The 144,179-nt window shown below is 44.8% G+C and overlaps 1 protein-coding gene across 7 annotated transcripts; it reads left to right on the forward strand.

The window, feature by feature from the left end:
• Positions 1-4,656: 4,656 nt before the first annotated feature.
• med23 (mediator complex subunit 23) lies at positions 4,657-120,972 on the forward strand. 7 transcript variants are annotated; one of them, XM_072499154.1, is made up of 29 exons: positions 4,666-4,761; positions 4,876-5,000; positions 7,724-7,835; positions 10,862-10,960; positions 11,417-11,518; positions 13,577-13,646; positions 19,522-19,634; positions 33,823-33,918; positions 34,408-34,425; positions 35,151-35,351; positions 37,790-37,933; positions 38,032-38,177; positions 38,669-38,914; positions 39,521-39,663; positions 49,840-50,014; positions 55,753-55,916; positions 57,169-57,293; positions 68,174-68,379; positions 69,736-69,916; positions 71,956-72,126; positions 72,523-72,600; positions 88,200-88,416; positions 89,181-89,417; positions 90,039-90,204; positions 92,282-92,354; positions 98,394-98,608; positions 103,517-103,637; positions 109,443-109,574; positions 119,406-120,972. In XM_072499154.1, exons 1-29 carry the CDS (start codon positions 4,675-4,677, stop codon positions 119,574-119,576), a joined length of 4,134 nt encoding a protein of 1,377 aa, XP_072355255.1. In that variant the 5' UTR covers positions 4,666-4,674; the 3' UTR covers positions 119,577-120,972. The 7 variants fall into 7 exon arrangements, with proteins under 7 accessions (XP_072355261.1, XP_072355255.1, XP_072355256.1 ...); XM_072499155.1 differs by having other exon boundaries at positions 57,181-57,293; XM_072499160.1 differs by lacking the exon at positions 72,523-72,600 and having other exon boundaries at positions 4,657-4,761.
• Positions 120,973-144,179: the final 23,207 nt, after the last annotated feature.

Here is a 144,179-nt window from a genome sequence, read left to right on the forward strand (position 1 = left end):
TTCACAACGTGACTCCTTACAATTCCAGGGTGCACTCTAGCTGTATCGATAATGTATCAATACATGCCTGTGTCTGATAATAAGTGGAAACAGGTGGATATAGATAAGGAAGTGACACAGTACACAGAAAAGGGAATCCCCCCCAACCTATTCTTGCCCTCTCAGCAGTATTTTCAGTACACCACAATTTTGTCCAAGTATCCCATCATGCCTTGGTTATAGCCAGAAATCTAAATTTCTACAGGTTCCGGACCCTTTTCAGAGAAAAAAAATTCTCCTCATCTCTGTCTCAAATGAGCAGCCCCTTATTTTTAAATAGTGACCCTAGTTCTAGACTCCCAAAAGCGGAAGCGTCCTTTCCACATCCACCTTGCAAGACCCCCCCAGAGTCTTAAAGGTTTTAATAAGTTGCCTCTTACTATTCTGAACTCCAGACAATACAGGGCTGGGCTGTCCTGTCTCATAGGACAACCCGGCCATTCCAATTATCAGTCTGATAAACCTTCTATGAACTGCTAATGCATTTACATCTTTCGTGAAGTAAGGAGAGCAATACTGCGTACAATACTCCAGATGTGGCCTCACCAGTTCCCTATACATCTGAAGCACAACCTGTCAATTTTTGTAATCAGCTTCCCTCCCAATCAGCGGCAACATTATATTAGCTTTCCTAATTACTTGCTGTACTAACCTAAGAACATAGGAAGAGGCATATAAAGTTGGGAAACAAAAGTAGTAAGCCTGAGGATTGGGAGCATTTTAAAATTCAGCAAAGCAGAACCAAGAAATTGGTAGAGAAAATAGAGTGTGAAATTAACCGAGTGAGGAACGTTAAAAGTGGATTGCATAAGCTTCTATGGTAGGTAAAAAGGACAAGATTAGTAAAGACAAATGTGGGCCCTTTACAGGCAAATAATGGAGAATTTATGATGGGTAATAAAGAGAAATGGCAAAGAAATTAAACAAATACAAAAGATACAGAAAATCCTTCCTGAAATATTGCGCAGCCGACTAGTGAGATTGGCGATCTGAAAGAAATTCGAATTGATAAAGTGCTGCTGGAAAAATGAATTGGGCTGAATGTTCATAAATCCCCTGATGACCTGTATCCTAGAATGTTGAAAGTGGTAGTTGTCGTGATAGTGGATGTGTTAGCGAACACTTTTCAAAATTCTAAGATTATGGAACAGTGCCACTCTTCATTCTGACTTGGGAATATATTTATTTTCCTTCACTGGGTCAAAATCCTGAAATTTCTTCCCTAACAGCGCCGTGTGTGTACCTACACCACATGGATTACAATGTTCAAGAAGGAGGCTTACCATTACCTTCTCAAGGTCAATTTGGGCAATAAATGCTGGCCTCACCAGCATTCCTTGACTGAAAAAAAAAGATTGGAAGGTAGCAAAGGCAGGCCCATTTGTTTTTTAAGCAAGGTGGGTGGGAGAAACAGGAACAACAGACCTCTTAGCCTGACATCAGTAGTAAAGAAAATGTTGGGATCTATTCTGAAGAATGTGATCACTGGGCATTTAGAAAATAATAGTGGGATTGGGCAGAGTCAGCGTGAATTTACAAAAAGGAAATCATGTTTGACAAGAAGTTTTTTGGGCATGTTACCAGCAGCTTAGATGAGGAAGAATCCGTGAATGTACTGTATTTGGATTTCAGAAGGCCTTTGATATGGCCCCACATAAGAGGTTAATAAGCAAAATTGGAATTGAGATTGGGGAAAATATACTGGCATGGATTGAGGATTGGTTAAGGAATGAAAAACAGAGTAGGGATAACGGATCATTCTCGGGTTTGCAGGCTGTGACTAGTGGGGTACCACAATAATTGGTGCTTGGAGCCCAATTATTTGCATTCTGTAATGATTTGGACGTGGAGACTAAATGTAATATTTCCAAGTTTACTGATGACACAAATCTTGGTGTGATTGTGAGAAGGATGCAAAGTGGTTTCGAGTATATTTAGACAGAATAAGTGAGTGGGCAGGAGCATGGCAGATTAAATATAATGTGGGAAAATGTGAAGTTATCCCCTTTGGTATGAAAAACAAAAATGTGAGTATTTCTTAAATGGGGAGAGGTTGGAACATGTTGATGTCCAAAGGGTAGTCTTATGTCTTGTTCATAAGTCGCTGAAAGTTAACCTGCCGGTACAACAAGCAATTATGGACTCAATGTTAGCTTTATTGCGAGGAGACTTGAGTACAGGAATAAGGAAGACTTACTACAATTATATAGAGTCTTGGTGATACCACACCTGGAGTTTTGTGTGCTGTTTTGGTCTCCACCTAAGGAATAATATGCTGTCCATTGAGCGAATCCAATGAAGATTCACCAGTCTAGTGGGATTGTTCTGTGACGAAAGATTGAGAAAACTGGGCCTGTAATCCCTAGCGTTTAGAAGAATGAGAGGTGATCTCATTGAAGTGTGCTTAAAGACTCAACAGGGTAGATGCAGAAGGATGTTCCTCCTGGTTGGGGATTCGAGAACGAGGGGACACAATCTCAGACTAAGAGTTAGGTCATTTAAGTCCAAGCTGAGGAGAACTGTCTTCAGTTAAAGGTTTTCTACCCTAATATGCAGACCTCTTCATTCACCTTCACCTGAGGAAGGAGCAGCGCTCCGAAAGCTAGTGACATCGAAACAAACCTGTTGGACTTTAACCTGGTGTTGTAAGACTTCGTACTGTGTTCTACCCTAATAGGTTTTGGAAGCTCAGCCAGTTGGTTCAAATAGCGATTGATCGATTTTAAGATACCAATGACATCAAGGGATATGGGGAGAGTGCAGGAAGATGACGTTAAAGTAGAAGATCCACTGTGACCTAGTTAAATGGCCGAGCAGGTTTGAGGGGCTAAATGACAACTTCCTGTTTCTATGTTCCACCACTGTCCCATTGGTGGATCAGTAGTCATAATTTCCTCCACGTTTCCCTCTAGGAGGTCCGATCAGTTGTGAACAATGCACTTGTCATTCACAATTGTATTGTGTGATGAATGTAGGGACTTCAGATGTATAGTATTATATTGTATTTGGTGCAATAAGGGTTCAAAACCTTGGTTAGAGTGTGTGACTGCTGCAGTCATGTTTTAAAAATCCTGGTTTGAAAGACAGCTTGGCTTTTTGAAGCCAGAGGTCAAATTAAAACAAAACCTTAGGCTAATGGACTTTTATTTATATCAAGAAGGTTTCCTGCAGAGTAGCTAATTAGAGACATTATGTTCAGTTTAGTGAGATGATGTAGTTAATGGGAGGAGCCACGGGTTGAACCAGTCAGATGTTGAGGCTTCCAGTATTAGTTTTTGGCTGGACGGTGAGCTAAGAAGGTTTCTGAAGAAATACAACTAGAGATTCTGCATTACTCTGACAGGGTGTCAGGTCTCTTTCTTTCAAGCAGTCTCAAAAAGATAGCAGTTAAGGATTATTGTATCACTGTTGATTAGCATTGTTTTTTAAATAAATTAGGAGTACCCAATTCTTTTTTTTTTTCAATTAAGGGACAATTTAGCGTGGCCAATCCACCTACCCTTCACATCTTTGGATTGTGGGGGTGAGACCGGGAGAATGTGCAAACTCCACACAGACAGTGAACCGGGTTCGAACCCGGGTCCTCAGGGCTGTGAGGCAGTAGTGCTAACCGTGCCGCCCTCGATTAGCATTGCCTAAGGGGTAATTGTAAGCTATTTTCTTGTGTGATGTTAAAGATACTTCGTATTTTGTGTGAAATCACTCCTGGCATGAAGTATCCTTTCCTCACAGTCTTATCAAATTTTAATAAAATATTGGGGTTTCTGTCCAGTATCCTAGCCACTGTTGGGGTCTGGTCCGGGATCGTAATAATTGTTCATAAATGTATTGATATCCTGACGTGGAGTGAAACTTTGCTCTCATCCCGTTGCATCCATTACCAATATTGTGCACAGATATAGAGTCAACTTTCAGATCTACCTCATCACTTCTCTGAACTGCTCAATAAAATGTCAGATTTTTCTTGTGACCATTTAATTTTCAGTGTGTAGTTAGTCTTGCAATTGAGTTCCATACTTGGGTCCACTGACTAGAGGTTTTCAATATTAATCTACTCAGTATTATTTGTGTTCAAACATCCAGTAAAGCAGCTTAAATGCAGTCTCCCAACAGTGTAATCCCAATGTTTGAAGAATGGGTAACTATCAAATCTAGGACACCTACTATACCTCATTGGAAGTGAAGTGCTTTGAGACACCTGGTGATCATGAAAAATGTTGCATAATGGAAAGTCATTCTTCATGTCAAATGCTGCCTAAATTTTGTATTTTTCCTGATTTTTCTTTTATTAAGGGTCAATTTAGAGTGGCAATCCACCTACCCTGCACATCTTTGGCTTGTGGGACTGAGACCCATGGAGATGCCGGGAGAATGTGCAAACTCCACACGGACAGTGACCTGGGGCTGGGATCAAACCCGGGTCCTTGGTGTGGTGCGGCAGCAGTGCTAGCCACTGTGCTGCCCCCCCCCCCCCCCACTCCGACTTATGCTCCTGTATTTTCTTATTGGCATAGATTTTTGGACGTCAGCATTTGTGTGTACTTTTATTTATACTTTCTTGAAGCTTTATACTTGAATGTACTTTAAGAGCATTTGAAGCCAACTACTGTTTTATTTAAACAAATCTTTCACAGTATGTTTATGGACACAGCTGAGGATGAGAAAACCAAGCTGATTAGCTGCCTTGGAGCTTTTAGACAACTCTGGACAAACCTTCCTCAGGTTAGAATCCATTTATCAGTGATTGCCTGAAGTATTTTCCAGTTGCAGATCATGTTTTTTTAAACTTCAGAAGTTTTTGCAAATACTATATTGCTATATGTTTTTGAACATTAGGAATCCCATGAACAGTGTGTGCAGTGGATTGTTCGTTTCATCCATGGGCAGCACAACCCCAAGAGGATTTCCTTTTTGTATGACTGCTTGGCTATGGCAGTTGAAAGTGGGTTGCTGCCTCCCAGGTATAACTGAAAGAAGAAAACAAGCTTTTTAAATGATTTGTAACCTGACTGATTTCAATGTAGGAAAAAGCTAAATATGTAATGTTACAGGAAATTATATAAATCCATTGCTGTGTTGCACAATGTGAATATATTACATGCTGCCCTCTCCTCAATCTCCAGTTTCATTTTCTTCACTCCTTTCAAATCCAACACAAGTCACTGGCTATGGTTTTTTCCTGTGTTTTATCTGACAATCGACTTCTATGTACCAGGTGTTCTTTTCGTTCCATATATCATCTTAAAATAAATAATCCAGATTAAAGTCCTCTAATAGCATTTTCCTTGAGTATTTGACAAAAATCCTCAGACTGTTCTTTTCTGTAATACTGTTGTCAACCTTTGACATTACTGATTGGTTTATGCTGTTAGGTGGTATGCCAACACTTTGAACAGTGCAACAACTCTTCCCAGTTTCCAACATGCCAGTTAGCTTGCAGTTTGACTTCTGGTACACAGTCTAAGAATGCATTCTCATGAAAATGCCAAATATCACTTAAGAAATGGTGAATTAGTTACGAAGGAAGAATGCCAATGAGGTAAATTCAAATGTAATGGGAATGTCTCAACACTGCATCCTCTATACCTGAGCTGAGCAAACATGCAGAGCAGGTAATTGCGTTGCCTTTAAAATTATATTTTAGGCATTCTTTCTAATTTCCCCCTTAACGATTTCTTGCTTCCCAGTTCTACAGGGGTGGGGTGAGGTGAGGGGGGATAGAACATGTTATATTGTTAGATGGCAGGGTTTGATCCATTTGTTTGACAACCATTAATACATGATCCTTAAAAGTAAATTTCACTGCTTATCAGAGGTCAGGTTTCTTGAAAATTATTGCTTTGTTTTTGAGTAACATTTAACTATTGTCCTCAGCCAGAAGTCCTCAAATGGCCTGGGAAGGGTCTCCAGGGGTTCCCCAAAGCTGGCAGGTGCTATGTAACCGGTAAATTCCACTTCGAACATGCAAAATTTAAAAAGAATTGGAGAAATCAAGTTGACCAATTAGAGCAATGCCTCTCGGACACTGGTTGTTAATAGGCTGACTAGCCAATCAGAATCCAGTGCTCCAGGAAGTCTTGTTCTGATTAGCCCATTTGATGAATTCCATTTCGCTGTTGCTGGGCAGAATAGCTCGCGGCCAACACCAAGACCAAGGTGAGGCAGGAACCAGCCAGAGATTAATTGGTTAGAAGATGGGCGGCAGTGAGGCGAGGCTGCAGATGACCTGCGGGTGGCGGGGCCTCAGCAAAGAAGCTGTTGGGTCGGGCCTCGATAAGGAGCTGTTGAGGTTTGGGCCTCTGAAAGGAGCTGTTGGGGTACGGGCTTCTGGAAAGGAGATGTTGAGGTACGGACCTCTGGAAAGGGGCTGTTGGGGTACGGGCCTCTGAAAGGAGCTGTTGGGGTACGCACCTCTGAAAGGAGCTGTTGGGGTACGGGCCTCTGAAAGGAGCTGTTGGGGTACGGGCCTCTGAAAGGAGCTGTTGGGGTACGCACCTCTGAAAGGAGCTGTTGGGGTACGGGCTTCTGGAAAGGAGATGTTGAGGTACGGACCTCTGGAAAGGGGCTGTTGGGGTACGGGCCTCTGAAAGGAGCTGTTGGGGTACGGGCCTCTGAAAGGAGCTGTTGGGGTACGGGCCTCTGAAAGGAGCTGCTGCGGTACGCACCTCTGGAAAGGAGCTGTTGGGGTACGGGCTTCTGGAAAGGAGCTGTTGGGTCGGGCCTCGATAAAGATCCAGTGGGATTAGCTCCTGGAAAAGAGTGGATGGGGTTTAGGTCTATGGCAAGGAGATGCAGTGGGGCATGGGCCTCGGGAAAGGGGCTATGGTGGACATCGGGCGTCTGGGAAATAAATTGTGGGGGGATTAGAGCCTCGAGGAAAGGAGGCGGTGGGGCCCGGGCCTCTGGAAAGGAGCTGCTGTGGGGTTCGGGCCTCGGGAAATGAGCCTTGGGGAAGGAGGTGGTTGAGTGTGAGTTGGCGTGCAAGGTTGGGTGCGTGTGTATTGGTGTGTGAGGGGTTGAGTGTGTGAGGGGTTGAGCGTGTGCGTGTGATTACTTGGGGGAGACGCACGGGTGTGTGTATTTGTGGGGGCTTGATTGTGTGGATTGGGGGGGGGTGGCCTGTGTGTACTGGGGCGGGGGGGGGGGGAGAGGAATGCAGGCGCGTGTGTATTTGGGGGTAGGGCGCACGCTTTTGCGTGCGTGTTTGTGTGTGTGTGTGTGGATATGTAGTGGAGGGCGCATGTGCAGGAGAGGGCGCAGGCAGGTGCGGTTGTGCGCATACCTGTGCCCTAGAGAGGTGTGTGGGTGAGAGTTCCATGTGTCCGTATTTGGAATCAGCTTTCCTGCATCATTCCTCCCATTGAAATGACAAAGGTTAAGACGTCAATATTTTAAATCGAGATCTTTCTAATTATTGCCAGATTTATTAGTTATAGTTTATATTTGATTTCTGCATTTGCACCTATTTTGTGGCCAAAAAGGGCATCAACGTTATGCAAATGCTCGGGCTCCCTGATGCTCTTGAGAGATCGCAAGCTCAAAATGGAAAACCCTGTCCTCACCAAAATCTGCAAATCTTGTAACCAGTGTATTAGTTAAAATTTGTGAAAGAACAATGTGCAAGTTATATTAGTGGAAGTTTGAATATAAAATTCGAAAATACTTTTCTGTATATGTTTACCAGACTGGTCTGCGAGATTTTAATTAACTCTGACAATCTGGAATGGGAGAGAATGCAGCTTTGGGCTCTCACGTTTAAACTCATTCGAAAAATGATAGGTGGTGTTGACTACAAGGTAATGTACACAGAATTGATTAACCTGTTTTGGTGTTCTACAGGAAAGTTTCTAAATGTCATAGAATCACAGAATTTACAGCGCAGAAGGAGGCCATTTGTCACATCGAGTCTGCGCCAGAGCTTGGAAGGAGCACCCTCCACCCTATCCCAATAATCCCACTTAACCTTTGGACACTAAGGGGCAATTTAGCATGGCCAATCCACCTAACCTGCACATCTTTGGACTCTGGGCGAAAACCGGAGCACCCAGAGGAAAACCATGCAGAAAGTGCAAACTCCACGCAGTCACCCGCTGCCGGAATTGAACCTGGGACCCTGGATCTGTGAGGCAGCAGTGCTAACCACTGTGCCACCGGTAAAGATGAATAGTAAAAGTGGAAGTTCTTCGTAAGCTTTCCTCCATTGAGTTTGAGCCTTTCTGCCGATGGGTACTCTCACTTTATGTTACAAAAACACAATGCCGAGGTGGTGTTGGTGAGATTCTCGCTGGCCGTGCCTGAGTTCAATGTCCATCTTTTGCAGGTTAGCTCTCCCCGTTCCACAGGATTTTTCTCTCCTGGGCTCCAGTTAAGAACTTGCCGTCTGTCATAAATAACTCGGCACTCCTGACCTGTCAACCCTCTTGATCCATTTACCAGCATTGCAATTGGGTGAATATGGAGGGGGGTTCTCACCCGTACAGATTCCAAACCGTCCAACAGTCATCCAATAGAGTCCCCTACTTTGCATGAACCTTGAGGAGCACCAGAAGCAGATTTGGTAAATTTGGATTAGATGTGTAATAGTAGCCTTGATTTTATGGTGATAATGATGACAAAACTGACAGTATTCAGCATGATTACACCACTTACTGCACTAAGACATGCGTGGAATAACGAGGAAATCCAAAGGTTGCTGTCAATGTTTCTACATGAGCCCCAAGACACACATCTAGTGGAAATCTATGGTTTTACAACCATTTCAATTCTTATTCTGTTAATCTTGCTGTAAAACTTTTTAAAAACAGTTGTGTTATGGGCTAGGATTTAGAGAACCCCAAATTGTATCATGGCGTTCACCTGACCCACAACTTATAATAGATTGTGGCTATGGGGAGCACACGGGCCTACTTTACAGGTGTAGTTAAAGTACTTTTAAATTAGAGAGCAACAGAGAGTTAAAGTACTTTTAAATTAAAACAATGTTTAGTTATGAAACCAGTTAACACTTTATAAACCCACAGTAAACATCTTAACAACTATCAACACCAATCATCCCCACGGATACAATATTCTATAAGTAACCGTTAATCTTTCCTTGCAACATCCATAAGCAAAAGACCCTTTTTAACAGAGATCAGGTTTAAATTCTCTACTGAGAGCAGTTATCTCTTTGAAATCACCCAAATGATCTGGAGACAGTCTTTAGATTGCAGAGAGAACCTTATACAGCTGCTTGCTTTTCCTGCAGCTATCCAGCTCTCAAAACAAAACTAAAAACACTCTGTAGCTGCCTGCTCAAAGCGAGAAGTGAAAGACAGCCTAGCTCCACCCACACTCTGACATCACTGCAGCTATTCGATAAACATCCATTTCTTAAAGGTACATCCACTACAGCTATTTAATAAACACCCAGTTCTTAAAGGTTCTCTCACATGACAGTTGCATGAAGTGAACTGAATTTGAGTGTACTTACTTCATTTTGCTGTTTCACTGCACCTGTAAAACTCATTTTGTTTTTGTGGAAAGTCTAGTTTCTCCATAATAAAATTGCAGATAATTGTTTTTCAGCCTTTCTTTATTTAGGTGCGATCTTAATCCTATCGTAATCACTTACTTTACTATCTGAAATTTAATTCAAAAGTGGAGGATTCTAAGTGCTTTTAACTTCCTGGTTTGCTGTTTGTAAATATTTCAATGTGATTGGCTGCTTACCTGCTTGCTGACATCACAGCTGCTGATGATAATCGCTTATTGTCACAAGTAGGCTTCAATGAAGTTACTGTGAAAAGCCCCTAGTCGCCACATTCCGGCGCCTGTTTGGGGAGGCCGATACATAGAATATACAGTGCAGAAGGAGGCCATTCGGCCCATCAAGTCTGCACAGACCCACTTAAGCCCTCACTTCCACCCTATCCCCGTAACCCAATAACCCCTCCTAACCTTTTTTTTTTTTGACACTTAAGGGCAATTTATCATGGCCAATCCACCTAACCTGCATGTCTTTGAACTGTGGGAGGAAACCGGAGCACCCGGAGGAAACCCACGCAGACACACGGAGAACATGCAGACTCTGCACAGACAGTGACCCAGCGGGTAATCGAACCTGGGACCCTGGCGCTGTGAAGCCACAGTGCTATCCACTTGTGCTACCGTGCTGCCCCTCTACGTGAATTGAACCCGTGCTGCTGGTATTGTTCTGCATTGCAAGCCAGCTATTTAGCCCACTGTGCTAAACCAGCCTCTGATTCCCTTGACCTGGCACTAGATGCAAGTTATTATCGAGAAAGGGGAAAGACACACTTGGAGAGGTACTTCGATCTCTGTGGGCAGCTTTCTTTGAGGTCCATGACGAATGCTGTTACTTCGCTGCTGTCAGAAAAATACATTACAACATTTAAAAAAAATAAATTTAGTGTACCCAATTCTTTTTTTGTTCCAATTATGGGGCAATTTAGCTTGGCCAATTCACCTACACTGCACAACCTTTTTGGTTGTGGGGGTGAGATCCATGCCAGCATGGGGAGAATGTGCAAACTCCACACGGACAGTGACCTGGGGCCAGGATCAAACCCGGGTCCTTGGCGCCATGAGGCAGTAGAGCTAACCACTGTGCCACCATGCTGCCCAATTCCATCGGAATATATCTTGACTAAAAGTATTTTCTTGAATAGGTTTCTTGGACAACAATACAAATTACAATTGTTTTAAAGCTGTTGTATTAGAATTTTAAACCACGTCATTGTGGAAGAGCTTGAAGGAACAATGAGTTTGTGCACTCTAAGGAATATTTGATTAATCTGTCAAGTATAAATTAATCTTCTAGGGTGTAAGAGACCTGTTGAAAGCAATTCTGGAGAAGATTCAAAGTATTCCTAACACAGTCAGTTCTGCTGTTGTACAGCAATTGCAAACAGCCAAAGATGTAAGTTTCTGGTAAAGTGTTTCCAGTCTTTGAAGTAAATATTAAAAATTACTTGAGTCCGCGCAAGTACTTATTTCCTTTTACGAATGAAAATTGTGTCTTCGATGTTTTACATAGTAACTATTAATTTAATGGACAAAATGATATTCGCTTTTAAAAATCTGGAAAGCAAATTTAAGACCTAAATTAATCAGCGCTGCACTGTTCGTTGGGAGCTGAGCTTAAAGAAAGCATGGGTCTGAAATAGGGCTATAATGCTGTAGCACCAATTCTCCAATCCATACTCTCTTTGAACTGAGTTTCTTGCTTGGAGTGCAAGACCAACTAATTTTCCAATGTGTAGAATTAGGAATGCATTTCTTTCAAGCAGTAATTTGTCTGTTATGCTGACAAAAGATTCTGTTTGCTCAAACTTGTTTTAATCTAAATAAATGTTTCTTACTTTGCTTTTTCCAGGTTGTGGCATATATCTTGGACAGGAATGCCTGTCTGTTGCCAGCATATTTTGCAGTCACAGAGATTCGAAAACTTTATCCTGAAGGGAAATTATCTCACTGGGTAAGAGACTTATTGTTCTTCTGAAAAGAAAAGAAAAACTTGAGAATAACTCTTTTATGTTCTACACTCATGAACCTTGTCAACAAGAAATATAGATGTTACAACACAGAAGCAAGTCTTTCTGTGTGACTAGTCCATGCACCCATTTATGCCACACGACCATCTTCCATCTTTCCTCATTAAAATATATAATTGTAGCATCTATTAAATTCTCCCTTGTCTAGCTTCACCTTCAATGCATCTGTGCAATTTTCATCAACCACTCCGTGATCGTGCGTTCCACTATCTTATTAATTGACACTAGTTATGCTTTTCCCCACAAGGGGAAATATTCTCTCTCTCTATCCATTCTCTCAAAACATTTCATAACTTTACTTCACCCTTCAACATGGTAGCACAGTGGTTAGTACTGTTGCTTCACAGCGTCAGGGTCCCAGGTTCGATTCCCGGCTTGGGTCACTGTTTGTGCGGAGTCTGTACGTTCTCCCTGTGTCTGCGTGGGTTTCCACCGGATGCTCCTGTTTCCTCCCACAAGTTCCAAAAGACGTGCTGTTAGGTAATTTGGACGTTCTGAATTCTTTCTCTGTGCACCCGAACAGGCGTCGGAGTATGGCAACTAGGGGATTTTCACAGTAACTTCATTGCAGTGTTAATGAAAGCCTACTTGTGACAATAATAAAGATCATTATTATGATTATTGGATTATTAACCTTTTTCAAGGGAGAGAGACCCAGTATATTACCCTTTTCCTGATATGTATACCCTTGCATATCTGACATCATCCTTTGAATCTTTTCTGCACCCTCTATATATCCTTGTTAGAATATGGTAACCAGAATTGCATGCATCTAGTCTGGTATAACCAAGGTCCAATACAAGTTTACATAACTTCCCTACTTTTCCGTTCTGTTCCTCGGGAGATGAGGCTACTTTTATCCCTCTAGAAATGAAACCAAGTCCTTTGTTTGCTTTTTTTATGACCTTTTTTATGGCCTTGGTAACCTGTGGCTCAACTTTAATGATCGGTATATTTGTGATGCAAGACCCCTTTGTACCTTTATCCCACCAAGACTTGAATTTTCCAAGTAACAATTGACCTCCCTATTCTTCTACCAAAAATGTGCGACCTCGCATTTATTTCTGTAGAAAATGTCCTTTTAAATGCCAACCTTGTATATGAATTCCCGATTTCTGCAATCATTTTTTAAAAAAAATTTAGAGTACCCAATTCATTTTTTCCAATTAAGGGGCAATTTAGTGTGGCCAATCCACCTAACTTGCACATCTTTGGGTTGTGGAGGTGAAACCCACGCAAACAAGGGGAGAATGTGCAAACTCCACATGGACAGTGACACAGAGCCGGGATCGAACCTGGGACCTCGGCGCCATGAGGCAGCAATGCTAACCACTGCGCCACCGTGCTGCCCTGATTTCTGCAATCATAAGGTTCCTTATCTCTTCCACTGCTATCTGCTCCTCATTTATGCTTTGCATGTGTGTCCTAGTGAACTGTCCTTAAACTGGCTATCTAGATCACTGAGGTGGGATATACCTCCAGTGGTACTTGCTAAGCGAGGAGTGAATGATGCAAGGTTCCATGAAAAGCTGACAATGAAATACTGGAAGCTTTTTAATTTAATGTGTAATTAAATAACCTGAATTGGTACACTGCATTTCAGGTGTTGTTACTAATGTAATAAATAGGTAGCTTCTGCGAACCAAATTCCATAGTTCTATTTTGCCTAGATGAAATGAACTGAAAATCGCTTATTGTCACAAGTAGGCTTCAAATGAAGTTACTGTGAAAAGCCCCTAGTCGCCACATTCCGGCGCCTGTTCGGGGAGGCTGGTACGGGAATTGAACCGTGCTGCTGGCCTGCCTTGGTCTGCTTTCAAAACCAGCGATTTAGCCCTGTGCTAAACCAGCCCTATTTTTAAAATTGTAATTATCTGGTTGCTTGCCTGTTTTTGCAGACTGACCTTAAACTGAAAAATTTAATGGATGAAACATTTATCAACTTCATTTAAAATTGTTTTGTTTTTGGATTTTTCTTTCAGTTGCTGGGCAACCTGGCTTCTGATTTTGTGGACAGCTTTAGACCTACTGCACGAATAAACTCTATCTGTGGTAAGAGCACAAGCTTTCTCTCTGAACTAACAAATACGCTAGATCTTATGGAACAACTGACAGTTTAAATGGCTGGATGGCTATTTGCAATGTTTGTGACATCAATTTCAAACCAGTGAAGACTGAATGTCACTTCCTGCCTTGATTAATTCTCATAATTAAGGGTTTAGAACTCTTCATTACTTAAATTATTCACGTTGAGGCTGACATATCTTTCCTCTATAAAAGCAAAATACTACAGATGCTGGAAATATGAAAATAAGACAAAGTGCTAGAAATACAGTCATACAGTCTCTGTTGAGGACATTCGTGGCGCAGCAATCATCAGATTGCCACTCCACTCAAACTTTTCCTTGACTAGTTGTTCCGCATTTTTGCTTCTCCAGAAATGCAGAGTGCCACGTCCCTCAAAGTGCTCTTTCATAGAACTGTAGTCTTGGGGATTGGGGAAGCCGGGATATCCTGTTTTTATGGCACCAGCTGCCGTAAAGTAAATTTAACTGTCCAGTGTTAGTGAATAGGGTGGCTGCAGGATATATGGTTGAGGTAAGTGGCTGAGGGTGGCAGGTAGTCTGGTCAGGAGATAGTCAGGTTGGGGGTACTGGTTGAGTTGTCAGGTTGAGGGTTGGTCAAGTGAGGTGGTGGGTTCTGTCTAACATTTTCTTGGCAACTACCTCAAAGTAAATCTGAAGTGTCTGGAGTCTCAGAGTCAGAAACTTTTGCGGAGGGTCCCAGGGAGCAAGGGAATTGCCCACTGGAAGATCAAACTTCCCTGAGGGGCTCCACGCAGGTCAGAACATCTTCCGTGGGTTACTAATGCATATCTTGGATCAAACGCCTGGTCTCTGACAATCCGTAGGATCTGGGCCAATGTTTCAGGTGAATGTTCATAAAACTATAAGACATAGGAGCAGAATTAGGCCACTCGGCCCATCAAGTCTGCTCTGCCATTCAAAGATGTCTGATATTTTCTCATCCCCATTCTCCTGTCTTCTCCCCTAACCCCTGATCCCCTTTCATCAGATGTCCTTTCATCAGAACCTTTACTCTATACCAAAAATGTTTGTGAAGGCTCACTCTGTCCATGGTATTTCTAAGTGTTCTGTAGGTAACTGTTTACATAAAATGGCACAGTAAATGTGTCATCTCCAGTTATAGAGACACAAGAAAGCTTTTTATAGAGATGGTTATAATTGTTTTGAGTGCAGGAATTATACGTAGGAATTGGCAGACACTATATGGATCATAGCTTCAGCACAAAAGGAGAAGAATTGGCCCATTTCAGTGCAACGCCCATATGAGAGATATCTACTTTAAACAGCATCCCTGTGTACTTCATTTTATTGTGTTTATTCAGTTCCCATTCTCCATTAACAACTATCACAAACTTCAGTCACTTAAAGGTTTTTTTTAAGTGCTAGAAATCTGAAATAATTCTAAACACGCAACCGCTTCGTCGGCATTTGACAAGTGAATGCTATGGTTTTTATCCATCAACTGATCTTAAAATGAAAACAGAAAATTCAGCAGTTAAGGCACCATCCATGGCGAGGAAGGCAGAGTTACGATTTCCAATAGATGTTGTTTTGTCAGAACTGGGAGCTGTTACAAATGACTGGCTTATAAGGACCATTAGAACCAAAGAAAAGAAAATGCCTGCGATTAGGTGGAAGACAGGTGGTGATTAATTTGCAGAAGTGTTTTTTTTAAAAAATAATTTTTATTAAAGGTTTTCATAAAATATCAATAACAAAATGAGAAAGAAAAAAGAACCCAACAGGCTTAAGTACAAAACACAATCTAAAAAAGCAACCCCCCAAACCCCTCCCTCCCTGTACATAAATAATAAATTAACATTAACACCCCGACTTAAGACAACAGGTGTATACACCCCCTCAGACCCTTCCAGTGTAAATAACATAAACAAAAATAAAGTAAACCCCCCCCCATCCCCCGAGCTGCTGCTGCCATTGACCAATGTCTATCGTTCTGCCAGAAAGTCTAAGAACGGTTGCCACTGCCTAAAGAACCCTTGTACCGACCCTCTCAAGGCGAATTTCACATTCTCCAATTCAATGAACCCTGCCATATCGCTGATCCAGGATTCCACGCTTGGGGGCCTCGTATCTTTCCACTGAAGGAGAATCCTTCGCCGGGCTACCAGGGACGCAAAGGGCCAGAATTCCGGCCTCTTTCGCCTCCTGCACTCCCGGCTCCTCTGCCACCCCAAATATTGCGAGCCCCCAGCCCAGTTTGACCCTGGATCCTACCGCCCTTGCTACGCCCTTCCAAAATTCCTCCAGCGCTGGGCATGCCCAGAACATATGGGTGTGATTTGTTGGGCTCCCTGAGCACCTAACACACCTGTCCTCACCCCCAAAGAACCTGCTCATCCTTGTCCCGGTCATGTGTGCCCTGTGCAGCACCTTAAACTGTATGAGGCTGAGCCTCGCGCACGAAGAGGAAGAGTTCACCCTCCCTAGGGCATCTGCCCACGACCCCTCTTCGATCTCCTCTCCCAACTCCTCCTCCCACTTACCTTTCAACTCCACCACCGAGGCCTCCTCCTCCTCCTGCATCACCTGGTAAGTTTCCGAGATCTTCCCCCCCCCCCCCCGAGCACACTGTCCTGTACTGTGTGTGGCAGTAGCCGTGGGAATTCCACCAGCTGCCATCTGGCAAACACCCTTACCTGTAAGTACCTGAAGGTGTTCCCCGGGGGGGGCCCATACTTCTCCAGCTCACCCAAGCTCGCGACGCGAACTTCCCGTCCACAAACAGGTCCCCCAACTTTCGTATCCCTGCCCTGTGCCACCCCGAAAACCCTCCACCTGTTCTTCCTGGGGCGAACCGGTGGTTCCCCCGTAATGGGGTCCACGCCGAGGCCCTAACTTTCCCCCTATGCCGCCTCCACTGCCCCCAAAGGTTGAGGGCCGCCACCACCACCGGGCTCATGGTATACCTCCTTGGAGGGAGCGGCAGCGGCGCCGTTGCCAGCGCCCCCAGACTCGTACCCACACAGGACGCCGTCTCCAGCCTCTTCCATGCAGCCCCCTCCCCCTCCATCACCCACTTGCGCACCATTGTCGCATTGGCGGCCCAGTAGTACCCACAGAGGTTGGGCAGCGCCAGCCCCCTCCCTATCTCTACTCCGCTCCAGGAACACCCTTCTCACCCTCTGAGTCCCTCGCGCCCACACAAACCCCATTATACTCCTGTTAACCCGCCTGAAAAAAGCCTTCGGGATAAACACGGGGAGGCACTGGAACAGGAACAAAAACCTTGGGAGCACCGTCATTTTGATTGACTGCACCCTACCCGCCAGGGACAGCGGCAACGCGTCCCACCTCTTGAACTCCTCCTCCATTTGCTCCACCAGCCTTGTAAAGTTAAGTCTATGCATGGCCCCCCAGCTCCTGGCCACCTGGACCCCCAAATATCTGAAGCTCATCTCCGCCCTTTTTAGTGGGAGCTCGCCAATCCCCCTCTCCTGGTCCCCTAGCTGAACTACGAACAGCTCGCTCTTCCCCATATTGAGCTTGTACCCCGAAAAGTCCCTGAATTCCCTAAGGATCCTCATTACCTCTGGCATTCTTCCCACCGGGTCCGCCACATACAGCAGCAGGTCGTCCGCATAAAGCAACACCCTAAGCTCCTCCCCACCCCGCACCAACCCCCTCCAGTTCCTCGACTCTCTCAGTGCCATAGCCAGGGGTTCAATCGCCAGTGCAAAGAGCAGGGGGGACAGGGGACACCCCTGTCTCGTCCCTCAGTGCAACCGAAAGTACTCGGACCTCCACCTATTTGTGGCCACACTCGCCATCGGGACCTCATACATCAGCTTAACCCACCTGACAAACCCCTCCCCAAACCCGAACCTCTTCAGCACCTTCCACAGGTACCCCCACTCTACCCTATCGAAGGCTTTCTCAGCGTCCATCGCCACCACTATCTCCATCTCCCCTCCCTCGCCGGCATCATGATAACGTTCAAAAGCCTCCGCACGTTCGCGTTCAACTGTCTCCCCTTCACAAACCCCGTCTGGTCTTCATGGATGATCTGCGGCACACAATCCTCAATCCTCGTGGCTAAGACCTTCGCCAGCACCTTGGCATCTACATTTAGCAAGGAAATCGGTCTGTAAGATCCACATTGCAGGGGATCCTTGTCCCGCTTCAGGATCAAGGAGATCAGTGCCCGGGACATCGTCGGGGAATTTGCAGAAGTGTTAATGGTGAAAGGCGAGGCAATACTGGGAGGAAGTAGAGGATTAAAAATGTATCTGAGACCCAAAGAGCAGGTAAACATTTAACAGTGAAATGGCAGAGGGGAATGGAAGCATCAAAAATTTGGCAAATTGGAAAAGTACCAGGGAAGAAAGGAAAGAGCAAGTAATTCCAGGCATGTAGACCCCATCAGAGAAGATGAAGTCAATGATGAACTAAGAAATATGGGCTTAAATATGATGAGCTGTACTTCCATAACTATCTTTTTCTCCCTCTATCTTTCCATGTGTAGTCTATTGATCATTTTTTTGTGCTTAATAAATTTTAGTTACCAAGTAATCTGAATTGAGCATTGTACATAATGTTGCAAAATGGGAATTTGAGATTTAAAAACAATCACATTATTTGAATTGAAGAAGGTTGAATTAAGAGAACTAGATGCTAATTTCTACAACGCTGTTAAGATCTTCAGCCAAAATCTTTGTTTTCTGTTGAAGTAAGATTGGTGGATGGGAAATAATTGAACCACAGTTGATGGGAGTAATTCAGTCATCATTTTGATGTCCTTTCCTCCTGCCAGTATCTTCGATTGAAGCAGATTATTTGCAACCCTGGTTTTCTAATCGACTCTGAACTGAGATTCTAAGTTGTCTAGTTCTGTGCTGTCCATCATAAAAGGTGTCTAGTGGGGAGGTTTGGATTGTTGTTGCCATCCCCTGCCTCTGTTTGTCTGCTACTGGAACACTTATCCATGCCCCTGGGTTTGACTGTTCTACTGTTCTTTTGGCCAGCCTCCCATTCTCCAATTCTTATTTCCTACCCCCCCCCCCAAGTCCCATTAACCCATCGCTTGTGCTCACTGACCTATTTAAAAAAAGAAAGCCTTGCATTTATATCATGGTTTTCACAACCTCGGGGAATCCTAAAATGTTTTACAACTAATGAAGTGCATTGCATTTTAAGCCTAATCACTGTTGTGTGTATGCTTTCAATCTCCTAATGCATCAAATTTAAAATTCTTATTGTTCAAATCGCTTGATAGATTTATAGCTCCCAACCTATAACTAGTGTCCGACCCCTACACTCTGAATGTTCCATTCCTATTAATTACTCTGCCCGCTTGTGCATTACCCTATCTTTGGCACTACTTTCAACTGCATAGACACTACACTATGGAATATCCTGCCAACATTTCCCTTTCCTCCTTTAAGGCTCTGCTTCATCCCATTCCTCTTGCAGCACACCTTTTTCACTAAGCTTCTAATCTTTGACGAGGAATGCTTTTGTTGCCATACCTATGCTCATGTTAAAAATGCTACTTAAATGTAAATTGAATATTGTTACTAAATCAAATAGCCATTTTACTTCTTGCTGATTACTACGTAGACACACACATTTGCTTTTTTGAGGTTTACATTGAATTCCATTAGCATTTTTAACAAAATATTATGAGATGCTCTGTCCTCACTTTAAGATTGCAAACTACTGGAAGCCAAATTTGAGAATTGGACCTGTTCATATTTTAACCATGTGTTCCTTATTGTTCAAAAACAAAGAAATCAGTTTTATGGTTATGGATAGTACAAAAATAAATGATCTTATATACTTTTGCGTGCTTTTCTTTCTCTTTCCACACACTCAATGACTAGGACGCTGCAGTCTTTTGCCAGTGGTAAATAACTCCGGTGCAATCTGTAATTCTTGGAAACTGGATCCAACAACACTTCGTTTTCCTTTGAGAGGACTCTTGCCTTATGACAAGGTAAACTTGCGTGGCTGGCTGCTTTCAAGTTCCCCATTCCTATCTTTAAAGATTAGGCAAGTAGAAATTTCATTTATTGTCTTCAAAATCTTAGCCTGGATTTTGCAGTCAACGATGAAGTGAAGGTGCTGGTCTCGAAGAAAGCTGTGCTGAGAGATGTAGCGATATTTGCCCCACTTGACAAGCAACTGATTATAGTCTAGCTTTATGGGGGTTCTCAGCATCTTGCTGTAGTGATGCAGTCATAATGGGGCCGCTTATCAAAATTCCACAGGTATGTTTTCAGGGCCAGATTGGTTGTTCAGCAATAGCTGTTCCTTACATCACTCTTAACAATCCAATTACACCTCACTGAACAAATGTTACCCTTTTATGTGGTTTCTGACAACAGTGAGAGCCAAGAGGGGACGTTCTCACCAGACTAATTGATTTCAATGACTCACAGCTCCAACAGGTGGGAGGAATATGCAACTCCAGAATGCAACTTGTGATGAAGCAATGAGAAACTGATTACAATTTCAGGATATCCGCTTTAATCTGTGTCCATGCTAAATCCTGAAGCTGCAGTCAGATACAGGGGGGTTTTAATGGCAAGCTCTGACAGTTTGTTGTCAAAAGCCCTGCAACCTCTTAACCCTGGGAACTTATTTGAAGCTTGAAGGAGCCACTGAACAGACTATTTTACAGTGACTTGTCCATTTGTAACACGTCATGAAAATAGTAGTGGGCATTTTGTTTTATTGTTTAAATTAACAATGTTTTGTTTCGGGCATGATGAGTTCAATATTGTTCAATGACAATTTATCAAAGAAGATTTGAAAAGGTGCTCAGTTGGATTATTTTCAGGTGCTCAACAAATTAAATTTTTTACTTGTATAGAGACATTTTTCTCCAAATTTCTACATCTAGGATGTCACCATTAATTATAAAACTGCAATTTTCACACGTTGGTGAATTGCCTATTTTTATGAAGATAGGGGGAATTCTCTGACATCGATAAACACGGTATTGGAGTATTGCACATGTTAAAAAGTAACTGACGAATCATCTGAGTTAGTGCTTCCTTCATTTGTGAATTCAACACTTAATGCTGCATTGTTTTGTAACCAGCAGCGATGAATAGAAATTGTTTTGTATATAGAAAAGGCAAAGCAATATTTTTGAAGTATGTTTCATATCAAAAATTGAAAATGTCAAAATGGTTCTAAAGGCTAAATCACAAATTAATTTATTTTCAGATATAGACTTTGAAATTTTAAATTATATATTGACATTGGATCGTAAATGATGCTTGTCATTTTGTTCTTTAAACCCCAATTTATAGTTAATGGATTTCAAAATCTCAGATTTCTGAGATTTTTGTGTGTAATTATTAAAGATGAGCTATCATTTTTTATTTGGGTGCTGTATATATTTGAGAAGGTGCAAGCTGATTGGTACTCCATAGGTAACTGAAGGTGGTATTGTTGTGCTTGTATTCTTGTGATCTTGAGTCTTGCATTAATGTTGCAAACAATTACTACTTACACTTGTGAATGACACAGTATAACGTGAAGCTGTAAAACTGGTAAGTCACGAGGATTTTTAGCTTTTGGAGCAAAATTCTATTTCTAGCTGTTTTAGATGATGCTCCACACCCAGTGGAGGCTGATTTTTGATTTGGGTGGTAATACTGCTTGAATTGTGCAATTTTATTGGAAAGCCTGTTGAACCTCTATAGTATATTGCTCTCTTATAGTTTTTTTTTCCTCAGCTGTCATTGTTATGAATGTAACTGCTACTAAATGATCAGAGATTTCAAGTTATACAGTGCCTTTTGCCATTGTGACACTGGTAACATTCCTCCATAGTGAAAAGAGAAAAACATCCTGCAAATGAAAAATACTATCAAAATGGTATAATGTGCCAATAAGATAATTCAACTCAAGTTAGATCACAGCTAGAATGTTGCATCTAGTTTGGTCAGCACACTTTAGGAAGGATGTGAATGTCCTTGAGAAGGTGCAGTGGAGATTTACCAGAATAGATCCAGGGGTAAGGGATTTTAGCTACAAGGTTGGAAAAGCTGTGGTTATTCTTGGAGCACAGAGGTTTGAGGGGTGATTTCATAGAGGTATGCAAGATTATGATACGTTAAGATGAATAGACTAAGAAAAAGCTGTTCTCATTATCTGATGGTATAAGGACTAGGCATAGAAATTTAAGGCAAGAGATATGAGGAGATGTGTGACAGAAGTGCTTTTACACAGCAAGTAGTAACAACCTGGAACTCGAGGTCTCTGAGCATGGTGTAAAAAGAGGTGATTAATGATTTCAAAAGAAATTGAATGGGAACTTGTGGAAAATAAATTTGCAGGGCTATTGGGATAGAATAGGGGAATGGGGTGACTGGATTCCTCCAAGTGTGTTCAAGGACTCGATGGGCCAAGTGGCCGCCTCCTGTGTTATGAAGTCGGTTAAGTATGGTTTAGATGTTTTGTGTTGTCCTTTTATCTTAAAGAAGTTAACACGATTTTGAGCTTTGTCCTCCAAGGGATTATTTGTCTTGCCAGTAGCTTAATCTGTTTAAAGCAGGAAGAAAAATTTGTGCTTCAAAGCTTAATTTCTTTGTAAGCACATCACACTTCAAAATCTACTTCTGCTTCCTCCTATTTGCAAATGCAAGAAATAACTGCAGACTGAGTTTTATACCCTGAGTTTAACTAGCTTTATTTTCTTTGATATAAAATGTACCCACGTAATTTTTAAAGCATTTTCATGACAACTATGCAAACTCCACATGGACAGTGAACTAGGGCCAGGATCGAACCTGGGACCTCAGCGCAGTGCTAACCACTGTGCCACCGTGCTGCCCTTTATATATGCATATTGAGGAAAATACAGTTAAGGTTTATTTAAATTTCTATTTATTTCACATGAATACTGCTACAGTACATCAGAATATATACTTTTAACACAACTAACAGTAGCTGAGCCAAGATGTGTCTGGGACATTTCCACAAAATCAGATTTGTAAAGTTGAGGCTAACATTAATATTGAAATGCCATAATTTAGTAATGAATAATCAGCTATTAAACTGATTGGTCCAGTATCAACATCAGTGAAAATACACAATGCAAGACCTTCATTACAGATTATGAGCAATATACACTAGATTAAATCATTTTGACGATAGTATATTCTTCCTGTTTGTGCATGGGTTTCACTCCCACAAACCAAAGATGTGTAGGTTAGGTGGATTGGCCACGCTAAATTGCCCCTTAATTGGAAAAAATGAATTGAGTATTCTGAAAAAATGTTTAAAATATGCATGTATAAATAATTTAAGATCTAAACATCAGGAAAATCGGCATAGTTTATTATTAACATTCTTGTGTAGACACACTTCCTGACAATTTTCCGATTTATAGTGGAAAATGCCAAAGTAAAATAATCACACTATCATTTCACCCTTTTGATTGTAGTGTTGCTTTTACATATTTTTTATTTCTCAGTTCCCCAATTTGTATTGCAGATAAACCTTTGTGCACCATCTGACTGTACTGATTACCCATTTCCCAAGTGTATTTTGTTACTTAACTCGACATAATACTAAATCAAATGATTAGATGAAAATACATGCTGACTGCGTAATTTTAACGTGGCAACCAGTGCACTGTCCAATTATTATCTGTCCTTTAATCTTGCTGCATCTGTAAGTGTTGTTTGACCACAGGCAACATTACAGAACATTGACTTGTATATGCATGACTTTTGTCAACTAGCCTGCTTAGAGAATTGTTTTAAAAATTAGGACGTGGTGAGTAAGAATTTAATATGCTGATTTTTATGGGTATTTGTAGCTGAAATGATTTCAAAATAAATATTCATATGAAACAAGGCAATAATCCTGCTTTCTGATCTGGATTGTGCCCCAAACCACAACATGGAAAAAGTGCAGGCAGGTGCTTTGGAAATGATGAATTTTGGAGAGATCCATAAAATTGCAGTTCATTAAAAAAACTTAGTAGATTTTGCATCAAATTTTGAAACTAAAAATTTCAAATTAAAATTAGGACTTTGATTAAATTCCAGGATAGATTACAATCAAGTTACTTCATAATACGGTGCATTTGGCTGATTTAGCAGTTCTTAAAGATCAGATGTGAATATTGTAGATTTCCCCAGGTACATGATCATACAAACCACAAGATGATTAAGGGAAATAAATAGCAGTTTGGTGAGGAGAGCAATATTAAATATAATTAAATGCTATTTACAGTTTCAAACCAATGAAATCATATTCTTTAACAGGCCCTTCAAGGATGTATAATCTTTATTATTGTCTCAAGTAGGCTAAGATTAACACTACAGTGAAGTTATTGTGAAAATCCCCTAGTCGCCACAGAGGAGAATTCAAATGTCCAATTCACCTAACCTGGGGCGACATTCTCCCCCAACGGCGGGATGTCCGCCGACTGGCGCCAAAGACGGCGCCAATCAGACGGGCATCGCGCCGGCCCAAAGGTGCGGAATGCTCCGCATCTTTGGCGGCCTAGCCCCAACATTGAGGGGCTAGGCCGACGCCGGAGGGATTTCCGCCCCGCCAGCTGGCGGAAATGGCGTTTGTTGCCCCGCCAGCTGGCGCGGAAATGCGGCGCATGCGCGGGAGCATCAGCGGCCGCTGTCGGTTTCCCGGCGCATGCGCGGGAGCGTCAGCGGCCGCTGTCAGTTTCCCGTGCATGCGCAGTGGGGAGAGTCTCTTCCGCCTCCGCCATGGTGGAGGCCGTAGCGGAGGCGGAAGGGAAAGAGTGCCCCCACGGCACAGGCCTGCCCGCGGATCGGTGGGCCCCGATCGCGGGCCAGGCCACCGTGGGGGCACCCCCCAGGGTCAGATCGCCCCGTGCCCCCCCCCCCCCCCTCGCCTCCCCAGGACCCCGGAGCCCGCCCACGCCGCCTGGTCCCGCCGGTAAATACCAGGTTTGATTTACGTCGGAGGGACAGGCAATTCCTGGGCGGGACTTCGGCCCATCCGGGCCGGAGAATCCAGCGGGGTGTCCCGCCAACCGGCACGGCCCGATTCCCGCCCCCGCCCAATCTCCAGTACCGGAGACTTCGGCGGGGGCGGGATTCACGGCGGGATTCACCCCGGTGGGGGGTCGGAGAATGACGCCCCACGTCTTTCGGGACTTGAGAGGAAACCGGGGCACCTGGAGGAAACCCATGCAGACATGGGGAGAATGTGCAGGCTCTGCACAGACAGTGACCCAAGCGGGAATCGAACCCAGGACCCTGGTGCTGTGAAGCAACAGTGCTAACCACTGTGCTACCGTGCCACCCTAGTTATTGATGCAGAACAGATGGAGAAGGCTTATGTGTAAATTCTGTGTAAACCATTATTGGCAAATGTCAAGAACTGAATTTTCATTCTTGAGGTAGGTAGGGAGAGTTGGAGAAACTTCCCAGTTTAAAGCATCCACCTAAGAATAAATTGTCTGCAAAGGTACGATTTTTGTTCCAAGGATTGGGTGCTAACTGGAGTCGTGCCTGCCAGCCCTAGAAATAGTGCTGAGGTAGCCATAGGGTCAGCTGATAGTCGGCGAGTGGTTAACAGGCCTGCCTAGTTGCTCTGGGACCTCTCCCCTATACCCCACCCCCTCACCCCATCACACACTCACAGTGGGTGGCATGGTAGCACAGTGGCTAGCACACTCCAGGGTCCCAGGTTCGATTCCTGGCTTGGGTCACTCTGTGGAGTCTGCACCTTCTCCCTGTGTCTGCGTGAGTTTCCTCCGGGTGCTCCGATTTCTTTCCACAAGCTCCGAAAGACATGCTGTTAGGTGAATTGAACATTCTGAATTCTCCCTCCGTGTACCCGAACAGGCACCAGAATGTGGCGATTAGGGGCTTTTCACAGTAACTTCATTGCAGTGTTAATGTAAGCCTACTTGACAATAAAGATTATTATTATTATCTTGCATGCCAACTTGTATATTATCTTGTATATCCTTCCGCCCACCCCCAATGGCCCCTCATGTGGATACCAGTGGTTAGCACCGCTGTCTCAGCGACAGGGATCCGGGTTCAATTCCAACCTTGGGTGACTGTGTGAGGAGTTTGCACCTTCTATCTGTGTTTGCGTTGGTTTCTTCCGGGTGCTCCGGTTTCCCACAGTCCAAAGATGTGCAGATTTGGTGGATTGCCATGCTAAATTAGGTGTCCAGGGATAAGCAGGTTAAGTTGTGGGGTTACGGGAAGGGGACGGTGGACGGGGGAGCAGACATGGGTGGAATGTTCTTTCAGAGCTTCGGCGCTGACTCGATTGGCCGAATGGCCTCCTACACTAGAGATTCTACGATATCCTCCATGCCAACCCGAGGTACATCCATACCCATTCATCCAGTGTATATTTTGTTCAGAACCAGTGAACCTGATGGTAACAATGGCATGTATAAAAAGCTTTAAGAAACCCGTCAATCATTCGTAGCTTTTGTGATAACTTGTGCAGAAAATGATGCACTGTCAGGATTCTATGATTTCCTCCTTACCAACTTAAGGTACTTCTATTGCCATTCATCCAGTGTACACTTTGTACAGAACCGGTGAACCAGATGGTAGCAATGGCATGTGTAAAAAGCTTTAAGAAACCAGCCATTCATTCATAACACTTTTGGTAATTTGATCACAAAAGGGTAGTCTACACAATGTGATGAAAGTTAATCATCTTTAAAATATAAAATAACAAAGTTTAAAATACAGCATGGACTCCAAAACAGATGCAACTCTTTAAACCTCAAAATGACAGTAACAGAATTGAATCGGACTAACTAGTTCAATAGGAATATACACAGGTAACAACAACTAATGCCATCAGAGCACTCTCAGATGGCATCAGCAATAGATTTTAATTTCTCCTGAAAGACCAAATACAATCAAACTGTTGGCTTAATTATACATTAATTTTCAGAAGGTTTATGACTACACTGTGACCTGCATAGTAACAATGATGTGTCCGTCAGCCCGTCCTCCACCTTGTCTTTCACGGCGTAGGGCACTGTCTTCCTTTGATATAGTGAGGAGCAGCCTGAGAATCTACAAACTATTTTACTGTAGTACCACGCAGTGTATTTTATGGGCGAGGCGTTTTCAGAACCCCAAAATGTATCATGGAGTTCAACCAACCTCCCTTTTAATGGATTTGTTGCTTTTCCTAGCACACGGCTTGTTCCCTAGGTGTGGGATTACAATTATGGACACGTGGGTTTTTAAACACAAAACAATGTTTATTCCATGAACTCAACTTAACATCTCAAATAAACATTGGATCTCTTAACACCCCTTACTTCAAAGATAACTCAGAAAATATTGCAACAGTAAATAATTCCTTAAAATGTTCCTTCAAACTTCCAAGAGACTTTACACCTTTAAACAAAATCACATCAGGTTAAAGGCTTTACTATTATGAGTTTAAATCACCCAAATGATCCAGAGATAGTCTTTCGTGGCAGAGATCCAGCTCACTGCAAACACAAGACACTCCCAAGCTCTTTTCAAACAGCAACTGCAGCTCTCTGGAAACACACACACACACAAGCTGCTTTTTCAAACTGCAAAACTAAACTGCAAAAAACCTGACCTCGGCTCCACCCACTCTCTGACATCACTGTTTTCTTAAAGGTGCATTGCTTAAACATCCATGTCTTAAAGGTACTCATGACTCCTCCCCCCAAGAAAAAAAAAACCCATCAACTTCCAAGATGGTTTAATTTTTCACCTTTGCACCATCAGTTAAGAAATGCACACCATAACTATAGTTTTTCGTTTTTAAAAAAAAAAACAACACATGCAAACGGGTATAATAATATAGTCCATGTTTGTTTGTTCTTCTTCCTCCAACCAAAATCCTTCTCGATTGCCAGTCTCTTTGAACAAAGTCTCTGCACAATCCATCCATTCCTCTACTTCTCGGCATTGCTCTTTAGAAACAGATACTTTAGTTCAATCTGACCACAGATTCCCTTGCAATTCTCCAATACAGGAGCATTGGTGATCACAGCTTTCAGGCAGTCAAATGCCTGTTGAAAGTCCGCTGTCCATTGAAATTTTTTACGTTTCTTCAGCAATTCCATCAGTGGAGTAATCACACCCCAAAACCTTTGCACAACTGTTCGATCAAATTCATTCATGCTAGGAGATCGCATTATTTCCCTTCGTCTTGACAGTATCGGAAACTCTGCAAGGAAAGGGATTTGGGCTTCTCCAAATTCACTTTCGGCCAGGTTCATCACCAAACCCGCCACCTGAAGTCGATCGAAGAACTCCATACGATGTTTTAAATGTTCTTTCCATGTCCGGAAGTTGAAAATAAAAGCAGATTGTCACAATTTCTCAATGCAATCCCTCAAACGTGGAATAGGATAAGAGTCCGTTCTTGTAACTGCATTCACCTTTCGATAGTCCACACACAATCATTGGGTACCATATGGTTTAGGCACCATCACTGTGGTTGAGCTCCATTGGCTGCAACCCGCTTCAATTACGCCATTCTACAGCATACTCAATCTCTCTGTTAACCTGTGCCAATTTTAAAAGATTAAGTCTATGTGGATGTTGTTTGATAGGAACAGCATTTCCCACATCTACATCATGGATAGCCATTTTAGTACTTCCCAATTTATCTCTACAAACTTGCCCATGTGATATCAATAAATTTCGGGTCAGTTTGTTTTTCCTCTGGAAGGTAACTTAACAATTCATCCCAATTTTTAAGAACATCCTCATTTTCCAATTTAATTTGAGGTATGTCAAATTCATAGTCACCTGGATTTGGTTCGTCGCTTTGAGTTAGAATCATTAAAACCTCCTTTTTCTCTCCTTCCCTTTCAAAGTACCTTTTAAGCATATTCACATGACACACTCGGTGAGTCTTCCTTCTATCTGGTGTTTTTAACCACATAATTCACCTCACTTAATTTCCTTTCAATCTGAAATGGTCCACAAAACCTAGCTTTTAAAGGCTCCCCTACCACTGGTAATAACACTAAACTTTATCCCCACTGGCAAAACTACAAACTTTGGATTTCTTGTCCGCTACCTGTTTCATCACATTTTGTGCAACTTTCAAATGTTGTCTAGCTAATTCACCTCTATTTAATCGTTCCCTAAAATTTGACACTTAATCCAATAGTGTAATTTCCAATTTCTCACCCACCAATTTTTCCTTAATCAATTTAAGTGGTCCTCTTACCTCATGACCAAAAATTAGTTCAAAAGGACTAAATTTAGTACACTCATTAGGTGCATGCCTAATTGAAAACAATACGAATGAGATTCCTTTATCCCAATCCTCTGGATAATCTTGACAATACGCCCTCAACATTGTCTTTAATGTCTGATGCCTCCTTTCTAGCGTTCCCTGCGATTCTGGATGGTATGCAGTTGATTTAAATTGTTTTATTCCTAAGTTATCCATAACTTCTTTGAATAACTTTGAAGTAAAATTTGTTCCTTGATCCGATTGAATTTCTGTGGGTAGTCCATATCTAGTAAAGAATTTAAGTAATTCCTCCACAATCCTTTTAGCTGTAATATTACATACTGGCATGGCCTCGGGAAACCTAGTAGACACATCCATTACAGTCAAAAGATATTGATTCCCACTTTTTGTTTTAGGAAGCGGTCCTACACAATCGATTATGACCCTCGTAAAATGTTCCTCAAATGCTGGAATGGGTATTAAGGGCGCTGGTTTTATCACTGCTTGAGGTTTCCCTATCACTTGACATGTGTGACATGATTGACAAAATTTAACTACATCTTTATGTAGTCCAGGCCAATAAAAATGTTTCTGGATTTTAGCTTGAGTTTTCCTTGTTCCCAAATGACTTCCCACTGGTACCTCATGTGCAACTCCCAACACCTCCTTTCTATACCCTACCGGCAATACTACTTGATGAACGTCTGCCCACTTTTCATCCTCCTGCATATGTACAGGTCTCCATTTTCTCATCAAGACATCATTTTTACGGTAATAACACTCTGGTATACTCTCAGATTCCTCTTCCTATATGCTTTCTGATATATCCGTTTTATTTCTACATCTTTGTTGTAACTCCGCCAATTTTCCTGAACTAAAAATATCCGCCACATCTTCCACCTGTTCTTGTTCTTTTTCAACCATCTGATCAAAAATCGTTTCTGATAATTGCACTTCAACTTCATCTTCACTCTTTGATTTCTCCTCTTGTCTTAACCTGTGACTTCGTGACCTTGTTACTACACAATCCGGAAAGGTCCCAGGATATTCGTCCTTCAACACTTCAGTTGACTGATTTTCCACTGGCTTATCAACCACAGTAGGCATCACTCCCACCTGCGATCCAGCTGTATCATTACCCAAGATAAACTGTATTCCTGGACAAGATAGTTTATCTATTACGCCTACTACCACTTCACCACTCTTCATTGGACTTTTCAACCTTACCTTCTGTAATGGAACTCTCCTCCACCCCTGAATTCCACATATCACCACCTTTTCTGGCAACATTCTTCCCAAACTAAATAATTCCTCATCTCTTACCATTAAAGATTGACTAGCCCCTGTATCTCTTAAAATTGTGACGACTTTACCTGCTCCTCCTGATACACATGAGTAAAGATTACCCACGCAAGTAAATTCTTTAAAGACATCTGGCACCTTCTTAACAATTACTTCTTGAACAGGCTGTACAATTGTTTGCACCTCCTTCGCTTCCCATGGGCTTTCCTTTACCACTCTAACAAACCCCACTGTCTTATCCTGTTATACCACATCAGCCTTCCCAGTGCTTTTCTTCAACACTGACTTTACATGGCCTAGTTTATTACAGTGAAAACATCTGAAACTTTTCATTTCTTTTCCACTCTCCTGGATTTCTTTTTTTAATCTGAGGTGCACTCTCTTTATTGTCTCCCATCACATCACCTTTACCTTTACCACTTGAGTATTTCTCATGTCCCCAGTTTCTATCCCTCACCGGCTGAAACAGATGTCGGAAATCAATCTTTGATTTATGAACTAATTCATAATCATGATAATCTGCCATTTCCGCTGCTAATCTTGCAGTTTACACCCTCTGTTCTTCACATGAATTCTCACTACATCAGGAATTGAATTTTTAAACTCCTCCAAAAGTATAATTTCTCTGAGAGCTTCATACGTTTGGTCTATTTTCAAAGCCCTTATCCACCTCTCAAAATTACTCTGTTTGAGCCTTTCAAACTCCATGTATGTTTGACCAAATTCTTTCCTTAAATTTCTAAACCTTTGTCTGTAAGCTTCAGGCACTAGCTCATATGCACTTAAGATGGATTTCTTCACCTCCTCATACGTTCCAGATACCTCCTCCGGTAGTGATGCAAACACTTCAAGCTCTACCTACCAGCTTTGTTTGAATCAGTAACATGTCCTGTGGCCATTTCACTTGTTTAGCTACCTTCTCAAATGAAATGAAAAAGGCTTCCACTTCCTTCTCGTCAAACCTTGGCAATGCTTGGACATATTTAAATAGATTCCCACCAAGCCTTCGACTATGACACTCTTTCTCACTATCCTCATCACTAACATCCAACTGTACGTTTCCCTTTACGTCTGCCAATTTTAACTGATTGTCATGTTCATTGGCCATTTTCTGAAGTTCAAACTCCCTCTCTTTATCTTTTTCCTCCCATGACAGTATCCTTTTATAAATTTAGAGTACCCAATTATTTTTTTCTCCAATTAAGAGGCAATTTAGCATAGCCAATTCACCTGCCCTGCACATCTTTTTGTTGTGGGGGTGAGATCCTCGCAGACACGAGGAGAATGTGCAAATTTCACACAGACAGTGACCTGGGGCTGGGAACGAACCCAGGTCCTCTGTGCTAACCACTGCGCTAACATACCGCCCTCCCCGCAGTGTATCCTGTTCAGCTTTGATAACTTCAGGATATTTCCGAATGATATCCTCTGTCACATTTGTGTGCTTAATCTCACCCCAATTCAACTGAATTTTCTTGTGCCAGTTACACCCAAGTAGACTAGGCCCATGCCCTTTTACCACCGGGAGCTGTGTTCTTGCTTGTTATATGCAATGTCTATTTCTTACGCTCCAAGCAATGGTCTAATCTCGACAGTGTGCATCCAAAGGTTGATTCCTGCCTGAGTAAGGGCTAGTGCCAGCTTAGAGTCCCATATCTTCCTGATGGCTCCTCACTGATTACTGATGCAGAGACTCCTCTGTGTCCACCTCCATCTTGATTATCTCCAATGTAGCAAAATTTGGCTCCGCATGCCCCTCACTCATATTAAAGATGTCGTAATAGGAATCCTTTGCCTGGTCTGAGCTTTCCAAGTGATGCGCCATCAATTAAGGCTTTCTTGAGTTTTAAGCTCCCTGCACAATCTTCGACTTTCTCTTAGCACCCCGGCATTTCTTCGCTAAATATCCCTCCTTGTTGCACTGGTGACAAACAGCATCCACAAACTTAAAATAATTCACATACTGTGACCCTTCACACCTAAAATACTTCACTGTCCTCACCTTTTTGTTTGCAGCTTTCTTTACTCCAGGCAGTGCACCTGCCTGTGCACCGCCATTACCCTTCTGAATTTATTTTGCATTATTGGCAGCCATTTCCAAGCCCAGAGAAATTTCTAGGGTCTTCCTAAAGTAAATGTGGCTTCTCCCAGCAAACACTGCTGAATGCTGGCCTTGTTAATGTTGAAACTAGTCTGTCCTGAAGCATACCTTTCAAAACTGCCCCAAGCTCGCAATGTTCAGGGAACTGGCACAATTCATCAACAACCCGAAAATCACTATAAAATTTGAAACGTTATACAATTACAGAGGACTTAGCATTGTGGTGATTCTGAATGAGTGTAACTAAATCCACAAATGAAAAATCCCCCAGTTTCTGTGGTGTCGCTAAATTTCTCACTCGCTTGTAAGTCTTCGCCCCCCCCCCCACACACACCGTAGCATTGAGTGCTTTCTAGCCTCATCTGCAATCACATTTGTCAAGAAAGTGTTCCAACTTTTTCACATATTCTGTCCAGTTCTTGTTGTATTTCATAAACTCACTGATAGACCCAAACAGTGTCATGATGCTGCTAAAGTGACTTCCATCGGTAGATTTAGTGTGAAATGTGCTGAAACGCAAATTATTTTTTTGCGTCACCAACAAAGATGTGGTAACTTGACCACAAAAAGGTAGTTGAAACGATGTTGTGAAAATTCATCTTTTTTAATATATAAAAATAACAAAGTTTAAAATACAGTATGAACTCAATGTGAGCAACTAGTTGAACATCAAAATAACTAACAATGGAATTAGAACTAACTGCAGTTAAATACAAATTTTAGGTAATACAATTTAAAGTCATCATAGTCCCAGATGACCATCAGCTGCTTTTCCCTTTGAGGTGTAGAGCTGACTGGTGGTGATTTAACGTGAAGATCACCACATCTCAGGCAAGGGGCAAGGCTGAGAAGGTGGGACTTTCATGAATAGCCTCAGCTGATCAGGGAAATGAACCCACGCTGCTGGCCTCGTTCTGCATCACAAACCGTACCCCGAATACGAATATTCACAGGTAACAACAACTCATGACATATCATTTACTGATGACATCAGTAAGAAGTCTTACAACACCAGGTTAATGTTCAACAGGTTTATTTGGAATCACTGGCTTTCAGAGCCCAGCTCCTTCATCAGGTGAGTCACTCACCTGACCGAAAGCTAGTGATTCCAATTAAACCTGTTGGACTTTAACCTGGTGTTGTAAGACTTACTGTGCCCACTCCAGCCCAACGCCGACATCTCCGCATCATGATGACATCAGAAATGGATTTGAATTTTAAAAGATGCAAAATAATAACACTGTAACAGCTTTAAAAACCTATTATTGCAACCCTATAAATATGTCAATCAGCCAGACATTTAAAATATTAGTAACGGAAACTGCAAGCATTTTTAATAGCTCTTTACATGGTGTGAATTAAGATTGAACAATTGAGAAGCACATCTAAGAGAAAAGTGGTCAATCAAACAATGTTTCTCTAGAGACTGCCTAATCCAAACAAGTTCAAAATCAGATTTGTTTTTCTTTGTAGTGGGGTATAATCACTTGTTTTAAAATTCCCTCAGAAATAGACTAAGTGGACATCAAGTCTGTTTTATTCCTCTTAGGATCTTTTTGACCCACAGACTGCTCTATTGAGATATGTCTTAGAGCAACCTTACTCCAGGGATATGGTCTGCAACATGCTAGGTCTCAACAAACAGGTACTGTATCTCACTGTATTTTACTATGCACCTGATTTTTAAATATAGCTTGCACTGTTCTTTTTCTCTTTTCTGTTGCTATGGCTAAATAAGCAAACAAGTGTTCAGCAAAAATAGCCAGATTGTAAGTTAGCATTAGTTTACCTTATAATGGATTTTACTTTTGAGCTACTTGAAGTAGGAAAAAAGCTTTGAAATCTAGTTTGTATTGCCTTGTGGATGGGAATGGTAAAATATTGTAAATGCAGCATCTTGTGGAAAAAACTGTAGAATTAATGTAAAGACGTACATGATTTGAGTTTTATTTACATTGCTTTAGCTATTAGGCCAGCCTCAAATATTAGAACGTGTACATTTTTGGTTTTTTGTGGGGCTTGACCTGTCGGGGCAACCTGAGGCTGGCCTCATAGTCACTGTTATGTCTTTCTTTTTTTCTTCCTTTATTTTTGTTCTGTCCTGTCTTGTCCTGCCCATCCTACAATGCTCTAGACCTTGAACATTGCTCAGGTATGTTTACAATCTTACTGTTGTATTGTGACTAACGAGATGCTGACTGCTTGGTAGCAACTGATGCCATTTAGAGAATAAAGTAGATCTGCATGCTGGTATACGTAGAGAATGCAGTGGTGTCTGTCGCTGTCTGCTACAGAATGTGTGATTGTTGCAATTCTTGCACCTAAGATATTTGCAGTCGTCATGGAGAAGTTGTTTAGCAAATGTTCTGTTGTTGACCTGTGAAAAGTAGTTACACTGCACATTAAAGTAGAATCAACAGATTTGTTCAAAGTAGCTGTACTTTGTTAGGGCTCATAAGGCATGCTTTCAAAGAAAATACAGTGTATTTTTTTAAGTTTCATGATCACAAATGGAAAGCATGCTAATTTTATATGTAGGTAGTAATAGACTGTAGGTTCTAAGAAACATGAAAACATATTTTATCATTAATTTGTTTACCAGAACACTTGTGGTTATGTTCCTTGTTGGCCAAAGTTGAGACTTAAAAAAAAATACAAAAAACCTAGAGTTTCTGGACATGTAGATTTGGGGAAGAGGGGAAATCATTGCAGCGCTTGGCATCATTTTTTTACGCTACATGCAAATTAGGTGCTTTCTGAAATATCTCATTGCAGTGTGTTTAGGTTAGCATTTCATGCTTTGTCAAGTTTCTTTTGCATAAGTAGTCAATCTTGTGTATTAAATGTTCATTCCTGTAATAAGTGTCTACTTTACAGCACAAACAGCGCTGTCCAGTTTTGGAAGACCAGCTTGTGGATTTAGTGGTTTATGCTATGGAACGCTCTGAGACAGAAGAAAAGTTTGATGATGGAGGCACGAGTCAGTTATTGTGGCAGCACCTCTCAAGTCAACTCATTTTCTTTGTCTTATTTCAATTTGCTAGTTTCCCACACATGGTGTTGTCACTTCATCAGAAGGTATGTTTGGGATACAGAAATGCCAAGATAGAAATGTATATCATTTTGGGTCTGCACAGGTGCTCAGATTTTGCTCCCATCATTATCCAGTGGCAGTATAAGTTGAATTGACACAACATTTTGCACCTTGCAGTTTGTAAATTAGTTAGCTACAAATCCAAATGGGAAATTATACCAAAATATGTAACCTAGACACATTTTGAATTTGGTTAAGAATTGCAGCAGAACTCAACTGCTCAGTTTGGAATCAGTAAAGAAATTGTCATTTGCCAGTTTAGAAGAGATGCATGTAAGCTATTAATATACAATGACATTTAATACAGTATTCAGGATTACAATAATAACAATATAGGTATAGCACTGTTGATAATATAGAAAGAGTATTTCAATGCAATGAAAATTGTTTTATAAAAATAAAAAAGTCTCAGGCAGAGATAGCACAGGAGATTCCAGAGGTATATAACCTATACAGTGCTGGATACTTAAGAAATAATAAGGAATCTGTTGGTATTGAGTGTATGATATGAATCATTGAAAAATAAAAAGAACTTTAATGTGTGGTTTGAAGATGCAGTGGTATCTATTGTAATTGTTGGCCTAATTCTAGGCTACGGTAAGACAAGCATTAATAGTCAAAATGGAGGTGTCTTCGAATCCAATTTTAACCACGTGCAAGTGAATTAATTTTGAATGAGTTAGAATCTTGCCTAATATGTTGCATGTCCAACAAGAAGGAAGGTAATGTTTGCTCTAGTTCTGAGTATCAAAGCATGGGTAAATGACTGTTGGTAGATGCTGGGAAGATAGTGACCAGAACTCATTGTATTTGCATTAAAAAGAGATTTTAAAGTCCAATATAAAACTGTTGGAGAGTGAAGACCAGCCAATTCACTATCCAAATTGCAAGACGTTTAAATTATATGTTTAAAATACTCTAATTCCAAGACACAGGTCATGGATTCCAAATGAAGTTTACAACAAAATGAAGCTTAAACAGACATAATAAAGCTAGTGAGATCATTCTGAAGAAACAAATGAGAAATATGAAAGTTGTCAAAGGGAAATTATGGAAAACATTAAACTGGAAGCACATAAGTGAAAGATTAATCAAACAAAGGGTTGGCTATTTGACACACAAACCACTACATTTGAGAGTGATGGACTGGCAAAGAGTTTGTAATTTTCCCAAACTTTATAAAGAAATATGAAAATATGCAAGTCAAATTAAATGTGTAGAAGGACCACTGCATATAAATATTAAAATAGATGTATTATTTAAAATATTAGTCGTCCAAAATTGCAAAACTTTACTGTTTCAATTACCATTTACAAAAACACTGATGGAAGTTGGTAGTTATGCTCACCATAATTTTGCAGAAAATTTTTGGAAACTGAAATTGTGGCAAAGGCAGTGGGGTATAGCAAAGGTAATATCTGTTCAAAAAATTATGGAGATTATAAGCTGACTATTACACAAGATCAAATTAAAAAGACATGGGTTGATCGACAACATTCAGCTTTAGTTTGTAAAAAAACAAGGTATGCTTGAGTAACTTGACTTTCTTTTGAAGAAATCACAACATAATAAGGAGTGTGGAATTTTGGACATCATTGGGTGTCACTTTAAAAGTATATGTTACAAAAATGATAATTAATGGAATAAGTTCCCTTACCTTAAAAGGTAAACTGGTTCACACTGGGGAGAGCAGAACGATCTATGGCTACAGCCAGATCTTTTAAATTGGACCAGTAAAAAATCTTCCAACACCAGTTTAAAGTCCAACAAGTTTGTTTTGAATCACTAGCTTTCGGAGCCCATCTCCTTCCTCAGGTGATCACCTGATGAAGGAGCTGCGCTCCGAAAGTTAGTGATTCGAAACAAACCTGTTGGCCTTTAACCTGGTGTTGTAAGACTTCTTACAGTGCCCAGTCCAACGCCGACATCTCCACATCATTGAAATTGGTAGTTAAATTAAAAAGGGAAGAAAAAAGGCAAAATTACTTATGGGTTTCATACGTGGGGTGCTGAATTTTTAAAAGAAAGTGTTTTATTGGATAGGCCACAGTTCAAGTATTGGGTGCAATACTGGAGCATTCCATTGTTGAAAGGATATTTAAATATGTGATAAATACTGTGAAGACTCACTGCACGTTTATGATGGGTGACCTGTGATTTATGTGTGGTTCAGCCGCCTTCCACATCGGGTGCTGCCATTGAAGGGAAACCTATAAACCCTCTTTTCCACAAAACTGCCTTAAATTGAATCGCGTACCCCTCTGTCCATCTCATTTCAGTCACTTGTTACAAAGGCCACGGTGGTGTGTCTCACTATTTCCTTTTAAAAAATTTTACTATTGAAATCCTCCTGTCCATCACACAATTATTTGTTGCAATGCTAAGCAAATCTTTTGTAACTTTGTTACCTTTTGTCTTGTAGCTGGCAGGCCGAGGCCTAATAAAAGGGCGAGACCATCTGATGTGGGTTTTATTACAGTTCATCTCTGGCAGCATCCAGAAGAATGCACTAGCTGATTTCCTCCCAGTGATGAAGCTGTTTGATCTGCTGTACCCAGAGAAAGAAGTAGGATTTATACATCAAATTTGTCATGTTGCAATTGTTTTAGTGCAAAAGGAAGAGTGTTTCCAGATTTTGATATGCGTATTTTTCTTTCTTTTTAGTGCATTCCTGTACCTGACATTAGCAAACCACAGTCTACTCATGCTTTTGCTATGACTTGTATCTGGATCCATCTCAACAGGAAGGCACAAAATGATAACTCCAAACTGCAGATTCCAATCCCTCACTCTCTCAAACTCCATCATGAGTAAGCTATTAAACAAATGTAAAGTTTAAAGTTGGCATGCTGTGAATAGCTCAGGCTAACGTCCCTGATTTTTAAAATAGCAGGAAATGTGCCTTTTTCTAATTAATGTTGTGGGAATGAGAGGCTCTCTGGCATTGCTGCTTGTGATGATAAATAGAAATACAATCAAAATTCGTGGGATTTTTGCACCATTTATATTATTTCATGTATAGCAATAAGGTAAAGGTAAATAAAGACAAAATATTAATATGCTCCTGAAGTAAACAACTCATCACCATTCCTGGAGAGAAAAATCTAGTAAGTGCATTGCATTGTGCAAGACGTGAGTAATGAAAGTAAATATCTTTAGAGAAAGTAATTTCCGAGAAGACAAAAGGATTGATTTCTTATGAAAAGCAGCTCATAATATTAGTAAGAGAAACGTTCACTTTATTAATAATCATAAATAAAGCAAAATTATTAACTTCGCTCTCTAATTATTTTCAATACAGATTTTTACAGCAAAGTTTGAGAAATAAAAGTCTACAGATGAACGATTACAAGATTGCCTTGCTGTGTAATGCATATTCTACTAATTCTGAATGTTTTACATTACCCATGGGAGTATTGGTTGAAACAATTTATGGGAATGGAAGCTTGAGGATATCTCTTCCTGGAACAAACTGCACGGCTTCAGGATCTATTACTCCACTGCCAATGAACTTATTAGATTCACTAACAGTTCATGCCAAAATGAGGTAGTCACTGGAATTTAATCTTGCTGAACTACACTGACAGCATGATGTTTTTGTGAAGCTTTACTATTACTAATTCAATCATTATTCATGTCAAGTAATTAATAAAATACCCTATTAAAGGAAGGAACACTGTTCAAAATAGACTTGCATCATTTGATTACGGATTTATAGCATTGCATTTGGTCCAAATAAATATTAGTGGTGAAAACATAAATAACTACCAGGCATACATTGCAGTAATGTTCTGTTCAGGGACCATGGTGGGCACCATTTTTGCCCCATCAAAAAATAATTTAGTCTCTGCAGAAGTCACAGTTTAGTGCCCTAAAAGCTATAAATAAATGTGTTTATTTGGCTCAAAAGGCATTAGTTTAGATTTTAGATTTTCATAAGACTGCTTATATATTTTGGCAATGATATAGTACATCTATGACAATCATATTTTTTACATATCATTCCACATAAATAAAATTAGCTTTTAGTTTAAAGCTGAAACTTTTAAAAATTGCTGCAATATAATTATAGTCAACGACTGAAGTATATTAATGTTCTGTATTTAGATTGTACAGCTTGAACCTATACTGACTTAAATATTTTGTGTTTCAGCCTCATTCACAGTATAGCTACAAGGGTGATCAAACTAGCCCATGCCAAATCAAGCCTAGCATTGGCTCCAGCTCTTGTAGAGACTTACAGTCGTCTCCTGGTTTATATGGAGATTGAATCGCTTGGAATTAAAGGTTTTATTAGTAAGTGTACCATTCCTGGATTGACCTGTGACGAATCAGCACACAATGTTATTTTTTCCCTTTAGCTCTGGTTTACTTGATGAAGGATATATTTCTGAAGACTCTTGCGTGCTTTTGAATTGGAAAATTAAAATTTCTGTATTGAGTCCAGTAGAACTAAAAGAATAAACCAGACTTGTAGAGTACTGGTCAGATTTCTGACCACTACTGATAAACCTTGCTTATTTAAATTGGACCTTGTGAATATTAAATTCAGGCAATCGGTGGAACATTTATTTGCTGCAGTCTCCCACATAAAATCAGTGGAAATAAATCTGGTTTTCCTTTCTGTCTCCTGCTGTGCCCGGTGGCAACCTTCTCTCTAGTCAGACGATGGATTGTGCCTTGTTGGTCAACTCTGTTAAGAATCGCCTGGTGTGGCTCAGGAGTTTCATTCTGGCGTGGCCGTCTCTGCTGCATTTGTCGCAGGGGGAGATTTGTGGGCTGAGAAGATGCATGATTCACTGGTCTGTATTTTAATTGGCCCTTTTCTCAGCCAGCTGACCTTTTAATTTCTGCTCGCCTCTTCCAATCCCCTTACAAATGGTCAGCCTCTAGAGGTCACAGTCAGAAGCATGGAAAATAGGAGCAGGTGAAGGCCATTGAACCCTTCGAGCCTGCTCTGCCATTCATTATAATCATGGCTGACCATGCAACTCGGTAGCCTGATCCCCTTCGCCCCAAGCATTATATCTAAATACTTCTTGAAAACATTGTTTTGGCATCAACTACTTTCTGTGGTAGGGTAGCCCACAGGCTCACCACTCTCTGGGTGAAGAAATTTCACCTCATCTTTGTCTTATCCAATCTGCCCGTATCCTCAGTTTGTGACCCCTGGCTCTGGACACCCCACTATCAGGCATATCCTTATGGCATCTACCCTGTCTAGTCCTATTAGAATTTTATAGGTTTCTATGAGATCCCCCCTCATTCTCCTGAATCCCAGCTAATATCATCCTAACTGACTCAATTTCTCTTCATGCGTCAGTCCTGCCATCCCAGGAATATAGTCTGGTAAACCTATTATGCACTGCCTCTGGAGTAAAATATCCTTCCTCAAATAAGGAGACCAAAACACACGCTAGACCAGGTGTGGCCCCACCAAGGCCCTGTATAATTGCGGCAAGCCATCCCTGCTCTTGTACTCTAATCGTCTCGCTATGAAGGCCATCATACCATTTGCCTACTTTACTGCCTGCTGCATCTGCATGCTTATCTACAGTGACAGGTTTACGTGGATGCTCAGATCTCATTGCACCTTCCCCTCACCTAATTAATATAATTTTTCTTGCCACAAGTAGGCTTACATTAACACTGCGATGCAGTTACTGTGAAAATCCCCTAATCGCCACACTCCGGCGCCTGTTCGGACACACAAAGGGAGAATTCAAAATGTCCAAATTACCTGATAGAACGTCTTTCGGAACCTGTGGGAGGAAACCGGAGCACCCGAAAGAAACCCATGCTTACACAGGGAGAACGTGCAAACTCCACACAGTGACCCAAGCTGGGAATCGAACCTGGGACCCTGGCACTGTGAAGCCGTAGTGCTAACTACCATGCTACCCACAATTAATGGCCATTCAGAAAATTGCCTACCCGTTTTTCCTACCAAAGTGGATATCCCCTCATTTATCCAAATTATACTACATATGCCATTCATTTGCTCAACTTGTCCAAATCACACTGAAAGACATCTGCATCCTCCTCACGGCTCAACCTACCACCCAACTTTGTGTCCTCTGCAAATTTGGAGATATTACATTCCATTCCCTCATCTAAATCATAATGTATATTGTGACTAGCTGGGGCCCCATCATCGATCCCTGTGGTACCCCACTAGTCACTGCCTGCCACTTGGAGTGCACAGTGGTTAGCACTGCAGCCTCACAGCACCAGGGACCTAGTTTCAATCCGGCCTTGGATGAGAGATTATACATTCTCCTCGTGTCTGCGTGGATTTCCTCCGGGTGCTCCGGTTTGCTCCCACAGTCCAAAGATTGTGGATTTGGTGTATTGGCTTTGATAAATTGCTCCTTAGTGTCCAGGGATGTGCAGGTTAGGTTACGGTTATAGGGTGGAGTGGATCGGTGCAGACTTGATGGGCTGAATGACCTCTTGCACTGTAGGGCTTCCATGATAAAGACCCATTTATTTCTACTCTTTGTTTCCTGTCTGCCAACCAATTTTCTATCCATCTCAATACAATATCCCCAATCTCATGCGTTTTAATTTTACACCCTAATATCTTACGTGGGACTTTGTCAAAAGCCTTCTGGAAGTCCAAATAAACCACATTCACTGACTCCAGGGTACCTCCACTGGGTACAAGCCCGCGATCAGGGGCTTCCGTTTGGCGGGCGGCCACAATCTGGAGGGAGCCTACCTCCTTCCGAGCGGCCTGCTGTAAAGTCCCCGACATGTTGCTCCGCGCCGGTGCGGATACGGCACCCGCACGCATGTGCTGGCGCAGAGACGGCCGTCGCGCGCATGCGCGGACTTGCGCCGGCTGTGCAGGGCTGCCTTTCAGCACCGGAGTAGCACGCAGCATTCTGGTGCCGTGCTAGGCCTCTGAAGACTGGTGAATTGCTGGGCCAGGAGGCCAGTTGATGAAGTGTTTCCACCGGCTTCAACACTACCTTTTCTCCTTGTTGCATTAATCTCCTCTTTAACCAGAAATGTAACCCCACCGCATTTTGCTTTTTATCTGTCTTTTCTAAATATTAAATACGTCTGAATGTTCAATTCCCATCCCTGGTCACTGCAGCCATATCTCCGTAATCCTGACTATAATCACACCCATTTGCGCAATTAATTCATCCACTATATTGCAAATGCTTCATAGGTTCAGGCACAAAGCCTTATGGCTTATCTTTTTAACATTACTTGTCCCGTTCCCACTATTCTTCACTGTGGCCCTGTTTGAATCTGGCCCTTTGTTTCTCTGCTTATCACGTTTCTGATTCCCCTTTCTGTCTTTTCTTTTTGTCCTTGATTTCCCTTCCTCCGACTTCTTGTATAGGTTCCCAACCCCTGCCATTTTAATTTAAAAAAATATATATATATTTTATTCAATTTTTTGGCCAAACAAAACAGTACAAAGGTTTTCCTTTTTACAACAATAAAACAGTATAAATAACAGTGGCCGTTTTAACAAATAAATAAATAATATATAAACTAAATGGCAACTGCCATATCAAAAATAATAACTCTCCAAAAATAAAATCAAACAATCCAATATACATAACCTAGTACAAATATCTATACACAAACATCCCTGAGGACCCGCCCGGGCCCCCCCCCGCCCCCCCCGGGTTGCTGCTGTTACCTTCCCATTTCCTTTATCGTTCTGCGAGGTAGTCAATGAACGGTTGCCACCACCTGGTGAACCCTTGAGCCGAACCCCTTAGTGCGAACTTTATCCGTTCTAGTTTTATAAACCCTGCCATGTCATTTATCCAGGTCTCCACGCCCGGGGGTTTGGCTTCCTTCCACATAAGCAATACCCTTCGCCGGGCTACTAGGGACGCAAAGGCCAAGACATCAGCCTCTTTCGCCTCCTGCACTCCCGGCTCTTCTGCAACCCCAAATATAGCCAACCCCCAGCCTGGCTTGTCCCGGACCCCCACCACCTTCGAAATCACCTTTGCCACCCCCACCCAGAACCCCTGCAGTGCCGGACATGACCAAAACATGTGGGTGTGGTTTGCTGGACTTCTTGAGCATCTCCCACACCTATCCTCTACCCCGAAAAATTTCCTGAGCCTTGCTCCGGTCATATGCGCCCTGTGTAAAACCTTGAATTGTATCAGGCTTAGCCTGGTGCACGAGGACGACGAGTTTACCCTACGTAGGGCATCAGCCCACAGCCCCTCCTCAATCTCTTCCCCCAGCTCTTCTTCCCATTTCCCCTTCAGCTCATCCACCATGATCTCCCCCTCGTCCCTCATTTCCCTGTATATATCCGACACCCTACCATCCCCCACCCATGTCCCTGAGATCACTCTATCTTGAATCTCCTGCATCGGGAGCTGCGGGAATTCCCTCACCTGCTCCCTCGCAAAAGCCCTCAGTTGCATGTATCGAAATTCATTCCCTTGGGGCAACCCATATTTTTCCCGTCAGAGCTCCCAGACTCGCAAACGTCCCGTCTACGAACAGATCTCTCAGTTGCACAACCCCAGCTCTCTGCCATGCTCCAAATCCCCCATCCATTCTCCCCGGGACAAACCTATGGTTATTTCTTATCGAGGACCGCACCGAGGCTCCCGTCCTTCCCCTATGTCGTCTCCACTGCCCCCAAATTTTTAGCGTTGCCACCACCACTGGACTTGTGGTGTATTTCTTCGGGGAGAACGGCAACGGCGCCGTCACCATTGCTTGTAGGCTGGTTCCCTTGCAGGACGCCATCTCCAATCTCTTCCACGCCGCTCCCTCCCCTTCTCCCATCCACTTACACACCATTGAGATATTGGCGGCCAGGTAGTATTCACTTAGGCTCGGTAGTGCCAGCCCCCCCCTATCCCTGCTACGCTGCAAGAACCCCCTCCTCACTCTCGGGGTCTTCCCGGCCCACACAAAACTCATGACACTTTTCTCAATTCTCTTGAAAAAAGCCTTCGTGACCATCACCAGAAGGCACTGAAACACAAAGAGGAATCTCGGGAGGACTACCATTTTGACCGCCTGCACGCTACCCACCAGTGACAGGGGCACCATGTCCCATCTCTTAAAATCCTCCTCCATCTGTTCCACCAATCTTGTTAAATTAAGCCTATGTAAGGTTCCCCAACTCCTGGCTATCTGAATCCCTAAGTACCGGAAATCTCTTGTTACCTTCCTCAGTGGTAAGTCATCTATTCCCCTGCTCTGCTCCCCCGGATGCACCACAAAAAACTCACTCTTACCCATATTCAATTTGTACCCCGAAAATTCCCCAAACTCCCTGAGTGTCTGCATTATCTCAGGCATCCCCTCCACTGGGTCCGCAACATACAGCAATAAATCATCTGCATACAAGGATACCCGGTGTTCTTCTCCCCTGAGTACTCCCCTCCACTTCCTGGAGCCCCTCAGTGCTATGGCCAGGGGCTCAATCGCCAAAGCAAACAGTAACGGAGACAGGGGACACCCCTGCCTCGTCCCTCTATGAAGACGGAAGTAATCAGACCTCTGTCTGTTCGCGACCACGCTCGCCACCGGGGCCCTATACAGCAGCTGTACCCATCCGATATACCCTTCTCCAAAACCAAATCTCCTCAGCCCCTCCCACAGATAATCCCACTCCACTCTGTCGAATGCTTTCTCGGCGTCCATCGCCACCACTATCTCCGCCTCCCCCTCTGGTGGGGGCATCATCATTACCCCTAGCAACCTTCCTATGTTCGTGTTCAGCTGTCTCCCCTTAACAAACCCAGTTTGATCTTCGTGGACCACCCCCGGGACACAGCCCTCTATCCTCGTCGCCATCACCTTGGCCAGGAGCTTAGCATCTACATTTAAAAGGGAAATGGGCCTGTAGGACCCACACTGCAGCGGGTCTTTTTCCTTCTTCAAAAGGAGCGATATCGTTGCCTCCGACATAGTCGGAGGCAGCTGCCCCCTTTCTCTAGCCTCATTAAAGGTTCTCGTCAAAAGCGGGACCAGTAGGTCCATATACTTCAGATAAAATTCCACCGGGAATCCGTCCGGTCCCGGGGCCTTCCCCGCCTGCATGCTCCCTCTCCTGCTCCTCCACCTCAGGGAATTCCAGCTGATCCAAGAAACACATCATTCCCTCCCTCCCCTGCCGGGGGCTGAGCCTTATATAACCTATCATAAAATACCTTGAACACCCCGTTCACTCTCTCCCCTCCCCGTTCCATCTCTCCCTCCTTATCTCTCACTCCACCTATCTCCCTCGCTGCTCCCCTCTTCCTCAATTGGTGGGCCAGTAGCCGACTCGCCTTCTCTCCATACTCATACTGTACACCCTGTGCCCTCCTCCACTCTGCCTCTGCCTTACCCGTGGTCAGCAGGTCAAATTCCACATGTAGCCTTTATCTTTCCCTGTACAGTCCCTCCTTCGGTGCCTCCGCATATTGCCTGTCCACCCTCAAAAGTTCTTTCAGCAATTGCTCCCTTTCTTTACCCTCTTGCTTCCCTTTATGTGCCCTTATGGATATCAGTTCCCCTCTAACCACCACCTTCAACGCCTCCCAGACCACTCCCACCTGAACCTCTCCATTGTCATTAAGCTCCAAGTACCTTTCGATGCACCCCCTCACCCTTAAACATACCCCCTCATCCGCCAATAAGCCCATATCCATTCTCCAGAGTGGGTGCTGTTCTTTTTCCTCTCCTACCTCCAGGTCTACCCAATGTGGAGCGTGGTCCGAAATAGCTATGGCCGTATATTCCATCCCTGTCACTTTGGAATCAGTGCCCTTCCCAAGACAAAAATGTCTATCCGTGAGTATACTTTGTGAACATAGGAGAAAAATGAGAACTCCTTACTCCTAGGCCTACTAAATCTCCAGGGGTCTACCCCTCCCATCTGCTCCATGAAGTTCTTGAGCACCCTGGCCGCTGCCGGCGTCCTCCCGGTCCTGGACCTCGACCGGTCCAGCCCTGAATCAAGCACCGTATTGAAGTCTCCCCCCATTACCAACTTTCCCGCCTCCAGGTCCGGGATACGTCCCAACATACGCCTCATAAAATTTGCATCATTCCAGTTCGGGGCGTATACGTTCACCAGAACCACTGCCTTCCCTTGCAATCTGCCACTCACCATCACATATCTACCCCCACTATCCGCCACTATGGTCTTTGCCTCAAACAGTACCCGTTTCCCCACTAAGATAGCCACCCCCCTGTTCTTCGCATCTAAACCCGAATGAAACACCTGCCCCGCCCATCCTTTACGTAGTCTGAACTGGTCTATCAGTTTCAGATGCGTCTCCTGCAACATAACCACACCTGCCTTTAATTTCTTTAGGTGTGCGAGTACCCGTGCCCTTTTAATCGGCCCGTTCAGCCCCCATGTTCCACGTGATCAGCCGGGTTGGGGGGCTCTTTACACCCCCCCCCCCCCCCCCCTTGTCGACTCGCCATCCCCTTTTTTAACCCAGCTCCTCACCCGGTTCCCACGTACTCGTGTATCCCCCCGACAGCGCCCTCCCGCCTCGACCACCCCATCCCATAACAGCTCCCCCTTCTCCTTAGCAGCAGCAACCCAGTTAACCCCCCCCCCCCCCCGCTAGATCCCCCTCTAGCGTAGTTGCACCCCCCATGTTGCTCCCAGAAGTCAGCGAACTCTGGCTGACCTCGGCTTCCCCCTTGTCCTCGGCCCCCACTGTGCGAGGCCCCCTCCTTCCTGCGTCCCTGTTCCCGCCATAATTACCATAGCGCGGGAACAAATCCCACTCTGCCCCGCCCCTAATGGCCGGCGCCCACAGTTCCTCATACCTCCCCCCCCCCCCCCCCAAACATGGGGAAGAGAGAAAAGTTACAGGATCGCAAAATTAACAAATTGAAAAATCATCCCCCCCCCCCCCTTTTCCTCGCCCCACATAATCACCCCACCACTTTGTCCCAAAAGTTCTTTCTCTCGCCAGACTATTCCAGCTTCTCGTCCACAATGAATGTCTACGCCTCTTCTGCCGTCTCAAAGTAGTGGTGCTTCCCTTGGTGTGTGACCCACAATCTCGCCGGTTGCAACATTCCAAACTGGATCTTCTTTTTGTGAAGCACCGCCTTAGCCCGATTAAAACTTGCCCTCCTTCTCGCCACCTCCGCACTCCAATCCTGGCATACGCGGATCACCGTGTTCTCCCACCTACAGCTCCGGGTTTTCTTCGCCCATCTGAGGACCGTCTCTCTGTCATTGTAGCGGAGAAACCTCACCACTATAGCTCGAGGTATTTTTCCAGCCTTCGGTCTTCGCGCCAAAACTCGATCAGCTCCCTCCACCTCCAAAGGGCCCGTCGGGGCCTCCGATCCCATTAGCGAGTGAAGCATCGTGCTCACATATGTCCCGACGTCCGCCCCTTCTGCGCCATCGGGAAGACCAAGAACTCTTAAATTCTTCCTCCTCGAATTATTCTCCAGTACTTCCAGCCTTTCCACACACCTTTTGTGCTGTGCCTCGTGCGTCTCTGTCTTCACCACCAGGCCCTGTATTTCGTCTTCATTTTCAGCAGCCTTTGCCTTCACGACCCAAAGCTCCAGCTCTTGGGTCTTCTGCTCCTCCTTTAGCCCTTCAATCGCCTGTAATACCGGGGCCAACAGCTCCTTCTTCAACTCCTTTTTCAGCTCTTCCACACAGCGCCGCAGGAACTCTTGTTGGTCCGGGCCCCATAACAAACGGCCACCTTCCGACGCCATCTTGCTTTGAGCTTCCCTTCCTTGCCGCTGCTCCAGAGGATCCTCCGCAATCCGGCCGCTATCCTCTCCCTTATCCATGCGTGTCCGGGGGGATTCCCTTCTGGTTTACCGCACAGTGTTTTTGGCCGTTTAAATTGCTGTTGGGGCTCCTATTAAGAGCCCAAAAGTACGTTCCAACGGGAGCTGCCGAAACGTGCGACTTAGCTGGTCATCGCCGCACCCGGAAGTCCCCCATTTTAATTTAAACCCTCCGCAACCACACTAGCGAATATTCCCCCTAAGACATGAGTCCCAGTCCTGCCCAGGTGTGACCCGTCCAGTTTGTACTGTTCCCATCTCCTCCAGAACTGTCCCAATGCCCCAGGGGGCACAAGTTCAAGGTGAGAGGGGAAAGGTTCAGTGGAGATGTACGGGGCAAGCTTTTTTACACAGAGGGTGGTGGTGGCCTGGAATGCGCTGCCAAGTGAGGTGGTTGAGGCACTTGCATTAGCGACCCTTAAGACTTATCTGGATAGGCACATGAACAGACGGGGTATAGAAGGATACAGGCAGTTGGTCTAGATCGGACACGTGATTGCTGCAGGCTTGGAGGGCCAAAGGGACTGTTCCTGTGCTGTATTGTTCTTTGAGGTCAGGAGCTGAGTACTGTTGGGGAGCTGCCGGTGGAGGGGGGGATGGCGGAGGGGAGCACCTAAGGAATCTACGGGAGTATAATGGCGGAGGATACTGCATCCCTGGTCAGGACTAAGGCCAAGTGGGAGGAGGAGTTGGTGGTGGAATTAGAGAGGGTATGGTGTGAGGCCTTGCATAGGGTTAACACTTCTTTGTTGTGCGTGAGACTGGGCCTTATATAGTTGAAGGTAGTACACTAGGCGCACTTAACTTGCTTTAGGATGAGGTGGTGGAGTGAGCGGTGTGGGAGGGGCACGGCAAATCATGTGCATATGTTCTGGGACTGTCCTGAGCTTAGGAGTTTGGGTTTCCTTCTTCACCATGTCAGCGATTCTACAGATGGAATTGGAGCCCAGTCACCTGGTGGCCATAATTGGTGTGTCAGACCGCCGGAGTTGCAGATGGGACGAGGGCGGATGCCTTGGCCTCGCTGATCGCTCGCAGGAGAGTACTGTTGGAGTGGAGGTCAACTCCTCCACCTAAAGGCTCGCTATGGCTGGGGGATCTTAAGGCGTTTTCTCATCTTGACAAAATTAAGTATATGTTAAGGGGCGCAATTGAGTGGTTTTATAAAAGACGGTGTCCTTTCAATCTGATTTTAAAGAGCTAGTCGCCGTCAGCTGTTTGGGGGCGGAGTTGGGGGGATTGCGGTTTTGTTTGAGGGTGTCTTTTGTTTCATTTTATTCTGTATCCATTGAAAAATGTTGATTTAAAAAATATTTTTAAAGAACAAATATAAAAGTTTGCATGGATAGAACAGGGGTTATCCTTCCAAGATCAGCTACAGATGCACTGAAAATGCTTAACGTTGATAAAATTCCCCAAATCTCTGTTCCAGAATTGATATATGCTGGCCATTGGTAAAAGATTTTTACTACATTCCCCTGGAGTAAGAGAGAGCATATTTTTAGATTCATCTTGTAATTATGTCTTTGTAATTGGAAAGGATGCAGTTTCCAAAGTAGCATTGCTAGCCTTGAAAAATGCCATCTTGTATACCATGGGCAGGGGAAGGGATTTAGCTCCTTTGAAATTCAGACCACAAAGAGCAAACATAAAAGTTAATCTTTGTGTACAAGACAGTGTTTTATTTGTTTTTAGGCCAGCTTTTACCAAATGTTTTCAAGTCGCATGCTTGGGGGATCCTGCACACGCTGCTTGAGATGTTCAGCTATCGCATGCATCACATCCAGCCTCACTACAGAGTACAACTGTTAAGCCACCTTCATTCATTGGCAGCTGTACCGCAGACCAATCAAAACCAACTTCACCTGTGGTAAGCTATTTTTAATCTTGCATGTATAAAACTGGCCTTTTACTTCAATATAGTGTGACTTTAAATGGGAACAGTACGACGATAAAAACGAGGATCTTGGAAATGTTCGGAAATGTGGCTTCATTGGACTGGAGTTATCTTCGAGCAATGGAAATGAGCACAGATATTAAAGCTACCTTCTCTAAAGCTATCTGAAATCCATATCACGGCCTTTTCCCAGACCTTAACAGTCTGCCTTGCAAATACTTATTCCATTGCCTTCCAAAAGGCTCAATAACCACTTGTGATAAAATATTCTTAATTCAATTAACTGTTTGAAACTTTGACTCTTTCTCTCATGGATTATTGAATCCATGCCCCCTTGTGACTGATTCACCAGCCAGTGGAAACAGCCTTTCACCATTCATTATCTGAAAATTTACCACAATATTGAAGACTCTTACAAACAAAATCTAGAAAGAGGAGTACTGCTTTTCGATTGGTAATGTTTATAAATATCCTGAACAAAGTGCCAGTTTCTCAGTACAAAATCTTGTTCCCTGGATCCCTTATTTAATGGAAACATTTGAATATAATTGGGAAAATTTATTTATAGTGCTGTCTTGTACCTTAAAGCAGTTAAACCATTTCAGGCTATGTAGGCAATCTGTTTGCTCCATATTGACTAATTTCTCTTGCACGACAGGCAAATCGCATAACTGGGGCTGTAGATAGGGCTTTAAACTAAATAGTCGGGGGAAGGGTTCAGTTGTATGGAGAATTAGAAAATCAAAGTTAATGGTTAATGACGAGGACTTTAAAATAGTTAAAGGGGCCCAGGGCTCAGGAGAGTTTAGTAAAGTTTCCAGAACACACAATAGAACAGAGTATAGAGGTTGCAGGAATCTTAACTTCAGGCAGTGCAAAAACGGAGACAAATATGAGAAGGGAGATGTCAATACAGGACAGGGTGTTGAACCGAAATGCAGGCAGTTTACGGAACATGGTAAATGAGCTTGTTGCATACATTGAAATTGTCTGGAACGATGTTGTGGGCATCACAGAGACGTGGCTGCAAAGGGGATCAGGGCTGGGATCTAAATATCCAAGGATATGTGTCCTATCGAAAGGACAGACAGATGGGCAAAGGGAGCGGGGTTGCATTGCTAGTAAGGAATGAAATATCAATAAGAAGCGATATAGGATCAGAAAGCATAGAATCTATGTGGGTGAGTTGAGGAATCGCAAAGGTAAAAAGACCCTGATGGGAGTTGTGTACAGGCCTCCGAGCAGTAGTCAGGATGTGGAACAGAAAATAAATCAGGAGATAGAAAAGGCATAATTACAATAATCATGGGGGACTTCAATATCCAGGTGGACTGAGAAAATCAGGTTGGGAGTGGATCCCAAGAAAAAGAATTTGTGGTTTGTCTAAGAGATGTTTTTTTGGAGCAGCTTGTGACAGTCTATGAGGGAACAGGCAATTCTGGATTTGGTGATGTGTAATGAGGCAGACTTGATTAGGGAACTTAAGTTGTCCATTTTGGAAGGACAAATATGAATGCGGAATACAGGGTTAACGGTAGAGTTCTTGGCAATGTGGAGGAGCAGAGAGATCTTGGGGTCTATGTTCATACATCTTTGAAAGTTGCCATTCAAGTGGATAGAGTTGTGAAGAAGGCCTATGGTGTGCTCGCGTTCATTAACAGAGGGATTGAATTTAAGAGCCGTGAGGTGATGATGCAGCTGTACAAAACTTTGGTAAGGCCACATTTGGAGTACTGTGTACAGTTCTGGTCGCCTCATTTTAGGAAGGATGTGGAAGCTTTGAAAAGGTGCAAAGAAGATTTACCAGGATGTTGCCTGGAATGGAGAGTAGGTCTTACGAGGAAAGGTTGAGGGTGCTAGGCCTTTTCTCATTAGAACGGAGAAGGATGAGGGGCGACTTGATAGGTTTATAAGATGATCAGGGGAATAGATAGAGTAGACAGTCAGAGACTTTTTCCCTGGGTGGAACAAACCATTACAAGGGGACATAAATTTAAGGTGGAAGATATTGGAGGGATATCAGAGGTAGGTTCTTTACCCAGAGAGTAGTGGGGGCATGGAATGCACTGCCTGTGGAAGTTGTTGAGTCGGAAACATTAGGGACCTACAAGCAGCTATTGGATAGGTACATGGATTACGGTAAAATGATATAGTGTAGATTTATTTGTTCTTAAGGGCAGCACGGTAGCATTGTGGATAGCACAATTGCTTCACAGCTCCAGGGTCCCAGGTTCGATTCCGGCTTGGGTCACTGTCTGTGTGGAGTCTGCATGTCCTCCCCGTGTCTGCGTGGGTTTCCTCCGGGTGCTCCGGTTTCCTCCCACAGTCCAAAGATGTGTGGGTTAGGTGAATTGGCCAATGATAAATTGCCCTTAATGTCCAAAATTGCCCTTGGTGTTGGGTGGAGGTGTTGAGTTTGGGTAGGGTGCTCTTTCCAAGAGCCGGTGCAGACTCAGTGGGCCGAATGGCCTCCTTCTGCTCTGTAAATTCAATGATAATCTATGATTATCTAGGACAAAGGTTCGGCACAACACCGTGGGCCGAAGGGCCTGTTCTGTGCTGTATTTTCTATGTTCTAAGGTGAAGGAACCCTTAGTGGGCAGTGACCACAATATGATAGAATTTACCCTGCAGTTTGAGAGGGCGAAGCTGCAACCAGATTTAACGGTATTACAATTGAATAAAGGTAACTACGAAGACATGAAGGAGGAGCTAGCCAGAGGGAAGGGGAGCCCAACAGGGAATAAAGTATAACAGCAATGGCATGAATTTTGGGGGGTTATTTGGGAGGCACAACAGAAATTCATCCCAAGGAGGAGGAAACATGCTAAGGGGAGGGCGAGGCATCGATGGCTGACAAGGGAATTCAAGGACAGCATAAAAGAAAAAGCGTACAAGATGGTGAGGATGATTGGGAAGCCTTTAAAAGTGTGCAGAGGACAACTAAAAAAGCAGCAAGGGGGAGGAGTTGAAATATGAGCATAAGCTAGCTAGTAATATAAAAGAAGATAGCAAGTTTTTTTCAATATATAAAAGGTAAGCGAGAGGCAAGAGTAGACATTGGACCACTGGAAAATGAGGCTGGAGAAGTAGTAATAGGAAACAAAGAAAATGGCAGAGGAACTGAATAGTTACTTTGCATCAGTCAACACAGTGAAAGACACCAGTGGCATCCCAGAACTTCATGAGAATCGGGGGCAGAGGTGAGTGTAGTGGTCATCACTATGGAGAGGTTCTGGGGATATTGAAAGGTCTGAAGGTGGATAAATCACCTGGACCAGGTGGACTACACCCCAGCATCTAAAGGAAATAGCTGAGGGGACTGTGAATGTAGTAGTGGTGATCTTTCAGGAATCACTGGAGCAAGGAGGATCCCAGAGGATTGGAAAATAGTTAATGTAACACCCCTGTTTAAGAAGGGAGGGAGGCAGAAGATGGAAAATTATAGACCGGTTAGCCTGACTTCAGTCATTGGTAAGGTTTTAGAGTCCATTATTAAAGGTAAGATCGCGGAGTATGTGGAAGTGCATGAAAAAAACGGACTGAGTCAGCATGGCTTCGTCAAGGGAAGGTCGTGTCTGGCAAATCTGTTCAGGAGGTAACGAGATTAGACAAAGGAGAAACGGTGAACATGATCTATTTAGATTTCTAGAAGGACTTTGTCAAGTTGTCATATGGGAGGCTGTTTAATAAGTTAAGAGCCCATGGTTAAGTTTAAGATACTGGCATGGATAGAGGATTGGCTGACTGGCAGAGATTGGGTATAAAGGGATCGTTTTCAGAATGGCACCTCGTGACTAGTGGTGTGCCTCGGGGGTCGGCGTTGGGACCACAACATTTCACAATATACATTAACAATCTGGAAGAAGGAACTGAGGGAAGGCACTGTTGAGAAGTTTGCCGATGATGCAAAGGTATGCAGAGGGACAGTTAGTATTGAGGAAACGGAGCTGCAGAAGGACTTGGACAGACTAGGAGAGTGGGCAAAGAAGTGGCAGATGGAATACACTGTGGAAATATGTGAGGTTATGCACTTTGGTAGGAAGAATGGAAGTATAAACTATTTTCTAAATGGGAAAAGGGATAGGAAATCAGCAACACAAAGAACTTAGGAGGCCTAATTCATAATTCTCTTAAGGTTAACCTGTAGCTTCAGTTAACCTTTGCAGTAAGGAAGGCAATTGCAATGTTAGCATTCATGTCGAGAGGGCTAGGAAACAAGAGTTGGGATATATTTCTGAGGCTCTATAAGGATCTGGTCAGACCCCATTTGGAGTATTGTGAACAATTTTGGGCCTCGTATCTAAGGAAGGATGTGCTGGCCTTGGAAAGGGTCCAGAGGAGGTTAACATGAATGAAGAGCTTGTCATATGAGGAGCGGTTGAGAACTCTGGGTCTGTACTTGTTGGAGTTTAGAAGGATGAGGGGGATCTTATTGAAACTTGCAGTATACTGAGCGGCCTAGATAGAGTGGACGTGGAGAGGATGTTTCCACTTGTAGGGAAAACTAGAACCCGAGAGCACAGCCTCAGACTGAATGGATGATCCTTTAAAACCGAGATGACGAGGAATTTCTTCAGCTAGAGGGTGGTGAATCTGTGGAACTCATTGCCGCAGAAGGCTGTGGAGACCAAATCACTGAGTGTCTTTAAGTCACAGATAGATAGGTTCTTGATTAAAAAGATCATCAGGGGTTATGGGGAGAAGGCAGGAGAATGGGGATGAGAAAAATATCAGCCATTATTGAATGGTGGAGCAGACTCAATGGGCCAAATGGCCTCATTTTGCTCTTGTGTCTTATGGTCTTATCATTATTCTACAATAATGTGTAGTAATATTTAATGTATTTAATGTTAAATTATGAAAACATCCAAAGGATGTACCCGCAATAATGGAACAGAGAGAAGAGGAAATGTAGGGTACCAGAAGGAGTGTAAAAACAATGAAAGATATTGCAAGACACTCTGTGAAATAGTGTGTTGTCGTGTAGTAGATACGGCAGCCAACTTATTCCCAGACAGTTCCCCAAAACATCAAATGCCCTATTAATCTGTTTTTAGTAATTTAGGTAGATGGTTAGATATTGGACAGAACACTGGAGAGTGCCCCTAGTCTTTAAATAGCTTCAGAAAATTGTTTACATCTACTTGAACAGTCGATAGGGACTCTTGTTTAACACGTCAGTGAAAAAACAGCACCTCTGACAATGAACCATCCCTCCAGTACTGCAACGAATGATCAGATTTGATGCCTGAATACTGGAGTCTGGCTTGAACTCCTGATATGATTTGGAGCCTTCACTGAGCCAGGGAGACTAATTTAGGATTGGAGGCATTTGCAGAGGCAAAGTAGAGCAGACATTTGCACATCAGGATGAACCTGTCACAGCAGGTGCTTATCTACAGCAATCATTCATTTACTCAGTATTCTCAGTATTAAATTGAAGCCATACATTTGAAATGATTATGATTAATGAAACAAAGGTCATCGGGGTTACCCTAGTTTTTAGTTTTGTGCAGTAGGCAGTGATAGTGGTGATGATGATCAGTGATTATAGTTCATATATTACAACATGGATTTAAGATCACTGATGTGGCTTTTGCCTTGGTGTGATTATTGTTATTGGATTTTCCAATAACTAACTAAATTTTGCAAAAATTTTGAATATGGAACAATAAACTTTATTGACTTGATTGTCTTTGACTGTTTAGTGTTGAAAGTACAGCTCTCCGACTGATCACAGCATTGGGCAGTTCAGAGGTCCAGCCCCAATTCACACGGTTTCTCAGTGACCCCAAAACAGTTCTTTCTGCTGAGTCTGAGGAACTGAACAGAGCTCTAATTCTGACTCTAGCTAGAGCAACACATGTAACTGGTAAGTATGAATTTGAAACTCAGTTGTATTACAACTGCATTGTGTTTAGAATGTGTTCATTTTGAGTCAAATATCCTGCATTTATATCTATTAACAACTTGCATGTTGCTTGTTTCTGGAATTCCTTTTGCATTTGTTCTTGATGTGAGCAATACTGGCAAGATTGCATTCACTGCTCATTGCGAGATGACCTGCAATTCTGGTGGGCCTTCTTAAATCAGTGGTTTGTGGTGATAGTGTTTTATTCAATAATAATTCACTGGACCATTTCAGAAGCAATCAAGAGTCGGGGATCTGGTGTGGGCGTGGACTCGTGTATAGATTTAATTGGATAGGGGTGGCAGATAATGTTCACTCAAGAACATCAATGAACTAGTTAGGCTTTATGGCAATCTGGAAGAAGCTTGTTTTTTTTTGTACAAGTGCACAAAGTGAGATTGAATTCATTTTCACAATAGTGGAATTTGAACTTGTGCCCATAACTACCGCAGTAATGTAGTGGTCATGATCTCTGTATTTCTAATCCACTACCCTAAAAGTGTTAACTAATTTTCAATTGGAGACTTGGGCGCACTTAGAACACCAAGACAGTATGCAGGTACAGCAAGCAATTAGGAAGGTAAATGGTATGTTGACCGTTATTGCTAGGAGTTTGGAATACACAAATAAGGAAATTTTACTGCAGTTGTATAGGACTTTAATAAGACCACACCTGGAGCATTCTATGCAATTTCCATTATTTAAGGAAGGATATACATCCATTGAAGACAGTACAGCGAAGATTCATTAGTTTAGTTCCTGTGATGCAAGGATTTGCCTATGGTGAGATTTTATACTCTGGAGTTTAAACGAATGAGAAGTGAACTAATTGAAAAATGCAATATTCTGGAAGGACTTGACAGGGTAGACACTGAAAGGTTGCCCCCCGTGGCTGGGCAATCTAGAACAAAGGGCACAATCTCAAGATAAGGGGTTGATCAATGCAAACTGAGATGGTTATGAATCTTTGGAATTGCCTATCTCAAAGTTTGAACACTCCATTGTAGGGCATATTTGAGAGACAGATTTTTGATCTCTCTGGCAATCTAGATATGAGGAATGGGAAGCTGGAATTGAGGCAGGAGGATCAACCATGATCGTTTTCAATGGCAAAAATGCCCTACTCTTCCAATTTCTTATGTGACATGACCACTGCACCTCTGCGCTTGCATTATCCTCTAATGTTTATCTTGTCTTTTAAAAAAAAATGTAGACTTTTTTACAGGCTCAGAATCTATACAAGGTACCTGGTGTAAGGACATTCTACAGACTATCATGGTTTTCACGCCTCACAATTGGGCTTCACACACACTCAGCTGTTTCCCAGCTCCATTGCAGGTAAGATAAATGTTCTGTTCTCAGTTAACCTGTTGGTGAATATTAAAGCGCTTATACAGAAAAGGTACATAAATAGTGGCTTCCAGTAAGAGAAATATTAATCTATATACACACTTTTGTTTCTCTAGCCACAATATTGTAACTTTCCACTTTGTACTGCTCTATCCTGCAATTCATCATTTCACTAATATTCTGTTATGCACTGACTATGTTCCAATGAGTTCTAGTGACATTCTTTCAGGGTAGATACCAATTTGGCAGTCCTCTTTACTCATGCTCTCTATCAAAGGCAGCTGTTAAACGCAAGCCTATATTACATATTTTTATTCATATACAGCATTTTTTGCCCATCCCTAACTGCCACCTTGAGAAGGTGGTGACGAATGGGCTTCTTGAACCGCTATAGTCTGTGCGGTGTAGGTACACTCACCGTTAGGGAGAGAGTTCCAGGATTTTGATCTATTGCTGATGATGGAATGATTATATATTCCAAACTAGAATGTTGTGTCACTTGGAGGTGATACTGTTTCCATGCAACCTCTGCCCTTGTCCTTTTAATTGGTTGAGGTTGTGTGTTTGGTCAATGTTGTTGAAGGAACCAATTACAGAACAGTGGTTAGCACTGCTTCCTCACAGCTCCAGGGACGGGGGTCCAATTCGGGCCTCGGGTGACTGTCTGTGTGGAATGTGCACTTTATTCCCTTGTCTGTGTGGGTTTTCTCCGGTTTCTTCCCACAGTCCAAAGATGTGCAAGTTAGGTGGATTGGCCATGCTAAATTGCCCTTTAGTGTTCAAAAGGTGGATTTACTGGGTTATGGGGATAGTCTGGAGGTGTGGGCTTAAGTGGGGTGCTCTTTCTAAGGGCCGGTGCAGACCCGATGGGCCAAATGGCCTCATTCTGCACTATAAATTCTATATTTATATGATTACTTGTATGAAATGTCTAAACTAACACTGCCGGATAAGAAATGTTTCATTTTACGGGTGGCATCTGTACCAGAACTAATAACGACCAAGCCACTATTTGGTTCAGATCTCTCCAAACTGGCATAGAACACCATATCATAGTACTGAACACTTGTACTCCAGAACTGGCTGCAACCCTAGCCAAGCTGTTCCAGTGCAGCTCCGACACTGGCATCTACCCGGCAGTGTAGAAAATTGCCCAGTTGTGTCTTGTATACAAGAAACAGGACAAATGCAACCCAGCCAATTACCGTCCTAATAAAAGCAAATTACTGCGGATGCTGGAATCTGAAACCAAAGAGAAAATGCTGGAAAATCTCAGCAGGTCTGGCAGCATCTATAGGGAGAGAAAAGAGCCAAGGTTTCGAGTCCAGATGACCCTTTGTCAAAGCTAAAAGACAGAAAGTGGGAGATATTTATACTGTGGAGTGAGAATGAAAGATGAGTCATAGCCACAGGAGCCAAGGGAACAGGGTGCTAATAGCCAAAGAAACTAGGGGGAAAGAGTGCTAATGGCAGTCCCCAGAGAGAACAAAAGGTGTGAAAGGCCTAACAGCAGAGAAACTAACATCAAAGGGTAAACTGTGACAGATGTAGATGTGGGAGGAGGGGAAGGGGGAAGCAAAGGGGAGAAAGGGTAAGGAAAGGTAGATAAGATGGGGGGGGGGGTTAAATATATAGAAAGAAAGAAATGGTAAAAGACAGTTGAAATGAAATGGGATGAAAACAATTGGGTTGAGGTGGGGTAGAGCTAATTATCTGAAGTTGTTGAATTCGATGTTGAGACCGGAAGACTGTAGCATGCCTAACCGGAAGATGAGATGTTGTTCCTCCAGTTTGCGTTGAGCTTCACTGGAACATTGCAGCAGGCCAAGAACAGACATGCGGGCATGGGGAGCAGGGTCTTGTGTTAAAATGGCAAGCAACGGGAAGGTCGGGGTCCTGAATGCGCACAGACCGAAGGTGCTCAGCAAAGCGATCACCCAGTCTGCGTTTGGTGTCTCCGATATAGAGGAGACCACATTGGGAGCAGCAAATGCAATAGACCAAATTGAAAGAGGTTCAAGTGAAATGCTGCTTAACCTGGAATGAGTGTTTTGGGCCTGAGATGTTAAGCATGGAAGAGGTAAATGGGCAGGTGTTACACCTTCTGCGATTGCATGGGAAGGTGCCATGGTGATGGGAGAGGTACCGGGTATGGTGGAGGAGTGGACTATATTATCTCGGAGGAAACTGTCTCTGCGGAATGCTGACAGAGGGAGTGAAGGGAAGATGTGTTTGGTGGTGGCATCACGCTGGAGTTGCCGAAAATGACGGAGGATTATGCTTTGCATACGGAGGCTGGTGGGGTGAAATTTGCGAACGAGGGGGACTCTATCCTTGTTCTGGGAGGGAGGGAAAGGCGAGGGTAATGGCACGGGGGATGGACCGCACACTGTTGAGTGCCCTGTCAACAACTGTAGGTGGGAAATCACGGTTGAGGAAGAAGGAACACATTTTCGAAGCACCATTTTGGAAAGTGGCATCATCGGAATAAATGCAACAGAGGTGAAGGAGCTGAGAAAAATGGATGGAGTCCTTATAGGGTGTTATGTGCAAAGAGCTGTAGTCCAGATAGCTGTCGGAGTCGGTGGGCTTGTAGTGGATATAGCACTTACCGTCCTATCAGTCTACTCTCCATCGTTGGCAAAGTGATGGAATGAGTCATCAGCAGTGCTATCAAACGGCACTTTGCTCAGCAATAACTTGCTCACGGATGCTCGGTTTGGGTTCCGCCAGGGTCACTCAGCTCCTGACCTCAAACATGGCCTTGGTTCAAACATGCACAAAAGAGCCTAATGCCAGAGGGTTTGAATGTTTGTGGAAGGGGGAGCAATCCAGCAGGCTGCATTGTCCTGGATGGCGTTGAGCTTCTCTGGTGTTGATGAAGCTGCTCTCATCCAGGCAAGTGGAGAGTATTTCATTACACTCTTGACTTGTGCCTTGAAGATGGTGGACAGGCTTTTGGGGGGCAGGGGTAAGGAGGTGAGTTTCACGCTGTTCAATTTCAAGCCTTTGACTAGTGCTGGTAACCACAGTATTAATATGGCTAGTCCAGTTCAGTTTCTGATCGACGGTAACTTCCAGGATGTTGATTGTGAGGGATTAAGCGATGATGAGAGTGACTGCCCTTGACATCAAAGCAGCATTAAACTGAGTATGGCAGCAAGGAGTCTTAGCTAAACTGGAGTCAATGGGAAGCGGGAGATATTTCTCCACTGATTGGAGTTATACCTGGCATAAAGGAAGGAGGTTGTGGTGGTTGTAGGTCAATCATCTCAGCTCCAGGACGTCACTACAGGAGTTCCTCCGAGTAGTGTCCGAGGCCCAACCATCTTCAGCTGCTTCATCAATGTCCTCCCTTCCATCATAAGGTCAGAAGTGGGGATGTTTGCAGATGAGTGCACAATGTTCAGCACCGTTCGTGACTCCTCAGATAATGAAGCAGTCCATGTCCAAATGCAGCAAGACCTGGACAATATTCAGGCTTGGGCTGACAAGTTACATTTGTACCATACAAGTGCCAGGCAATAACCATCTCCTACAAGAGAGGATCTAACCATTGCCCCATGACATTCAATGGCATTACCATCGCGAAATCCCCCACAATCAACATCCTGGGGTTTACCATTGATCAGAAACTGAACTGGACTAGTCATATTAATACTGTGGCTACCAGGACCGGTCAAAGGCTTGGAATTCTACAGCGAGTAACTCGCCTCCTGACCCCCGCCCTCCCTAAAGCCTGTCCACCATCTTCAAGGCACAAGTCAGGGGTGTAATGAAATACTTTCCACTTGCCTGGATGTGTGCAGCTCCAACAATACTCAAGAAGCTCAACACCTCCAGGACAATGCAGCCTGCTTGATTGCTCCCCTTCTACAAACATTCAAACCCTCTACCACAGGTGAACAATGGCACCATTTTGTGTACCATCTATAAGATGCACTGCAGTCACTCACCAAAGTTTCTGAGACAGCACCTTCCAAACCCATGACCAGTACCATCTAGAAGGACAAGAGTAGCAGATACCTGGGAACCCCACCAACTGGAGTCTCCCCTCCAAGTCACTCACCAGCCTGGGCTGGAAATATATCGCCGTTCCTTCACTGTCCCTGATGCAAAATCCTGGAACTCCCTCCCGAACAGCACAGTGAATGCATCTACACCTCAAGGACTGCAGCAGTTGAAGAAGGCAACTCACCACCACCTTCTGAAGGGCAACTAGGGATGGCCAATAAATGCTGCCCTAACCAGCGATGCACACATCCCATAACTGATTGGTGCAAGAGGGCCGAAGGGCCTGTTCCTGTGCTGTAGTTTTCTTTGTTCATACTATAGGGCTCAGATTAAAAGGTAATTATTTGCATTTATAAGATGTAAAATTAATACAGAAACAAGAATAAAATAAATTGCAAAAGGCTATCTTAATCATCAATAAATTAATTGCACCTATTCCAGGCCAAAGGTTTTGAAATGTAGGCATGTCCTTCAGTTAGTTTTGAACAAAAGCCCTCCTCGTAGTGAAATAAGAAACAAGAGAACGTGAGCACCAACTTGGTCAGCTGTCTTGCTTTTGTTGATGTCAAGATTTGTTTCATTTTTGGCGTTTGATATAAAGAAAGAAAAATATTTGCTTTTCCATATTAAACGTTCATGACCTATTTTGAATTAATTCGTGCAGTGGATGAGTGGGGACATAGCGATTCCAGAAGGGTCAACCGCTTCAGCAGCCAACTCCAACCCTAAATCAAACAACATTTGGTTAAACTGAATTTGAACTCCAGGCTAATGTTTGCACATTTTTTCTGTAAGTAACGTAATTAGATTTGAAAACTCATCTTTAAACTTGAATCTCAAACCCAACAATATATGTATTTGCCCAATCCACAATTTAACCAGCTGCAAAAAAAAAATTAATTAGACTTGACCCTTTCAACAGTCAGAGAAACTGTTTTTAATTGTCACATTACTGAGCCAAGCTCCACATTTATGTGAAAATGGGCAATTTTCATGTGAATTCAAATTGGTCAGGTCCTAAGTTCTATCAAGCATCATTCGTTCAAGACCAATTCAAATATGGTATGTTTTATTCCTATTAGCGTCTGCTCACTAGTTGCACAATGTAATCTGATCATCAGACATGGACAGTATTGTTCTTGTGCAGTAACATTGCCAAAGAAGTTCAGATTTTACAAGAATTGGAAAAAATAATAAACATGCAAGACTCAAACGAAGGTCTGCCTGAGCACGTTCTGTATACTTTTTAACATCACCTCAATGTGCTATATTTGCTATTATGTTGTCAAATGTGAACAAATCTCTGACCTCTTCTCTGACAACTCCGTCTTGATTTGTATAGTGTATTCTGGCTGAATAGTTTTCCTGTCTTTTAAGTTGGAGCCTCGCTCTAGCTTTCCACAAACAGAACTATTCTAAATCATCTGCACATCTTTAATAAGAATAACAACTTTCAATAATCAATGTCTAAAAATGTGTCACGGTGCCTCACTGAGGTGTGAAGAAAGTAGATACTAAACCAAAGAAGGAAAGTTTGAGATAAGTAACTCTAGGAATTTTGGGTATGCAATACGTATTGAGATTCAATTAAATCAGCCTGGTTACCTGTTTTTTTAAAACTTGACTCCCACTGCCCTGTATTCACTAGTGTGGCTTCAGAACGTGAGGATAATAATGAAGCTGACAGTGCAGAAGGAGGCCCTTCAGCCCATCGAGTCTGTATCAATTCTCTGAAAGAGCACCCTACCTTGGTCCCATCCCCCACCCTATCCCCGTAACTCCAACTAACCTGCTACCCTTTTGGACACTAAGGGGCAATTTTAGCGTGGCCAATCCACCTAACCTGTGGGAGGAAACCAGAGCAACCGGGGAAACCCACATAGACATTGGGAGAATGTGCAAACTCTACACAGACAGTCATCCAAGGCTGGAATTGAACCCAGGTCCCCTGCACTGTGAGGCAACAATGCAAAACACTGCCACCGTGCTGCCTCATTTGTACTCCTATAATCTCCTTCAAGGCAAATTGAGTTAACGCTGGAAACATTTGGTTCATGACATAGTCACATTGCATAGTGACAAAGAAACGCAAAGTCTGTGACAGTTATCAAACAGTTGCTGTACCGTTACCATTGTATATTGTTACAAAAATAAATAATATGGACACATTAAAATTCTCAATCCCTGCTACCATGCACTGTCCCAGAAGTGAAAAGTCCAGTACTAGTATATGATAAAATACTCTGGAAAATTCCTCTCTGACTTCTTCAGACCATGCAGTCCAAGAAATTACATGGATCACGTGTTATCTGTAAAACCACTTGTCTTCTATATAATGCAATCTCAGTCCCAGTCTAGAACTCCCTTTGGTGATGCAGAAAGTGAGCACCCACTTCATCAACAGGAACTGCAATCCAGACACAATACATTAGGCTAGCCCATTTGGAGAGGTTCTTGCATAATGTGGGAAGATAGATTCACTGTGTTCTCTATTCTGCTGCAAGTATGAAAGTATTTGCTCCCACTCGGTCTTTGTTAGCTGTGCTTCCTTTGGACCCTGGTGCTTTTCTGAATTTGTGTCTTGATTTTCTTTTTAAGTGTGTTGGTTCATGACTGGCAAGAATCAAAGAAAGCTGTCAACAACACGATGCTGAATGTGCCTTGAATGACTGGGCATATTAACTAAAAGACCATTGTTTATAAACTTGTTTTAACAGCCTGTTCCTATTTGGAAAATCTCTGAACTGTCACTGGAGTGATAGCCCCAAGTTTGAGTTAGCAGCCACTGCTAAAAATGTAAATTAAGACCAACTGCTCTTGCCTGCATGCATTTTATAGAAGAATCCCAAACTGTGACAGTGACCCGGACTTAGCCAAAAATGATGTGTTTAAGGAGGCGAGAATAGATGAAGTGTTTTAGAAGTAATTATTAATTTCAGCAGGAAATTGAATGGACATTTAAGGGAAATAAACATCTACGAATCCATAGAATCCCTACAGTGCACAAGAAGACCGCTCAACCCATCGAGTCTGCACTGACCCTCCAAAAGAGCACTCTACCAGGGGACACTGCCTGCTCATACCAATAGTACATTATTGATCCTGTCCAATCCATCTAACCTGCAAATCTTTGGACTGTGAGAGGGCACCCACGAAGACCCACGGAGAACGTGCAAACTCCACACACTTCCAATGGCCGCCAGAGTCCCTTGTCTGGTTGGTTACTGTGGCACAGTGGATAGTACTGTTGCTTACCGGCTTGGGTCACTCTCTGTGCGGAGTCTGCACGTTCTCCCTATATCTGGGTGGTTTCCTCCGGGTGCTCTGGTTTCCTCCCACAAGTCCGAAAGACGTGCTATTATGTGAATTAGACATTCTGAATTCTCCCTCTGGGGACCCGAACAGGTGGCGACTAGGAGATTCTCACAGTAACGTCTTTGCAATGTTAATGTAAGCCTACTTGTGATGACAATAAAGATTATTATTATGTGAGTGGGATGAATGGACCAGTTAAAAGATTCCAGGTATTTGCCCATATAAAAAGTTTGAGGGCTGATGTGGTCTTTCTACAGGAGTCCCATTTGAGAGTTAGAGATCAAACAAGGCTGTGAAAAGGATGGATTAGGCAAGTGTTTCATTCTAGCTTTGATGCCAGGACATGGGGAGTGCGGTGTTGATTATAATAAGAGGGTGGAATTTTCTGCGGTCAACATTATGGCGGACTCAGGATGGAGATATAGTAAGTGGGTGTTAGTGAGCATGCCAGTGATTTTGGTTAACTTGTATGCGCTGAATTGGAATGGGATGAGAAAGAAATTATTCAGGGGGTGTAAGTGTCTATTCCTGATCTCTATTCACATCAGCTAATCATGGGGTGGACTTTAATTGTGCGTTGGACCCTAGGCTGGACAAGTCGAGTCCCAAGTCCTTCATTATATCAAGGGTGGCAAAGGAGGTGTTGGTGTTCATGGAACAGATGTGGGAGGGGGGGACCCTAATTGTAACCCTAACCCTAAAGCAGCATTGTCCAAATTGTTGATAACTAGCCAATTGCGACTTGTTGGGAATCCCGATGTGAGTAACACTCATTAGTAATAGACACTTGGGCATGTGATCACAACAATATTGGAACAGTGTATCCATGAGAACTTTAATCTTTCTATGCATTTGTTTGTAAAATAGTCAGACAAAAAGTTAACCACAGCGCCAGGGACCCGGTTCAATTCTGGCATTGGGTGACTCTGTGGAGTTTGCACTTTCTCCTTCTCCCTGTGACTGCATGGGTTTCCTCCAGGTGCTACGGGTACCTCCCACAACCCAAAGATGTGCAGGTTAGGTGGGGTGGGGTTACAGGAATAGGTGGGAGAATGGGCTTGGGGTTTCAGTGGGTTGGTGCAGACTTGATTGGCCAAATGATCTGCACAATAGTAGGAGTTTTATGGATCTAACATAGAAAACAACAAGAATCCAAACTATCCCTATTAGCCTAATTTCACTTTACGGAGTAGCAATTCTCTGATGCTAATCAGCACTAAATTTAAGAAGGGAGCTCTAATTTTGACTTCTATTCCACATTCTGCAGATTCCTTCTGCACCTGGAAAGGAAACTCTCTCAACATACCATGTTTAGGAACTGGACATTTGAACTGTCAATCAAACTGCTTCCATTGAAAGGCACGGTGGTACAGCGGTTAGCACTGCTGCTTCGCAGCGCCAGGGACCCGGGTTCAATTCCGGCCTTGAGTTACTGTCTGTGCGTAGTCTGTACTTTCTCCCCGTGTCTGCATGGGTTTCCACCAGGTGCTCCGTTTTCCTCCCACAGTCCATAGAAGTGCAGGTTATGTGGATTGGCCATGCTAAATTGCCTCTTAATGTCTAAGGATGTGCAGGTTGGGTGGGGTCATTGGTTTACGGAGATAGGTGGGGGAGTGGGCCTAGGTAGGGTTCTCTTTTCAGAGGGTAGGTTCAGACTCCATGTGCTGAATGGCCTCCTCCTTCATTGTAAGAATTCTATGGTTCTCCTTGAAGCGAATTCTGTAAATGAGGAGTGAACAAAAGCAAAAGTTGCTGGAAATCTGAATTAAAAGCAGAAAGGCTGGAAAAGGCCCAGCAGGTCTGAACTAAGTGATCCTAACATTTTCTGATCGAGTGAATGCTTGCTAGAATGTCGAGATGAATCTGCATTTTCCCGAGCAGTGTTATGTGGGAAATAGTACTTCCCCAGCTGGTTCATCTGGATCTAACCAGCATTCCCAAAGGTCTGTGTTCTGCAGATTAGCTCCTTGTTAATGAATTCAAATTGGACGAACATCTTGATAGAATTTACCTAAAATTCCTCATGGGTATAGTCGTCAAAAATCGTGATCATTATGCAGTCACAATGAATGTTGTGTTATGACACCCTGGGCTAATGCACAATCAATTTCAGCCATACTTAATCCGGCGTTGCAACAAAAGTGAAATTAGCTTTTTTATTAAAACCTGTGGCTTTGGTTGAGTTAAATTGACTACAGTCACCAGGCTTGTAAAATTTTAATCCGTATAACCTTTTATTATTAACAGTAGGCAAAAAAAAACACAACTGGCTATCTACTACCTGATTCCCACCTCCGCACTTCTAACTACCCCCATTCTCTACGCACACAGATAAAGAAAATATTAATTTTAAAAAAGGATAAAGGATCTTTGATTTAGATGGATGTCTTCCAGTTAGTTTCTTTTTCAGGGTTAGGCCTTCAGTTGGGTACTTTGATTTCCTTCAGCTTGTAATGATTTTCACTGCAGACTCACGGAGACAGCAGGCAACTGGCAGCAGCGAGGTGGGTATACACAGCTCCTCGTCCTTTGAGGGTCTGGCAGGTTCTCTCTGAAAAAAACACCTGGCAAGAACCAATCAATGACTGTTGTCAGGCAGAACACTGTCCCTGGCCAACCCGTTGGTTGCCAGTTAACCAATTGAACCAACTTCCTCCAAAGCTGGTTTCTAAGATTCACCCGATGTGTCTGGTTTCTCCTCTCTAAAATACAAAAGCCAGGAACAAACTGCTGGCAAGCATTCTTTTGTTTAAAGGCACGCTCCAATTATGGGTCCACGGACCAAAAAGAATAAAATAAAAGAAACCGGAACAAAGAAAATAAACTGGAAGGACTCATAACACTTGTGATTTTGCTTCTGGAATTCCACCCCTACACTGTTCCAACTCTACCTCGCTTTCCTCCTTTAAGGCACTCCTTTGATCATCTGCCCTAATATCGCCTTATTGGCTTGTCATCAAATCTTTCTTTATGACTCTCCAGCTAAGCATTTTGGGATATTTTATTATAAAGATTTATGTTTGTTTACTCCAGTTTATTCCTGGCTACATTTTATGAAGAAAAATTTATCTGACCTAAATTCTATAATCCGCATTAAGTTGATCTAGTTGTAAGATACGTTGTTAAATCAGTGATTGAATTCATCAATTTATAACTAAAATGTGGATTAACAGTGTTGTCCAGAAAGATAAGTGTTACTCCACAGAACAAGTAATTTTGAGTATTATTTGCGTATCTACTCAAGATAATGGTCTGGGGAGTAATGTCTAGGTATTTTTTAAGCAATAAACAATGTGAAAGATGGAAAATCCATTAAAAATATTTAAGTTGAAATATTAGCAGGAGGTTTTTAATCCCATAGTGAGTTGAAATCTAGCATAGTTCATCCAAATGTCATGGTCTGAATTGAGGAATTTGATCAGGTTTTTTTGAAACAATTAAGCAATCACAAATTAATTTTATCTTGTTTTAATATACAAGTACCTAAATTATATTCCTTTGTGCAGTTGGATCAACTTGAAATATTTTATCTACCGTAGGCCTTTTTCAAACAGAACAATGTGCCTCAGGAGAGTCGATTTAATTTAAAGAAGAATGTAGAAGAAGAATACAGAAAGTGGAAGTCCATGACCAATGAGAACGATATCATCACTCACTTCTCTATGCAGGGATCTCCTCCACTCTTTCTCTGTCTGCTGTGGAAAATGTTATTAGAAACAGATCACATTAATCAGATTGGCTACAGGTGAGCACCTTAAGAGATTTCTGACTATGACATTAGAGGAGATGTTTTAAAAACTAACAGGCTGTCTGCATGTTCAATCTATATCCAGCAAAGTAGTCTTGATTAAGATCTGCCAAATAGCAACATGGATGTGATTAAATAGTAAAGTCACCATAGTCCCAGCTGACCATACACTGCTTTCCCCTCTGAGGAAGAGCTGACTAGTGGTGATTTAACCTGAGGATCACCACACCTCAGGCAAGGTTGAGAAGGCAAGCCTTCATGAGGGTAGCATAGTGGTTAGCACAGTTGCTTCTCAGCTCCAGGGTTCCAGGTTCGATTCCTGGCTTGGGTCACTGTCTGTATGTTCCCCCGTGTGCGTGGGTGCTCCAGTTTCCTCCCACAGTCCAAAGATGTACAGGTTAGGTGGAAATTACCCTTCGCGTCCAAAATGGTTAGACTGAGTTACGGTGATCAAGGGGATAGCGGGGAGGCGCGGGGTTTAAGTAGGGTGCTCTTTACAAGGGCCGGTGCAGACTCGATGGGCTGCATGGCCTCCTTCTGCACTGTAAATTCTATGATTCTATGAATAACCTCAGCTGGTACGGGAATTGGACCTGCGCTGTTGGCGCCACTCCACATCACAAAACCAGTCTTCCAGCCAACTGAGTTAGCTGAAAGTTGGTAGGAGCAAAAAAATACGTTAAAGTAAAAAGGGACACTGTAGTAATATGTCTGCGTATGAGGTTCATGAAGGGTTGTAACCAGCATTACAAGTAAGGACACAACATTTGTATATTTCTCATGCCAAGTCATAATTGCACCTCCCTCAATGCTGCAGCTAATCCAATGAGAATGTGTAATTATAGTGACGAGTTTACCTAATCCGTTTTTTGTAAATGTGGATAACAGTAAGAACTGAATTATGTCATATTGTCCTCCACCCTCTAATCGCACTTCGCTTGAAGTCTATTACAGTTAATTTCATTGTGCAATAATATGGAAGATAAACCTGTACTTTGTGTGTATATAGGTGTGTGTATTGTGTATATATGGTAATGAAATTCTGTTTGTAGTAATTCAGTTTTTAACCAATTAAAAATAAATTTCAATAAGCATTTGTTATTTTCCATAATCTCTGTAAAGTTAAATTGCTGTAGTGATGTAGATTTGCCACTAAGATTGACCAGTAGAAATGTATTTACTTCTATTTGTTGTAACTTTTTTACTTTTTGTTACAACAAACAGAAGTAGATTCTCATTATAAAATGCCAACTTCTATCTAGTCACAAATGTGTGTCCTATTTGTATATAACTATATTATCCTATTACATTGTGTCCTTTGAAAAGAGATCTGTATTATTCTCTTGACTGCAGAGTGTTGGAAAGAATAGGAGCCAGAGCTTTGGTAGCTCACGTTCGAACATTTGCTGACTTCCTAGTCTATGAGTTTTCAACCTCTGCTGGAGGACAACAACTGAATAAATGCATAGAGATCCTCAATGACATGGTGTGGAAATATAACATAGTCACCTTGGACAGATTGATATTATGCCTGGTAATTGAAGTTCACTCTTTTTCCTTTGAGTTATTTAAAAAACATTTTGAGAATGGAAATGGAGAATGGAAACATGTTAGGTGACACAGGGTGGCACGATGGCACAGTGGTTACCACAGATGCTTCACAGCTCCATGGACCCAGGTTCAACTCCAGCCTTGTATAGAGTTTGCACTTTTTCCTTGTGTCTGCGTGGCTTTCCTTGGGGTGCTTTGGTTTCTTCCCACAGTCCCAAAGATGTGCAGGTTAGGTGTATTGGCCATGCTAAATTTCCCCGTAGTGTCCAAAGATGTGCATGTTAGGTGTATTGGCCATGCTAAATTTCCCCGTAGTGTCCAAAGATGTGCAGGTTAGGGGGATTATGGGGCTGCAAAGGTGTGGGCCTAGGTGGGATTCTCTTTCAGAAGGTTGTTGCAGACTTGATGGGCCAAATGCCTCCTGCACTATATGAATTCCATGGTTCTATATATTTCAGATCCAAAGGACCCTGAGGCACAAGAATATTGTAACTTGGAAAAATGAATATTTTTGAATTTAATATGTAATACCTTAATATTTTCAGTTTTTGTGACTTGAATGTCCCTCAAAGTAAGCACTGAATTTTCTTTCTTTCTTTGCTACCCATTTTGAGTCCTCTCAGTTATATAAGGTCCAACAAGGTTAATACATTTGTGCTGAGGTGGGTTTGAATTTGTGGCTCTGATTTGTTTTCCTGTCCACCAGCACAACTAACTTTTGAGAAATCTCTTGACAGACTTCAAGGAATTATATGTAATTCTTCTTAAAACTGCATTGCTGTGTGGATAATGTAACTGATAGATAGTATTTCTGATTTTTGTATGTTCCGTTCTACTTGACTCTCCCCTTCCGTTCAAAGTAAAATATGGTTGTCCTAGATTTTGCAGTTAGCAGTGAGAGAACTTCGATAACATTGAGGGAAGTTGGCCACAAAGATCTAGAGATCTCTCTGGTATGGGTTTCCCTTTTGCCAACAACTAAGTAAAGAGGATCTCCAGATGTATAACAGCAGGCTGTCAGCAAACCGCATAAGCAGACAATTACAACAAAATATCCTCACAAACAGCAAGTTAAAATCACTGAATCCCTTCACTTTTCATTTTCAGATAAAATAAATGGAAATGTGTCATGTGACATAGGGTGGTATTGTAGGAAAAACTAGAACCAGAGGGGACAATCTCAAACTGAAGGGATGATCCTTTAAAACAAATTAGGAATTTCTTCAGCCAGAGGGTGGTGAATCTGTGGAACTCTTTGCCACAGCAGGCTGTGGAGGCTAAATCACTGAGTGTCTTTAAGACAGAGTTAGGTAGGTTCTTAATCAATAAGCGGATCAGGGGTTATGGGGAGAAGGCAGGAGAATGGGGATGAGAAAAATATCAGCCTTGATTGAAAGGCGGAGCAGACTCGATGGGCCGAGTGGCCTAATTGTGCTCCTATGTCTTATGGTCTTATAAATGATTATAAATAAGATCAAATGTACAATAAAAATACATTTTAAAACATTTCAAAAATGTGGAACTTATCATAATGTAGTAGTATTAGCTTTTCAGTGTCAGTAAGGGTATTTAAGCAGTAATTATGAGGTTGGTCTGCAGTTTAAAAACCTAGCATCTCATTCACAAGGGTTTTTACATTAAGACTAAAGGCATGAAATTGGAAGTTCACATCAATTCACTGATTACTTAAAGATTGCACTGTGATAAGATGGTGCCTCAACAGTGTGCCTTCTGGGGTAGAATCACTGATAGCATCTTCTATGTTTTCATGTTGTTCTACCTATCTGCAGACTCCTCCGATTTCTATCAGTTTGAGTAGAGTAAGCTGGGCAGCAGTTCTTAAAACCATGAGGCACAGTGAAGAATGGCGATATGAAGTAACCTGCCACCGAATTTCCCCAAATGTAGCCTGCCTTCCATCATCATTTCTGCCTGCTATACAGAAAAAAAAATGACTGTCTTATCAATGACCTTCAAAAAGCTCTATTGTAATAGAAGCTTGAAATTTATTTTTAAATGTAGGCCTTGCGAAGTCATGAGGGAAATGAGGCCCAAGTCTGTTACTTCATTATTCAGCTACTGCTGTTAAAACCAAACGATTTTAGGAACCGAGTGAGTGACTTCGTGAAGGAAAACTCCCCGGAGCACTGGCTACAGAACGACTGGCATACAAAACACATGAACTACCACAAGGTGAGTGACTGCCACTGGTCATCTCTAATATTTTATGCCCGATATAAAACTAAATATATTTAAGGCCGGCATGGTGGTACAGTGGTTAGCACTGCTGCCTCACATGCCCACAGACCCGGGTTTGATTCCAACCTTGGGCAAATGTGGAGTTTCCACATTCTCCCAGTGTCTATGTGGGTTTCCTCCGGGTGCTCCGGTTTCCTCCCAGAGTCCAAAGATGTGCAGGTTAGGCGGATTAGATATACTAAATTGCCCCTATAAGAGGTTGCAAGATGGGGTTTGGGCCTAGATTAGGCTGCTCTTTTAGAGGGTTGGTGCTGACTCGATGGGCTGAATGGCCTCCTGCACTGGAGGGATTCTATGATCAGTGTCAGACCTGTGATCCTCTTTCTAAAGACAGGCCAGTCGATTTCGGCGGGAGAACAGCTGGTGAGTCAGTTTCAGTGGGAGCAGTGCGGAAGTGGCTGCTGGGAGGTAAGTCTGTCCTTTAAAAGCACTTGTCTTTGCAGGGGCAGGCCAGTCGATTTCGGCGGGAGAACAGCTGGTGAGTCAGTTTCAGCGGGAGCAGTGCGGAAGTGGCTGCTGGGAGGTAAGTCTGTCCTTTAAAAGCACTTGTCTTTGCAGGGGCAGGCCAGTTGATTTCGGCGGGAGTGGAGCTGGCTGGTTAGTCAATTTCAACAGGAGCTGAGAATTTTTCTTTTTTTTAAATTAGTGTTTTAGGCGGGAACAGGAAGTCGACCCGCAGACGTCTGGGAAGACCCTCACCAATAAATTCTGGTGGAGAGGAAACCCAAGACACTACACGTGTAGTGTCTCCCACCCGCCCTCCTCCTCTAACCTAATAATAAAACCCATTGGTCTGAGGTAAGTACCATATTTTATTATATTATTTTTTATAAAAAATTTAATTTAGTTGTTAGCCAGATCTTGGTAGAAAGTTAGAGGAATGGCAGGGAAGGGAGTGCAATGTTCCTCCTGCAGGATGTTTGAGGTGAGGGATGCAGTTAGTGTCCCTGCTGATTTTACCTGCAGGAAGTGCTGCCATCTCCAGCTCCTCCAAGACCGAGTTAGGGAACTGGAGCTGGAGTTGGAAGAACTTCGGATCATTCGGGAGGCAGAAGGGGTCATAGATAGCAGCTTCAGGGAATTAGTTACACCAAAGATTGGAGATAGGTGGGTAACTGTAAGAGGGACTGGGAAAAAGCAGTCAGTGCAGGGATCCCCTGCGGTCGTTCCCCTGAGAAACAAGTATACTGCTTTGGATACTTGTGGGGGGGGGGACTTACCAGGGGTAAGCCATGGGGTACGGGCCTCTGGCACGGAGTCTGTCCCTGTTGCTCAGAAGGGAAGGGGGGAGAGGAGCAGAGCATTAGTAATTGGGGACTCTATAGTCAGGGGCACAGATAGGAGATTTTGTGGGAGCGTGAGAGACTCACGTTTGGTATGTTGCCTCCCAGGTGCAAGGGTACGTGATGTCTCGGATCGTGGTTTCCGGGTCCTTAGGGGGGAGCGGGAGCAGCCCCAAGTCGTGGTCCACATTGGCACTAACGACATAGGTAGGAAAGGGGACAAGGATGTCAGGCAGGCTTTCAGGGAGCTAGGATGGAAGCTCAGAACTAGAACAAACAGAGTTGTTATCTCTGGGTTGTTGCCCGTGCCACGTGATAGTGAGATGAGGAATAAGGAGAGAGAGCATTTAAACACGTGGCTACAGGGATGGTGCAGGCGGGAGGGATTCAGATTTCTGGATAACTGGGGCTCTTTCTGGGGAAGGTGGGACCTCTACAGACAGGATGGTCTACATCTGAACCTGAGGGGCACAAATATCCTGGGGGGGGAGATTTGTTAGTGCTCTTTGGGGGGGTTTAAACTAATGCAGCAGGGGCATGGGAACCTGGATTGTAGTTTTAGGGTAAGGGAGAATGAGAGTAGAGAGGTCAGGAGCACAGATTTGACGTCGCAGGAGGGGGCCAGTGTTCAGGTAGGTGGTTTGAAGTGTGTCTACTTCAATGCCAGGAGTATACGAAACAAGGTAGGGGAACTGGCAGCATGGGTTGGTACCTGGGACTTCGATGTTGTGGCCATTTCGGAGACATGGATAGAGCAGGGACAGGAATGGATGTTGCAAGTTCCGGGGTTTAGGTGTTTTAGTAAGCTCAGAGAAGGAGGCAAAAGAGGGGGAGGTGTGGCGCTGCTAGTCAAGAGCAGTATTACGGTGGCGGAGAGGATGCTAGATGGGGACTCTTCTTCCGAGGTAGTATGGGCTGAAGTTAGAAACAGGAAAGGAGAGGTCACCCTGTTGGGAGTTTTTTATAGGCCTCCTAATAGTTCTAGGGATGTAGAGGAAAGGATGGCGAAGATGATTCTGGATAAGAGCGAAAGTGACAGGGTAGTTATTATGGGAGACTTTAACTTTCCAAATATTGACTGGAAAAGATATAGTTCGAGTACAATAGATGGGTCGGTTTTTGTACAGTGTGTGCAGGAGGGTTTCCTGAAACAATATGTTGACAGGCCAACAAGAGGCGAGGCCACGTTGGATTTGGTTTTGGGTAATGAACCAGGCCAGGTGTTGGATTTGGAGGTAGGAGAGCACTTTGGGGACAGTGACCACAATTCGGTGACGTTTACGTTAATGATGGAAAGGGATAAGTATACACCGCAGGGCAAGAGTTATAGCTGGGGGAAGGGCAATTATGATGCTATTAGACGTGACTTGGGGGGGATAAGGTGGAGAAGTAGGCTGCAAATGTTGGGCACACTGGGCAAGTGGGGCTTGTTCAAGGATCAGCTACTGCGTGTTCTTGATAAGTATGTACCGGTCAGGCAGGGAGGAAGGTGCCGAGCGAGGGAACCGTGGTTTACCAAGGAAGTGGAATCTCTTGTTAAGAGGAAGAAGGAGGCCTATGTGAAGATGAGGTGTGAAGTTTCGGTTGGGGCGATGGAGAGTTACAAGGTAGCGAGGAAGGATCTAAAGAGAGAGCTAAGACGAGCAAGGAGGGGACATGAGAAGTATTTGGCAGGAAGGATCAAGGAAAACCCAAAAGCTTTCTATAGGTATGTCAGGAATAAGCGGATGACTAGGGAAAGAGTAGGACCAGTCAAGGACAGGGATGGGAAATTGTGTGTGGAGTCTGAAGAGATAGGCGAGATACTAAATGAATATTTTTCGTCAGTATTCACTCAGGAAAAAGATAATGTTGTGGAGGAGAATGCTGAGCCCCAGGCTAATAGAATAGATGGCATTGAGGTACGTAGGGAAGAGGTGTTGGCAATTCTGGACAGGCTGAAAATAGATAAGTCCCCGGGACCTGATGGGATTTATCCTAGGATTCTCTGGGAGGCCAGGAAAGAGATTGCTGGACCTTTGGCTTTGATTTTTATGTTATCATTGGCTACAGGAATAGTGCCAGAGGACTGGAGGACAGCAAATGTGGTCCCTTTGTTCAAAAATGGGAGCAGAGACAACCCCGGCAACTATAGACCGGTGAGCCTCACGTCTGTAGTGGGTAAAGTCTTGGAGGGGATTATAAGAGACAAGATTTATAATCATCTAGATAGGAATAATATGATCAGGGACAGTCAGCATGGCTTTGTGAAGGGTAGGTCATGCCTCACAAACCTTATTGAGTTCTTTGAGAAGGTGACTGAACAGGTAGATGAGGGTAGAGCAGTTGATGTGGTGTATATGGATTTCAGCAAAGCGTTTGATAAGGTTCCCCACGGTAGGCTATTGCAGAAAATACGGAGGCTGAGGATTGAGGGTGATTTAGAGATGTGGATCAGAAATTGGCTAGCTGAAAGAAGACAGAGGGTGATGGTTGATGGGAAATGTTCAGAATGGAGTACAGTCACAAGTGGAGTACCACAAGGATCTGTTCTGGGGCCGTTGCTGTTTGTCATTTTTATCAATGACCTAGAGGAAGGCGCAGAAGGGTGGGTGAGTAAATTTGCAGACGATACTAAAGTCGGTGGTGTTGTCGATAGTGTGGAAGGATGTAGCAGGTTACAGAGGGATATAGATAAGCTGCAGAGCTGGGCTGAGAGGTGGCAAATGGAGTTTAATGTAGAGAAGTGTGAGGTGATTCACTTTGGAAGGAATAACAGGAATGCGGAATATTTGGCTAATGGTAAAGTTTTTGAAAGTGTGGATGAGCAGAGGGATCTAGGTGTCCATGTACATAGATCCCTGAAAGTTGCCACCCAGGTTGATAGTGTTGTGAAGAAGGCCTATGGAGTGTTGGCCTTTATTGGTAGAGGGATTGAGTTCCGGAGTCGGGAGGTCATGTTGCAGCTGTACAGAACTCTGGTACGGCCGCATTTGGCGTATTGCGTACAGTTCTGGTCACCGCATTATAGGAAGGACGTGGAGGCTTTGGAGCGGGTGCAGAGGAGATTTACCAGGATGTTGCCTGGTATGGAGGGAAAATCTTATGAGGAAAGGCTGATGGACTTGAGGTTGTTTTCGTTGGAGAGAAGAAGGTTAAGAGGAGACTTAATAGAGGCATACAAAATGATCAGGGGGTTGGATAGGGTGGACAGTGAGAGCCTTCTCCCGTGGATGGATATGGCTGGCACGAGGGGACATAACTTTAAACTGAGGGGTAATAGATATAGGACAGAGGTCAGAGGTAGGTTCTTTACGCAAAGAGTAGTGAGGCCGTGGAATGCCCTACCTGCTACAGTAGTGAACTCGCCAACATTGAGGGCATTTAAAAGTTTATTGGATAAACATATGGATGATAATGGCATAGTGTAGGTTAGATGGCTTTTGTTTCGGTGCAACATCGTGGGCCGAAGGGCCTGTACTGCGCTGTATTGTTCTATGTTCTATGTTCTGTATTAATTTTCCATTTCTGTCTTGAGTAGTTTTTCATGTACGTTGTTAATCAGCATAGGTTCACATTGAGCTCATGACATATACAAAACTTCATAGCCTTGACGCACAAATTGCATAATTTTTATGCAGAACTTAAAATTTACCATTCTTAAAAATTTAAACCATTTACTTTTTAAAAGCTTGCCAATTTAACGGCATTTTCAAATGTATTGATTGTCCTGTGTTACATGAAATGCAATGAAACAGCTGTAGGCTGAGCAATGTTTCTTCCAAGTTGCGTGGGTGTGCGACTGCACAGTAATCCAGAATTCACTGCGTAGGGGTCAAACAGACTTCACAAGCAGAGGTTTCCAGATGCATGCTGTGCAGCTGCTTGACTATCTTACAGGGACTGCGAACTGTGAGAAATGGGCTGCACATATAGCAATGGGAAATCAGGGGGATAATTTCTGCTGAGCACAACTGGGCGAGGGGAAGCTAAAAAGGAGTGGATTAATTCTCTGCAGTGTTCCAACCCTGTGGGAGTTGTAATGCCATTGTGTATGGTGCCGATAGATTAACCACATAAATTTAGGCAGTAGCCTCTTACCTTTGTGTGAATTTGTGTTTTATTACATTAATAGTATCCTGATAGCCATCTAATCACGGTTTGAATAGGACTCATTGTCACTCATAAATATACACAATCAATGCTGGTGTGAAGAGACTATAAAAGTAAGTGTTATGGGATCAGGAGGAGATAGCAGTCAAACTTTGAGGAATTAAGAGGTGAGTTACATGCCGCAGCATTCCCAGCCTTTGTCCTGTTCTTGTAGCCACAGTATTTGTATGGCTGGTCCAGTTAACCTTCTGGTCAATTATGCCCCCTCCCGGACATGTTGGAAGATTTGTCAATGATAATGCTGTGGATATGATGGGGTGTGGGTTAGAGTCCCTCATGTTGGAAATGTACATGGCCTGGCACTGAATGTTACTTCCAGTTGTTGCCTAATTGTTGTCCAATTCTTGCTGCATGTGGGATCAGACTACTTCATTGTCTACACTGTTATAGCTGGGACTGAACACTACAAACATCAACAAACACCTTCACTTCTGATCTGGGGATTTTCACAGTAACTTCATTGCAGTGTTAATGTAAGCCTACTTGTGGCACTAATAAAGATGATTAGTCATTATTATTATGATGATGAAGGAAATGTAGTTGATGAAGCAGCTGAACATATTTGGACCTAGGCCAATGCCCCGAGGATCTCCTGCATCAGTGTCCTTGGGCTGAGATGATTGGTTTCCCAACAACTATCTTCCTTTTGCACTGGATATGATTTCCGCTGGTGGAATCGTCCTGTTACCCCCCGCCCCCGGGATTCCTATTGACTTCAATATTGCTAGCGCACCTTGATACGACACTCTGTTAGATAATGCCATGATGTTCAAGGCAGTTACTCGTCACCTCATCTCTTGAATTCAGCTCTTTTGCCAATGGCTGTAATGAGGTCTGAAGCCGAATGGTCCTGGCAGAACCCAGGTTGTGCATTGGTGTGTGTGTTATTGGTGAGTATCACTTGACAGCCCTGTTATGGCTCATCAGGCTCTCAATTTGAGCTCTGATCCTGTTGAATTTAACATTTAATCCTATACTGGTCTAATTGTAATACAAGCCAAGCACAAGTAATGCCATTTTTCTTCCTTCATTCTAATTGAATTAGTTACTGAAACAAGAGAAAGCAAATTACTGTGGATGCTGGAATCTATGCCTATACGGAAGATGAGATGTTGTTCCTCCAGTTTGCGTTGAGCTTCACTGGAACATTGCAGTAGGCCAAGGACAAACATGTGGGCATGGGAGTAGGGTCTGGTGTTAAAATGGCAAGCAACAGGAAGGTCAGGTCCTGAATGCGCACAGACCGAAGGCGCTCAGCAAAGTGATCACCCAGTCTGCGTTTGGTGTCTCCCATATAGAGGCGACCACATCTGGAGCATTGAATGCAATAGACCAGATTGAAGGAAGTGCAAGTGAAACACTGCTTAACCTGGAAGGAGTGTTTTGGGTCTGGGATGTTAAGCATGGAAGAGGTAAAGGGGCAGGTGTTACACCTTCTGCGTGCATGGGAAGATGCCATGGGTGATGGGAGAGGAGCTGGGTATGGTGAAGGAGTGGACTAGATTATCCCAGAGGGAACGGTCTCTGCGGACTGCTGACAAAGGTTTAGCACACTGGGCTAAATCGCTGGCTTTTAAAACAGACCAAGGTAGGCCAGCGGCATGGTTCAATTCCCGTATCAGCCTCCCCGAACAGGCGCCGGAATGTGGCGACTAGGGGCTTTTCACAGTAACTTAATTTGAAGCCTACTTGTGACAATAAGCGATTTTCATTTCATTTCATTTCAAAGGGAGCGAAGGGAAGATTTATTTGGTGGTGGCATCCCGCCGGAGTTGGCGAAAATGGCGGAGGATTACGGAGGCTGGTGGGGTGAAATGTGAGAACAAGGGGGACTCTGTCCTTGTTCTGGGAGGGAGGGGAGGGGGCGAGACTAGTGGCGCAGGAGATGGACTGCAAACTGTTGAGAGCCCTGTCAACAACTGTAGGTGGGAAATCACGGTTGAGGAAGAAGGAACACATTTTCGAAGCACCATTTTGGAAAGTGGCATCATCGGAACAAATGTGACGGAGGCGAAGGAGCTGAGAGAAAGGGATGGAGTCCTTACAGGGTGTAGGGTGCGAAGAGCTGTAGTCCAGGTAGCTGTGGGAGTCAGTAGGCTTGTAGTGGGTATTAGTAGATAGTTTATTGCCAGAAATGGAGACAGAAAGATCAAGGAAGGGAGGTTAAGTGTCTGAAATGGACCAGGCGAAAGTGATGGAGGGGTGGAAACTGGAAGTGAAGTTGATGAATTTTTCCAGGTCTGGATGAGAGAATGAAGCGGACCAAAATAGTCATCAATGTACCAGTAAAGGAGTTGTGGGAGGGGACCCGGGTAGGCCTGGAACAAGAAATGTTCCACATACCCCATAAAAATGCAAGCGTAGCTAGGACCCATGCAGGTACCCATTGCTCACCAGGTTAAGCAGCGTTTCACTTGCACCTCTTTCAATCTGGTCTATTGCATTCGCTGCTCCCAATGTAGTCTCCTCTACATCGGAGAGACCAAATGCTGACTGGGTGATCGCTTTGCTGAGCACCTTCGATCTGTGTGCATTCAGGACCCTGACCTTCCTGTTGCTTGCCATTTTAACACAAGACCCTGCTCCCATGCCCACATGTTTGTCCTTGGCCGACTGCAATATTCCAGTGAAGCTCTATGCAAACTGGAGGAACAACATCTCGGGGGCGATTCTCCAATATTGGGCCCAAGTGTTTGTGCTGTCACACGACGGCACGAACCGGGCGTGGGTACGACAGATTCTGGCCCCCTCGCCGCACCAACCCGCGCATGCGCAGTTCGGCCGTGCAAGCCTGCACATGCGCGGGGAACTTCTTCAGCACGCCGGCCCCGACCAATATGGCGTCGGTGTTCAGGGGCCAGCAGCGCCATAAAGTAGGCCGGGGGGGGGAAGAGGCCGGGCCGCTGATCAGTGGGCCCCGATTGCGGGCCAGACCCAATCGGAGGCCCCCCGGTGAAGGAGCCCCCCTTCCTCCCCCCACAGGCTGCCCCCGAACATTCCCACAGAGTTCCCGTCGGCAGCGACCAGGGATAAACGGCGCCAGCGGGACTCTGTCGTATCGGCTCGGCCCACCTGGGCCGGAGAATCGGCGGCCCCGATTCTCCACACCTCAGAGAATCGCGCGCTGGCATTGTGGTGCGATTGCGGCGAATCGGAGAATCCCCCCCCCCCCCCCCATCTTCCAGTTCGGCACACTACAGCCTTCCGGTCTCAACATCAAGTTCAACAACGAATTCAACAACTTCAGATGATTAGCTCCACCCCACCTTGACCCATTTGTTTTCATCCCATTTCATTTCAACTGTCTTTTACCATTTCTTTCTTTCTTGTCTTTCTTTATATATATTTAACCCCCCATCATATCTACCTTTCCTTACCCTTTCTCCCCTTTGCTTCCCCCTTCCCCTCCCCCAGATCTACATCTGTCACAATTTACCCTCTGATGTTCGTTTCTCTGCTGATTGGTTATTTCACACCTTTTGTTTTCTCTGGGGACTCTTTCCCCGTGGTTTCTGTGGCTATTAGCACCCAGTTTCTGTGGCTATGACTCATCTTTCATTCTCACTCCACAAATAAATATTTCCCACTTTCTCTGTATTATAGCTTTGACAAAGGGTCATCTGGACTCGAAACGTTCGCTCTTTTCTCTCCCTACAGATGCTGGCAGATGTGCTGAGATTTTCAAGCATTTTCTCTTTGGGTACTGAAATAAGATATAGGGCTTCCTGCATCTATTTACACAAAGGGTGGTATGTATGTGGAACAAGCTGCGGGAGGAACTGGTTAAGGCAGGGACATTGACAACATTTAAAAGGCATTTAAACAGATACATACATAGGAAAGGTTTAGAGGGATATGGGCCAAATTCAGGCAAATGGGGTTAGCATAGATGGGCTATTTGGTTGGCGTGGACCAGTTTGGACCGAAGGGCCTGTCTCTGTGCCGTAGATTCTATGATTTTATGAAATCATTGTACACTTTTCCATTTCCCTGCTGATATCCGAGCTGCTTGATGTTCACTGAAAGTAATCGTTACATAGCCTGTGGAGCAAACATCAGAGCCAATACCATGAACTATATTAATATTTTAGCACTTACAGGAAACATTCATTGTTCGCACCTTATCAACTGCAGATACAGTTGCTCAGCTAATGATGGTTCTAAGTTTGACGAATGATCTGTCATAACTGGATTTTTACATCATTTGGTCTAAAACCTCATTTGAATTGTCTCGTTGTAAAATAATTAGGGCACAGTTCTTCAAGAAAGAGGAAAATTAATGTAATTTTTGTCCAAAATCAGATTTTTAAGTTCTGTAATCATCCAGTCTTTCAGTTCAGTGATGCTAGATATTGGATGTGGTATTTCAGTTACATTCTCATTTACAACTAATAAAGTGAGCTCCTAAGATTTAATGACTGAATTTTAATCAAACATTTTTTGACTTAACATTTACTTTTTCTCTCCCTCTTCCTATCCCACCTCTAATAATAAGAAACCCATATTATTTCATGCGTTTGTAAATATACACAGCCCTGAATTTATTTTTAAATTAAATGTTGCATTCAAACATTCATTGGAAGATGTGAAGAATGGAGGATTTAGGAAAATTGGATTATCATTGTAGCGAGCAATTAAGCCTGGGGTTAGAGTGTGATTCACTGCAGTGGTCTGTTTGATTTTATTCTATTTTGCAGATCCTAGGAGCTTTTTAATAATCTTTATTAGCGTCACAAATAGGCTGACATTAAGACTGCAATAAGTTTCCGGGTGTGGCGATGACCAGCTAAGTCGCACGTTTCGGCAGCTCCCGGTGGAACGGACTTTTGGGCTCTTGATAGGAGCCCCATCGGCAATTTTAACGGCAAATAACACTGTGCGGTAATCCAGAAGGGAATCCCCCCTGGACACGGATGGAAAAAAAGAGAGGAAAGTAGCCGGATTGCGGTGGATCCTCAAGAGCAGCGGCCAGGAAGGCAGGCACAAAGCAAGATGGCGTCCGAAGGAGGCAGTTTAATATGGGGCCCTGACCAACAAGAGTTCCTGCGGCGTTGCGTAGATGAACTCAAAAAGGAGATGAAGACGGAGCTGTTGGCCCCGATATTACAAGCGATTGAGGGGATAAAGGAGGAGCAAAAGACCCAGGAACAGGAGCTTCGGGTCGTGAAGGCAAAGGCTGCTGAGAATGAGGACGACATACAGGGCCTGGTGGTGAAAACGGAGATCCACGAGGCACAGCACAAAAGATGTGTGGAAAGGCTGGAGGTGCTGGAGAACAATGCGAGGAGGAAGAACTTAAGGATTCTTGGTCTTCCCGAAGGGGCGGACGTCGGGGCATATGTGAGCACGATGCTGCATTCGTTAATGGGATTGGAGGCCCCGACGGGTCCGCTGGAGGTGGAGGGTGCCTATCGGGTTATGGGGCGAAGACCGAGGGCTGGAGAAATTCCTCGAGCAATAGTTGTGAGATTTCTCCGATACCAGGACAGAGAGATGGTCCTCAGATGGGCCAAGAAAACTCTGAACAGTAGGTGGGAGAATGCGGTGATCCGCGTGTATCAAGATTGGAGTGCGGAGGTGGCGAGAAGGAGGGCAAGCTCTAATCGGGCCAAGGTGGTGTTGCATAAAAGGAAGGTCAAATTCGGAATGTTGCAACCGGCAAGACTGTGGGTCACACATCTAGGGAAACACCACTATTTTGAAACGGCAGACGAGGCGTGGACATTTATTGTCGAGGAGAAGCTGGAGTGAGCGGGCCAGAAAAAGAATGTTTGGGACAAAAGTGGGGGGGGTGAATTTGTGGGATGAAAGGGGGAAGAGAGGACTTCCCAGATTGTTAAACCTGCGACCCTGTAACTTCTCTCTCTTCCCCATGTCGTGGGGGAGGGGGTGAGGGAGGATGAGGAGCTGTGGGTGCCGGCCATTTGGGGCGGGGCCAAAAGGGGAAGCGCGGGCTTTGTTCCCGCGCTATGGTAATCATGGCGGGAACAGGGAAGCAGGAAGGAGGGGGCCTCGCACAGTGTGAGCCCAGTCACGGGGGAAAGCCGAGGTCGGCCAGAGTTTGCTGACTTCTGGGAGCAACATGGGGGGTGCAATTACGCTAGCTTGGGATCTAGCGGGAGGGTTAACTGGGTTGCTGCTGCTGGGAAGAAGGGGAAGCTGGTATGGAAGGGGGGGGTCGGAGCAGGGGGGGGTGTCGCCTGGGGGGGATACAGCTACGTGGGAACCGGGTGAGGAGCTGGATTGAAAAAGGAAATGGCTAGTCGTCAAGGGGGGGGTAAAGCACCCCCCAACCCGGTTGATCACGTGGAACGTGAGAGGGCTGAACGGGCCGATAAAGAGGGCACGGGTACTCGCACACCTAAAGAAACTTAAGGCAGATGTGGTTATGCTTCAGGAGACGCATCTGAAGCTGACAAACCAGGTTAGACTTCGCAAAGGATGGGTGGGGCAGGTGTTTCATTCGGGGCTAGATGCAAAAAACGGGGGTGGCCATACGAGTGGGGAAGCGGGTAATGTTTGAGGCAAAGACTATAGTGGCGGATAGTGGGGGCAGATACGTGATGGTGAGTGGCAAACTGCAAGGGGAGGCGGTGGTATTAGTGAACGTGTATGCCCCGAACTGGGATGATGCCAATTTTATGAGGCGTATCTTAGGACGAATCCCGGACCTAGAAGTGGGGAAGTTGGTAATGGGTGGAGACTTTAATACGGTGCTGGACCCAGGGCTGGCCAGATCGAGGTCCAGGACCGGAAGGAGACCGGCTGCAGCTAGGGTGCTTAAGGATTTTATGGTGCAGATGGGAGGAGTAGATCCCTGGAGATTTAGTAGACCTAGGAGTAAGGAGTTCTCGTTTTTCTCCTATGTACATAAAGTATTTTCACGAATAGATTTTTTTTGTTTTGGGAAGGGCACTGATCCCAAAGGTGACGGGGACGGAGTACACGGCTATAGCCATCTCGGATCATGCTCCACACTGGGTGGACCTGGAGATAGGGGAAGAAAAACAACAGCTTCCACCCTGGAGAATGGACATGGGATTATTGGCAGATGAGGGGGTGTGTTTAAGGGTGAGGGGGTGTATTGAAAGGTACTTGGAAATTAATGATAATGGGGAGGTACAGGTCGGAGTGGTCTGGGAGGCACTGAAGGCAGTGGTTAGAGGGGAGCTGATATCTATTAGGGCACATAAAGGAAAGCAGGAGGGTAGGGAAAGGGAGCGGTTGAAAGAACTGCTGAGGGTGGACAGACAATACGCGGAGGCACCGGAGGAGGGACTATACAGGGAAAGGCAAAGGCTACATGTAGAATTTGACTTGTTGACTACGGGTAAGGCAGAGGCACAATGGGGGAAGGCACAGGGTGTACAGTACGAATATGGGGAGAAGGCGAGTAGGTTGTTGGCCCACCAACTGAGGAAAAGGGGAGCAGCGAGGGAGATGGGGGGGGGTGAGAGATGAGGAGGGAGAGATGGAGCGGGGAGCAGAGAGAGTGAATGGAGTGTTCAAGGCATTTTATGAAAGATTATATGAAGCGCAGCCCCCGGACGGGAAGGAGAGAATGATGCGCTTTCTGGATCAGCTGGAATTTCCTAAGGTGGAGGAACAGGAGAGAGTGGGGCTGGGAGCACAGATTGAGACGGAGGAAGTAGTGAAAGGGATTGGAAGCATGCAGGCGGGGAAGGCCCCGGGACCAGACGGATTCCCAGTTGAATTCTATAAGAAATATTTGGACTTGCTGGCCCTGCTACTGATGAGAACCTTTAATGAGGCGAGGGAAAGGGGGCAGCTGCCCCCGACTATGTCAGAGGCAACGATATCGCTCCTAAAGAAGGAAAAAGACCCGCTGCAATGCGGGTCATACAGGCCCATTTCCCTCCTGAATGTGGATGCTAAGATTCTGGCCAATGTAATGGCAATGAGGGTAGAGGATTGTGTCCCGGGGGTGGTCCATGAGGACCAAACTGGGTTTGTGAAGAGGAGACAGCTAAATACAAATATACGGAGGCTGCTAGGGGTAATGATGATGCCCCCACCAGAGGGGGAAGCGGAGATAGTGGTGGCAATGGATGCCGAGAAAGCATTTGATAGAGTGGAGTGGGATTATTCGTGGGAGGTGTTGAGGAGATTTGGCTTTGGGGTCGGGTATATCAGGTGGGTACAGTTGCTGTATAGGGCCCCGATGGCGAGCGTGGTCACGAATGGACGGGGGTCTGACTATTTTTGGCTCCATAGAGGGACGAGGCAGGGATGCCCTCTGTCCCCGTTATTGTTTGCATTGGCGATTGAACCCCTGGCCATGGCACTGAGGGGTTCCAGGAAGTGGACGGGAGTACTTAGGGGGGTTGGAGAAGAACACCGGGGATCTCTGTATGTGGATGATTTGTTGCTATATGTGGCGGACCCGGCGGAGGGGATGCCAGAGATAATGCGGATACTTGGGGAGTTTGGGGATTTTTCAGGGCATAAACTGAACATGGGGAAAAGTGAGCTATTTGTGGTGCATCCGGGGGGGCAGAGCAGAGAGATAGAGGATTTGCCGTTGAGGAAGGTAACAAGGGACTTCCGGTACCTGGGGATCCAGATAGCCAAGAATTGGGGTACATTACATAGGCTTAATTTAACACGGTTGGTGGAACAGATGGAGGAGGATTTCAAGAGATGGGACATGGTGTCCCTGTCGTTGGCAGGTAGGGTGCAGGCGGTTAAAATGGTGGTCCTCCCGAGATTCCTTTTTGTGTTCCAGTGCCTCCCGGTGGTGATCACGAAGGCTTTTTTCAAAAGAATTGAGAAGAGCATTATGAGTTTTGTGTGGGCTGGGAAGACCCCGAGAGTGAGGCGGGGATTCTTGCAGCGTAGAAGGGACAGGGGGGGGGCTGGCACTACCGAGCCTAAGTAAATACTACTGGGCCGCCAATGTTTCAATGGTGTGTAAGTGGATGGGAGAAGGGGAGGGAGCGGCGTGGAAGAGATTGGAGAGGGCGTCCTGCAGGGGGACTAGCCTGCAAGCAATGGTGACGGCGCCGTTGCCGTTCTCACCAAAGAAATACACCACAAGCCCGGTGGTGATGGCTACATTGAGAATTTGGGGGCAGTGGAAACGGCATAGGGGAGGGACGGGAGCTTCGGTGCGGTCCCCGATAAGAAACAATCATAGGTTCGTTCCGGGGAGAATGGATGGGGGATTTGGAGCATGGCAAAGAGCTGGGGTAGTACAATTAAGAGATATATTTGTAGATGGGACGTTTGCGAGTCTGGGAGCGCTGACGGAGAAATATGGGTTGCCCCAAGGGAATGCATTTCGGTATATGCAATTGAGGGCTTTTGCGAGGCAACAGGTGAGGGAATTCCCGCAGCTCCCGACGCAGGAAGTGCAAGATTGAGTAGTTGTGTTAAGGGGTAATTGTAAGCTGTTCTTTTCAGGAGTGAAATTAAAAAGTTTAATAATGTATTCATAATAATGTTTTGTTTTAAAATACCAAAGTCCTATTTTTTCATGCAATCACGCACTCCTGGAGAAAATCATTCTTTCCGTACTGTGTTACAAAATAAACAAACTTGTTGGGGTTTCGGCCCACTATCCTAGCCACTGTTGTGTCTGGTTTCGGATCGTGGTAAAGATTATTTCCAAGATTGTAGGGTCCCACTGTATTCATTGAAATTTAAGAACTTCATCTCACAGCAATTTACACATTGTGGTTAAAGTTTACAAAATGTTCAAGATGGTGCATGTTATAAGTATCAAAACACGAAAATGCTCAGAAAAATCTGTTTTTGAACATATGCACTTCAAATTGTCCGCAGTTTAAGTCAAATTCATTCTAATATCGATCAGGATTCTGACCCATTAATTCAAATAAAGATCCTTTACAGATTTTGCTTTATTTTGCATAGAAAACTAATTAACCAATGGAAATAGTGCCATAACAGACGTAAGGTATCCACTGTCTCTGATCGTAAAAATATTTTTAAGTAACTGTCTGAAACAAGATTGCAGTGTTCAAAGAATTCTCTCAGTGTCATTGATGAGACTTATTGTCCTGGATGGCAATCGGGAACCGGCTGTATACCCACTGGACAGATACAATCTTCCAGTATTTTATATACAGATGTGAAGATATTTGGAAGCTCTATTTGGAAAGGCATGAGAAAAAACTTTGGCATACAAAGCTGATATGGAAAACTGCCATGAGGAAATGGAAAGGTCATTGAGTTTTTGTTAGGGCAAGACCTCATTTGTCTTTTTTTCTGTGTGGATATTATGTTTAAAAATTTTTTTAACCTACTTGACTACTTGACTTGTGAAATGGTCTGCAAACTTATTGTGTTCTGCACGCAGCTGCTTAATGAATCACAAAAAATTAGCTTAAGTTTTATGTCCTTCTGTTAACAATCATTAAAGACTGTAAATTTTTCATATAAGCTGTTGCTGTTGAAAATAAAATGGTGCTGCTAATTAGTATTTAAAAAGAGAATTAAAATGTAAAATATTTACAAGAAACTTGTGTAAAAATAGAATCCATTTTGATATCTATTGCTGAAGGTTCTCCATATGCTGTTTTTCTTTTTCAGAAATATCCTGAAAAGCTGTATTTTGAGGGTCTGGCTGAACAGGTTAATCCCCCGGTGCAGATTCAGCCTCAGTATCTCCCCATTTATTTTGGAAATGTCTGTCTTCGATTTTTGCCAGTATTTGATATTGTAATCCACAGATTTTTAGAATTGCTGCCAGTTTCAAAATCTTTGGAAACGCTTCTTGATCACCTAGGAGGCCTATATAAGTTTCATGGTAGGTTTCAAGTATTTCAGAATATTTAACCCGATAGATGCATTTTATATTATTTATAACTAAAGTTTTTTATTTTAGCTAGTCCAGTTTCAATCGTAATTTTTGTGTGGCTGGTGAACTGATGTGTTATTTTTTGGATTGATTGCTCATATTTTAAACCTATTATCAATGAATGTTTGATCGTATTTTCAAACCTCTCACCACTAGCTGCTCCTTCCTCAGGTGAATGAAGAGGTCTGTTCCAGAAAAACATATAGGCAAATTCAAAGATGCCAAACAATGCTAGGAATGCGAGCATTAGCAGGTGATTAAATCTTTACAGATCCGTAAGGATCTGTAAAGATTTAATCACCTGCTAATGCTCGCATTCCTAGCATTGTTTGGCATCTTTGAATTTGTCTATCTATGTGTTTCTGGAACAGACCTCTTCATTCACCTGAGGAAGGAGCAGCGCTCTGAAAGCCAGTGACATCGAAACAAACCTGTTGGACTTTAACCTGGTGTTGTAAGACTTCGTACTGTGCTCACCCCAGTCCAACGCCGGCATCTCCACATCATGTCTACATAACCAGTCACTGAACATGCTTGGTGGACATCAGCTAAGGAATGACATTGATGATATCTTCAAGTGTTATCGCATTCCAGATTGTGGAGAAAATTTGCAATTTATTTTGAAAAAGAAATGCTGGCTTTTTGAAATGTAGCCTCACAGATATATTTTATTTCAGTTGACTGAGGAATATGCATTTCTGCTTCCACTGTAGACCGACCTGTGACCTACCTGTACAACACACTTCATTACTATGAGAGACACCTGCGAGATCGCACAAATCTTAAACGCAAGCTTGTTCATGCAGTCATTGGCTCTCTAAAAGATAACCGACCACAAGGCTGGTGTTTAAGTGAAACATATCTGAAATCTGCCATGAATGCACGAGAAGACAATCCATGGGTTCCTGATGACACATATTACTGCAAGTTAATTGGTCGATTAGTGGAGAATATCCTTTTGTGCTAGCTAGATTATTTTTGTGCAACAAGGAAAAAAACCTTCAGAGGATATTTGAATCACGACCATAATATTGCCTTTACAAGAAACAAATCAGAATGAAAGCTTGTTAAAATGTAATCTTGAGATTTTCTTCCAGAGTTTGAAAGGATTTTTATGATTCTCATGCTGATGGGAAGTAATTCATTTTCCATGCAAAAGTTTTGAATGGAAGTGTCCACAGCTGTAGTGAAAGCATCCAAGAAACTTTAAAACAGACATTGGTAGTTCCAGCTGAGTGCACTTTTATTTGTAGTTTATGCAGTTGTGTAATATCAAAGTTAGTTCAGTTACCTTTCTTTTCATTTGTTCCGCTCCTACTATATCTGCAGGTTAAGACACAACTTAATAGGAATGAAGATATAGTTGCTTAGTTTATTTTGCTGAGGTTTGAGGTCTTCTATTGGCAATAATTCCCATTGAGCATCGATCAAGGAAGCACTTGTTTTACTCTTTTTTTTAAATTTATAAATATTAATATTATCAGAATTATTTTAAATATTAAGCAATTGTTTAATACATCAAAACTTTATTCACTGTTACCCATTCAGTATTTCCTTAATCAGTTCACCACCAATGGCAGGAAAATCGCCTGGTCCTTTTCCAAACTGTGACTGGAGATTCAATGAATTTCCCAACCCAGCAGCACATGCCCTTCATGTAACCTGTGTGGAACTTATGGCCTTGTCTGTTCCAGGGAAGGAAGTAGGAAATGCACTTCTTAATGTTGTACTAAAGAGGTAACTTTGTTTCAAAATTAACTTTATTCACCTTGGACAACAGTGGATTGAAAGGAAAGCTTTAGCTTTGACTTGTAGGTTATATTTAGCTGAAATGTGATTTGACTGAATTCTAAAATAAAATCACATCCATTTCAGGATTCCTGGGTTAACTTGTTCGGCTAGTGATATAAATAATTAAAACTAAAAATTAGCCACCCGTTAAAATGGGAAAATTTGGGACTGCCATTTTCTTTCCTGTTCTAATGTGCTTGTGCACCATCAGCTGTAAAGATCACAAATCAGCTTTTTCGCAGATTTTACACAAATTCCTTTTATCTTTTTTTCCTTCCACACCTTCCAATACAAAAGAAGCTGCACAGTTTGCAACTATCCACTTGTGTGAATCTTGTGAGAGGACAGTGGTGGGTGGGATTATAAATTCTGTCTCTTTGTAGAATGATGTTGAATATGTTTCACAACGCACCTATGTTTAAAATCTTAATTTTTGGTGAAATGTGGGTTTTAACCTAGTCCCATTAGTAGTCATGATTCTTTGGGTGGTATTCCTTGTTATTGTGTCAGAAAAGTCTTGTAGGGATTATCTCTAAAGCCAGCCAGGTGTTTTGTCAGCAAGTCTGCCAACATCTGTGGAGAGAGAAACAATGTTTCATTTTGATGATCTCGTATGATCTGATGTTCTGATGAAAGGTCATTGACAAGAACACAAGAAGTAATAGTAATATAATCTTTATTTCACAAGTAGGCTTAAATTAACACTGCAATGAAGTTACTGTGAAAAGCCCCTAGTCGCCACATTCCGGCGCCTGTTCGGGTACACAGAGGGAGAATTCAGAATGTCCATATAACCTAACCGCACATCTTTCAGGACTTGCGGGAGGAAACCGGAGCACCCGGAGGAAACCCATGTAGACACGGAGAATGTGCAGTCAGTGACCCAAGCTGGGAATTGAATCTGGAGCCCAGAAGCAACAGTAGTGTCTCCAATGCAAGCATGTCCTTTCTTAAATGTGGAGACCAAAACTGCACATAATATTCTAGATGTGGTCCCACCAGAAACCTGTAAAATTGTAGCAAGATCTCTTTATACTTGTACTCCAGTCCTCTTGCAATAAAGACCAACATGTTATTTGCCTTCCTAATTGCTTGCTGCACTTACATACTAACTTTGTGTTCCTTGTCTGAGCACACCCAAGTCTGTTTGAACATCAACATTTACAAGTCTCTCACATTTTTAAAATAAATTCTGATTTCCTATCCTTATTACCGAAGTGAATAACTTCACATTTTGCAACATTATAATCCATCCGCCATTTTGTTGCTCACTCACTTAAACTGTCCATATCTCTTTGTATTCTCCGTGTCCTAACCATAGTTTACCTTTCCACCTAACGTGGTATCATCAGCAAACTTAGATATGTTATTCTCTGCCCTTTATCTTTTCATCAATATAAATTGTAAATAGCTGCGACTGCAGAACTGATCTTTGCAAATTCCACTGTTGACTGCCTACCAACTTGAAAAATCACCGTTTATGTCCACTCTCTGCTTTCTATCCATTAACCCAATTCTCTATCCATGTAAAAATATTATCCCCCAACTCCATGAGCCCTTATCTCATCCATTTTGTGTGGCACCTTATCAAATGCCTTTTGAAAATACAAATATGCTGCATCTACTGTTTTCCCTTTATCTACCCTACCAGTTACATTCTCAAAAAAACCTCTTTGCTTTGTCAATTAGGATTTCACTTTGTAAAATCATGTTGACTTGTTCTAACCATACTATGCTTTTCTAAGTATATTTGTTAAACCTTCCTTTAATGATCGATTCCAGCATTTCCCAACATCGGATTTTTGGCTAACTGGCCTGTTTCTCCCTCCTTTCTTGAAAAACAATGTAACTTGCGAACTTGCAGAAGCGTTAACTCTGTTTCAGTCTCCACACTTACTGCCAGATCTGCTAATTGTTTCTAGGACTTTCTGTTTTTATTTCAGGTTTTCAGCATCCACAGTATTTTGCTTCTGTACTGGTGTTTTTGTAACTTGCTTCTGTACGAGTTTTTCTTCTCTTCTAGTCAGCCATTAGTACCGAGAGAGAACATTACCGCCTGGATGAATGCAATTGGACTTGTGATAACTGCATTACCTGTAAGTTTTATAAGAAATTCTGAGTATATACTAATAATTAATGTAGCCAATGAGGTTTTGTACTGTAGAACCTGAATTCAGGATTAATCCCTTTCAGATTCTCTTCAAATTTTTTATGAGGAACAAAGGTTTTCTGTCGAGGTTCCAAAGTCTTTCAAAAAGACCCATTGACTTTCCAGTGGCAGTGACATGATAGTGCGGACATTGGATTATTGTTATCGTCAGCAGAAGTGCTGAATGATTGATTGATTCTTCTTGCCCTCTTCCTGAGGTTCCTGTTACTACAGATGTCAATCTTTAGCCAATGTGGCTTGCTTTACGAGATCAAACAATTGATTGCGTTGGACACCTGAAAGTCTACAAGCCTTAATGGTCCAAGGCTGTAGTACAATGATGAGAAAGTGTTCAAAAGAAAGTGTTGAATACAAAGCGACAAATGTGAAATAAGAAGTGGACAAAATAACTAATGAAATAAAAATAATTTCTTGTCACAAGTAGGCTTCAAATGAAGTTACTGTGAAAAGCCCCTAGTCGCCACATTCCGGCGCCTGTTCGGGGAGGCTGGTATGGGAATTGAACCGTGCTGCTGGCCTGCCTTGGTCTGCTTTAAAAGCCAGCGATTTAGCCAGCCCGGATGTAATGTTAACATTTGAGAATAGAGAGTACTTCCTTCACAAGTTTTCCTACATGGGAAATCAAAGTAATTTAAAATCAATTTAAATATTAATCTATTTTTGTTTTTAAAATGTATCATGTTTGGAAAATTCTAGCCACCAGCCGTTTGAGCCTGCACTATGTCTCAATGTTAATCAACTGAAAAGAAACAGCAAATGCAGAAAGTATTTCTTTAAAAGGCCACAACATGATCTTAGAGTTTTGGTAAAGATTACATAGAAGATCCAGAATGCTTGTGCATTGTAAAACTGTATTTCATTTTTTCTACATTTTAAAGGATTAGGGGCGCGATTCTCAGCTCCCGCGACTAAGTGCCCACGCCGTCGTGAATGCTGTCTAGGTTCACGAAGGCGCGAAACGGCCCCGATCTCGTCCGATTTAAGGCCCGAAAATGGGCTAGGATCAGGGCCGCGAGAAACTTGGGGGGCGTGTCGCGAAAGCAGCGTCGCCAGCGCGCGCCAGGCATTGGCGCCGCGTAACTGGCATCACCCGCGCCTGCGCGGGTTGGCCGTGCCAGCTGGCGCCAACCCGCACATGCGTGTTTGCCGTCCTCCCCGTGGCCGCCCCGCAAGAAGATGTCGGATGGATCTTGCGGGGCGCGGAGGAAAGGAGGTCCTCCTTCCGAGAGGCCGGCCCGCCGATTGGTGGGCACCGATCGCGGGCCAGACCCCTTTTGAGTCCTACCCCGGTGAAAGAACCCCCCCCCCCAGTTTTCCCGCGCTGTTCCCTCCGGCAGCGACCAGGTGTGAAGCTGTCATTTTGTGCATGCCGCTCAGCCCATCCGGGCCGGAGAATAGCGGGTGTAGCGGAGAATCGCCATTTTGGGTGGCCCGGGCGATTCTCTGGCCTGCGCCGCGCAGAACTCGACGGGGCTGTTCTCGCCGCTTGGGTGAATCGTGGGAGGGCGTCGGACCGGCGTCGCAGGGAAAAATGGCGCACCAGAGGATTCTCCCAACCGGCACAGCAGCGGAGAATCGCGCCCCTTGTGTTTCATTAAGCTGAATTCTGAAAGGAATTTAAAGCCTAATGTCTGAAATATTAAGCTTTCACAGAATCACAAAATCTTTACAGTGCAGAAGGAGGCCAATCACCTCTTTGAGTCTGCACCAGTTGTCTGAGTGCACATTGTACCTAATTCCACTATACTGCCTTATCCCCGTAACCGTACACATTCATTCTTTTCAGATAGCAATCCAAATTCTCTTTTGAATATCTCGGATCAAACCACTCAGTTCGTTGCAGACTCCAAATCTTACTCTGGGTGGAAAAAACCTTTCCTTACATAACTTCTCTTTTTGCCCATCATTTTGAATTGGTGTCATCTAGGTCTTGAGAAGGAACAGTTCCTCAGTACTTACCTTGTCCATATCCCTCAGGAGCTTTATTGCCTCTCAGCCTTCTTTTCACCCAAGGGAAACGGATCCAACCTCTCCAATCTACCCTCCTAGATACAGCTGTTTATCCCTGGAATCGTTCTTCTGAATTTCCTCACCATCCCTTCTCTGTCACTGGGTCAATATCCTGAAACTTCCTTCCTAACAGCACAGTGGGTGTACCTACAACACATGGACTGCAGCAGTTCAAGTAGACAGTTCACCACCACCTTCTCAGGGGCAGTTAGCGCTGGCCAATAAAAATTCTGACCTAGCCAGCAACACCCACATGCTGTGAAATTATATTTTTTTAAACCTAAAAATTGGGTACACTCACCAACCTTTATAAACTTCATAGTCATAGGACTTCCGGTGACGGCGGGCGGGAAGCAGCCGCTCTTTGGAAGGCTCCTGTTCAGTTACAGAATTGTCGGGGTTTTAACGCCCGGTCCCAAGGGCAACGGAGGCTGAAAAAGTTGTAGGAAGGCACAGCGAGGAGAAGGTTGGGAAAAAAACAGCTGTGAAAAAGGGGGTTAATGAAAGTCCGCCAGTGAGTGGAAAGGTCAACGTAGGAACTGTAAGGAAAGCGGAGGCTGGGGTACCAGGGGCGGCTGCATTGCTCACGGAAGAAGAAATGACCACGGTGATGACCGTGGAACATTGAAAAACAGTTCATAAAGCACATGGAAGCGATGAAGAAGGAGATGGGGCGGTATTGAAAGTGCTGGTGGAGGAGGTGATTGCCCCGGTGAGGGCGGAGGTATCAAGCGCAGCAGCGGAGGTGCGGGAGCAAGGTGAGACACTGAAGGAAGTGGAAGAGGCATTATCGCAGCACAGTGATCAACTCACCTCGATGGGGAAGGAGCTGCGGAGGGTGATGGAGACCAACAAGGGTCTGCGAGCCAAAATGGAACACCTGGAAAACTGAACAGGCAGCAGAATCTGAGGATTGTGGGTCTGCCCGAAGGGGTGGAAGGCCCGAAGGCGACGGAGTATTTTGCCACGATGTCGGCGGAGCTATTGGGGGAGGGGAATGAACTGGATCGGGCTCAAAGGTCGTGGAGGCCTATACCAAAGGTGAGTGAGCCACCAAGAGTAATGACTGTTTGTTTCCATAGGTACAGCGTGAAGGAGAAGGTTCTGTGCTGGGCAAATCAGAAGCAGGTGGTGCAGTGGGCTGGAGCTGGTATACGCATATACCAAGACTTTAAGGTGGAGTTGGCGAGGAGGTGGGCGGGCTCCAGCCGGGTGAAGAAGGCACTACAACAGCAATGTGCAGTGCGGCATAGTGTATCCAGCTAAGTTGAGGGTGACCTACAAATCCAAGGACTTTTATTTTGGGACGGCGGAAGTGGCGGAGGGGTTTGCGAAGGCTGAAGGGCTGTGGCAGAATTGAGAAATGGGACTGAGCTGGTCTTGTATCAATGTAGCCTCATGTAACTTTCTTTTTTCACGGCGTGATGGTGTATGTACTAAATGAGTCGACGCTGTCTATTTGGACAGGGGAAGAGTTGGGACTTTATTTGCAATGATGGTTCTTTGGGGCATGGGTGTGTATGCTGGGGTTGTGTGTTAGAGGGGATTTCTTTGTTTCCCAGGAACCGGGCAAGGGGGAAGGAGACCATTGGGGGTGCCTCCATGCTGGCTGGTTTAAGCCAGCCAGTGAACGGGAGTGGGTGGGGGGAGGGGCTGCGGCCATCGGAGGCTGGTAAAACAGGTTTTGGTGAGTCTAGCCGGAGTGAAAGGTGGGGGAAGGAACCGAGGCTGGTGGGAGAAGTTTGCAAGAGGAAGTGGAAGGGAGGAATCTGTGTGGGGGGAGGGGACGGTCTACAATTCATGGGTGTCATTCACAGTACACTTTCGGGGATTGGATTGCTTTGAATATGAGGGGAGGGGTTGGGGGGGTGGACTATATATGTCAATGGTGACCAGAGGCGATTCCTGATTCCTTTTTTCTTCTCTTTTTTCCTTGGGAGGTTTTGTCTTATTTGATGCTTATATTGTCATGCAGGCCGATGTTTGGGGGTTGGTGGTAGGATGGGCTCGTTGTTGTTAATAAGGGGATTGACATTGTAATAGTCATATATGTTTACAGCATGGAATCCGGCCCTTCGGTCCAGCTTGTCCATGTCGCCCAGTTTCTATCACTAAGCAAGTTCCACTTACCCGCATTTGACCCATAATCTCTCTATACCCATAGAACAATTAAAATGCTGTGGAGTTTCCTTGTAAATAATTCCTACGTTAAAAAAACTTAGCTCAATGACATGCAACCTGGTGGAGCTAATGAGTTGGAGAGGAATGCATGGGATTCACAGCCTTTGGCAACATATCCATGAATGGAGGTTTCATGATATGGTTCTACTAGTCGCAAAATGCTTTATATTGAGACAGTGGAGTACATTCCTGCTGCCTAGTAGTGATATTGAGTAAAGGAGCATGTGGGTTCAATGTTTGTCCTATAACTATAACTGCCGGCCTGTTTTTAATTCACTTTTCTAAAGAATCCAGAACCATTTGATGCCTGATTAATACAGACAAGGAAACATACATGCGTGTTAGGAGCACGAGTAGGCCATTCAACCCTCAAGCCTGCTCTGCCTTTCAGTAAAATTATGGCTGATCTAATTGTGGCATCACTCCACTTTCCTTCCTACCCCCTATAGCCTTTGATCCTGGATGTTGTGATATCAGCATATTATTACAGCCTAATTTGCATCTGCTCACCCAAAGGTGCATGGGTACTTCCCAAACCAGAGATTTTAACTGGAAAATAGGCTGGGGCTAAAGTGGAAGGATATCTGGAAAAATAGAACTCTGGCTATTTTCTCTCTTTGCTGCCTAGCTGCTGCCTGTGTAACACTAGTAAAACAGATAACCTATTGGAAAAGCTGTGCTGGTGTATTGGTACAACAGACCACTGCAATTCTGATATCGGAGGACAAGGTGAAAGAATGCTCAGTCTGCTATTGATTGATTTATTGTCACATGCCCATTTGTGGTCGATGAGGGTCAATGTAACAGTGGATTTACTTGACTGCTTCCATCAGTCAGCTGAAAAACTCATTATGGAATGACAGTAAGATTTGTAGGACAAATTCAGTCGCAATCTCTCAGCCTAGTGAAATCATTAATATCCCACTGTGTAACAATTGACATTGTAATTAGTTGCCCAACATGGAGGCATGCCTTACAGTGCAGTAAATTACAACTTGTAATTCTATAGTGCCTTTCCTGTTATAAAACAAGGAACATTACAAAGCAAATATTAACACTACCATAAGGCCAAATGAAGACAGCTGACCAAAACCTCAGTCAAAGTTAGGTTATAAGGAATGTCTTAAAGGAGAAAGGAGAGTAGTCTGGTGGTGTGTGTGAGTTGGGAAGGGGGGGGGGTGGGGGGTTGGCGGTAGGCATGACTTCTAGTAGTGGAGAATTTAAGAAAGAGTTAATTGAGGCCAAAGTTTGGTAAGTGCAGATATCTCTGAGGATTGTGGGGTTGAAGATTATAGATTATTCTGGGAATAGGGAGAGGCAAGACCATGAGGGTATTTAAAATGCAGGATGAACATTTTAAAATCAAGGTATTGGTTTTAACTGGGAGCCAGTGCAATTCATCAAACATGGGGTGATGGTTGAACAGGATCTGGTGTGAGTAAGGACATGGGCAGCAGAGTTTTAGATTACTTCAGTTGATGGAAAACTGAACAGTGGGCAATCAAATAGTCAGGTCTAGAAGTAACAAACGACATGTAAGTGGATTTCAGCAGCTTTTGAACCGGGATGGGCTGGAGTTAAGTGATGTCACTGAGGTGAAAATAGACAGGCTTAGTGATGACACAAGGTCGGAAACTCATTTTGGGGTCAAATGTGACACCAAGATTACAGGCACTCTTCGTAATTTAGTTGAAAGTGTGCTATGTTCCCAAATTTGAAATATTGTCATTTAACAAGGATTTTATTTCTAAAAAATATATTTTTTTAATTTAAGGAGCCCTACTGGATAGTATTGAACGATCGTATTGTGAGTGTTATCAACAGTGCTACGCTGACCTCAGATACAGAATGGGTTGGATATCCATTCCAGCTGTTTGATTTCACAGCTTGCCACCAGTCATATTGTGAGATGTATTGCAGCTATGTTTTGGCCTTGGCACATGCAGTGTGGCATCATTCAAGCATTGGACAACTTTCCCTTATCCCCAAGTATGTAATAGAAATCTTTCTATTTGTCTTATTAAAATGTGACTCTATTTAATATTGGTTTAATATTACGTTGGTTGGGAGAGAATATTTTTTACGAATTCAGCTTGAAGTAGGCTGTTTTGTACAGTGCATATCGATGCTTGCAGTTATTTTTACAAATGCAGCAAATTTTTAGTGTGCTTAAGACACAGCTTTATATCATTCTGTATGTGCTGCAGCAAAAACTGACTTGAATGCAAATTATAAATGCATCAAAAATAAAGCATAACCGGTGAGGAAGGGAATTAACATGAAACAGAATGTTTTCCTAAATATTTCTGAATGCTTTTCCCATTATCAGCTTGGCCCCTAGGAGAGATGGAACAAGTTCATTAGCAATGGCTAGCAGATCAGTAATCTTGACATACTTGGATACATGCAGACAAATTATGTGTACTTTGTGCTTTCCCAATTAATGTGAACGTTTTTGAGCAATAACATCTCAATTTTCACATACTATAATCATGAGTACCTTACTTTGATAGTAAAGCTGATTTGCTTAACTTATTTTTATACAATATTCTAGACTTGATTCAGACATTGGGAATGTCTAGAAGCTCTATAATCCATTGGGCGCTGTTGAGTTCTTCTAGTTGTCATGTGAGAGTACCTTTAAGACATGGATGTTTAAGCAATGTACCTTTAAGAAAACAGTGATGTCAGAGAGTTGGTGGAGCTGAGGTCAGGTCAGCCATTTTGCAGTTTAGTTTTGCAGGTTTAGTTTTAAAAACCGCTTGTGTGTGTCTGTGTTTGCAGTGAGCTGTGATGTCTGCCATAAAATACCATCTCTGGATCATTTGGGTGATTTAAACTCATAATAGTAAAACCTTTAACCTGATGTGATTTTGTTTATAAGGTATTAAGTCTCTTGGAAGTTTGAAGGAACAGTTTAAGGAGTTGATTACTGTTGCAATATTTTCTGAGTTATCTTTGAAGTAAGGGGTGTTAAGAGATCCAATGTTTATTTAAGATGTCAAGTTGAGTTCATGGAATAAGCAGTGTTTTGTGTTTAAAAACCCACGTGTCCATAATTGTAATATCACACCTAGGGAAAAAGCCATGTGCTAGGAAAAGCAACAAATCCATTAAAGGGAGAGGTTGGTTGAACTCCATGATACATTTTGGGGTTCTGAAAACGCCTCGCCCATAACATAGTTATATTGAACCGGATGGTTACCTTTCTCATGTCAGGCTCTCAACAGTGTTACCAGAAATTGATCAGAAACATTATAGCAAGTAGTATTGTTTAGATCAAACAGTTTCTTTTTGGTATTCAGAGTGTGCTTCAGACATACTAATTGTACATTAAGACCTAGTGATTATGGCCCAAGTTGTTGGAAGTGATGCTTTGTTTCCCCTTAAAGTGCACATAGCTTTGTGAGACTGGTTGATATCCGATGACTGTTATTGAAACCATAGCACAAACTTTCTAATGCTATTTTCTAAAGTGGTCATTTTCACTAAATTTGTTCGTCTCAAAATGGAAATAATCATTTAGACTTTCAAAGGCTTGTATCCTACCCAACCACTAAGTGCAAGTTAAGTAAACATAAATAATGTTCAGAAATGTGTTGTGTTTTTCTCTTCAGTATTGTACTGCTGGCTTTTTACTCCTTTTCTGTCAAACTAAAAGTGAAACTAAAAGTGAGTTTTTGATTAATGCAAATTCTCCTTCCTGTTCGCCATCCCAATCGCTTCAAAGCTGATGCTTTTCTGTAAGAGAAAATTGAGCTATTTTTCAGCATCCTCCACCAGGTGAAAGGCTGACTTTATTCTTGATTTGTAAAAGTCCATTTGGGAGATGAGAGGGTTCTGCAACCTGCCAAGCTATACAAGAAGATTCCATGATTATAACCACTCAGGCAATTTTAGACCACTTACTTTTGGACTTAAGGCATTAATCCTTTGAAGACTCTTATTTTGATCCTCCTTCCTAGAAAGCATTGTTTAGTTGTCTAGGCTTCCCTGAAACCAGTAATGGGCCTGTTGTGTTTTCTGTTCATATGCCAATGATTTTGCACCATCCCTCACTCACCACATTTGGTAAGCGAGCTGACAGGAAAATATAAAACAAATTTGATTAAAGTTTAATGTATTCATAGTGATTCTCAACCTCCACTTAATCCAGTTCTCTGATGGAGTTAAAAAGTCTCAAGCATTCAACTGAGAAATTAAGCAGGCCAGTTTACATGCTGACATCTATGACTGTGTGACAACTTACGTCAGATTACGTTGCTGCAATCCATGCTATTTCCTTTCTAGTTGATCCAACTTGTTGGTAAGAGAGAGAGAGAATTTCAGCTGAAATTTCAAACCATCTTTTTGTTGATCCATTCACCTGGCTATTATTTACTGAATTAGATCCAATCAACCAGTCGGAGGTGTCCAAAAGTTTTTATTAAATTTCTTCTAAATATCTAAAATCTGTTTCCAATCCTAATTAAAGTGAATGTATTCACCTTTTTATGGGATCAGATTGATCTTTGCCACATGATAGATTAATCAGATTACAAAAGCACTAGACAAGCCAATCACTGGATAAAAGCAAATTACTGCGGATGCTGGAATCTGAAACCAAAGAGAAAATGCTGGAAAATGTCAGCAGGTCTGGCAGCATCTGTAAGGAGAGAAAAGAGCTAATGTTTCGAGTCTAGATGGCCCTTTCATCAAAACACAGAACAAATACAATTCCAAACATATTCTCCCTTTCCCCCCACCCCCCAAAAATGAAAACAAATCATAATCAGAACACCCCACCCCAACATGTCACGGTGGTTAGCCCTGTTGCCTCACAGTGCCAAGGACCCGGGTGTAATTTTGACCTTGGGTCACTGTCTATGTGGAGTGAGCACTTTCTCCCCGTGTGTGCGTGGGTTTCCTCTGGGTGCTCCAGTTTCCTCCCACAGTCTCAGATCCTAAAAATAGCCAAGAAGGTCAAGACTGCGTGGTACAGGAGCAACGTTCGATTTGGTGTATTTGAATATCAAATGGTGGACGAGGTGCTATATTTTTCATGAGCAAAAAAAGTGTTGCTTAATTTGAGGGAATCTATAAATTGGAGGGTGATTGAAGTGAGATTTAAAAGTGCCAGCATTGATGGGAATTAGATGAGGAATAATATTTGCAAATAGATATTGTGACAGTGATGTTTGACAAAGAGCACTGAGGGGGTTTTTTGGTCATGGGATGTGGGCATTGCTGGCTGGCTGGCATTTGCCCGTCCCTGAGAGCATTTCAGAGTCAACCTCATTGCTGTGGGTCTGGAGTAACATTTTAGGCCAGACTAGGTAAAGACAACAGATTTTCATCCCAAAAGGACATTAGTGAACCAGATGGATTTTTATGACGATCGGTTCCATGGTCACCTTTAGATTTTTATTGAATTCAAATGTCACCATCTGCCTTGGTGGGATTCAAACCTGGGTCCTGAAAGCATTACCCTGATCTCTGGATTACTAGTCCAGTGACAAAAGCACTACGCCACTGTCTCCAGAATGAGAAAGAGACAACAGGAAATCTCTGTAGCACTTGCTTGATTCACTGCAATTGAGTACTTTGAGCTCCTGGAATAAACTGGAGGAATCATCTACCATCCCCACATAAATCTCCTTCTACCTAAAACTGCCGCAGTGATTTTCATTATCAGAATATAACTTCTGCGAATTTAGTTGAATTTGAACTGAGTAGGGCAGAGCATCTTCTTTTAAGATAGGTGTTGTAATATCTTGTATGATTTTGTTTAAGAATCTTAATATATTTTCGTAACTTTTGAATATTGGACTTTTCACATTTGAGTAGTTTTATTTGTTCATGTAGCATGTGCCCATCCCTAATTGCCTTCCAAGGAGCAATTGAGAGTCAACCACATTGCTGTGGTTCTGGAGTCACGTGTAGATTTCCTTCTCTAAAGGACATTTGTAAACCAGATGGGTTTTATGACAATCGACAATGGTTTCATGGTCATCATTAGACTTTTAATTCCAGATTTTTATTGAATTCAAGTTTCACCGTCTTGCAGTGGCAGAATTTGAACCTGGGAGCATTACTCTGGGTCTCTGGATTAATAGTCCAGTGACAATACCTTTATGCCTTTGCCTCCCCCCTAGTATTTCTAAACTCATTTTAACTATTGTATTGTGTGGTCAAGTGAATAAGACAATATTTTGGATTATCCAAAAGGCTGGAAATGATCACTTGTATGAATAAACACACACTACATCATGGAAGGATGGAATTTATTTTATAGTTTCAATGAAAGAAACCTTTCATCAATTTTCAGCAAAATTACGGCAGTTAATCGCAAGTAGCGTCTTTGCCTGAGCTCTTAAGTGTTTAAATGAATTGAAACTATATGGGCCTGCATCTGCTTGCCAAACAAAATTTATGGTTTAAAACAAACTGATCTATTCACGAAAGTAAAAACAAATTACGGAGTACGCTAGAAATCTGAAATAGCAAAATGCTGGAAATATTCATCAAGTCTGTGGCAACACCTGTGGAGGGAGAAACAGACTTTTCAAATTGAATGTGATTCTCCAGAACCGAGTTCTCCTGATTTTTAAGAAATCTCTCATGATTTGCGATGGTGGGGGTTGGCATGTCTAAGTTAGCATTGTGTAAAAAGCATAATGTCAACATTGATTTTCACAAGTGATAATTGAAGGCTATACAGTAGTATTTATATTTATGTATGGGGTTTTTTTGTATCATTTGAACCAAGACATGTTATTTAATGTAATGGAAAGAAAAAAATGTTTTATTTGTTTCCTTAGTCTGTTCACAGCACAAGTCTATGGCCTGAATCCCAAAGAAGAGTGAGAATGTAGAAATTAGAACATAACCTGAAAATAAATGATTTGTATTCCTCAGATTTCTCACAGAAGTGCTAAAGCCTTTGGTGAAGACTGAATTCCAGTTGTTGTACATTTATCATCTAGTTGGCCCTTTCCTGCAACGGTTCCAGCAAGAAAGGACCCGATGTATGCTTGAGGTCAGTGCTTTGTTTACAGGAATATAATTTTAATGTGAATTTTAAATGTTAATTTGCAGTTTGTGGCAACCAACCACTGAGCTTAATTTTAGAAAATGAATTATTTCTCAGTTGGAACTCTTACAGAATTAAATGTCATCAAGTATTAAAATTGAAAATGAGACATGCTACGAGGAGATGGTGGTAATGTCACTGGAGCAGTAATTCAGAGTCCCAGGCCCTGGGGATAGGAGTCCAAATCCAACATGGCAACTTTTTTAATGTAATTAATAAATTCATTTAATGAATAAAAATCTGGAATTAGAAATTAGTTTCAGTAATGGTGCCTTGAAACTAATTCTGATTGAAGTTAAAAACCCATCTGGGTCACTTCTGTCCCTTGGGGAAGGAAAGTTACAGTCCTTTGGCCTACATGGACTCCAGACTCTGGGGAGTCAGGTGGTGAGTTACCCATCTCAGAATTCCCACGCAATGTGCTTGATTCTTAACTGCTCTCTGAAATGGACCAGCAAGACAGCCAGTTGTGCGCAAAAGCTACAGAAAAGTAAAAAAAGAAGAAATCCAGACAGACCACGTGGAATTGATATTGATATCCGAAACAGCAGCAGCATATCTGACCCTGTAAACCCGTACTAACATCTGGGGGCTTGTGTCAAAATTGGAAGAGTTGTCCCACAAATTATTCAAGTAACAGCCTGAAATGATGAAATTCTGAGAATCAAACCTTACAGTCAATGTCCCAGACAGAAGATCACGTTCCCTGAATACATCCTGCCTCACCGTTAGGACAGACCCACCAGAGGCGATGGTACAGTGGTATACTGTTGGGAGGGGGTTGCTTAGGAGTCCTCAACATTGACTACATATTCTGTATGGCATGGTCAGGTCAAAAATGGGCAAGGTTAGCATCTCCTTCAACTGATGTTGCTAAATGCTGAACACCAATTGAATGAAGCACTTGAGAGTGGCACGGCCACAGTGTGTATTCTGGGTAGGAGGCTTCAATGTCCACCACCAAGTGTGGCTCAGTAGCACAACTACTCACCAAGCTGGCTGAGTCCTGAGGGAGGACATATCAGCCCAGACTGGGTCTGTGACAAGTAGTGAGGGACAATCCTGTTGGACTTTGTCCACAGTATTATACCTGTCACTGCTCACTGACGTTCAGTTTAGGTTCAGCCTTGGTCACTGCATTCTTGGCATGATTCAGAACATGGATTAGGAGATCTGAAGGCAAAAGAGGAGGTTTGTGTGACTGCCTTTGACATCAAGACTGTAATTGGCTGAGTGTGGCATCAAGGAGCCCTGGCAAATTGGAAGTCAATGGTAATCAAGGGTAATCTCTCTACTGGTTGCTGATTCATTGCTCAGGGTAATGCCGTGACCAATCATACTCAAGCTGCCTGGTTTAAATTTCAAACAATGCTTGACTGTTAATTGTCAGGCACCATCAGCTGGTGCATTCTTCATGGCAACACCCCCACCAATCAGAGTCCACTTATCAACCAATTAGCTATCTCTTGTTCAACATAAATTGTTTTCCCCCTAATATTGGTGGTCTTCCCACGTGAATTCACCTCTGTACACAGCAGTCTACATCCCACCCCAGGCAGAAGTGACGGACAGCACTTGACGGACAGCACTTGACGGACAGCACTTGACGGACAGCACTTGACGGACAGCACTTGACGGACAGCACTTGACGGACAGCACTTGACGGACAGCACTTGACGGACAGCACTTGACGGACAGCACTTGACGGACAGCACTTGACGGACAGCACTTGACGGACAGCACTTGACGGACAGCACTTGACGGACAGCACTTGACGGACAGCACTTGACGGACAGCACTTGACGGACAGCACTTGACGGACAGCACTTGACGGACAGCACTTGACGGACAGCACTTGACGGACAGCACTTGACGGACAGCACTTGACGGACAGCACTTGACGGACAGCACTTGACGGACAGCACTTGACGGACAGCACTTGACGGACAGCACTTGACGGACAGCACTTGACGGACAGCACTTGACGGACAGCACTTGACGGACAGCACTTGACGGACAGCACTTGACGGACAGCACTTGACGGACAGCACTTGACGGACAGCACTTGACGGACAGCACTTGACGGACAGCACTTGACGGACAGCACTTGACGGACAGCACTTGACGGACAGCACTTGACGGACAGCACTTGACGGACAGCACTTGACGGACAGCACTTGACGGACAGCACTTGACGGACAGCACTTGACGGACAGCACTTGACGGACAGCACTTGACGGACAGCACTTGACGGACAGCACTTGACGGACAGCACTTGACGGACAGCACTTGACGGACAGCACTTGACGGACAGCACTTGACGGACAGCACTTGACGGACAGCACTTGACGGACAGCACTTGACGGACAGCACTTGACGGACAGCACTTGACGGACAGCACTTGACGGACAGCACTTGACGGACAGCACTTGACGGACAGCACTTGACGGACAGCACTTGACGGACAGCACTTGACGGACAGCACTTGACGGACAGCACTTGACGGACAGCACTTGACGGACAGCACTTGACGGACAGCACTTGACGGACAGCACTTGACGGACAGCACTTGACGGACAGCACTTGACGGACAGCACTTGACGGACAGCACTTGACGGACAGCACTTGACGGACAGCACTTGACGGACAGCACTTGACGGACAGCACTTGACGGACAGCACTTGACGGACAGCACTTGACGGACAGCACTTGACGGACAGCACTTGACGGACAGCACTTGACGGACAGCACTTGACGGACAGCACTTGACGGACAGCACTTGACGGACAGCACTTGACAGACAGCACTTGACAGACAGCACTTGACAGACAGCACTTGACAGACAGCACTTGACAGACAGCACTTGACAGACAGCACTTGACAGACAGCACTTGACAGACAGCACTTGACAGACAGCACTTGACAGACAGCACTTGACAGACAGCACTTGACAGACAGCACTTGACAGACAGCACTTGACAGACAGCACTTGACAGACAGCACTTGACAGACAGCACTTGACAGACAGCACTTGACAGACAGCACTTGACAGACAGCACTTGACAGACAGCACTTGACAGACAGCACTTGACAGACAGCACTTGACAGACAGCACTTGACAGACAGCACTTGACAGACAGCACTTGACAGACAGCACTTGACAGACAGCACTTGACAGACAGCACTTGACAGACAGCACTTGACAGACAGCACTTGACAGACAGCACTTGACAGACAGCACTTGACAGACAGCACTTGACAGACAGCACTTGACAGACAGCACTTGACAGACAGCACTTGACAGACAGCACTTGACAGACAGCACTTGACAGACAGCACTTGACAGACAGCACTTGACAGACAGCACTTGACAGACAGCACTTGACAGACAGCACTTGACAGACAGCACTTGACAGACAGCACTTGACAGACAGCACTTGACAGACAGCACTTGACAGACAGCACTTGACAGACAGCACTTGACAGACAGCACTTGACAGACAGCACTTGACAGACAGCACTTGACAGACAGCACTTGACAGACAGCACTTGACAGACAGCACTTGACAGACAGCACTTGACAGACAGCACTTGACAGACAGCACTTGACAGACAGCACTTGACAGACAGCACTTGACAGACAGCACTTGACAGACAGCACTTGACAGACAGCACTTGACAGACAGCACTTGACAGACAGCACTTGACAGACAGCACTTGACAGACAGCACTTGACAGACAGCACTTGACAGACAGCACTTGACAGACAGCACTTGACAGACAGCACTTGACAGACAGCACTTGACAGACAGCACTTGACAGACAGCACTTGACAGACAGCACTTGACAGACAGCACTTGACAGACAGCACTTGACAGACAGCACTTGACAGACAGCACTTGACAGACAGCACTTGACAGACAGCACTTGACAGACAGCACTTGACAGACAGCACTTGACAGACAGCACTTGACAGACAGCACTTGACAGACAGCACTTGACAGACAGCACTTGACAGACAGCACTTGACAGACAGCACTTGACAGACAGCACTTGACAGACAGCACTTGACAGACAGCACTTGACAGACAGCACTTGACAGACAGCACTTGACAGACAGCACTTGACAGACAGCACTTGACAGACAGCACTTGACAGACAGCACTTGACAGACAGCACTTGACAGACAGCACTTGACAGACAGCACTTGACAGACAGCACTTGACAGACAGCACTTGACAGACAGCACTTGACAGACAGCACTTGACAGACAGCACTTGACAGACAGCACTTGACAGACAGCACTTGACAGACAGCACTTGACAGACAGCACTTGACAGACAGCACTTGACAGACAGCACTTGACAGACAGCACTTGACAGACAGCACTTGACAGACAGCACTTGACAGACAGCACTTGACAGACAGCACTTGACAGACAGCACTTGACAGACAGCACTTGACAGACAGCACTTGACAGACAGCACTTGACAGACAGCACTTGACAGACAGCACTTGACAGACAGCACTTGACAGACAGCACTTGACAGACAGCACTTGACAGACAGCACTTGACAGACAGCACTTGACAGACAGCACTTGACAGACAGCACTTGACAGACAGCACTTGACAGACAGCACTTGACAGACAGCACTTGACAGACAGCACTTGACAGACAGCACTTGACAGACAGCACTCCACCATCAACGACCAAGAAACAAATCACCTTGAAGCCCTGACAATCATGGCTGAAGTCTTTAACCAGGCCAACCTCAGGAGGGTTCTAGCTAAACTCTTATCAACATATCACCTGCCCCACCAGAGGTGCAAACCATTGCTCACGAGCATCAACGGTGCCTTCCGCTCCATTCCCCGACCACACTTTGGCGAAAAAAAAGAGAAATGTATTAACTTCTAACAGGGCTGGACAGACCAGATGCAAGGGGGATATTTTTCCTGGGTGAGAAACCTAGAACCAGGGGACACAACTTCAGGATACAGTACAGATCATTTAGGACTGAGATGAGGGGAAATTCCTAACTCCGAGAGTAGTGGAACTTTCTACCACAGAAAGCTGTGGAGGCCAATTAATGAATGTATTCAAGAGATAGATAACCTTTCGATTTTAATGACTTCTAGGGCTATGGGGAGGAAGCAGGAAAATAGCATGAACTACCCCTGCTCCTAGTTTCTATGTTTCTATCCCTTTGTCATTGATATTTAGAAATCTGACCATCTACTTTAAACATACCCTATGACTGAGCTTCCACAGCCTTCTGGGGGAGGGAATTCAAAAGATTCACAACCCTCCGAGTAAAATAGATTCTCCTCATCTTGGTCCTTATTTGGAAATTGTGTCCCCTAGTTCTAGACTCTCCAAACACTGAACACCTTACCTGCACCTACCATATCCATTCCTTTAAGTTTAAATGAAATCACCTCTCATTCTTCAAAACTCGAGAGAATGCAGGCCCAGTTTCCCCAATCTTTCTTGGCAGCCCCACCATCTTAGGAACAGGTCTTGTGAACCTTCCTATGGTACCTTCCTAAGGTGAGGGGACCAAAACTGCACACAGTACTCCAGAGGTGATCTAACCAAGATTCTACACATTGAAACAAGACTTTGATACTCCTGCATTCCAGCGTTCTTGTGATAAAAGCCAATATGCCATTAGCCTTGCTAATTGTCTGTTGCATGTTCATGCTAGGCTTCAATTACTTTAATTATTTTTAATATGTATCTCTTGCAGATTGGCATTGCATTTTATGAGATGTTACAGAACGTAGACCAAAACAGCAAGCACCTGAGCTATATGGACCCTATATGTGATTTTCTTTACCATGTAAAGTACATGTTTACAGGAGACAGTGTGAAGGATCAGGTGAGTAGATTATGAAGACCTTAAACGGCAATGGTATTTGAGTCTAAAAATGGCAACCATTAATTTTATTGGTGAGTCATTTTGCTGATTTTTCATTACCATTGTCCCACAGAAACAAAATTGACAGTATATTGATTTTATAGTTCCAGAAGAGTGCATTCTGAATATGAACATGGAATTTTCATGTTTTATTAATTAGAGACGGATGGAAAATTTTGTCTCATTCTTTTAAATTCTTGATATTTGTTGCAGTTATCTGAGTAGATGCCTGTCAGAGGCATGTTTACAAAAAGTTGTTTTTGGCAAAGTTCCCAAATTTAATTAGACCTAAAAGAAACACAACTGCAGATAGTTTTTGACATTCGGAAGGAGCCAAATAAATTTGCTAATAACAGCAGAGAACTGGTATTTAAGTTTAATTTGACCATTGAATTTTATAGTACAGAAAGAGGTTATTTAGTTCATCGTGCCTCTGCCAGACTTCAAAGGATCATAGGACCAGGAGACCATAAGTTATAGGAGCAGAATTAGACCATTCGGCCCATCGAAACATCAGGGGAGGATCCACGCAAGGAGTCCGAGGAGGAGGAATGGAGGACAAAACCAAAAGACAGACAGGGGAATAAGAAAAGTAATAGGCAGAGAAACCAAGGGCCAGATTCAAACAGGGCCACAGTGAAAAATATTGCGGAGCGAGACTAATGTTAAAAAAGATAAGCTTAAAGGCTTTGTGCCTTAACGCGTGGAGCATTCGCAATAAAGCGATGAACTAATCATGCAAATAGACGTAAACGGATATGATGTAATCAGGATTACGGAGACATGGCTGCAGGGTGACGAGGGATGGGAATTGAATGTCCAGGGGTATTCTGTATTTAGGAAAGGGAGGAAAAAAGGAAAAGGCGATGGAGTGGCAGTGCTGGTTAAAGAGATATTAATGCAATAGTGACCTGTACAGGCCCCGGTAAAAGGCCTCAAACACTCCGTTCCCCTTCCCAGGTTCGGCCACGCTACCCACCAGAGTCCTTAACATACAAGATCTCCCTCGCCGCTGCCTGCAGCCTCAACTGATGCGCCAATAGACTGCTGGCTTTCTCCCCATGCTCATAAAATTCCCCCCTAACCCAGCATAGTTGACCCACTGCCTTCCCCGTTGACACCAGATCGAACTCCAACTCTAGGTTCTTCCGCTTCTTCAACAGTTGCTCTCCAGGGGCTGTCAAGTACTGCTGATTCACTGCTAAAATGGCTTCCACCAACCTCTGCCTCTCCAACCTACCTTCCTTATCCCTATCCACCGTAATCAAAATGTGCTCCCCTGATTACCACTTTCAAAGCCTCTCACAACACTGATGAAGAAATTAAGCTCAACGTAGGTGCCTATAGTCGACCCACTCTCTCAAATACCCCCTTATCCACCAATTGCCCCACGTCCAACTTCACTGCAGCCGCTGGGAGCCCCGCTTCTCCCCACACAGTCCACAAAAAGCGGCGCATTATCTGACGCAACACCCACGTCAGCAACGTCTTGTCCAGAACAAAAAAAATCAATAAAAAAGGGGCACAACCGATCCAACCTAGGATCAAGAACAGTGTTAAAAATCCCCCCCCCCCCCCCCCCACCACCACCACCACCATAATCAGCTGTTGCGCATCCAAGTCCTGTATCCTCGCTCGGGCCTCCTTCATTAAGACCACATCATGCAGTTAGGGGCATATACATTCATCAACACCATGGGTGCCCCCTCTAACCGGTGTTCTCTCTAACCTTCCACTAGCAATCACATATATCCACCCCCTTGGTCCCTACTATGTTACTTGCCAAGAAAGCTCACTCTTGCACCACTGTCCCTCTTGCCTTCATATCCAACCCCAAATGAAGCACTTGTCCCACCCACCCTTTCCTCAGCTTTGTTTGATCTTTAACTTTCAGGTGAGTCTTCTGCTTAAAAACCACGTCCGCCTTCAAACTTTTAACCGGGCGGATACCCTTGACCTCTTAACCGGCCCATTCAGTAGACTTACTTGACCAGTTTGGTTGTGGGGCACCAAGCCCCGGTCAGCCATATCTAAATCCGAGTGGACTCCACCAGATCCCCGTCTCGCCCTCCTCCCAAGTACTCCTCTGGCTTAAAGTGGGAGATATGCCAGATTGTGGTTGAATAGAATTCTACTGATGATGGCCCAAGTGCCTCATGGATGCCCAGTTTTGTGTTTCTAGTTTTGTTAAAATCTATTCCATTTAGCAAGGTGTTAGTTCCACCCAACATGTTGCGGGGTATCTGCAATGTGAAGCTGAGACTTTATCTCCGTAAGAAATGTATGGTGGTCACTCCTGCCAGTGTTGTCATGGACAGGTCGACTGGTGAGAAATTGTTTGTTTTTAATATTTTATTGAGGTATTTGAAAATGTTTATAACAGTAACATAAACAATGACATCAACATGGTTAAAATAAACATTCCCCCCCCCCCCCAGCCCAATCTTCATGCACCTCAACCATACAACAACAATCCCTCCCCCCTTGGAATACTGCATCTGCTGACATTTTCATTTTCCCAAGAAAGTCGACGAACGGCTGCCACCTCCGGGTGAACCCTAACATTAACCCTCCTAAGGCGAACTTTATTTTCTCGAGACTGAGAAACCCAGCCATGTCACTAACCCAGGTCTCTACATAGAACATACAGTGCAGAAGGAGGCCATTCGACCCATCGAATCTGCACCGACCCACTTAAGCCCTCACTTCCACCCTATCCCCGTAACCCAATAACCCCTCCTAACCTTTTTTGGTCACTAAGGGCAATTTATCATGGCTAATCCACCTAACCTGCACGTCTTTGGACTGTGGGAGGAAACCGGAGCACCCGGAGGAAACCCACGCAGACACGGGGAGAACGTGCAGACTCCGCACAGACAGTGACCCAGCAGGGACTTGAACCTGGGACCCTGGCGCTGTGAAGCCACGTGTTAATCACTTGTGCTACCGTGCTGCCCATGCTACACTTGGGGGCTTTGAGTCCCTCCACATTAACAAGATCTGTCTCCAGGCTACCAAAGAACAAAAAGAACAAAGAAATGTACAGCACAGGAACAGGCCCTTCGGCCCTCCAAGCCCGCGCCGACCATGCTGTCCGACTAAACTACAATCTTCTGCACTTCCTGGGTCCGTATCCTTCTATTCCCATCCTATTCATGTATTTGTCAAGATGCCCCTTAAATGTCACTATCGTCCCTGCTTCCACCACCTCCTCCGGTAGCGAGTTCCAGGCACCCACTACCCTCTGCGTAAAAAACTTGCCTCGTACATCTACTCTAAACCTTGCCCCTCTCACCTTAAACCTATGCCCCCTAGTAATTGACCCCTCTACCCTGGGGAAAAGCCTCTGACTATCCACTCTGTCTATGCCCCTCATAATTTTGTATACCTCTATCAGGTCTCCCCTCAACCTCCTTCGTTCCAGTGAGAACAAACCAAGTTTATTCAACCACTCCTCATAGCTAATGCCCTCCATACCAGGCAACATTCTGGTAAATCTCTTCTGCACCCTCTCTAAAGCCTCCACATCGTTCTGGTAGTGTGGTGACCAGAATTGAACACTATACTCCAAGTGTGGCCTAACTAAGGTTCTATATAGCTGCAACATGACTTGCCAATTCTTATACTCAATGCCCCGGCCAATGAAGGCAAGCATGCCGTATGCCTTCTTGACTACCTTCTCCACCCGTGTTGCCCCTTTCAATGACCTGTGGACCTATACTCCTAGATCTCTTTGACTTTCAATACTCTTAAGGGTTCTACCATTCACTGTATATTCCCTACCTGCGTTAGTCCTTCCAAAATGCATTACCTCACATTTGTCCGGATTAAACTCCATCTGCCATCTCTCCGCCCAAGTCTCCAGACAATCTAAATCCTGCTGTATCCTCCGACAGTCCTCATCGCTATCCGCAATTCCACCAACCTTTGTGTCGTCTGCAAACTTGCTAATCAGACCAGTTACATTTTCCTCCAAATCATTTATATATACTACAAAGAGCAACGGTCCCAGCACTGATCCCTGTGGAACACCACTGGTCACAGCCCTCCAATGAGAAAAGCATCCTTCCATTGCTACTCTCTGCCTTCTATGGCCTAGCCAGTTCTGTATCCACCTTGCCAGCTCACCCCTGATCCTGTGTGACTTCACCTTTTGTACTAGTCTACCATGAGGGACCTTGTCAAAGGCCTTACTGAAGTCCATATAGACAACATCCACTGCCCTTCCTGCATCAATCATCTTAGTGACCTCCTCTCAAAACTCTATCAAGTTAGTGAGACACGACCTCCCCTTCACAAAACCGTGCTGCTTCTCACTAATACGTCCATTTGCTTCCAAATGGGAGTAGATCCTGTCTCGAAGAATTCTCTCCAGTAATTTCCCTACCACTGAAGTAAGGCTCACCGGCCTGTAGTTCCCGGGATTATCCTTGCTACCCTTCTTAAACAGAGGAACAATATTGGCTATTCTCCAGTCCTCCGGGACATCCCCTGAAGACAGCGAGGATCCAAAGATTTCTGTCAAGGCCTCAGCAATTTCCTCTCCAGCCTCCTTCAGTATTCTGGGGTAGATCCCATCAGGCCCTGGGGACTCATCTACCTTAATATTTTTTAAGACACCCAACACCTCGTCTTTTTCGATCACAATATGACCCAGGCTATCTACACCCCCTTCTCCAGACTCAACATCTACCAATTCCTTCTCTTTGGTGAATACTGATGCAAAGTATTCATTTAGTACTTCGCCCATTTCCTCTGGCTCCACACATAGATTCCCTTGCCTATCCTTCAGTGGGCCAACCCTTTCCCTGGCTACCCTCTTGCTTTTTATGTATGTGTAAAAAGCCTTGGGTATTTCCTTAACCCTATTTGCCAATGACTTTTCGTGACCCCTTCTAGCCCTCCTGACTCCTTGCTTAAGTTCCTTCCTACTTTCCTTATATTCCACGCAGGCTTTGTCTGTTCCCAGCCTTTTAGCCCTGACAAATGCCTCCTTTTTCTTTTTGATGAAGGGAGGCAAAGGCCAAGACGTCGGCCTCATTCGCCCCCTGAACTCCTGGATCTTCCAACACTCCAAAGATCACTACCTCCGGACTCGGCACCGCCCGTGTTTTTAGTACCGTGGACATTGCCTTAGCAAAATCCTGCCAAAACCCTCTAAGCTTCGGGCATGCCCAAAACGTGTGGACATGATTTGCTGGTCTTCCCGCGCACCTCGCGCACACATCCTTAACCCCGAAGAACTTACTCATCCTAGCCGCTGTCATGTGTGCCCGGTGGACTACCTTAAATTGTATCAGGCTAAGCCTGGCGCATGATGAGGAGATATTAACCCTGCTTAGGGCATCCGCCCACAGCCCTGCCTCTATCTATCTCTCCTCCTAGCTCGTTCTTCCACTTGCCCTTAAGCTCCTCCACCAGAGTTTCCTCCACCTCCATAAGCTCCTGGTAAATATCCAATACCTTCCCCTCGCCCACCCAGGTACTGGAACCTACTCTATCCTGTATCCCCCGTGGTGGCAGCAGCGGAAAGGCTGGCACCTGTTTTCTCAGGAAGTCTCGAACCTGCAAATACCTAAAACCATTCCCTGCTGACAATTTAAATTTATCCTCCAAAGTTTTCAAGCTGGGAAAGCTCCCATCTATAAATAGATCCCCCATCCTTCTAATTCCTGCCCTCTGCCAACTCCAGAACCCGCCATCTAGCCTACCCGGTACAAACCTGTGGTTATTATAAATCGCGGTCCAAATCGATGCTCCCTTCCCTCACTTGTATCTCCTCCATTGCCCCCAGATCCTCAGAGCCACCAGTGCCACCGGACTTGTGGAGCATCGGGCTGGCGAGAATGGCAGAGGTGCTGTTACCAGTGCTCCCAAACTGGTGTCTTTACATGACGCCACCTCCATCCGCTCCCATGCCGACCCCACTACCCACTTCCTAATCATGGCTATATTAGCCGCCCAGTAGTAATTGCAGAAATTCGGCAGCGCCAACCCACCCTCCACCCGACTGCGCTCCAGCAACTCTTTATTCACTCGTGGGGTTTTACTTGCCCACACAAAGCCCAAAATAATCTTATTCGCCCGCTTGAAAAAGGCATTAGGGATGAAGATGGGAGGCACTGAAAGACGAACAGAAATGGTGAGAGATTGTTGTTTATTCCCTCTTGGTTTTCTCACATATCCAGTGTGACATCTATGTCATTTAGGACTCGGTAAGTAGTGGTGCTCAACTTGGGGTACTGAACCATCGGGTGCGGGGACACATTCTCGGTGGTAATCGAAGGCGGTTCCCTTTCTCATGTTGTGACCTAATGCCATGAGACTTCACCAGGTCCAGAATTAATGTTGAGGATTCGGAGGCCAGTTCCCACCTGATTGAACATCACTGTGCTGTGCCACCTCTGGTGGGAATGTGCTGCCAGTGGGGCAGGACATAGTGATGTTGGTGGTATGTGGGACGTAGATGTACTCACGGATTCATATCTTATAAACTGTCAGACTGTTGCTTGACTAGCCTGAGGGACAGATCTCCCAATTTTGGAAGAAGCACACCGATGTTAGGGAGGACTTTGTAGAGTTGACAGGGCTGGGTTTGCTGTAGTTGTTTCCGGTGCCCAGGTCAATGCCGGGTGGCCTGCCTGGTTTCATTCATTATCTGTAGTGGTTGATACAGCTGGGTGGCTTGCTGGGGCATTTAAGAGTCAGCCATGTTGTTGTAGGTCTGTCGCCACTAGACCAGGTGAGGACAGCAGATTTCCTTCCCCAAAGGGCATTAGTGAATCAGACGGGTTATTATGACAATGATTTCAGGGCACCATTACTGAGACTAGCTTTTAATTACAGATTTATTAATCTATTTTAAATTCCACTGGCTGTCATGGTGGGGTTTGAACCCATGCCCGAGAGCATTAGCCTGGGCCTCTGGATTACTACTCCAGTGACATTGTCACAGTGCCACTATCTCCCCTCGGTGGTGGTGTTCCAATGCACAAACCTTTGTCCTTCCAGGTGGTCATGGTTTGGAACGTGCTATTGAAGGAACCTTGGGGAGTGCTGTAATATATCTTATATTATGTGCATTGCTACCACTGTGCCAGGTGGTGGAGGGAATGAATGTTTAATGTGGTGGATGGGGTGTGGATCAAGCAGGCTGCTTTGTCCTAAAATGTGTCAAACGTGTGTTGATGAAGCCACATTCATACAGGCAAGTGAAAAGTGTTCCATCACACTCCTGACATGTGCCTTGTTGATGGTGGACAGGCTTTAGGGAGTCGGGAGTTGACTACAGAATTCCCAGCCTCTGACCTCTTGTCGCCACCACATTTATATAGCTGGTCAGTGTGACACCAAGGATTTTGGTGGACATTCAAAAATGTCATGGGGAGATGGCTATATTCTCTTTTATTGGTAATGATCTTTTCTGGCATTGTGTGACACAAATGTTACTTGCCACTTACCAGCACTTCTAATTGTCTGGGCTCTAAGCATGGACTGCTTCATTGTGAGTTGCAAATAGAACTGAACACTGCAATCATCGACGAGCATTCCTATTTCTGACCTTCTAATGGAAGGAACGTCATTGATGAAGTAACCGAAGATGGTTGGGCCAAGAACTCTGTCCTTGGGAACTCCTGCAGTAATGTTCTAGGGAGCCGCGTGCTCGGAAAAACAACAAATTAGGGTTTGAGCTGATTAGCCTCCAGCAATTCTAACCATATTTCTTTGTGCTAGGTATGACTCCAACCAGTAGATAATTTTATGCCCAACCTCTCACCTCCATTCTCCTTGACTTCATTTTTACCAGGGCGCCTTGTTGCCACATTTGGCCAAATGCTGCCTTGATGTCAAAGGTGGTCATACTTGTATCACCTCTGGAATTTGGCTCTTTTGTCCATGTCTAGTCCAAGGCTATCATGAGGTCTGGAATGTGGTCCTGGTGAAACCCAAACTGAGCATCAGTGAGCACATTATTGGTGAGTAAGTACTGCTTGATAGCACTGCTGATGACACCTTCCCATTGCTTTGGTGGTTTGCTGAGCCATTTCAGAGGGTAGTAAAGTCTCACATTGGTCTGTGTCTGTAATTATAGACCAAAGAGAGGAAGGACAGCAGATTTCCATTCCTAAAGGACTTTGATGAATCAGGTGGATTTTTACAACAATCCAGTTTTTAATTCCAGAATTGTTTAATTAATTGAATTTAAATTTCCTTGCTATCTTTGTGGGGATTTGAGGTGTCTGAATCAGCCCTCTGAATTGCTGCTCCATTAATTTAACGACAATATTAACATAACACCAGTTTAAAGCAGTCAGCCTGGTTTTAATGGGAGATCATGCTTAACTACCATGAAGGGTAGAGAATGAATGTTATTAGTCTGCATTTCAATAAGCCAATACCATTTTCCACATGATGAAAAAGAAAGACTTGAATTTCAATAGCGTGTTCACCATCCCAGGACATCCATAGCACCTTCATAATCAATGAAATTATTTTGAATGTATAGTCACTGTTGTAATGCAGGAAACCGCCAAACTGTGCGCAAAATGCTCCCTTAAACAGCAATATAATGGTCAGATAGCCTTGCTTGCAGTAATGTTGATAGAGAAATAAATATTCCGTAGGATACTAGGGATAACTCTCCTGATCCTCTTAAAAAATAGTCCCATGGATCTTTTACAGCCGCATACTTCACAGGCAGGGCCTCCTGAATGCTACACTGGAGCGTTAGCCTGGACTTTTGTGCTCCAGTCTCTCGAGTGGGATTTGAACCCACAATCTGAAGAGACCGTGCTACCAACTGAGCTATAACTGACTACATAGTAGGCTACTCCATATGGTCCTAGCCGATGGGGTTGATTGGAATGTATTAAAATGGAATGGCAAATGTTTGATATACAACCAATAGTATGTCGCCAACTCGCAGGTTGGTAGTCAGTTACCAGTGGGACGCAGCAAGTTTTTCTGAATGATTTGGCGAGGCAGCACGGTGGTGCAGTGGTTAGCACTGCTGCCTCACAGCACCGAGGTCCCAGGTTTGATCCTGGCGCTGGGTCACTGTCCGTATGGAGTTTGCACACTCTTCCCCCACAACCCAAAGATGTGCAGGGCAGGTAGATTGTCCACGCCAAATTGCCCCTTAATTGGAAAAAATAAATTGGGTAATCTAAATTTATAAAAAAATTAAAATAAATGATTTGGAGGAAGAGATTGTTTGCGTACAACACCAATTTGGGAACGGTGATAAACGATGGATATCAATGTGTTAGATAGCTTTTGGCCATCTAAGATTTTGGGTGGGAAAATGCCACTATGTTACAGAGCAGTGTAAGGTTATAACATTTGGCAGAGAGAAGGATAATATGGATTATGTGCTCATTTATTTTCTCCTGCCATTGGTAGTAATCCTATGTATCAAAGTCAGACAAGTAAAGAATTCAGGGAATCTGAGATACCTCGTTATTCAAGAAAATGTTAACTTACAACAATATAGATCTGTCCGGCGTTGCTGCTTGAGTTACGAGTAAGCTGAGTGATTTCCCTCTCAGCAACAATTTGTCTGAAAGCTAGCATCAGTTAATGGTCATTCGGTTGAAGACAGGAGTAATCTTTGTGGTACTGCATAGAAGAGGCTTGAGAAGCAACTCTCCACCATCAAAAAGTAGTGGTGATTATTAGGTAATATGTTAATGAAAAAATTGGCGAACTGAATGTATGATTTAATTTTGAAATCTAATAGCCCATCCATCACCAAAAACAGCTTATTCTGAGACATTTGCTTTGTATTTTTAGGTGGAAAAAATAATCTGTACACTGAGGCCTGCATTAAAACTTCGACTGCGCTTTGTGACTCACATAAGCAAAGTGGAACCAGCAGCTCAAGTGCAAGCGTCAAGCAGTGCCTCTCCAGCCAACCCCTCCAGCCAGGTGTCCACTGGTGGTGCTTTACCAGTAACACAGTAAGAGGGTATGGGTAGCATGTTATGCCAGGAATTCTAATACTGTGATGTTAAAAAAAATTGTTGTGAACTTATACTTTCCATTGAATAATGCAAGTAATAGTGGAGAAAGATTGTTAACTGCCAATAATGTGCTGCAGTTGCTCTCCTGTTCCTTACTAATGGTCTGAATGTTTGAGTGCTACTTCAGTGAAAAATGAACTGTTACAGAAATGTGCAATGAATCACCCACTTTGTCCTACTGATTTGGAACATTGTAATTCACACAATGAATTAACCCTAATAGTAAATGCTATATTATATAATTTTCTTTGTTAGTGATGCTTTCTGTTGCTTTTCTCAACACATGCAAATAAATGTTTTATTTAAGCTGAAGACAGCTGTTGTTTCATTCTGCAAGTTTTATTGCAATTAGTCGTATAATTTTGTTCATGAACTGTAATATAATATCTAGTATTTTTGACTAGAATCATATAAGAAGTAACCTAATTGTCAAAAGAACTCAACTAAAGTAATGTGTACACTTTTGAAATTACCCAACCAGTTTTAATTTGTTAATTAAACCTTTTCAACAACCAAATATTTTAATACTATTTAATATTCAATACTACCAATCTTAATTAAGTGAGCTACTTTTCAGAATTTTAATCTTTAGTTATCACCCCTTTTTCTCAAGGGACAATCCTGTTCTCCATATTATTAAACTCTGGATTCTTGAAATTGTGATTGGTGTGCTTTGACCCAAATGGTACTATAACTGGTCTTTAAACGGCTGGCATACTCGCCGCTTTTAAATACATTTTTGAGAATAGCAGTTCTGACCTATAGACCACTCAAATTTTTTAGCAGTGTATTTCTGTTTTTGCTTCTTCTCGTGTCATTATGGGATGAACTGAAATATTTGTGGATTGGTTTATAAATATTTATAACACTTATTGTAATTGTTTCAATCTAATGTGAGCAAAATAAATGTATGCTGTATGAACATTATCAGTACTGTCTAGTAATCTTTAATTTTTTTAACTTAATTTATATTCAGATTTACTATTCAGTAGGCAATGCAACCGTATCATTACATCCAGTTCATGTTTTTACGAGTTAAATCACTGCAAAATAAAGTAATTTGACTAACCGCAAGCTATTTTAAGTTTTGATATTCAATAGATATTATATTCAATAGATATTTTATTAAAATTAGGTTGTTATGGTTTTACAGATTTGCTTTGCCAAGTCAAATCTTAGCCAATTTGCATTAATTGGTCAACTTTTGTATGTAGTCTGGAGAACTTGGGTAAATTCTGCAAATATTTGTTTGAAATCTGAAGCACTAAAGATGGAATAATCCACACTTCCCTTATGTGCTTTTATCAATAAAAAATATGTACCATATTGTAATAAAATGCATCAGACTGTTTATTTTTTTTGATAAACCATTTTATTGAGGCACTTTGGCACAGTAAACAATAACAATACAAAACAGTGTACAAAGAAAAATCAACATAATGCAAAAACCAGCTCCCCTCCTACAAGGACCTGCCTAACTACCCCACTAATCTATGTTGCCCTAACCCACCCCCTCCCGCCCCCACCCTGCTGACGATTAATTTTCTGCGAAGAAGTCGATAAATGGTTGCCACCTCCGGGCGAACCCTGACAGTGACCCTCTCAGAGCGAACTTAATTTTCTCCAGACCGAGAAAACTCGCCATATCCGACAGCCAGGCCTCCGACTTCGGGGGCTTTGAGTCCCTCCATGCCAGCAGAATTCGTCATTGGGCTACCAGGGAAGCAAAGGCCAAAACGTCAGCCTCTCTCCTCCTGGACTCCCGGGTCCTCCGGAACCCCAAATATTGCCACCTCTGGACTCATCACCACCCTCGTTTTCAGTACCCGGGACATAATCCCTGCCAGTACCCCCTGATTTTTTGACATGCCCAGAATATGTGGGCATGGTTTGCTGGTCCTCCCGAACATCTGGCGCACCTGTCCTCTAATCCAAATAATTTATTCATCCAGGCCCCTGTCATGTGGGCCGGTGGACGACCTTAAATTGAATCCAGATGAGCCTGGCGCATGTTGCGGTCGCATTTACCTTGCTCAACGCCTCCGCCCATAAGCCCTCTTCTATCTCACCTCCGAGATCCTCTTCCCACTCAAGCTTCAGCTCCTCGGTCTGCGACTCCTCTGCCCCCATAAGTTCTTTGTATATATCTGAGACCCTCCCCTCCCCCACCCATCCACTGGACACTACCCTGTCCTGGATCCCCCTAAGTGGCAGGCGTGGGAAAGATGGAATCTGTCTGCGTAGAAAGTCCCGCACCTGCAAGTACCTGAAATCATTCCCTCTCGCCAGCCCAAATTTCTCCTCTAGCGCCCTCATGCTCGGGAAGCTTCCTTCCAAGAACCGATTCCCCCATCCTCTCAATCCCGGCCCTCCTCCATGCTCGGAACCCACCATACATATTCCCCTGGGCAAACCGGTGATTGTCGCAAATTGGGGACCAAACTGATGCTCTCACTTCCCCACATGCCTTCCCCATTGGCCCCAGATCCGCAAGGTCGCCACCACTATAGGGCTGGTGGAGTACAGTGCCGGCGGCAGGGGCGCCGTAACCAGGGCTGCCAAACTGGTGCCCCTGCACGAAGCGGCCTCCAAACAGTGCCGGCCTCAGTTTAACTTCTCACCTGGAAAAAAGCACTTCATGAACAATCAGATTTGTTCACTTAAATGAAATGAAATTAAAATCACTTATTGTCACAAGTAGGCTTTAAATGAAGTTACTGTGAAAAGCCCCTAGTTGCCACATTCCGGCGCCTGTTCGGGGAGGCTGGTACGGGAATTGAACCGTGCTGCTGGCCTGCCTTGGTCTGCTTAAAAAGCCAGCTCTTTAGCCCTGTGCTAAACCAGCCCTTAATCTTAAATTTGGGTATTTGAAAATGGACTTCGTTCATGAGTGCCTGAATGTACCCCTTGCATATTGTAATTCATAGGTCACGTGAAAGCATTACCTTGTGACAGCAGCACTTGAACCAATTTCAGCTCACTTTTATTAATAAATTTAGAGTACCCAATTCATTTTTTTCCAATTATGGGGCAATTTAGCATGGCCAGTCCACTACCCTGCACATCTTTGAGTTGTGGGGGCGAAACCTACGCAAGCACGGGGAGAATGTGCAAACTCCACACGGACAGTGACCCAGGGCCGGGATCGAACCTGTGACCTCGGCGCCGTGAGGCTGCAGTGCTAACCACTGTGCCACCGTGCTGCCCTCTCAGCTCACTTTTAATACAATCATTAATAAATAGTTCAGTTACTTTGATTAAAGTATGCGACATTTGGACAACTTTGTATCTATTATTTCTAGTATGTAGGTGGTGTGACTCGTAATTCCCCATAAGAAGTGAATCTTTGTATTTGAAGCTACACCATGTGGGCACCCCAAAAGATAATTATCAATTTTAATTAGATTAATTCTGACAAAAATGAAACACGCCTAGCACTAATGTGCACTATTTTCAATCCTGACATATTGAAGACACATGTCTTTTAAAAATATATTTGTTCATGGAATGCGCATATCACAGGCAAGATTGACATTTATTGCCCATCCTTAATTGCTGCCGAGCTGGTGGTGGTGAGTGCCTTCTTGAGCCTCGGGTCCATGTGGTGTAAGGTAGGGTTTTTCAAATCCAGGGTGGTGTGCGGGTGTCGAGTGGGTCGAGGAGCGATTGGTCGTGGCGCTTCCTATCGCGGGAGAAGTACCTGACGCCCATGACCGACGTTTGGGTTGAGAATGCCGGCCGTGTCTTCCAGCAGCAGCGCCTTGCCTCGCTCCATCCGATTGGCATCCAGATTATCCAATGGGTGATTAGCTTTCCTAACGTCACATCCGATGTCTAATTTTCCGCTGACCAATAGGCGGCGGGGCGGTATTTCCGGCATTGGACGGTTCAAGCTTGGGGCCCGTGAAGGACACGGAGAACAGACAAATGAAGTTTGTGTGAGGGGTGAGAATGGCAGGTCACCGATGCTGGCAGTCAGCACCAGTTCACTGGCTTCCACAAGTACTTCAATGCCTAGACCATCACTGGGAGGAGGAATTATGTGATAGCTACATAAACCGGGATTGCAGTAATTTGTTCTTCAAACTGACATACAAGAAGAAGGCAATCACAGAAAAGAAATGATGTGTGGTTCTCCCCTGGGGCAGGACAAGTGGAATTTAAGCACCAGCATGTGAAATTTGTGAATGTTTGAAACCTCTGCAATCGTGTCACTATAATCGTTTATTATAGGGTAGCACGGTGGCGCAGTGGGTAGCAGCGCTGCCTCACAGCGCCGAGGTCCCAGGTTCCATCCCGGCTTTGGGTCACTGTCCGTGTGGAGTTTACACATTCTCCCCGTCTTTGCGTGGGTTTCGCCCCAACAACCCGAAGATGTGCAGGGTAGGTGGATTGGCCACGCTACATTGCCCCTTAATTGGAAAAAATGAATTGGGCACTCCAAATTTATTTTTTAAAAATGGTTTATTATAAGTTATCAGTCTTCACAAATAAAAGTCATGGGACACCATGTTCTGATTTAAAAAAAAAAAAAGAATGCCGTCTGCAATCCTGCCCCTTCAGGCAGATCCGGCAGTGCACTGGCCCAGTGCCCAGTGGGGCAGAATGTCACCTGACATCAGTGCACTGTCCCAGTACCAACTCGTCCTAACATCAGCGCGTTTTCTCAGTGACGCCGCCTGACAGCAGCTTGCTGTCCCAGGACCAAATTTCTTCTTCAAAACGGTAGAGTCTTAGCACCAGAAGTGGTGAGAGAGAACAGGTCATGTGCCTGGCACGTTCACTGATGTCATACGATCCGTGTTTTGGGCGCAGAATCCTGGAAGAGAGATTCTCCATTTTGTATCTGCCAGCCAGCAAGCAACAGGAGTGTGTGAAGAACTGAAAATGGATCAGTTTGTAAAAAGGAAGAGAGGGCCAGAGACACCAACAGGCCAGGATCTCTCAACTGAATCTGCTGTAGAGACTTCTCAGGAGACTCCACGGCAGGACCAAGCAGTGCTGGCGTGGGCTCCAGGGCCTCTGATGATCAACCCATTAAGAAGCTGATGAAATCAGAAACAAAGCAGTATAAAGATGATTTCTTGAGACATAGCTTTATTAATTGTGCCAATGCAAATCAGGACAATGCCTATGTGCAGGGAAGTACTGACAAATGAAAGGTTAAACCCTCAAAACTTCAATAATGACTTCCGGTTGCGGCTATGCCGAGGTAGGTCGCACGTTCGGCAGCTCCCGCCAAGAACGGACTTTTGGGCCCATTTGAGGAGCCCCAGCAGCACTTGTACGACGGTTCCCAGTGTGTGAATGTGATAGGTTCCCCCAGCACTGTATGGAGTGGACCAGGAACGGAGCGATCAAAAAAAGTGGTTTTGGAGCAGCGAGGAGAGCGGGGGAGGAAAAGCAAGGTGGCGGCGGGTGGAGATAAAGCAACATGGGCGCAATGATCGTGGGAGCAGCAGGAGTTCCTTATAAACTGCTTTGCGGAGCTGAGAGCAGAAATGCTGGCGCCAATGAAGGCGTCGATCGAAAAGCTGGTGGAGACCCAGAAGGCCCAAGGGGCGGCGATTCAAGAGGTGCGGCAGAAGGCCTCCGAGAACGAGGACGTGATTTTGGGCCTGGCGGTGAAGGTGGAGGCGCATGAGATGTGACACAAGAAGTGGCAGGAGAAGTTTGAGGACCTGGAGAACAGGTCGAGAAGGAAGAATCTTTGGATTCTGGGTCTCCTTGGAGTGGAGGGGTCCGACGCTGGGGCATATGTAGTTACAATAACACGCTGATGGGCGCGGGAGCTTTCCAGAGGTCCCTGGAGCTGGATGAGTCCTGGCAAGGAGGCCTAAAGCCAACGAACCGCAAAGAGCTGTAGGGGTGAGGTTCCACCGCTTTATGGACAGAGAGTGCGTCCTGAGATGGGCGAAGAAAGAACGTAGCAGCAGGTGGGAGAACACGGAGATCCGTGTCTACCAGGACTGGAGTGCAGAGGTGGCCAAGAAGAGGGCTGGTTTTAATCGGGCCAAGGCGGTTCTCCATCGGAAGGGGGTGAAGATTGGAATGCTGCAGCCTGCGCGATTGTGGGTCACGTTTCAGGACCGTTACCACTATTTTGAGACGCCAGATGAGGGGTGGAACTTTATTCAGACTGAAAAGCTGGACGCGAACTGAGGGTTTGTTGTGGGGGGGGTGTTTACTGTATTTTGGGGGTGTTCTTCTGGTTTCAGGTTCGGAAGAGGGGAAATGGGAAGGGGTGAATGGATAGGATGTGGGGGCTGTGTGAGTGTGGGCGCCGGTACTGTCGGGGCAGGTCCCTGCTGATGAAGGGGGGGTTGGAAGCCCGGGGTTGGGAGCTGGGGCGAGGTCGCACAAAAAGGAGCTGCTCCATGGGAGGCGGGGCCGGCTCGGGTGGAAAGCGCGGGCTTTTTCCCGCGCTAAGGAAGGGAGGGGCGGGGCCTGCAGGGAAGGGTGGTGCTGGAGGAGAGCGCACATTAATCGACAGGGGGAGGTGGGGGGATTCCCATACTGGGGGGTCGTTGGAATGGCGGGAGTGGCCGGGGTCAGCAGGAGTCAGCTGACTTACGGGAGTGTAATGGGGGAGCAAAATGGCTGGACGGTGATCTGGCTGGAGGGAGGTTGTGGGGAGGGGGGGGCACGGTGTTGCTGCTGTATTGGCCAAAGGGGAGCTGGAGGTAGAAGAGGGAGTCGGGGCGGGGGTCCGCTGCCTGGGGGACTGGAGGGTGCGGGAGGCGCGGGCACGTGGCTGGCCTAAAAAACGGGATGGCTAGTTGGCGGGGCGGGGGTGGGGGGGGTCGAGTAGCCCCCTGATCCGGCTGATAACATGAAATGTGAGGGGCCTGAATGGGCCGGTCAAGAGGGCCCGGGTGTTCGCGCACTTAAAGGGACTGAAGGCAGACGTGGTCATGCTCCAGGAGACACACTTGAAGGTGGCAGATCAGGTCAGGCTGAAAAAGGGATGGGTAGGACAGGTATTCCATTCGGGGCTGGATGCGAAGAATAGAGGGGTTGCGATACTAGTGGGGAAGCAGGTGTCGTTTGAGGCGATGAATATTGTGGCGGATAATGGAGGTCGATTCGTGATGGTGAGTGGTAGGTTGCAGGGGACGCGGGTGGTACCGGTGAACGTATATACCCCGAATTGGGATGATGCCGGATTTATGAAACGTATGTTGGTTCGGATCCCGGATCTGGAGGCAGGGAGCTTGATAATGGGGGGGGGACTTCAACACGGTGCTGGATCCAGCACTGGACCGTTCCAGGTCCAGGACGGGTAAGAGGCCGGCTGCGGCCAAGGTGCTCGGTGGGGGGGGGGGGCGGTTTATGGACCAGATGGGGGGTGGGAGTGGACCCGTGGAGGTTTGCCAGGCTGCTGGCCAGAAAATTTTCTTTTTTCTCCCACGTCCATAAAGCCTATTCCCGGATAGATTTCTTTATAATGAGTAGGGCACTAATCCCGAAAGTGGAGAGAACGGAATATTCGGCTATAGCCATCTCGGACCACACCCCGCACTGGGTGGAGCTGGAGTTGGGGGAGGAAAGGGACCAGCGCCATTTGTGGCACCTCGATGTGGGACTGTTGGCAGATGAGGAGGTGTGCGGTAGATCCGGGTGTGTATTCAAAGATACATGGAGGCCAACGATAAGGGGGAGATGCAGGTGAGGGTAGTCTGGGAGGCTCTGAAGGTGGTGGTTAGGGGAGAGCTAATTTCCATTAAGGCCCAGAGGGAGAAGAGATAGAGGAGGGAGAGGGAGAGATTGGTGGGGGAGATAATACGGGTGGACAGGAGCTATGCAGAGGCCCCTGAGGCGGGGCTGCTTAGGGAGCGACGAAACCTCCAAATGGAATTTGATCTATTGACCACGGGAAAAGCAGAGGCGCAGTGGAGGAAAACGCAGGGAGCGGTATATGAGTATGGGGAGAAGACGAGCCAGGTGCTGGCACATCAGCTTCGTAAGAGGGAAGCAGTGAGGGAGATTGGTGGAATTAGAGATAGAGGGGGGAATACGGTGCGGAGTGCGGTGAGAATAAATTAGGTATTTAGGGACTTCTATGGGGATCTGTATAGGTCTGAGCCCCCGGGGGGGGGGGGGGGGGGGGGGGATGCGGCGATTCTTGGACCAACTGAGGTTCCCGAGGGTGGACGAGGAGCAGGTGGCTGGTTTGGGGGTGCCGATTGGGCTGGAGGAGCTGGTTAAAGGATTGGGGAGCATGCAGGCGGGCAAGGCCCCGGGACCGGATGGGTTCCCGGTTTAATTTTACAGAAAGTATGTGGACCTGCTGGGCCCGTTGCTGGTGAGAACTTTTAATGAGGCGAGGGACGAGGGGACCCTGCCCCCAACAATGTCCCGGGTGCTGATCTCGTTGATAAGGATCCATTGCAATGTGGATCGTATAGGCCGATTTCGCTCCTCAATGTAGACGCTAAGTTGTTGGCGAAGGTTCTGGCTACAAGGATTGAGGACTGTGTCCCAGTGGTGATCCATGAAGACCAGACGGGGTTTGTGAAGGGCAGGCAGTTAAACACAAATGTGCCGAGGCTCTTAAATATGATCATGATGCCCTAGGTGGAAGGGGAAGTGGAGGTAGTGGCTATGGACACGGAGAAGGCCTTTGATCGGGTGGAGTGGGAGTATCTCTGGGAAGTGCTTTGGAGGTTTGAGTTCGGGGAAGGGTACAGAAGATGGGTCAGACTGTTATATAGGGCCCCAGTGGCGAGTGGCTACGAACCGGCGGAGGTCAGAGTACTTTAGGTTGTACTGCGGGACGAGGCAGGGGTGTCCCTTATCCCCCTTGTTCGCACTGGCAATTGAGCCGCCAGCCATGGCACTGTGGGAGTCTAGGAACTGGAGGGGATTGGTTCGGGGGGGGTGAACACCGGGTGTCATTATATGCTGATGACCTGTTGTTATATGTTGCAGACCCAGTGGAGGGGGTGGCGGAGGTTATGTGGATCCTTAGGGAGTTTGGGGACTTCTCGGGCTATAAGCTCAACGTGGGGAAAAGTGAGCTCTTTGTGGTGCATGTGGGGGACCAGGGAAGGGGGATAGATGAGCTACCGCTGAAGAGGGCGGAGAGGAGCTTCCGATACCTGGGGATCCAGGTAGCTAAGAGCTGGGGGGCCCTGCACAAGCTCAATTTGACACGGTTGGTGGAACAGATGGAGGAGGACTTCAAGAGATGGGATATGCTGCCACTCCCTGGCGGGTAGGGTGCAGTCGGTTAAGATGACAGTCCTCCTGAGGTTCCTGTTTATGTTCCAGTGCCTGCCCATCCTAATCCCCAAGGCTTTTTTTAAACGGGTATTATGGGATTCGTATGGGCGAATAAGACCCCGTGGGTGAAGGTGTTTTTGGAGCGTAGCAGGGACAGGGGGGTGCTTGCACTGCTGAATCTATGTGGCTATTATTGGGTAGCTACTGTGGTGATGATCCGTAAGTGGGTAATGGAGGGAGAGGTGGCGGCGTGGAAGAGGCTAGAGGTGGCGTCTTGTGTGTGTACGAGTCTGGGGGTGCTGGTGACTGCACCGTTGCCGCTTCCGCCAACAAGGTACACCACGAGTCCGGTGGTGGCGGCAACCCTGAAGATCTGGGGGCCGTGGAGGCGAGGTGGGGGCCTCGGTCTGGTCCCCGATACGAGAGAACCACCGATTTGTTCCGGGTAGGATGGATGTGGGGTTTCTGAACTGGCATCGGGCTGGGATTAAAAGAATGGGGGACCTATTCATTGATGGGACTTTTGCGAGCCTAGGGGCGCTAGAGGAGAAATTTGGGTTACCTCCCGGGAATGCTTTTAGGTACATGCAAGTGAGGGCGTTTGTGAGACGGCAGGTGAGGGAATTTCCGCTGCTCCCAGCACGAAGGATTCAGGACAGGGTGATTTTGGGTGTATTGGTTGGAGAAGGCAAGGTCTCGGCGATTTATCAGGAGCTGCAGGAGGAGGAGGAGGCCTCAGTGGAGGAGTTAAATGGTAAGTGGGAGGAGGAACTGGGGGAGGAGCTGGATGAAGATCTGTGGGCTGATGCCCTGAGTAGGGTTAATTCTTCCTCCTCTTGTGCCAGGCTCAGCCTAATACAGTCCAAAGTTGCCCATAGGGTGTATATGACAGGGGCGAGGCTGAGTAGGTTTTTTGGGGTGGAGGACAGGTGTGTCGGGGAGCCCAGCAAATCACGCCCATATGTTCTGGACACGCCCGGCGCTGGAGGGGCTTTGCGAGGACTATGTCCAAAGTGGTGAACACCCAGGTCAAGACGAGCTAGGGGATAGCATTATTTGGGGTATCGGATGAGCCAGGAGTGCAGGAGCCTGGTAGCCCAGCGGAGGATCCTACTAATGTGGAGGAATGCGAAGCCCCCAAGCGTGGAAGCTTGGATTAACGATATGGCAGGGTTCATCAAGCTGGAAAGGATAAAGTTTGCCTTGCGAGGGTCTGTGCAGGGGTTCTCCAGGCGGTGGCAACCGTTCCTAGACTTTCTCGCGGAACGTTAGGTGGAGGTCAGCAGCAGCAACCCGGTGGGGGGGCGTTTGGTTTTTCTGTTTTGTTTAGGTTAGAGTGGGGTGTTTTTCCTTACTGGCGGGTTTATTTGTTAAATGGGGGTTATTGTATTTTGTTGGAAATCTCATGTATAATTTTTTTCTGGATGGAGTGTTTTGTTGAAAATCATTGAAAATTTGAATAAATATATATATTTTTTAAAACTTCATTAACGGCACGGCGAATTCAAGGACAAACTCCTTGATTTATTTTCAAAGGATACAGCGAGAACTTAAATCATCAGCTGTAGCCCTTAGCAGAAGTGTAACATTGACTGACAAAGCAAGTGAGATAGTGAGGACCAAGCTGGCTGATCTGTCGCATTAAAGGTAAGCAAAAAAGTCAGTCACGAAGTTCGAGCAGCGTGGGTGACCAGTTGGTGAAAATGGGTCCTGAGCAAAAAAGTTTGACAAACACTGCCCTAACATTCCGAGAGAAATAGAAGAGCAGATATGTAGGCAAATTTCAGAGAGGTCTAAAAACAATAGGGTAGTAATATTGGGGGATTTTAACTTCCCCAAATTAACTGCGGTAGACATAGTGTGAAAGGTTTATCCAGGAGAACTGTTTAAGCCAAGAAGGTCTGATAAGTGAGGGGGTGGTCCTGGACTTAATTTTAGGTAACAAAACTGGGCAAGTGGTTCAAGTATCAATGGGGGGGGTATTTTGCAGACAGCAATCACAATTCCGTTAGATTCAAGATTGTTTGGAAAGGGACGAGGATGGGCCTGAAATCAAAGTTCTAAACTGGAGGAAGGCTGGTTTTAATAAGGTCAGATATGATTTGGCCAGGGTGGACACTTTTCGACAAATCTGTGACAGAACATGGGACACGTTCAAGAAGGAAATAGGAAGAGTACATATAAATGATTTGGACATTCCCAACAGCCCCGGGGAGATACTCGGAGTCCGGTAGTAATAGCTTCGTTGAGAATTTGGAGGCAGTTTCGACAGCAGTTCGGGTTGGGGGCAGGGCCAAGGGAAATGCCGATTCGGGGGAGCCATAGATTTGAGCTAAGGAAGTGGGATGGAAATTTTCAGAGATAGGCGAAGAAAGGAATTAGGACACAAAGATTTGTTTCTTGGGGGTCGATTTGCAGGATTGAAGGAGCTGGGAGTGAAGTATGGGCTGGAGCAGGGGGAAATATTTGGATACATGCAGGTTCGAGACTTTGCCAGAAAGGAGATACAGAGCTTCCCAGTAGAGCCGGCTTCCACATTGCTGAAGGAGGTGCTGACGACAGGGGGACTGAAGAAGGGGGTAGTATCGGCAGCTTATGGGGCTCTTTTGGAGGAGGAGAAGGAGCCGCTAGAAGGGATCAAGGCAAACTGGGAGGAAGAGTTGGGAGAGTGTATGGAGGAGGGATTCTGGTGTGAGGTGCTCCGGAGGGTGAACGCCTCCACCTCGTGTGCGAGGTTGGGGCTGATTCGGCTGAAGGTAGTGTACAGAGTGCACCTTACAAGGGCGAGGATGAGCCGGCTCTTTGAGGGGGTAGAAGATGTGTGTGAACATTGCGGGGGAGCCCCCGTAAACCACGTTCATATGTTTTGGTCCTGTCCAAAGCTGGGGGATTACTGGAAGGAGGTGTTTAGGGTAATCTCTAAAGTGGTGCACCTGAAATTGGACCCAGGCCCTCGGGAGGCCATATTCGGGGTGTCGGACCAGCCCGGGTTGGAAACGGGCGCGGAGGCAGATGTTGTAGCCTTCGCCTCGTTGATTGCCCGAAGTCGGATCCTGTTGGGGTGGAGATCAACCTCTCCATCCTGTGGCCTGGCGTGGCGGGGGGACCTGCTGGAATTCTTGATGCTTGAAAATGTAAAATTTGAACTGAGGGGAAGGATGGAGGGGTTCTACAATTCATGGGCGTTATTCATTATGCACTTTCAAGAATTGGATCACATTGAACAGCCAACAGTTGGGGGCTGGGAGGGGGGCTGTGTGTGTTAATGGTGACATTGGGTGATTCCTGATTCCTTTTTGTCATTGGTTTATGTTAACATGCGGGCTAATGTTTGGGGTTTGGTGGGAGGATGGGATTGTTGCTATTGATATAGGGATTGGCATTGCATTCATTACTGATTATTATTTATTGTTGGGTGGAAATTTGGGAGAAAATGTGAAAAAGGAGAATTAAAAAATTTTTTTTTTTTTTTTTAATGATTTAGACATGAATCTAGGAGGGTTGATCAGTAAATTCACGGATTATATGAAAATAGGTGGGGTGGTAAATAATGAGGAGGATAGCTACAGGAAGATGTCGACGGACTGGTCAGATGGGCTCATCAGTGGCAAATGGAATTCAAGCCAGATAAGTGTGAGGTGATGCACTTGGGCAAGACAAACAAGGCAAAGGAATACATGATGGGTAGGACCTTGGGAAGCACCGAGGATCAGCGGGATCTTGGTGTGAAGGAACACTTAGAGTAGCAGGGCAGGTGGACACAGCTGTTAAGAAGGCATATGGTATACTTGCCTTTATTAGCTGAGGCATAAAGTTTAAGAGAAGGGAGCTTATGCTGGAATGTATAAAACAATGGTTAGGCCACAGCTAGAGTATTGTGTGCAGTTCTGGAATCCACTTTATAGGAGGGATGTGATAGCACTGGAAAGGGTGCAGAGGAGGTTTACCAGGATGTTGCCTGGGCTGGAGAGTTTTAGCTGTGAAGAGAGATTGGATAGACTGGGGTTGTTTACCTTGGAACTGAGGGGAACATAATTGCGATGTATAAAATTATGAGGGGCATAGATATAGACGAAGAAACCTTTCTCACTGGTGGAGGGATCAATGACCAGAGGCATAGATTTAATGTAAGGTGCAGGAGGTTTAGAGCATATGGAAGGAAAAACTTTTCACAGGTTTATTCCGGCAGGCCTAGATTCCATGTTTAGGGCATGCAAGCAGCCGGGGATAGAGTGCTTTATGAACCTGTTTGGAGGGAGAACGTTTGCACAGTTGGGAGAGCTAGAGGCGGTGTTCAAACTACTGAGGGGGAATGGGTTTTGCTATCTACAAGTCAGACACTTTGTTAGGGAGGAGTTGGCTACATTCCCGAAATTACCACCTCGGCGCTGCAATATAAGATTTTGTCTGAGGCCGAGATAGGGGAGGGTAGGATCTCGGGCATAATATGGGGAGTTGATGGAGAGAGAGAGATTTTCGGTGGAGGAATTAATACAGAAGAAGAGCTGGGGGTCCTTAGAAGCCGGGCTATGGAGTGAGTCCCTTTGAAGTATAAACTGCTCCTCATGTCCAAAGTGGTGCATAGGGAGTACATGACAGTGTCAAGGTTGAGTTGGTTCTATTTAGGAGTACAGGATAGATGCAGGCGATGCGCAAGGGGACTGCCAAATCATGTCCATATATTTTGGCCATGCCCAAAATTGGAGGAGTTCCAGGAGGTCCTCATAGGAACTATGTCAAAGGCTCTGGGGGTGAAGGTGGCTCCAAGCCCGAGGGAGGCAATATTTAGAGTTTGGGAAGAATTGGGAGTGCAGGCGGGGAGGGAGGCTGATGTGTTGTCCTTTGCCTCCCTAATAGCCCAGAGATGGATATTGTTAGGGTGGTGGGACCTGGAGCCACCAAAGGCAACGGTGTGGCTGAATGACTCGGCGGAGTTTCTGCAGCTGGAAAAGATAAAGTTTGCTATCAGAGGTGCAGATGAGCGGTTCTTCTCGAGGTGGAGGTTGTTCATTGACTTCTTTAAAGGGTGATAAAACATCAGCGGGGGTGGGGGGGGTGTTTCTTTTGTTACTATAATTGGACAACAGGGCAGAGGGGATGGGATGGTGGGTTTTGAGCATCTGGAGAATGATTTGCTGCCCTAATTGATTTCCTGCCCGAACGTTAGATACCGATGACTGCCTCGCCCAGGCAACATTTCCCGCTCGCTACCTCACTTAGAAACTTTTCCGTTAGATCGCGCCCTTATTTTTAGGCATGCCTGGTGCTGCTCCTGCATTCTGTTGCCATATGGGATGGCCACTTACGAAGGAAACATGGATACTTGCAAAGACTCAAGGGAAATATGGCCTATACAGGATTCAGGCAAACTCGGAGCCTAAATGTATATTTGCTAACAGAGAACCAGACAGAATCGAAACCCCCAGCCGATTTGCATTCTAATGGCCCATTTCCCCAGGACAAAGGAATGGTACTCTGGTATCAGATACAATTCCAGACACATCGGCGCCACTCCCTTCACCCAGGAAGCCCAAACAGCCAAGGTCAATGACTGCTCAGGGCACGCCCAGCCATCAAGGCACCCGCTCCTTTATTGGCTCAAATCGAAGGCAGTAATCAAAGCCTGCCAAAATATTGGGTCCAAAGCTAAGGACCGCCCAAAAGAGCGCGAAACCCCAAAGGATAAAGAGATACATTGCCATGTGTTCGATCTCTTTTGGCCCTGGCACACCGGCACTCTTCGGCCCGGCCTATACCTGAAGCCAACTGCAGCACCAACTGAGGTAAGTTCAAGATCAATGTTCGCTACCAGACGGATGAGCCCAACAGAACCGAAGTTACTTCTCCAGCCCCAGCCACTCCAGATCTGAACAAAAGCCTTGTTCCTCTGCCAAAGCCGGGTGCCTGAAAGTTAAGTACAGGTTGTTGTAGTGTTAGGTGTAATTTAGTTTATAGTGTTTTTATGTTGCATGTGTGAGTTAATCCTGTGTGTAAATAAACCATTACTGAATTTGAACTAACTGACTGGTTGTTGGGTCTTTGATCAATATCCGGTTGAACCTTGTGGTGGTATCATCCGATACCTGGCGACTCTGAAAAGCAACATCACTCAATATTAAAAGGGGCAACCTTATTGGCGTCTCCGGCGCAAATTGGCAACAATTCTCCTGCATGCTTGCTCTCATGCCCACATGTCTGTCGTCGGCCTGCTGCAATGCTCCAATAACGCCCACGCAAACCTAAAGAACAACACCTCTAATTCCGATTCGGCATGTTACAGTCTTCTAGACTCAACATTGAGTTCAACAACTTTAGACTGTGAACATCTTGACTTCCCCCTTATGTTTTTGGTTATTCTGTTCTCCTGGCTTGCTCCAACACCTCTTGCCCACATGGCCATTGGCCCTCGTTGTTCAATTTTGCTCCCACTGAGCACTGACCTCTGTTTACCTATTAACACATTTTGCTCTCCTTTGTCACAATGCACACTCTTCAGTTCCTAATAGCACCATTAACAGCCTCTTATGTCCATGACATCTTTGTCAATCTCTCCTTAGCTCCGACCTGTCACTGACTTTCCGTTCTACTCCACTCCTCCTCCTCTCCAAGTATATAATTCAGCATATTTCTATCCTCCTTCATTTCTGCAGGGTCATATGGACTCAAAACGTTGACTCTGTTTCTCTCTCCACAGATGCTGCCAGTCCACAGTAATCACCAGTGTGGACTGGTTGGGCTAAATGGGCAGTTTCTGTGCTGGCGAAGGTCTTTGCCACGAGAATTGTGGATTGTGTGCCACAGGTGATCCATGAAGACCAGACAGGGTTCGTGAAGGGGAGGCAGTTGAACGCGAATGTGCGGAGGCTCCTGAACGTTATTATGATGCCGGCGAGGGAGGGGGAGGCGGAAATAGTGGTGGCGATGGACGCTGAGAAGGCCTTCGAAAGAGTAAAGTGGGGGTACTTGTGGGAGGTGCTGAAGAGGTTCGGGTTTGGGGAGGGGTTTGTCAGGTGGGTTAGGCTGTTGTACGAGTTCCCGATGGCGAGTGTGGCCATGAACAAGAGGAGGTCAGAGTACTTTCGGCTGCATCGAGGGACGAGGCAAGGGTCCCACCTGTCCCCCCTTCTCTTCGCACTGATGATTGAACCCCTGGCTATGGCACCGAGGGAGTCGAGGAACTGGAGGGGGTTGGTGCGGGGTGGGAGAAGCATAGGGTGTCACTCTATGCGGACGACTTGCTGCTATATGTGGCGGACCCGGTGGGGGGAATGCCGGAGGTAATGAGGGTCCTCAGGGAGTTCGGGGATTTCTCATGGAACAAGCTCAACATGGGGAAGAGCGAGTTAGTCGTAGTTCATCCAGGGGACCAGGAGAGGGGGATTGGCGAGCTCCCACTAAAAAGGACGAAGAGGTATTTGGGGGTCCAGGTGGCCAGGAGCTGGGGGGCCCTGCATAGGCTTAACTTTACAAGGCTGGTGGAGCAAATGAAGAAGGAGTTCAAGAGGTGGGACGCGTTGCCGCTATCCCTGGCGGGTAGGGTAGCAGTTAAGATGACGGTGCTCCCAAGGTTTTTGTTCCTGTTCCAGTGCCTCCCCATGTTTATCCCGAAGGCCTTCATTAGGCGGGTCAACAGGAGCATAACGGGGTTTGTGTGGGCGCGAGGGACTTCCAGGGTGAGAAGGGGGTTCCTGGAGCGGAGTTGGGATGGGGTGGGGGCTGGCGCTGCCCAACCTCTGAGTACTACTGGGCTGCCAATGCAGCGATGGTGCGCGTGGGTGATGGAGGGGGAGGGGGCTGCATGGAAGAGGCTGGAGACGGCGTCTTGTGAGGGTACGAGTCTGGAGGCGCTGGCAACGGTGCCGCTGCCACTCCCTCCAATGAGGTATACCACGAGCCAGGTAGTGGCGCCTACCCTCAAAATCTGGGGGCAGTGGAGGCGGCACAGGGGATAAGTTGGGGCCTCGGTGTGGACCCCAATACGGGGGAACCACCAGTTTGTCCCAGGGAGAATAGATGGAGGGTTTTCTGGGTGACACAGGGCAGGGATAAGAAGGTTCGGGGACCTGTTTGTGGACGGGAAGTTCGCGAGCCTGGGTGAGCTGGAGGAGAAGTATGGGCTCCCCCCGGGAACACCTTTAGATATTCACAGTTAAGGGCGTTTGCCAGGCGGCAAGTGGTGGAATTCCCGCGGCTGCTGCCACGCACAGTACAGGTCAGGGTGCTCTCGTGGGGGGGGGGGGGGGGGGGGTTGGGGGGGGGGTTGGGGGGGGGGGGGTTGGGGGGGGGGGGTTGGGGTGGGGAAGATCTCAGAAACTTACCAGGTGATGCAGGAGGAGGAGGAGGCCTCGGTGGTAGAGTTGAAAGGTAAGTGGGAGGAGGAGTTGGGAGAGGAGATCGAAGAGGGGACGTGGGCAGATGCCTTAGGGAGGGTGAACTCTTCCTCTTCGTGCGCGAGGCTCAGCCTCATACAGCTTAAGGTGCTGCATAGGGCACACATGACCGGGACAAGGATAAGCCGGGTCTTTGGGGGGGAGGACAGGTGTGTTAGGTGCTCAGGGAGCCCAGCAAATCACACCCATATGTTCTGGGCATGCCCAGCACTGGAGGAATTTTGGAAGGGCATAGCGAGGACGGTGTCGAGGGTGGTAGGATCCGGGGTCAAGCCGGGCTGGGGGCTCGCAATATTTGGGGTTACAGGGGAGCTGGGAGTGCAGGAGGCGAAAGAGGCTGGAATTCTGGCCTTTGCATCCCTGGTAGCCCGGCGAAGGATTCTTCTTCAGTGGAAGGATGCGGTGCCCCCAAGCGTGGAATCCTGGATCAATGATATGGCAGGATTTATTAAATTGGGGAAATTCGCCTTAAGGGGATTGGTACAAGGGTTCTTCAGGCGGTGGCAACCGTTCTTGGACTTCCTGGCAGAACGGTAGACAATGATCAGCAGCAGCAGCAACCCGGGGGTGGGGGGGGGGGGGGGCTTCTATTCTATTTTTGTTTTTACTGGGGGATCTGAGGGGGTGTGTATATTTGCTATGTTTGCTTTGTGTTAATTTGGGGTGTTAATTTATTATTTATGTGAAGGGGGACACGGGGGAAGGGGAACACGGGGGTTATTTTATTTTTTGTATTTAATTCTATTGGGTTCCTCTTTCATTCTGTTGTTGATATTTTGTGAAAACCTCAATAAAAAATTTTTTTTTTATGTGTGGAGCTTGGTAAGGGCTCTGCTTGCCTGGCTGGTGTGGCGATAACAAGATTCAAAGCTCTATGCCATTCAGGACAAGATAGTATGTTTGGTGACCCTGTCACTGGTCTTCCTAAAATGAAAGCAAAATACTGCAGATGCAGGAGATCTGAATGAAAATCAGAAAGTGCTGGAAAAGCTCAGCAGACCTGGCCGCTTCTGTGGAGAGAGAGAAACAGAGTTAACATTTTGAGTTCAATGCGACTCACCTTCAGAATTCCATCCTCTTCACTACTTGCATACTGTGGCAACGGTATGTACCAATGACTGAATGCAGGGCAGCAACTCACCAAGATTACTCCAATGGCCCCTATCCCTCTATTATTGTTGTTACCACCAAGAAGAACAAAAGCATCAATATAATGTAAACACCGTCACACCTCGGTTCATCTTCAAGTTCCCCTCACAAATCACCCACCAACCTGTTCTTTCACCATCCCTGGGTTACAAATTCGGAGTTTCCTCCTGAAGGAGAAAAGATTCCAGGGATTCCTGGAGAAGACTCACCATTATGTTCTCCAGGCAATACATGTGGCCTTTTTCGATTTTATTTTAATAGGAAAATAAATCGAACTTTTGTTATCGGAAGCAAAAGTAAAGCTAAAAGCAATAGAAATAGTCAGTCAGCTGCTTGCCCATTTTACAACTCAATCGCCCTTCTGCTGAACATGAAACCTAAAAGACCTTGGCGCCTGTGATTTATCTCAGGACCCTTTTCATAGGCGATAATACAGTCATTACTAAGATAAACGAATGAAAACAAATCTCCATCACAGACTCAAGAGGGGAGCTTACATTGGCGATCTGTGCACGTGTTGGGTTTGTTTTGTTTTACTTTTAAAATGCATCAATTCTGCTTCACACTATTAATAATTTGTGACTTTGGGCGTACAAAATAATTGTTCTTTTCATCGAGGTATTGCTTCTGGCAGAGTTTACAAGTTTCTTCTACTTCAACAAAAGGATGAATTTTACAAGAACTGAACCCTAAAGCCATGGGTCATTCATCATTTTAAAGTAAAATATGAGCATTTGTACAGTCAGTAATTTTATCCTCGGTACGTTGCATCCTGTTTTCTGTTGGATATCTCCGACTCCTATTTGTGTAACAATACAAAATCAAAACCATTTACGGTAAAGTCTTCAGCTATTAACTTTAAATTGGCAGCCTTTAGCCTGCAATGGGATTCAAGTCAATTGGCAGAGTTTTTGCAGCCAGGTCAAGGCAGGTCATGGGGCAAGTTTTGGGAGAAAGTCCTGGGGCGAGATTCTCCATTTCAGAAACTGAGGGCTGGATTCTCTGATTTTGAGACTAAGTGCCGTCGGTGGCGTGAAAACAGCGCCGTTTTACGACCGATTCAGCTACTTTAAATGGGTTACCACCGTCACCATGTGGAACACAATCAATCCAATGGAAAACGGTGCCGGATTCGCCGGGTCCGTGATTGGTGCACATGAGGCTCACACGCCACAGCCGCACTTAAACGGTCCTTCCCCCCACACACACCATCCCAGCCAACAAGATGGCTGAAAGGAGAGCAGCCACGGTTCAGGGATGCTGAGCTGGACACCCTCATGGACGCTGTGGAGGACAGGCGGATGACCCTATACCCTGGCCCGGGAACAGCAACTAGCTATGCAATGCCGCATCTGGACTCAATGGTCAAGGGTCACCACAGCCCAGCCTGACACCTCCTGAGAGGATGACGGGGACTACCGGCAGCATTGCCAAACATGCGGTCGTAGAAGGTGCGGCAACCAAGGCCGCCAGAATTGGCAAAGAACGCCACCCTGGACAACCGATAAGGTCGACTAGAACCAAGGCCCACCCGGAGGAGGAAAACATGATGTAGTTGAACTGCATCAGGATCCCTAAAGTGACACTGATTTGGATCAAACTGCAGGTAACGGGACACTTCCTAGTGATGGATAGACACAGGGGCTGCCGTCCCCATCTTCGGTCAGCAGGCCTTCCATTAGCTTTGCAAGGGAATCCTGCCATTAAATCTGCATGATGCGAAGGCCAGTTTGGCGCCGTATACTGGGGAACCACTGCGCATTATTGGAAGCACCGTGACCGCGGTGACCCACAGGCGGCAGACAGTCCGACTACTGCGAATAGTCATACAGTGGCCGTGACCCAATCTGTTAGGCCGTGATAGGCTGCAAATACTTTGCTTTGATTGGCAGCAGATTTTTCGGATGAGCACCGGAAACCTACATGACGTCCTTGGGAAGAATCCAGCGGTATTCTAGGAGGGCCTGGGCAAAATAAAAGGAGCTAAGGCCGAATTTATGTTGACCCAGAGGCCCAGCCCAAATACTACAGAGGACGACCTACCCCCTATGCCTTGCTCACTGAGGTGGACACTGAGTTGCAGGGCCTGAAGAATTTGGGCATATACCCAGTGCCATTTGCAGAATAGGCTGCACCAGTGGTCCCAGTAATGAAGCCGGATAACTCAGTTCATCTATGTGGGGATTATGAACTGGCCATAAACAGGGAATCCCGATAGGGCCATTAACCCATGCCACATGTGGAGGATTTATATGCGAAACTGCCTGGGGGTACTCGTTCACAAAGCTGGGTATGAGCCACGCGTATGTTCAATTGTAATTGGATACCGCATCACAGAAGTACGTGACTACAAATACCCACAGGGGTCTATACAAATACACTCGCCTTCCCTTTGGGGCCTCAGCGTTGCGCAGGTCAAAGAGACACAGCCTGAGTGAGTAAGACACATCCAGAGTGGGAATTTGAAACTTGGTAATTTGGTTCAGTGAGGTAATTCGGTGCAGAGTGGCAGAAGGTGCTTTTTCCCTACTGTTGTTCTTTCTTCTAACTTTTAATCTGCAGGGAGAGAACCAGAGAGCACCTGAGACCCTCGGAAGGCAAGTAAGTGATTTTTACTCATTTTTACTTTTATTACCTTTTCAAATTGTATGTGGGGGGTGGGGGGGGGGGGGGGCGTAAACTGAAGTGACATCACAGAAAAGCTGTGACCTGAGTGGCTGGTTGGGAATTTACACTAAATTTTAAAAATTAAGTATTGGTAAACTAATTAAACATAATTACTTAATTATAATTTAGAGGGGTATCTAAGCCAGAGATCGGAGAGTACTGTATTTAGCTTTCACATTTATAGTAGAAATCTAGTGCTAAGAAACAGATAGTTAACAGTAACTTTTTAAAAATGTTTTAATTTTTAACTTTAATTTACTAATTAATTGACAATGTCAGTTAGAGGGGTGCAGTGCTCTGACTGTGAAATGTGGCAGGTCCGGGAGGCTTCCAGCGTCCCGGATGGCTTCATCTGCAGAAAGTGCACCCAACTGGAGCTCCTCACAGACCGCATGGATTGGTTGGAGCAGCAATTGGATGCACTTGGGAGCATGCAGGTGGCAGAAAGCGTCATAGATAGCAGTTATATAAATGTGGTCACACCCAAGGTGCAGACAGAGAAATGGGTGACCACCAGAAAGGGCAGGCAGTCCGTGCAGGAATCCCCTGTGGTTGTCCCCCTCTCGAACAGGTATACCCCTTTGGATACTGTCGGGGGGGGGGGGGGGGAGAGGATACCCTATCAGGGGAAAACAGCAGCAGCCAGAGCAGTGGCACCACGGCTGGCTCTGATGTTCAGAAGGGAGTGTCAAAGCGCAGAAGAGCAATAGTCATAGGGGACTCTATAGTCAGGGGCACAGATAGGCGCTTCTGTGGACGTGAAAGAGACTCCAGGATGGTATGTTGCCTCCCTGGTGCCAGGGTCCAGGATGTCTCCAAACGGGTAGAGGGCACCTGAAGGGGGAGGGCAAACAGGCAGAGGTCATTGTACATATTGGTACTAACGACATGGGCAGGAAGGGGCATGAGGTCCTGCAGCAGGAGTTCAGGGAGCTAGGCAGAAAGTTAAAAGACAGGACCTCGAGGGTTGTAATCTCGTGATTACTCCCTGTGCCACGTGCCAGTGAGGCTAAAAATAGGAAGATAGAGCAGCTAAACACGTGGCTAAACAGCTGGTGTAGGAGGGAGGGTTTCCGTTATCCGGACTGGGAGCTCTTCCGGAGCAGGTGTGACCTATATAAGAAGGACGGGTTCCATCTAAACTGGAAAGGCATACATATCCTGGCCACGAGGTTTGCTGGTGTCATACGGGAGGGATTAAACTAGTATGGCAGGGGGGTGGGCACGTGAGCAATAGGTCAGAAGGTGAGAGCATTGAGGGAGAACTAGGGAATAGGGACAGTGGGGCTCTGAGGCAGAGCAGACAGGGTGAAGTTGCTGAACACAGCGGGTTTGGTGGCCTGAAGTGCATATGTTTTAATGCAAGAAGTATTATGGGTAAGGCAGATGAACTTAGAGCTTGGATTAGTACTTGGAACTATGATGTTGTTGCCATTACAGAGACCTGGTTGAGGGAAGGGCAGGATTGGCAGCTAAACATTCCAGGATTTAGATGTTTCAGGCGGGATAGAGGGGGATGTAAAAGGGGTGGCAGAGTTGCGCTACTGGTTAGGGAGGATATCACAGCTGTACTATGGGAGGATACCTCAGAGGGCAGTGAGGCTATATGGGTAGAGATCAGGAATAAGAAGGGTGCAGTCACAATGTTGGGTGTTTACTACAGGCCTCCCAACAGCCAGCGGGAGATAGAGGAGCAGATAGGTAGACAGATTTTGGAAAAGAGTAAAAACAACAGGGTCTTTGTGATGGGAGACTTCAACTTCCCCAATATTGACTGGGACTCACTTAGTGCCAGGGGCTTAGACGGGGCAGAGTTTGTAAGGAGCATCCAGGAGGGCTTCTTAAAACAATATGTAGACAGTCCAATTGGGGAAGGGGCGGTACTGGACCTGGTATTGGGGAATGAGCCCGGCCAGGTGGTAGAAGTTTCAGTAGGGGAGCATTTCGGAAACAGTGACCACAATTCAGTAAGTTTTAAAGTGCTGGTGGACAAGGATAAGAGTGGTCCTAGGGTGAATGTGCTAAATTGGGGGAAGACTAATTATAACAACATTAGGTGGGAACTGAAGAACCTAGATTGGGGCGGATGTTTGAGGGTAAATCAACATCTGACGTGTGGGTGGCTTTCAAGTGTCAGTTGAAAGGAATTCAGGACCGGCATGTTCCTGTGAGGAAGAAGGATAAATACGGCAATTTTCGGGAACCTTGGATAACGAGAGGCTTTTTACACGTACATAAAAAGCAAGAGGGTAGCCAGGGAAAGGGTTGGCCCACTGAAGGATAGACAAGGGAATTTATGTGTGGAGCCAGAGGAAATGGACGAGGTATTAAATGAATACTTTGCATCAGTATTCACCAAAGAGAAGGAATTGGTAGATGTTGAGTCTGGAGAAGTGTTTGTAGATAGCCTGGGTCACATTGAGATCCAAAAAGACGAGGTGTTGGGCGTCTTGAAAAGTATTAAGGTAGATAAGTTCCCAGCAACTGATGGGATCTACTCCAGAATTCTGAAGGAGGCTAGAGAGGAAATTGCTGAGGCCTTGACAGAAATCTTTGGATCCTCACTGTCTTCAGGGGATGTCCCGGAGGACTGGAGAATAGCCAATGTTGTTCCTCTGTTTAAGAAGGGCAGCAAGGATAATCCAGGGAACTACAGGCCGGTGAGCCTTAGGTCAGTGGTAGGGAAATTACTGGAGAGAATTCTTCGAGACAGGATCTACTCCCATTTGGAAGCAAATGGACGTATTAGTGCGAGGCAGCATGGTTTTGTGAAGGGGAGGTCGTGTCTCACTAACTTGATAGAGTTTTTCAAGGAGGTCACAAAGATGATTGATGCAGGTAGGGCAGTGGATGTTGTCCATATGGACTTCAGTAAGGCCTTTGACAAGGTCCCTCATGGTAGACTAGTACAAAAGGTGAAGTCACACGGGATCAGGGGTGAGCTGGCAAGGTGGATACAGAACTGGCTAGGTCATAGAAGGCAGAGAGTAGCAATGGAAGGATGCTTTTCTAATTGGAGGGCTGTGACTAGTGGTGTTCCGCAGGGATCAGTGCTGGGACCTTTGCTGTTGTAGTATATATAAATGATTTGGAGGAAAATGTAACTGGTCTGA

The sequence above is a fragment of the Scyliorhinus torazame genome, chromosome 4 (assembly GCF_047496885.1).
Source record: "Scyliorhinus torazame isolate Kashiwa2021f chromosome 4, sScyTor2.1, whole genome shotgun sequence".
Classification (NCBI taxonomy): domain Eukaryota; kingdom Metazoa; phylum Chordata; class Chondrichthyes; order Carcharhiniformes; family Scyliorhinidae; genus Scyliorhinus; species Scyliorhinus torazame.

Excerpts from the sequence above, each read along its gene's own strand:
- med23 (XM_072499154.1), top strand. The coding sequence starts at position 4,675 with ATGTTTATGGACACAGCTGAGGATGAGAAAACCAAGCTGATTAGCTGC. Across the intron at positions 4,762-4,875 it reads TCTGGACAAACCTTCCTCAG|GAATCCCATGAACAGTGTGT; the intron begins GTTAGAATCCAT and ends TTTGAACATTAG. Across the intron at positions 72,127-72,522 it reads AACACATGAACTACCACAAG|ACAGGCCAGTCGATTTCGGC; the intron begins GTGAGTGACTGC and ends CTCTTTCTAAAG.